Source organism: Fistularia commersonii, chromosome 35, assembly GCF_037954325.1.
Source record: "Fistularia commersonii isolate RoL2024-O1a breed Wild chromosome 35, RoL_Fcom_v1.0, whole genome shotgun sequence".
Lineage (NCBI taxonomy): Eukaryota > Metazoa > Chordata > Actinopteri > Syngnathiformes > Fistulariidae > Fistularia > Fistularia commersonii.
The window spans coordinates 730,475-842,541 of NC_141318.1; the positions used below are offsets into that span (position 1 = coordinate 730,475).

Genomic DNA, 112,067 nt, shown 5'->3' on the forward strand with positions numbered 1-112,067 from the left:
ACTTCCGGTGACCCGCGTACTTCCGGTGACCCGCCTGTAGGTGTTCAGTGTCTGGTCTGTGCTGTGACTTGATGTTACCCGGATGTCCCCTCGACGACAACCACAACAACCGTCAAGAAAGAAAAATAGAATTAATTATAAGAAATATAATTTGTTTTAAATGTTTTAAAAAAAAATTTATGGCGTTTTTTTTAAGTGTTTGTTTGTTTGTTATTCTAATTTCGCTCATGAGAAGCCGTGTTTGATTGGGGGTTTCGTTTGGACCCGGAAGTGACGCACAGGAAGTAACGCAAAAAACGACAACAAAAAATTTTTGGGCGACAATAAACAGATTTTATGATTATTTTCCAAACATTTCCACGCCGGTGACGACTGGACTCCTTGGCGTTATTAAAACATCCAAAAGACTTTTGTTTTGTTTTATTTTTTTGATTTCACAAACACAACTTAGACTTTTTTTTTTTTAAATTAATCTTTTTTTAAGATAATTAAAAATAACTTTTTTTCAACCTTAAATGGCCTTTAATTCCTAAAATTTTATAAAGAATAATGAAAAATAAGAGGAAAGTCATTAAAATCAAATCATTAGAAACCACTCGGTGTCAAGATGCAGTGAATTGACGTCACATCCGGATTTTGTTCAACTTTTTTTTAATATAAATTTCAGGATTTTGAATAAAGGAAGAAGTAAACGCCCCTGGAAAGAAAATGAGTAATAAAAAAAAGATAAATAAATAGATCAATAAATGAAAAAAGGAACGCAGCTGCACTTCCGGTCCCCCAACCTCCTCCCGTGTCTCCATCGTTTGATTGAATCTACCTCATTGCTGTCACGGTCCGTGCGTGAGGAGCCGCGCACAGCTTTCACATCCGTGTAAGATAATATTAATAAAATGATAATAGTAATAAAAGCATTATGACACATAGCGAACACACCGGAGAGCAGATCGATATATGTGATTATTGGTGTACCGGAAGCGGAAGTCACAGACGTGTGTCTCCGTGCCGGACGTGCGTGGAGATGCGGGTTAGATGTGAAGTTCTATATATTTAGTTCCGTAAATAAATTGATTATTTTAAGAGACCGGCGCCTCGAGCGTTTCTTTCTAATCTTATCGATTCCTACAAAATAAAAGCACGAGGGTGCCACAAAAGTATACATATAATTATGGGATGTCCGGCTTTTTCTGCTCATTGACATGGTTTTCCCATGGATCCACACACACACACACACACACACACACACACACATCTGCGTGATGTTATTATGGGATGTTCCCTTTCCTCCTCGTTTTGATCCAATAATCAAACCCCCTGATTCTTTGGCTCCTCCTCAAAGCTTGAGGGCAGTTCTTTGGCAGTAGCCGGAGTGTTTGATGGCAGCGGTTGTAGAAGGTTCGTTTTAAGAGTGTGTGTTTTACCAATTGAGATATTTAATGACTCCGACACGCACAGCTTCTACCTCGAAGAAGAGGTCCAGATGTCAGGTGTCCCACACATGTGGCCCGGCTTCGGCGGGCCTCTGCTGCCCCCCAGCGGCCAGGGAGGGAACCGCAGCCTCCTGGAAGGTTAGGATTCCACACACACACACACACTTAGATTTCAAAAGGTCTGGTTCTGAAATGATTCCTGATGGAGGTTCTCCACCCCCTCCCGCCCCCCAAAGAGCAGACAAGGGGGTTCATCCAGTACAAGACATTTATTATTATTACTGTTAGGAGCCAGAAGCAGCCATATTGAAACAGGTGTGGTCTAATACGGCGGCGGTGTTAATGTGGCCTCGCCTACGCGTTAATAATAAGGTTGGGATCTCTACACCGCGCTAAGGGAGCCTAACCAGCAGGAAGGTGGAGGAAAAACAAAAGAATGGTGTGGGTGATGGAGGGGGAACTTAAGAAGACTAATAACAAAAGAAATCCAGGTGGCGTTTCATCCGCCGTCGTAAATGCAATGGAAGATGAAGAGGTGATGGAGAGACTCCAGCATGAGGAGGAGGAGAAGGTTCGGCTCTGGGCTTCAGATGATCCCCTTCCTCCTTGGAAACGGGCTCGGGGAGCCGATCAATACGCCAATAGTGTCTCGCTGCCAATAATACAGGGTTCAACATCAGGAGCGTTCTGAGAAGTTCTGGAGGATCTGGAAAGGACGCAGCACCAAGTCAATCCACCGGTAGAGATTATCTTCTCCTGCCGTCCAGATCAATGGAAAACACCTGCTGTCCATCAAAGCGCCAGGGAGTCTCCACCAAAGTGTGTGTGTGTGTGTGTGTGTGTGTGTGTGTGTGTGTGTGTGTCCGGGTCCTGGTCTCGTCTGCAACGGGGGACCAACTGGAAGACTGAGAACCTGTTGCCGTGGCGACCATCCTGACCATGTAGAGGCGCAGCACCCCAGCTCAACCTCCTCCGCCACACACACACACACACACAGTAACTAAAGTGGAAAGGTGGATGAAGGTGGAGCTGCACGGAGGACAGGAGGCGGCTCGTGCACGGGTGTCACATGCACGCACACGGCTGACCTAGAAGACAGGAAGCTGCGCCCCCTGGTGGCAGAAGAGGGGAACTGCAGCCTGGAGGTGCACAGGAGGGGGGGTTTCTCCAAATAAATATGTTGACAGGAGGAGGGATCCTGTCTGCTTTGCTACCACGGCGTCCGTCTCCATGGTAACGTGACGGACAGGGTCGGGCTGGTGGTGAAACCGTTACTTGAGAGTGAAGTGAACCCCTCGTATCAAGGACTTTTTTTTTTTCTTCTCCCCCCTGACGGGCGCCAGGAGGGACAACAGAAAGCAAAAGGGGGTGGAAACGAAAAAAAAAACTTCCCAATAAAAGCGTCCGCGTCGAGCTGCAGCGTCACGGTGTGTTTTCTCCGGTGTGATCGTCCTGCCGCGCCTTCATTTAAAAAAAAAAATTAAAAAAAAGCGGCAAAAGCGGCAGCGTCCATCACCTCGTGACACCATCGACACCAGCGCACGTCTGCTTGGCACGAGGACGGGTGTGGGCGGGATGCAAAGAGAGTAAGGCAGCGTGTCGTACACGCAGGAGTCCGCCGGGTCGGGGGGAAGCTGTGGCGCTCCGGGCTGTTTTTACTCCCCCCTCCTCAGGACCGGCGTCAAAGGAAAACCCTCCCCGGGTTCAGAGTCCCGCCAGGGTTTGGAGGCGGGAGGAGACGCCGCTGTTGTCGTGGTTTCCAGCCGCCGAGGGTTCTGCTGTGACGCCCGTCCGCCGTCCGCCCGCCCGCCAGCTCCGGTTCAGTCCAGCGGTTTCCCGCCGTCACCTTTCTGGTCCAAGCGGCTCTTGCTGCTCTTCACCATGTAGATGAAGTAGGTGAGCGTCTCCTTCTCGTTGACCGGGATGTTCCTGAAGTGGCGGCTCACCGTCTGCAGGGGGGAAACAGACATAGCTTAGCATGACGGGCGAACACACTGGATCACTGGTGCGTCACAAAAAGGGGAAGCCCTGCCCACAACTGATCTCTCACACACACACACACACACACACACACACACACACACACACACACACACACACACACACACACACACACACACACACACACACACACACACACACACACACACACACACACACACAGGTTTAAAACCTGCTTGGGCTTCTAAGTCTGACTTTCCGGTGGGGTCGACAGGAGGAGGGGGGGGTTATTTATGAAGTGGGAGGCTCATTAGGAGAAAAAGAAGCCCCGAATCCCAGTGAAAGCCTGTGGAAACGTTCAACTTCCAGTCTTCTGTTCATTCATTCACCCCCCCGACAAACACACACACACAGACGGGGTTTGTCACACAGCAGCTGCAGCAGGTCCACCTGCTGATTTGGGGGAAAACGAGCCTAACAATCTGTCGGCGAGCAATTACTGCGGGCAGCGAGCGGCGGCACCACGTTCATCACGGCCGGGCTGCTGCTGCAGGCTGGAGGAGGAGGAGGGTCACCTAATGAGGGCAGCGCAGCAGCTTTAACCGCTGTTTATGGAGGACTGAGTGACCGGCGGCAGAGAATGGAAACAATCAGAGGTTTGATTCCCGTGTTTGCATGCAGTGGCGTACAAACAGGGCGCCGCCACCGCTCTCCTTAACGGTTTGCTTTCAGCATCACCAAGTCTGACTCAGGTGATCCATCTAACCGGATCGGCAGATCCTACAGGGAACTGTTCCCCCTGCCGCTCAGACAGGCGTGTCTCCTAGCAGAAGCATGTCCTCATGACGCTCCAGAACTACATAAACAATGACTTGGGGAGCGGTAAACAGTCCACGTGCACGGCGCGCCGTTACCTCTGCGAGCTGGGCCTTGTTGAGGCCCGGTCTGGTCTGCAGCTTGTAGTGTCTCTTGTAGCGCCTCAGCGTGTTGACCTGCAGCTGGAAGAGGTCGACCTGCGGACAGAGGACGCCGTCAGCCGCCGTTTGTTTTTTCAGACGCCTCGGGAGGAGAACCTCCTCCTCACCTCGGGCACCTCCACGTCGTGGTCGGGGGATTCTCCGCCATCGTCGCTGGTCTTCCTCTTCCTCTTGTTGCGGACGCTCTGGATGAAGTTCTTGTGGAAGTCGCAGATGTACAGGTGACGCACCTGGAGAGGCGACAGATGCCGTTAGAAAGCAAACGTGGGAACCGGCGGTTCGGACTTCTGTCCCAATGAGTCTCGGCTGCAAACGCTCAGCTCTGATTGGCCGGCGCTCCGACACACCTGTAGGAAGGGCGTGTTTTTCCCCCGCGGCTTTCTGCAGGATTGTTTTCTTAAAATATAAAACATGTTTTAATAGATACTGTCAGATACTGTTTGTTTTCCACGATGATGGCGACGTGTTCTGTGAAATCCTGATGCCCACCCGGGTCCTCTGCACGACATGTGTTGTCAGTTAAAGGTTCCCCTGCCGGGAAATAGTGTGCAATTCAGCCGCGCCGCGCTGTGAACACGTGATGAATCACATGAGCCAGCAGACCTGTTCCCACGTGCCGTCTTTACGGAGACGACAGACACGTGACCTTGGAGGCGGCGGTGACACACCCTGTGCACTCTCCCGGGGCCGCCGATGTAGAAAGGTGCAGCGGGGAAACTTTTCAAATTGATCGTTTGTGGTGCAGCTCCACCCTCAGCGCCAACCATTTATTTCAAACCCTCGAGTTGAATTGACTGGATTATTTCACATGTCAGTATAGTTTATAGCTATTTTTAAAAAGCAGACGTTTGGACGTCCTCTGGCTCCCATTTACACTGCTCTTACATCTTAAAAATCAGAACATGAATTTATTGCTAAAACTAATAGCTGAAGCTTTTTTGTCTTGTAAAAGACAGCAGGAGTTCATGTGCAAACAACATTCAGAAGGACCTTTTCAGACGCAACGTCAGTGAAGCTTCTCCCTTGTTTGAGAAAAAGTTAATGATTTAAAATTTGGAAAATGAAGGTGATTAAAATAAGCAAACAATCCAGGATCTCCCAAATGAAAATACATTTCGAATAATCAATGCTCAAGGAGTCGAGGTGTGTGACACCTTAAAGACGTAAAATAGTTTTGCAGAAATGGTTGTGCGACTACTTTCCATCCGGAACGCTGGATGACACAACAAGAACATGCAATCTCGGATTAGACCCTTTAAATCTCCGCGGGCAGGTCATGGAGGGAGGAAAATGTGACTTTTACTCCACCACACTGAGCAAACAAGGCCCGACAAAGTTGGGGGAGCGCCTGCCGCTCGGAGCCCTGGAGCCGCCGAGCACCGGGAGTCCGGACACCGGGCTCCGCGGCCTGCCGGTGGCCGGACGCTCGGCCATTTTCCGAGGGGAAAGAAACAGAAAAACGGGGGGGACTGCGTTACCGCACACGCAGCCATGCTAATGCTAACTCTCCCCCGGTGGGGAAGTGGGGAGAAAAAGTCAACGGACGCGGGGAGATAACCCCAAGGGGTTCGGGGGGTCCGGAGCGAACACCGAGGCGGCGCTTCCCCCCTCCGGTCCCGCCGCGGAGATAATCCAGTCCGAACCGGCGCTAACTAGCGGGCTAGCATTAGCTGTCAGCTGAGCAGCTAGCGCGGTGTTATGCTAACGGCTAACGGCCGGCGAGATCCAGCGCCAGCGCCGGCCCCGCTCCGCTACACTTACACTCTTATCGATGTCCAGCTTGAGCTTCTTCTGCGAGATGCTCTTCTGGATCCTCTTGCTGAAGGAGGCGTTTCCAGCCGAGCGGCCGCAGCGCTCACCGTCCTCGATCAGGCAGCAGCTCTGGCCGTAGAACGGCGGTGCGGGCGGTCCGTCGTGGCTGTCCTCCTCCGTGCTGAAACCGTTCATCCTGCGCGGGCGCAGCGGGTCCCCCGGGCCGGATGCGAGCGCTAGCTTGGAGCCGCTACTCGAGCGCCGTCCTCTTTTGTGAGGCGGTCCGGTTAGCCGGCTAGCCCCGGGTAAGTTTAAACGGCTACTTGGCGAGCTAACAGCCGAGCAGACGCTCTAAGCGAACCCCCGACGAGTGAGTCCGAACCGGGCAGGCCTCTCGGTGAAGACGTGGCGCCGAGTGCCGGATCCCTCCATCGGATCGACGAAGCGAAAACAACGGCCGGCGGTTGGCTAGCTCCGGTGCTAGCGGCGGAGCTAGGTGGCCGGGCTTGCGGCGATCGAGCGAATTCCTATGGTCGGGAGCAGTAACGATTCGCTGTGTTTACTCCGGGCTGACACGGGGCTACAGAGCCGGGAGGACGAGTAGCCGCAAGGCGGCGGTCGGAGAGAGAGACGCGGGGAATCAACTCCAGAAATCGGACATTAAGCAGTCAACGCCGCAACAATCGCGGTACTCTTTCGGAGCTACTGCCGCGTCGTCGCGGGACGAACGAACGCCTTCCGGTGAGCCGACTGAACTGAATCGATTCACCGAACGAACGATTCACTCTGCGGTTGAAATGAACGTCGCGACACCCGCCTGCGGATCGTTCGAACAAATCTTTCGAGCCTGGAGAACAAGTACACCAAAGTTAACGTCGTGTCGCGCCAGTGGACGCGGCGCCTCGTACAGCGGACATGCTCCGTCAGCTAAAGCGGAAGTTCCATGCACAGCCGCCGATTGGTCCGTTTGTATGAAGGCGGGGTTTAGCGTACGAATGGGGAGCGACCATTGGTCGAGACGAACGTCAATCTTTCGTGAGCCCTTCATTTGCTGTCTCTTGTTTGTGGCACGATTTAAAGACTAGGGATCGCCAGTTGGAGGGCGGATAACAACACGTCCCAGGATTGCGGAAGTACATTCACACCCCAATTAGAAAAACAACAATAAGCCGATTAGATGAACCGAGTGCATTGAAAATCCACACGCATTGTGTGAAAACGCACTTCCAGGTCGACCTGTCGTGCAAAGCGAGCGACGTAAACAAACAGACACACGCACCTCCCACTTAGGTTACATCTGACGATGGCGATTATTTGCAATTGCAGATTAATGTGTGGTTGGGTTTGACGTGGACGGACACGGCCCCGCACGGACAAGCGGTGCAGATCTGTTGACATCGACCGCGTTGCAATTCTCCAGTTTGATCGCACAGGGGCGACAGAGTCCCATTAATGGAGACGAGGCTGTGGATGAGGAACCCACGGTCCTCCACCTCCTCCACCCATCCCAGAGGCACACATTAGTTCCCTCCAAATGACTTTTTTTTTTTTTTCTACACACAAAAATCTATTTCACCGGTACATTTTGTCGAAACGGAAAATGATATGCTGGATTGTGGTGTCCCGGGGTGACCCCATCAGAATGGGGTCTTTGTCTCGTTTCCAATTGTTTTTCTGATTCCGATCCGTCTTGACGTTGACGGGTGGATGGATGAATTCTCTGAGTCCGATACACTGCCCTGTTTTTTCTTTCGGCGGGGGGTTAAATTATATATTGGCTATTAATCTGAATTAGTTCTCCATTTTAAAGTCACAGCCCAACTGGCGTACGGCCCCTTTGTTTGCGGGTCGTGAGATGAGGGGTCGGGGTGGAGGAGGGAGGGAGGAAAACGTTTTAAAAGACGGAGAAAGTATATCAGAGCGAGGAGAATTGGATAACCTTTTTTATTCCTCTGAAATGTTCCCCGAGCCGAGTAAAGACTCTGTAATGGATATCTGACACCACAACACGGGACGTAATGGCCCCCCGTCCGTCTTCACTCGCCCCCCCCCCCCCCCCCCCCCGCCCCCGCCCCCCCGGGCGCCGTAGAGGGGAATACTGATTGGTCGCTGACTGATTGACTCTAAAAGTTGCAGATAATGGAGCGGCCGGACATTAACGGGCTTTTCACTTTGCAGTTTAAGAGCTTAATATCATCCGGGGCGGGGCGGGCTGGGCTGGGCTGGGCTGGGGGTCTTGGAGAGGCAATAAAACAGAGGGTATTTGCTGTTTTCCTCTTTGCTGGCCCCCCCCCCAACCCGGAGGAGATGGACCTTTCCGGAGAGCAATCAAAGGGCTACAATGAATAAATCACACTGCTGGGATCTGAGCTTCCGCGCTGCCATACGAGATTAATCTGATGAGATTAGCATTTAGTACAATGTGTGTGCGCGCGTGCGATTTCCTCGCCATCAATCACGATGGTAATTATGGTTAATCACGTTGTAACGCCCACCGGGGGTCAGACGATACCTGTTTCATCCGGGGACGGTTGCCGCAGACCCGCGGGCAGCGCTCTCAGGACCCGGGCCAATGCAGCATCGGCTTTATGACCCTGCAACAGACCCAGTGAGGACGCTTGGTTAGATTTCCACAAACAAATAGAAGAACAGTTTTTACGATTTGGCCTCAAACATCTCAAACCGAAGCCATGTCTGAGTGCAAATTACGGCATTTCATTGAACAAAAGCCGGATCTTAAGACCGAGGGGCTCGGAGCTCAGCGGCAGCGGCTCCCGAGACACTTCTGCATTTGTTTGTTGGAAAATTCTAGTCGTATGCAGGCGACACAACCTGGATCATCTACTGACAAAGTAGGGTCGCAAACGTCATGTGACCGTGCATCTGTCGGGAGTGCGTGATGACCTTAAGGTGCATTTGTTGTGCTAAGCTAACTAGCAGAGGGAGGTATCTAGAGCGCACGTGTCAAACTCAAGGCCCGTGGGCCAAATGTGGCCCGCCACGTCATTCTATGTGAGACGTCTTAAAAGGTCTCGTCGTCTTCAAGACCAGAAACTACATTTCCCACAATTCATGCCGATCACATGACCCTCCATTAGATAGTAGTGGATCCACGTCAATGTGGAACTGACAAATACAGATGATCCTTACAGTTATTTAACATTAAGGACTAGTTACATTTATTTTACATTACATTTAGTTACATTTATACCGTTACACAAGGGCGACCATGATGCTGAAAATGAGTTTGTCACCCCCAGCCAAAGGTTTTGGGTTCCTTGCAGAACGGTTCCTCAGACGCCGCTGACGTGCACGGACGGCGTGAGCAGAGCGAATACAGGAGGAGTCATTTCAGGAAATAAGATAAAAAAAATTGAAATTACCTGGGAATGATTGGATTGTGGCGTGGAACCGCTCCGAGGTGTCTGGGCGGCGGGCGTGAGTTGTGGCGGCGGCGGGGCCTCATCGCTCAGACGGAAACGGCGGCGCCCATCGATCCCCTCACACACAAACAAATGATCTGCGTTTAAATGTCACGCCGGAGGGCACAACCAATCAGACTTGTGTGTGTGTGGGGGGGTGACAGCAACTCCTGCCGCAAGGACACAGGCCTCCGACCAGCAGGGGGCGCTCATGAGCAGACACACACACACACACACACACACACACACACACACACAGGTGTAGCGTTGTGACAGACTGGGTTCTCATCCTCGTCCAGAGTGAGACAAGGTGAGCACAAAAAGTTTTGGACAACAAAAACCTATCAGAGTTCCCTGAGATGCAACAGGAATGAATTGATGTTGGAAACTTTCTGAAACCAGAAAGACACACACACACACACACACACACCTGCTGCATCAGATGTGTGAGACAGGACTGGTGTGTGTGTGTGCAGGTTCATAAGAGTTCATCCTCTGTTCTGGGAAAAATCTCATTTTACCCGGCTGACATTTATGTGAAAAAAAGGAGGAGTAACGTCCCGGCGTCGGCGATTCCCCTGCCGGCGGATAAATATTTAGGGAGTTGCGGGGCCGGCCGCGCAGATGACTTATCGCTGTGACATTTCTGCCGGGTGATGAAGAGCCTCGGAGCGCCGGGGCCATCATGAATATCACGCTTTAATTTCCCGGCGTTGGGAGAAGCTTAAGGGCTGCAGGTGAAATATTGAAACTCCGGCATCCATTACTGTGTTGTGGAGCCGGCGAGCGCAGGTTCTCCTCCGAGCCCGGAAAGGTGGCCCGTCGGATTCCGACCCGGTTCTCGCCGCGTTCCCCCGCAGGGGTTCTCCGTCTCCCTCTGAAACCAAATAGTCCGAAAGTGTGAACAAGAGGGGGGGGAGCGGCATCTGGGTGTAACCTTGTGATTGACAGGTGACCCGTCCGGGTTAAGCCCCGCCTCTCGCCTCGGTGGCGACCTTGTGCACATAACGAACGGATGAATGTTTGAAATGTCACACACACACACACACACACACACAGATCAATACAAACCTTCTCAGATCCACTTCCTGTTCAGGTTTTCGAATGACAAGCCTGACCAGCGAGTGTGTGTGTGTGAATGTGTGTGTGTTTGCGGTCTTGGATGGAGGCCAGCTGGCGCCCAGCCTCCGTTTGCAAAATGCCCACTCGGTTCCGTCTCCTCGTCTTCCTTTTTAATCCCTCTTGACATTTTCACAAAGTCAAAGGGAATTAAAAAAATTAGAATTGAAAAAAAAAAAAAAGAAAAAAGAGCGAGTCCAGAGATGTTTCCTGAAGATGTGTGTTCTGCACACACACACACACACCTGTACTTGCTAATCCGCCAATCATCTACACAGCTGATAAGCTGTGGGCCACACAGCCAATCACAGAGGAGAGGGGCGGGGCCTGACAGGCAGCTGTCAATCATCTAGACAGCCAATCATTACTCTCTCACTGATGGACAGATCAGAACTTGTAAACTGTGGGAAGAAGACAGAGAACATGGAGAACCCAGGCAGGAGAACATGCAGAGATCTCAGATTGGAGAACATGCATGGAACCCAGGCAGGAGAACATGTAGAGAAGTCAGATAGAGGAACCCCTAAAGAACCTGGGCAGCTCATATTTGTGGTCCAGAAGGGAGTGCATGAGCAGAATAAACAGAGGAAGCGGAGGTGGAGGACGTTGTTCCATCTGAATAAAACAGTTGAGAACAAATAAAGGACAAGTAATGAAAGGGCAGGCGGGGAACCAAGAGAACCGTGTCCACGTTCCAGGGCAGATGGACAGGCCGGGTTCCACAGCGGGGCGTGGACGTGCCACGCATGAGTGATGGGGCAGAGGTCTGCCGAGCAGCTCGGAGACCAGCGCAGGTCAGAGGTGTGAAGATCGACGGGCGAGGAAGGTCCTCGGGATGGAAATGAGAGTGTGTGTGTGAGTGTGGATCCACCTGGGGACCTTCGGGCTGTGAGCAGGAAGCGCTAACCGCCGCGGCGCCATCCAAACAGCTGACACTTGAATTAGGACGCTCTAAATTAGCGGCCTGGTTGTTGCTAATCGACGCTAACGTGCTTTCGCTCCACCGGTGGGCGCTAAAAGCTGAGGAAATTCTGAGAAAATAGCATTTTTTAGCGTGAACGCTTGCGCGAGCTTCAAGACACAGGGAAAGTTCTGAATGAGACGCAGAAGTTGCAGGGAGATCCAATCGCCCCGTCCCTTAATCGAATCGCGGCGGCCTCTCGTTGGACCACATGGCCGAGTAATGCATTTAAGGCAAAGTTCCACGGAAAATACTGAACCCTGGAGGAGGAATATTCAGACTTAAGTGATGGGATTAAGTTAAGTGAAAAAAGACAGCACCAATTAAGGTATAAAAAAAGAAAAGGATTGTCTGGAATACTGCAGTATCATGGCAGGTCTGAGCCAGACCCCCTGGGCGACCGGCGTTATGTCTCCCCCTAGTGGCCAGACATGGAACTGCACGGCCTCGGGGCAACACCTGCCTACAACAACATCGGCATCTTCTTGCGATACCCAAGGAAATACTACGAAATACACCGCGGGGTACCGAGGAGGTACCTTTCTATCTCATGGGTCCGTGTTTGGTATTTAGAAAAGCTCCCTGGTGATCTTTTGTTTCCTTGTTTCAATGTGAGTACACGTCACATACTATATATTGTATTTTTCACTTAAGGCGCACATAAAATCCTCACATTTTGCCAAAGAACGTCTGTATGAGCTCTTACTGTGCTTACTGACCTCCCAACAGTTTTATGTGGCATGCTGAGCTCAAACTTCTGTCAAAATGTTTTAGTGCGTCTTTAGTAAGCGACCAAGCCGCTCCGCTTGAATGATCGTTGGAGTGTTCCCAGCTGATCTGAAGTCAGTCCTTGGTTGAATATGGGTTGCAACGTACGGTAACATTAGATAACTAATTATGTGGTGCTGGAATATAACGCTGTTCTAACCTCACGCTGACTTCAGGTGTCAGTTATCGCTGGCAACCATAAAAGAATCAGAGAACAGTAGTAGTACGCTTACCTTTGCCACTTTTTGAAATACTTCGTACTGTTCAACACAATATTTCCGAGGACCCCCAAAAAGGCACCTGTTAAGAGACGCGCTTACGAAGTGGAATTCAAAGTCAAGGCTATCAGTAACGCAGTAGATGATGGGAATAGAGCAGCCGAGAAAGAATTCAACATGAATGAATCAATGGGACAGAAGTGGAGGAAGCGAGCGGAAGAACCGCGCCGAGTAAAGAAGACCAGTTTCTCAGGGAACAAAGCGAGATGAATGAGACGAATAAAGTTTTGTTTTGCTTTACATACCGTATGTTTTGTCATGCACCTTGTAACGCGGTGCGCCTTAGGTATGAAAATAGGCCCGTTCATTCATATGCCGCCTTTGCGCAGCAAAATAGGTTCGATGTACGACATGTCATATACTGCTTTAGATATATTACATGTTATATGCCGCTAATAATGCATAGCGGGCCCGGAGCTTGTGTATTACCTGTTGCGATGAACCCATAACTTAGGTCGGAATCTTGATATTTTCCTTGTAAATGCAGCTTTGCTTTTGCCGCCGATGAGGTTCTTATGCTGTGAAGCCGGGAGGAGGAAGGAACCGGAGAACATCCTCATTCTGCCTCCTGAAGATGAGGGCAGCCCTGAACCGTTCATCTTCAGGAGTCATCCAGGAGCTGCGGAAACATCTAATCCATCAAACCGCCCTGGTAACTTTGTTAGTGTGTGTGTGTGTGTGTGTGTGTGCGCTTGACCTCACATCATCTCCGGCTGTAAATGAAACACATCCAGGGCTGCAGGTTCGTGGTTGGAGAATGTGTAGATCAGACATGGCAAGGTTGCGGATTTGAAGCACCGGTCTCGGAATAAAAGCGCCGATCCGATGACCTCAATTAAATTCAATGATCCTCCTGCTTATGACAGGAAACAGCAGGAGATACAAACTTTGAAGTGAACAAGCTGAGAAGGCGAGCTCTGCAAAGACTCTCCCGTTTGTTTTAAAATAACACTCAGAGAAAAATGCCAGACCAGATAACCTCCGCCCGGCGGTCCTCATTAGCGTCTCCGCCGAGCCGGTTTCTTCTCCTCGGGGGTCAGGAGACGGGGCCGCACAGAACCAGACTGGACCCCACAGAGCCGGAACAGGAAGTTCGCTCACAGCGAAGGGCGAAGCTGACGGCCGAACAGGAAGTCACACACGGAAGCGAGAACCATGACATCTACCCATCTCAAGAATTATTTCAATATTGCTTCAAAATTGAAGATAATATTTGTACATTTTGAAACCACAGATCATATATTTTTCTCATGCCAAAAAGTACAAGGCTTTGATTTCAAAGTCACCTATTTCTTTCTCAAGAGATGATTTCACATTTGTCTTATTTTTAAGCAATAAAAGAGATGAACTCCGTGTCAATATTATTTTAGGCTTGGCCAAGTCCTTTATACACAAAAACAGAATGCATAGATGTTCCCCCAATTTTACGTTCTTCATAAACAATTTTGAATTATGAAAAAAATTCTTAAAACTTATGGAAAACTCCAAAAACCAAAAAATATAGTTTTATGACTGATATTCCTTTAGAACCACAGAGTTAAATACATATTGTATTACCCCTGCCATTTATTTACTTATTTTAATTTATTTTCTTTGTTCTTCTAGAATTAAACATTTCCCACAAACTTTTAATCCTGTTGACTCTTCTAGATAATTGATTGCATACAAAACGAATGTCCTTATGTTTCCTCACGCCCATCTGTATCATTGTCATTCAATTCTATTTTACCATGTTTGTTTGTACATACATATTCAACAAAAAATTGTAGTAAAAAAAAAAAGAAGTAGTGAGAACCAGGAGCCATTACAGAAACAGGAAACTGACTATAACATATTGTAGCGGGTGATGCTTGTTGGGGTTTATGTTGGTGCTTGTTTCGATGTATTTAGGGGATTTTGTGGGTGTGGTTTGGGATGCGAGGAATTCTGGGGATTTAACCTGGTTTTGGCGGGAACGAGGTTACTGCTGGCTCGTGTGGCGCGGCTGAGGACGACGACGGCTACGGCTTGTTAAACGGACGTTTTACCGCCAACCAGGTGTCTTTCCTGATTAAAACGCTAGAATATAAAACAACGTGGCTCCGGCTCCTTCAGAAGCACCGCAACTCTCTTGAGCCCCACTTCCTGTCCAGAGATGGTCAGTCGCCATGGTGACAGGACTTGTGCGACAGAACGGCGTCTTTCATCGTCCCACAAACGGCACGGCAAAGAGCGTCTGTCAATATCTTCTTCTTTTCCCTTCAGGTGTCGCCACAGCGAGTCAACCTTCTCCATCTAACCCTATTCTCTGGATCCTCCTCTCTCACACCAACTACCTTCATATCTTCTCTCACGACGTCCATAAATCTCCTCTTTGGTCTTCCTCCAGACCTCCTGCCTGGCAGCTCCAATTCCAGCATCCGTCTACCAATATATTCTCTATCCCTCCTCTGTCCATGACCCAACCATCTCAGTCTGGCTTCTCTGACCTTCTCTCCAAAACATCTAACATGTGCTGTTCCTCTGATAGACTCATTCCTGATCCTCTCCATCCTGGTCACTCCCAAAGAGAACCTCAACATCTTCATCTCTGCAACCTCTCGTTCTGCCTGCTGTCTTTTGGTCATTGGAACAGTTTCTAGTCCAAACATCATCGCTGGTCTCACCACTGTCTTGTACGCCAGCGTCTGTCAATGTTAGCAGTTAAAAAACCTGAAATCAGACCCAGTGTGCTGGCAGCAGGTGAGAGGAAATGTCCTCCTCCCTGTTTGTGCGTCCCTCTAAGCCCCGCCTCCTTCCACCTGCGAGCAGAGCGACCCGGAGGACACGCCACCCTTTCAATAACGGCTAATGAAAGTGGCCCCGGCCGTCCTCCGGCTTCCTCTCTCCTCGCCGCCTTCATTTGGAATTCTTTCATCTGTTTCAGATCCGTCCTCCTCTCTTCTGCCCCCTCTGCCTCTCCGAGGAGCCCGACAGGATTTTGGGTAATTATCTCTCCCGGGCCAGGGGGGGTGGGGGGGGTGGCGGCGAAATGGATCGCTGCCACTGTGAGTGACGGCGGGCAACTCGTGGCGATCCGGCGGGGCCTGACGTGACACGGCTGCCGTGCACGCATCAGCCACCCGCCTGAGAGGTGTCGCCTCCACGGCGACCAACCTGTCACCGTCCTGACGGGTTTCATTTTTCTTTGCTGAAAGACGGCGGCGACGGCGGTTCGGGAAGATCTGCGGAGAATATATTATGAAGGTGGAGCTGCGGGCGATGAGGCCGACCTGCCGGTTAACACCCGCCGCTAATTATCTTCAGCTCCAACGAGTGACCCCGGAGGCGAAGGGGCTGGGCTTCACCTTCGAACGTCCCAAGTTCATGTCAAAATCTTCTTGTCGCAGCAAGTGGACTTGAAAATCTTCACTTGAAGACGTTTCACTCCTCATCCCAGAGGCGTCTTCAGTTCATGAAGAAATTCAAGTCCAGTTGCCACGACAAGAAGGATTCACCATGACCTGGATGACTGGAAACCTCCACAGACCAGCCCCGGGTTCATCATCGCAGCTAGCTAGCAAGTTTAAACTGTGCAGATATGAGTTTGAGCATCTGTTTGTGAGAAGCAGAAAAGGAGGTGGAGACCAAGATGTGGGTGTCCTCCTGAGAAGACTCAGGGTTTTAGGACATTTCCAAGACGTGCCATAGAAGAAGGCAGTTCAAGTGTGGTGTTCCATGACTTCCCGGCCCCTCCTCAGTGTGAGGTGAGTCCTGGCATAGCAACCATGGTTTCCCCCTCCTTGGTGGACCTTCTGCTCCATCTGTGGCTCCATGGAGCAGGAGAGGGGCCAGAGGAGGCTACATGCGAGCAGCCAATGTTAATATATATATATAGATATATATGTTTGTTTTTGTTTACAAAGGTCATGCTGACATTACCCGGCTCTGAGGGACACCCATGGAAGAACCCTGGATGTGTGGAGAAGCTGTGTGACCCATCGCCCATCTGACCTGGTCTTAAGCATCTCCATGGAGAACCTGGCTCAGATTTTGACCTGACCGGTGGCTGAACTCTCCCACCTTTGTCACCTGCTGTGGATTCAAAGAAGCTCTCACAACAGGAACCTTGAATGTTCTTTGATGGGTTCTCTCCAGGCTCTCCTTCCTCCTGCAGTCTCCAAGACGGTCAGTGGGTTCACTTAAGACTCCAAATTGTTTTCCTTATTTCGCCGTGATGGTGAACAACCCGCCAACGTTGCTGAGGGATCACACCTGTGGACCTGGCCTGACCTTCCACAGCAAACCTCTGGTAGGAGCTGCAGACCAGGCAGGGAGCGCGGTCGTCAAAGTGAGGATTTATTGAGAAGCCGTCCAGAAGAAAATCGACATATGGGGGAGTTTTGTGGATCAACCTGCAAGACAAACTGGAGGGCAAAGATCACCAGCAGCCTGTGTGTGTGTGTGTGTGTGTGTGTGTGTGTGTGACCTCCACTGTAGCGCTGCCGCGCAGGTCATCCAGACGTGTCCTCTGAGATCTCAGATCACTGCTGAGCTCCGATCCGGTTGCAGAGACTCCCAGCATGGAGGCGTTGGATGGCAGCGCTGGCAGAGGAGGGTCGACCTGCCGGCCTCCATGTCATGTAGAACGTAAGCCGACCGGGGTTTGACACGTCTGGCTTCAGCGTGAGCTCGCAGGAGGGGGTTGGTTAACAGGACCGCGCGAAAAACATTTTGTGAGCCTTCAGAAACAAATGGCCTGACAAGGATCTCGGCTTCACGCCGGCAGAATTGAATTTCTGTCCAGAACCTCTCGTTCCTCGGCTCCCTCTCTGGGTTTTTCATGTTTGCAGCTGGGAGCAAAGCCTCCTGACAGGAAGTGTGTGTGTGTGTGTGAGGCTTTCGACGGCAGCTGCGGGTGCGCGCACACACACACACACACACACACACACACACACACACACACACACACACACACACGACAAGTGTCTGTCTGGAGCATCAGGAGAACATTTGTTTTAAGTGAAAGTGTGTGTGAGCCTTGATGCTGGACTCACCCTGTGAGCGGCCGCCGCCGTTCACCTGATCATCCTCCAGCTTCACGCTACCGGAGGAGCCAATCGAAGCTGACTCTGGAGCGGGAGGTGAGGTTTACCAGATCCACGGAGAGCTCGCCCTCTCATCCACCTGTCATGGAGATATAGCATTGATCATTCATACAAAATCTGGACATGTGATTCACTCATTTAGAGAGCAAGCAGCCTCTCATGGATGAATCCAAACAGAATCAGCACAAAGCCTTCGGGTCGGCGTGAAAACGTAAACTCGGCAACGTGGAGGAGCTCTGAGGAGCAGAGGGAGAACCTCGCCGTCGCTCCGGCGGCGTCCCGTCATTTGTCGGCATGCAAGCGGCAGGATTTACGTTCCCTCCCGGAGTGAAATAGAGCGGCGGGCCGGGCTCGGCCTCATTTACAGCCCATAAATCGTCTGCGGGCCTCGCCATCCCTGCGGAACCGCCGCTCCATAAATCTGCTGCCGTCCGGAGGAGGAGGAGGAGGAGGAGGAAGGAAGCCGCCGCCGGCGAGGCGATCGCCGTCCCGCCGACACAGAACCGCCGGTAAGCCATTGATTATTACCAATAAAATGTATAAAATGTTTTTTAAAGATGAACGGCGCCGGTTGCCATGCCGACAGTAGGAGCCCCGTGGTCCCCGTGCATCTGCTGCAGAGGACGCTTCATCCTCCTGCCAGCAGGAAGGGGAACGGAGAGAGAACCACGGGAGAACCGGATTCGAACCGGCGGACGTCTGGTGACAAGGCAGGAGCGGTATCCATGGTAACCCCGGTACCCAGGCCTGCTGGCCCGTGAAGGCGTCAGCAGCGATGGGTGTGCTTGTTCTTCAGCTCCCAGCCCAGAAGCCCGTCCAGAACATGGAAAGGAGCTTCTTCTAAATGACCATAGCCGTTAAGGCGGATTCAGGTCTTCATGTCACATCTCACTACAGGTGGTCCACACAGGAGCTGCAGGTGGTCCACCAGCCTTCTGAGGTTTCTGGTTCGACTCCAGTGGGTGATGTTCTCTCCGCTGGTTCTCAAGATTCCTCCCGCAGTCCAACAGCAGTTGGACTTTGGGTTCGCTGAAGACATCGGTGATGGGGGTCGTTTGGTGCCGACCTTCTCCGTGTTCTCCTACTTCTTTCCAGGTTCTCAATGGTTGGAGGTCACTGTATGTGATTGACAGCTAACAGATACATGCTAAACCCCGCCCCTCGCTGTGATTGGCCCCGCCCCTCTCCTGTGTGAAGATGATAAATGGGCCTCCTCCAGGACGCATCTTCTCCCAGGGTTCTGGTCTGATGAAGGGAGTATCTGGGTAATCCTGCATGGAGTGTGCGAGTCGGGAAAGGAGGAGGGATGGATGTCCGTGCTTGTCTCGAAGGTTCTGAGGGTCCATCTTTGCGCTCTGAGGGGGATTTCAGACCGGTTCTCCATCTACTATTCATCCCGGTCAAGCGCCTCCGTTCTGTCGGAGACCAGAGCGACCTTGTGAGTCACGGCGATCCAACCAGGGAGCTTTTTTTTCCTTTCTCTTTCTCCCGAGCCGGTCCAAAGTAGCCGTCCTCGTGGAGAGGAGAGTCCGGCAGGGTCCCCCAGACCGGCGCCGGACGTACCGACCGCCCCAGAGAGCGGGGGTGGGGGGTTAACAACACCAACTCATGAATAACCAACGTCGGGCGGACGTTCCTGATTGGCTGCCGTCCCCTGGCGGTTTCAGCTCTGGAGCTGAGGGGAAGAGCTCGGCGCCGCAGCCGGGAAAAGGCAGAGAGAAACAAAAAAAGAAAGCAAAACCCAGAGGCTTGTAATCAGAACGCTGCCATCTGATTGGTCGGATGTTCAGCTTTAATCACACGGAAACGCTGGATTCATTATTTATAGGATTCACTTTTCCCTTTGTAGTGGCGGCCTCGGAAATATTGGACTTCTGGAGATGTGAAATTAACACACCGGGACCCACGGCGGCGAGTGTGAGGGGGGGAAAGATAAATGGGAGGGGGGCCGGCGTCAGATACTGATTGGCAGCAGAGAGTCAACAGAGGCAGGAGATCCTGATCCTGATCTGTCCTGGGAGTGGAGCTGGAGTCTGTGGTGCAGGTGTCAGAGAAGCTCCTCAGCATCATGGACAACGTCCATCACCTCCTGCACGGACACTGACGTCCTGTCAGAGCTCTTTCAGTCGTAGACTGATACCACCAAGGAGCTCCACTGAACGCCACAGGAGGTCTTTCCTACCTGAGGCTATCAGACTTTTTAATTCCTCTTCCTTCAGCCGAAGGGAATCTTCAAATCTTTGTACTTTTTAAGACCTTAAAACACTTGATAGCCTTAACTTTGACACCTTATATTTCATTGTATTTCTTATTCTCCCTCCTTCCTACTATTATCTATCATTGTTATGTTTTACTTGAAACTATGGCACAACAATTTCCTTCGGGATAAATAAAGTTGTTCTTATCTTATCTTAAATTACCAGTGCCCACGGTCCAAAAACTAGCCGCACCCACTGTCTCAAACTAGCCATACCCTCTGTCCCAAACTAACCAATCCCACTGTCTCAAACTAGCTACCACTGTACCCATTTTCCCCAACTAGCCACCACTACCTCACATCTACTGTTCCAAAACTAACCACACCCACATCCTCCAACCAGCTATACCCACTGTGTCCAACAAGCCACATGCATTGTTCCCTACTAGCCACCACTACCTCAAACTAAACAGGTCCCAAAACTAGCCACCCCCTCAGTCTCCAACTAGCAACCACTGCCTCAAACTAGCCACCAGTGCCTTCAACTAGCAATATGCTCTGTCTGAACCACCAGGGAAAACCTTCTTCTGTCTACCAGAGGGTCTAGTAAGTAAGAGCCCATCTGGAGAGGAAACAAAAACAATGTCTTGGAGCTTTCAAAGGATGGACTTACAGTGTTTCTGCAAAACAGGCATGAAAGAGGTGATAGTAAGAGAATGGGAAAGCGGCGGCAGCGGCTAAGCCCCGCCCCCCGCTGGCAGCAGAGAACGGGTGAACAGGGTAGGTCTTCAAAAGAGAGCTTTAAGAAGAGGTTCAACCTTTGGGGAGGAAGGAGAGCCCATGCTGACGGACTGCTGGTGCTCTGCAGAACCGCTGCTAAATCTTTCCACTTCCTGCCCGCTTCTCCTCCACGTCACGGGTATTTTTAACCCAGGTTTTTATCCCTGCCGCTTTTATTCTCTCGGCAGCGAATCTGAAAGTGCGGCGCAGAAATGAATCATCGTTCATTCACAGACAATCATGATACTTTCTATCATCCAGAATGAAGTTCGGATCCTTCTCCACCACTTATTTTGGAGCTCACCTGGCTCACACCTGGTGCTCCTCGGCAGTCATCTCTTTTGGTGCTTCACTTCCTGTTTCCATTTGAAAAGCTCATCTGATATTACTTCCTGTCGTTATTATGTTTTTCTTTTCTACGACCTCAGTCGTGAACACGGGGGTAAAAACAAACAGTCAAGTCTTGGCGTGACGTGACAGCGTCTTCACTGAATCACAAGTGGGTGAGTCAGTCATGTCCGGATGGGTCACCTGTCAATCACACGCTCAGCTGTCAGTCTAAACATTCACAACTACTGACTGACTTTGTACTGTGGGAAGAAGATGGTGGACACGGAGAACCCAGGCAGGAGAACATGGAGAACCCAGGCAGGAGAACACTGAGATCCCAGGTAGGAACACACGGAGGCTCCACATGACGAGGACCCAGACAACCATGGTAAGACTTCTTCTAAAAGTTCTTAAAGGTTCTGCAGGGACCCTCAGACCACGTTTGAGAACATCTGTGTCTCCATGCGTGTATGTGTGCACACGTATCCATTCATACACCTGCAATGCTACCATTGTTCTCCTGTTTATCCTCCTTTGTTCCAGAAGCCTCCTCTCGCAGACATGCTGTTGTTGTCTGAGCTCCAATGTTCTCCGCAGAGGAATCAGCTGTTCTGCTATTATTAGCTCCTCCTCTGTGTTGTAAATTCCATCGCATCGAAATCCAGCTTTTCCACCGTGACGTGGTGACTTAAAATGGGGCCATGAAGTAAACACACCTTACGAATCCATCCTGGTGAGTTTAACTGCCATCCAATATCACAAACATTATTTTCCGTTAGCGACATGCTAATTAGCTGCTGGACAAGAACCTGAGGCCTGTGACCTTGGGGGAGGGGGGTTGTAATGATGTCTGTGTGTTTCCAGCCAGCTGGGATTTTTAATATTCAGATATGTGTGTGTGAGTGTGTGTGTCTCTGTGCAACCTGCCCAGGTATTGTGCTGCAATAAAGCTCCAGCTGCCACGTCTGCCTCCGCCAAGAACAAGGCCATTCCTGGACGGGGAGATTAACTAGTGAATGAGTGACGACCTGTGTGTGTGTGTGTGTGTGTGTGTGTGTGTGTGTGTGTGTGTGTGTGTGACTGTAAAGGCACAGCCAAGGCCAGGAGGAGGGATGGGGGATATAAAGGGTCCTCGGCTGGAGGTCGTGTGACGCCACAGAAAACAAATGGGCCTTCACAGGAGGGCCTTCCTGAGCTTCTCCGCTGGTCCACGCCGTCCCAGGAGTAGAAGATCGGTGCCAATTTCCCTTTCCAAAAAATCCAAGGAGAAGATCCTCCCCGCTCCACACTGAAAGCCGGCTTCAGAAGCCCGTCCGTCTGCCAGCGCCTCCGCGGCTCGACTCCACCGGGTAACAAAAGGGCCGCAATCCAGAAATCCTCCTCCGGCGGCCATGTTTCCCTTTGTCGGACCGGCTGCACTAATCCCTCCTGTTGGAGAACGTCGGCGCCTTCACACCTGCTGGGTTTGGAGCGACTGAATGGAAATCTGCGTCCATCTGGAACCCCCCTCCCCCCACCGCCTCCCCCGGTGCTTTGTCAGCAAACCGGCATTCTAATTGCACGCAGCAGCGCAGCAACGCCAGGACAGGAAGTGACAGATAGTACGTGCTGCGCGTACATAAACATCCGGCCGTCGTACAAACACTGCAGTAAAACACCCGCAGATATCAGGGTGTACACTATATGGTCAAAAGTATTCACTCACCCATCCAAATAATAGGAATCAGGTGTTCCAGTCACTTCCGTAGCCACAGGTGTATAAAACCAAGCACCTCGTCATGCAGACTGTTTTTACAAATATTTGTGAAAGAATGGATCGCTCTCGAGGAGCTCAGTGAATTCCGGCATGGAGCCGTGATCGGATGCCACCAGTGCAACAAATCCAGTCCTAAATATCCAACAGTCGACTGTCAGCTGTGTTACAAGAACATGGAAGTGTTTGGGAACGACAACAACTCAACCAGGAAGTGTTAGAATATGTAAACTGACAGAGTGGGGTCAGTGGATGCTGAGGCGCATTGTGCCAAGAGGTGGCCAACTTTCTGCAGTCAGTCACTCCAGACCTCCAACTTCATGCGCCCTTCAGATGAGCTGAGGGACAGTGAGCTTCATAGAATGGCTTTCCATGGCCCAGCAGCTGCATCCAGGATGCAATGCAAAGCGTGGAATGCATTGGTGTAAAGCATGCAGACACTGGACTCTTAGAGCAGCGGAGACGCCTTCTCAGGAGTGACCAATCACGCTTCTCCATCTGGCAATCTGATGGACGAGTCTGGGTTTCGGCGGTCGCCAGGAGAACGCTACTTGTCTGACCGCATTGTGCCAAGAGTGAAGTTTGGCGGAGGGGTTGTATTTCAGGAGCCAGGCTTGGACCCTGAGTTCCAGTGAAAGGAACTCTGAAAGCTTCAGCATACTAAGACATTTTGGACAATTCCATGCTCCCAAATTTGTGGGACCAGTTTGGCGCCGGACCCTTCCTTTTTCAACAACTGTGCACCAGTGCACAAAGAAAGCTCCATAAAGACCTAGATGTCAGTCTGGTGTGGATGAACTTGACTGGCCTGCACAGAGCCCTGACCTCAACCCCATAGAACACCTTTAGAATGAATCAGAGCAGAGACTGAGAGTCCTGTCACATTCACTCATTCATCATCTACAACTCTTCGTCCTGGAACCAATCCCAGCTGGCACTGGGGAGAGGCGGGGTTTAACCGCGACCCGTCAGCTGTCAATCACAGACCATCTCGTTCACCTTCACACAAGTGAGGAGTGCCAAGAGAGAACCTGGAGAAATGTTGTGTTCTCTCCAGGTTCTCCTGGCTCCACCAGTGAGAGGTGAAGAAAATGAATGAATGGATGAGTAGCTATCAGGTTGTTATTGAGCCTTCGGTCCGGAAGCTACAGGTTCACGTTTCTGTCGGTTCTACCTTCAGCCTGTTGGCGCTCCTGGACTTCATGGACGGGGATGTTCTCCAACATGGCGTGCTCCCTTACCCGATCATGAGTGACTCCGCGCTCAAATTAATAATCGACCTCCGGTGGACCTCGAGCTGCATCACACCTGCAGGAACCGCCAAAGGAGGGAGAGTGTTTGCATCACACCTTTTGGACAAAACACATCAAAAACAGAGCTGAATGGTGGTGAACTTTGAAAGGAACATGCATGTTTGTGAAGTGTGTTGCCACCCTGAGGGGTGAGGAGCTGTCTGCCGCTCGCAGAGGAGGGACGTTTAACTTTTGAGCTGCGCCGCTTTTCAATGCTAAAGGAAGTTAAATGGGGAACAAATGTGAAGATGCCGGGGGTTTCTGGACCCGGGGTCGTTCCAGTGATCGCCGCAGTGTGCAGGTCTAAGAGCACCACACCTGACTTGATGGAGCTGGATCCTACCACTCTGAGAGGCTGATGATCACACATGGCAGCGGTGCTGAAGAGGTTACAGTTGTTTTGATTATCAAACCCCCTCCCTGCATCTTTGCCCTGATGAAATGGCACAATAATAGCTTGTGGGCAAAGTGCTTGCCGCTGCCGCCGCAACCTTTGTGGTATAAAAAAAAACAAAAAAACAAAACAAGACCCCTTCGTTTCCCCCTTTGGATATTTTCTGGCGAGCCGCTGTCCCCCCCCCACCAGGCCGGCCTTTTTCTGCGTCTCTGTGAGTAATGAGGCTGAAACGTGAGCCGTGAAAATCAATAAAGCTCCCCCCCCACACACACACACACAAACACACACTCTCGCTGCCGCCGCGGACGCTGACAAGTTGATTTTATATTTTTTTCCCATCTCTCTCTGTTTAATTTAGAGAAAAGTGTGGGCGCTTTGATCAGCACTTTCAGAGCTCAATTCGGGGAGGAAACAAAAACAAAACCATCTTGTTTGCCCGCCACCCTACTGGGCTCTGGTATATGGAAGGAAACCAGACGTCCACAAGCCTCGTACTGTGGACTTCCCGGCTGCACAACAACGCTAACCGCTGCTAACCTCTGCTAACTGTGTGTTGTCACAATTCCAGCAGTGAAATGTGTCAACAAATGAATATTGATAGAGGTGCTTTAACAGCCTCACAATGAGGATGAGATGATTAGCGTAGCGCGCTAATGCACATGTGATTACCTTCAACAGGGCATGTTTGTCGTTCCAGAAAAGGGCACTTGAGATGAAGCGCGGCACCTGGATTCTGTAGGTTCTCTGCCATCAGGTCTGGAAACTCGGCGCTCTCCATCCGTCTGAAAAACACCAAGTGTTTACTGTTCCGGCCGACGACTCTTCATCGCGTCCCCCGACGCAATTAACTGAGGCGGCGATACTTGAGCAAACCTCGAGTTTTTCTAAGAACAAACACATTTTCGAGGAGGTTCTCGGGACTCCTGCCGGTATTCTTGGAAATAAACGCCACGCTCTACGACGGCAAACAGCGATGATGGTGTTTCACCCGCTTGAGCTCAGGATTAACAAACGCAATCAGACAAATAGCCTTGATTTGAATGCATTCCATCGGGGACGGTTGGTGGTTTTAAACAGAGGAGCGGCGTTCACTCAATGAAGTTAAGCCACAACCTGTAGCAAAGTGTGCAAGCTACATTTAGCAACGCAGCAGTAATGTGTTCATGTGCACCCATCTCCTCTGCCATATTCATCTCATTTTTAAGGTAAATAAAACTAATTTAGTTCTTTACATTCTCTTCATCTTAAATGCTTTTTTTCAATTACTTCTTATTTATAAAAGTACTTCTTCATCTTCTTTTCCTTTCAGCCTGTCCCTTCAGGGGTCACCACAGCGAATCAACCTTCTCCATCTAAAGTATATTTTTCTTATTTTAAAACAGGGGGTCTGGAACGGATTAAGAGCGTTTCTACTCATTTTAAGGGGGAAATTAAATTTGATACACGACCAAATTGAGTTTCAGGCTTGATCACAGAACCGATTCCACTCCTACGTCGAGGTCCTGTACACTTGAAGCTTTTATCCTGCTCACAGTGTCCCGACCTTGGTGGAGCTCCATCCCAGCAGGCACTGGGCGAGAGGGTTACCTGGGGTTATCTACTGTATGGGAGAACATGGAGAGAATCCAGGCAGCAGAACATGTAGGTTCCACAGAGGAAGAGCCCATGCAGGAGAGCATGGAGAGAATCTGCGTCCGACTCAGGAAGACACCCCAAACCCTGGTGATGCACCTCAGCTTCACCCGGTGGCCTCAGGGGCGATGTGGTCGCCATGCTCTGGGTTGACCTCCAGCCAGATGGACCCTCCCCAAGAGGGCCTCCGGCAGGGGGGGTCCTCGCCAGAGCCCCAAGTCCTATCCACGCAAAACCAGTGATGAATCGGGATCTAGATTTCTCTCATTTCCAATAAACCAACTTCTAAGTAGCTTTTAATGGGCTTCCACTAAACGTACAAGACAAAGAAGTAACTTTGACCTCAAAACTTTGTGAGACGAAATATAATCTGGCGAAGTCCACGAGAGAAGACCGGCCACCGGGGCATAAATAATAAGGGCTGAGATAAAAATCACTGCGCTGTCACAGAGTTTATACGTAAACCATAAGACGTAACGATCTTGGGTACTTTACGCACTCCTTAGGATTTAATGCTTTTCTCCTGGGAAGGGGTGTTAAAAAAACAAGACACTATAAAGAACAAAGCTGCGTGTAAATTTAAGAAGGTCGTAATGTTACTTTTCTCAAGCCCAGACGGGCTGGACTCTTTCCTCGTCCAGGGGAGGAAATAATCTCCAGACCTCCTGCCTGGCAGCTCCAACCTCCGTATCCTTCTACCCAGATCTTCTAGCCTTGCCGTTCCACTTGGATACCTCCACATCCCTGGTCTTTCCAGAACATACCTCCACCCGCTCCCACTACAGACCACACTGTCATCACAGTCCATGCAGAGTCCTATCAACCCTCCTCTGTCCTTCGCCACTGCAAACAAGAAGGGGGTCAGAGAAGATCCCTGATGGAGTACCACCTCCACCTTGGCCTTCTCTGTTACCACTACAGCACACCGCACAACTGTCTCACAGCAAGCATACATGTCTTGCTCCAGTCTTACAGATCCCTGACGCACTCCCACTTCCACCTTGTTGTTAAAACCAACCAACGCTGCAAGGTTTTTGGATAGCGACCTGTTTGCTAACCCAACCGGGAAGTGGACATCCATCTGCAAAGACACAAGAAAACAAATAGCAACCGACGGGCTAGAAAAGATGTCCATCCTCTAATTAAGACGGGAGGACGCTGCTGATGTTCTGATAAATGACAAAACAGCATTTGTAAAAACTGCAACATCAGCTGAGTTTGGTTACCCGTCCATAGTGTCACTCAAGGGAATAATATAATTGTTGAAGAAATGTTTAAAACAGCTGAATAGAGCGGAATATTTGTAGTTTGAGGCAAAGAATTGCAAAGTAGCACATTACACTTCTAATATATGCATTGGGAACATTAAGTAATGAAGAAAATGTAGATAAGCACGACACTTAAACACCCTTCAAGTCTTGTTGACAAGCTAAAAATAAAGGAGTCAAAATATGTATACTTTCAAAAACATACACTAATAAAATAACAAAAAACACTAAATGATTTTATCAAAAAAATGACGGCGGGTTGATTTGCTGCGTCATCGCACAGCTTCCGCGCTAACGCTAGCGCTAGCGCTAAGTTAGCTAACATCAACACAAGCCCAGGGCTAGCCAACATGTAGCATCTCAGGCAGACTCCGACAGAGAGCTAAGGCGAAGCGATGCTAATGGAAATCACAATTGTCAGGTATATTTACACAACTGAAAGACCCGTAACTACCCGTAACTACGCCATTTACTTTTCAAACACATGAATAAAACAGCAAATAGTTCAAAGGTGATACATTAATTCCCATGAGCCTTTGCAGGGACGCTAGCAATTAGCGGCACCGCCGCTACAAATACAAAAGTTGGTGATATCAAAACTAATCCTGCATTTGAACTTAGATCAGTTCAACTCATCATTAAAAATGTACACAAACGCTCACCTTGCGCCTCTTCCCTATTGCTAATACAACAAATCAACAGTTTGGGTTTTGGATTTTTTATTCCCTTCCGTTTCGCCGCAATTATATACTTTTCCGTCAAGCTCTCTTTACTGCAGCCCCGCTCTACAGGAAGTGGCCACAGTTCGTTTTTCAAAATAAAAGCCTAAACGGAAGTACGTAATGGTGACTATTTAAACGGTGAAGTTAGCAGAGAAGTAGCATTTATTTAAACATCGGGTCCCTTTTTGAGGCAAAACAAGAATCTGTGTTGTTTATACATGCGTAGATATCACAAAAAAAGGTCAACTTTCATAAATATCAGCTTATCTTATTTGAAAAAGGGAGAAAATATCACCCACATTCATTTTGAAACACCAAGAAACAACAACAAAAAAAAAAAGTCACTCAAAATGAGGGAAAATCAAGGTCGTAACATCCAGTAACAAAAGACCAGTTCCATTTGAGAAATTCTTTTGAACAATCAACAACTTGGTGATCTGAATACCACTTTCCCTGCGAATAAACCTGCATCGAAAACCTTCTCCATCAGTGGCGATGAAGCAAAGCATGGAAGGTGTGTTCTCTCCATGTTCTCCTCCCTGGGTTCTCCAGGTTCTCCATCTTCCTCCTTCCTCTGCTGGTTACTTGCAGTGAGGTGTTGTTGTGAATGGGAGGGTGACTGTTTGGAAGCCTGTGATTGATGGACCTGCTGTCAATCACACCTCAAATCCCGCCTCCGGCCCGCCGTGATTGGCTCCGCCTCCTCCCAGCCTGCAGGACGAACATCACGGACGGGAAATGACGGCGCGCTCGTATCCGGGAACCTGACGACGCCTTTCTGCCACAAAATCCGGCAGAGAAGTTTCCAGCTCTCAAAAATCTTTTCCTGCAAATTGGATCCGTGGATCTGCACGCCTGCAGCCTCGGGAGACGCCGCCGCCGCCGCCACGCCGCTAATTAGGCCCCTCTTTCGCCGTCTTGTGTGGGACGATCAAGGTCTCCATTTGCGGCGCCGTGAGGGGTTGACAGGAGGTGAACGCGTGAAAAGGGCGGCGCCGCCGTCACCTCCGGGAGAAATGTCCTCAGAAGCTCCGAGCCACGAGTTTGAGAAACGGCCGAACCCGAAGTGCTCCGTGGAAACGTCTGCACAGCGGCGGATGGCGCCCGCCGACCCGGAATGATCCCTTTTAAATCCCCAACTGGGCGGAGGTGAACATCTCCACCTCCGGCCTTCACAACCACTGGCGAGGAAGCGTCTCTGCGGGACCGGGACTCGGACAAACACTCAATTTCCGCGGCGTTTAGAAGCGACGGCGCCGTGAAATAGCTGTTTCTCCTCGCCGTCTCCGGGGCGGCGGTGTCACCGGGAGGCCCGGCTGATGGCAGAGGTGGCGCTTGACGAGCGGTTCAAACCCTCCGGCTGGAAGCGTTCAGACGGAGCGCCGGCGACCAGAACTTTGTGTGCCGCGCTGTCGCCATGGCAACCCAGTCTCGCCTGCTTCCTGTCTCAAAATCCATCCGAAGCGTCGGCGTTCTCCCGTTTCCCGTTTGGCCGAAGCGGACCGCCATCCGAGCTTCTTCTGGTCGGGTGACGTCGTCAAGATGGCGGCATCGTCATGGAAACGCCATCAGGAGGCGGGGCTTAACCTTGAGCCGGCTGTCAATCACATGTTTGCATGGAGACGTCCAACCATTCGCCTGTTGACTGCAGAAACTCACTCTTGTTTTTCCCGTCACGGCTCTCGAGTTCCAAGATGGCGGCGGGTCCGGGAAAGAGGACGCCGCTTTGGAAACGAACAACTCTGAATCGCAGCCGCAGCTCCACGGCGGGTAAATTATCTAATAAAGTAAAAAGATCAATTACGGAGATGGTTTCTCACAAGACGCCCCCCCCCTCCAATCCCCGACTCCCCGCTCGCCGCCATTTTCCCGCCGCCGCTCTCACGGCTTCTGTTCCCACGCTGTCAGAGCTCAAAGACACCCCTTTCACAAATGTTTCAGATTACAGAAATGGGGTGTGTGCGTGTGTGTGTGTGTGGGGGGGGGGGGGGGGGGGGGTAAAGCTTTCAATTATGATGTCATCATTTGTTTCCTCTGTTCTGTCCGTTGCAAAGAAACTCCGGAAATCAGAGATTTAGTTGTTTTTTTTTTTTCCCAGAGATTTTGTCCCCTGCTGCGCCAGTGACGACACTTTGATCACAGAAGAGGCGTTTGCACGTGCACGCCCACGGACACACACACACACGCACGCACACACACACAAACTGCATGCGCAGACATGCCGCCACCGGGGACGACTAATGGTGGGACTTGATGCAAACCCTCTTGAGCTCACAGACATATTGAACACACACACACACACACACACACACGTGCACAGGCATGTACATGTGCATTCAGACACACACAGACACACACACACACACACACACACACACACACAGGGTTCCACTTAGGTTGTGAGTGCAGACAATAGGATTTGATGCTACACTTGTTTAGCTAGCTGACAGATTTACATCACACACACACACACACATGCACATGCGTGCATGCACGCACACATACCCTAACCCTAATGCACACACACACAAAAGCAGACACACACTTATCCAAATATACACACACAAGTCCACTTGTGCTGACAGCTGTTTAGGTCGATCTAAACAGCTGACAGATTGATCCTGCGCCCACACACACACACACACACACACACACACACACACACACACACACACACAGGCACACACAGAAACCCACCACACACATGCACACACCCTTTTTTTGTGTTTTGATTGTTTGGATTTTTCTTCAAGATAATTACACTCCGCTATGAAATTAAATGTATTTAATTAAATTGATTTAAATTTTAATTTTTTAAATTTTATCTCATCCTCCGCAGCTTCGTGCTCCGTCCTGCTCCGGACACGGGCCGACACAAAACCCGAGTACGTCGGTTGATTTAACGCCCGCGACCTGATGGAGCTGCAGCCCTGGGACGCCGGCGTGAGAGACGACCCGGCGAGCCACACCGGCCGTCATATCGCATGCTACATGCTATATGCTAACATGTTTGTCATTCAGAGGTAAGCAAACAGCTAGCATAGCAAACAGACTGCAGAAGCACATCAGCAGGTATCTTCTGCAGCTTAACCACGGCGAGGGCAGCTGGACACACACACACACACACACGTTTTCCACTCCCCACATTTTCCACTGACCTCCGTCGCTGCAGTACACAAGGCCGGCCAGCAGTTGGCGCTGTGGTTTTGCGACGGACTAGAACATGCGTAGAAACACTTCCTGTCTGGGCGCCGTCACTAAGGCGAGTGTAAACAACCACAATGGCGGACATTCAGGTGCTAGAGTGTTAGCATCAACACAAGATGAGGAGGAGTGTTTGGGAGGCGGGGGTGTAAGGTGTGTGTGTGTGTGTGTGTGTGTGTGTGTGTGTGTGTGTGTGTGACAACAACAAAAAACACACCCTGCACGCCTTGGATCCAATGTGCAGCTTAAAAGAAAATAAACAACTTAAGACGATTATAACAGATGTTTTTCACAATAAACCAACCACGTGTGTGTGTGTGTGTGTGTGTGTGTGTGTGTGTGTGTGTGTATCTGGGGAACTACACATCTTTAATGCTGGTGAGGAGATGAAGGACGAAGGTAGAAAATCAGTGATTTTGTGAAAAAGGCAGGATTTCATTCATTCATTCATTCATTCATTCATTGATGGTCTCCAACTGTCTCCTGCCCTCCAGGGATGCTGGAGCCAATCACAGCTGATGTTGGTGCAGGGGGCGGGGCTTAACCTGGAGATGTCAGCTGTCAATCACAGGGTCGACCATTCACGCCTGCTGTGTGAGGAGGATGGAGAACCCGGAGAACCCTGGAGGGAGAACATGGAGAACGGTGAGATGACAAGCGTGGGACCGGAACCTTCTGGACCACGTGGATCTTCAGTTCCAGGGTTCCACTCTCAACCATCGAGAACATCCGGAGAAGGTTCACGTCATTTTTTTCCAGGAAGATCTGGAGGTGAGGCTGGAGGCCAGGGTTCCTCTCCTCCGCCCGCGGAAGAACCCGGCGTCTCATCCTTCTCCAAACTCCAGCGCTCAGAAGAAAGGAGTCGGCCTCCTCCGCCGCTGAACCCCGCGAGGACTTCCAGATCTCCAACTGCAAACCCTGGAGGAGAGAAGATCTTCATCACCTCTGACAGGATTTGTTGGCGAGCAACAACATCCCATAATAGGCGTGGAGTGATGGGTCTCACAGCCAGAAGGTCCTGGCTCGCAGGGGGGCTTCCTGTGTGGAGCCTCCATGTTCTCCACGTGTCTCCGGGTTCCTCCCTCGACCCAGAAATGCCAACTTGGACGGGAACCTCCAGAGGATCGGAGGTCAACGGCGGTGAACTTCAGACCTTCAGGTTGGTCCATGACGCTGGTTCTTGGCTCCGCTGTCCGCCTGGACCTTCCACCGAAGCTCCTCCTGGAGCTCAGCAGATGTTCTCCACATGAGTCACTCTGGGCGGCCAGCAGGACATTAGAAGTTATTAACAGAGGGAAGGAGCTCCATCTGCACACCCGGCGCTGGATAAACACCTCCGACACACACACACACACACACACACACACACACACACACACACACACACACACACACACAGTTTGGTGATGAATGGTTGTGTGATTGAAATGAGAGTTTGTTGGAGACACCTGTTTTCCAGTCGCCGGTCAAACCCAGGACAACAAGAAGAGGAGAAGAAGGAGCATCCACGAATGCTAATGGAGTGTGTGTGTGTGTGTGTGTGTGTGTGTCTTGGCTCATTGAACGCGTCTCATTTACTGTCTGCAGCATGGAAAGCAGGTGGAGTAGCAGTTAGCTGAGGAGCCCGAGGCGGCGTTTCCAGGAACCTGCTCCCACGTGGAATGGAGTTCTATCAGTGAAAATACACTGAAGTTCTCTGTTCTCCAGGTTCTCCAGCCTGGGTTCTCCATGTTCTCCAGCCTGGGTTCTCCATGTTCTCCAGCCTGGGTTCTCCAGGTTCTCCAGCCTGGGTTCTCCTCCTGCTGGCAGGTTCACTGGAGACTCTCCATTGTCCACAGGTGTGACTGAGAGGGCGAATGATTGGCTGTGGATGTGTGATTGACAGCTGACTGGTCCAGGTTAAGCTCCGCCCCCTCACCTACTTGATTGACAGCTGTCAGTGGGTGGGGGGGCAGGTAAAGGTCGAGGGTCGCCTGACTCGACGGAAAACTCTCCGACCCACTTTTCTTCTTTCCGGCTTTGCGACAAAATTGTCTGTGGGATGAGGAGGTGTGTGTGTGTGTGTGTGTGTGTGTGTGTGTGTGTGTGTGTGTGTGTTGTTTTGCAGGGATCTGTTTACCTCAGGGCAGATGCTAAACTACAAAGGAGCAGCAGGTTGCATGAGGCGGGTAATAACTTGATCAGCCTGGAGCTTCTGAGCAGCTGCTCTACATGAAGACACCTCACCTCCTTCCATACTCCTCCATACTCCTTAATACTCCTCCATACTCCTTAATACTCCTCCATACTCCTTAATACTCCTTAATACTCCTCAATACTCCTTAATACTCCTTAATACTCCTTAATACTCCCGCCATACTCCTCCATACTCCTCCATACTCCTCCATACTCCCACAATACTCCTCCTATACTCCTCCATATCCCCCCTGTACTCCCCCAACACCCCCATACCCCTACCACAATCCCCCCATATTCCTCCCCATATGCCCCCGTTCCCCCCCTATACTCCCCGATACTCCCCCCCCCATACTCCATTCTCTCCCCTTCTGCCCCCTCAGCACTTAAGTAGTACTGTAGGAGTACTGTGGTAGTTCTGTAGTGGTACTGTAGAAGTGCTGTAGTAGTGCTGTGGTAGCATTGTAGTAGTACTGTAGGAGTACCGTGGTAGCATTGTAGTAGTACTATAGGAGTACTGTGGTAGCATTGTAGTAGTACTGTAGGAGCACTGTGGTAGTTCTGTATTGGTACTGTAGAAGTGCTGTAGTAGTGCTGTGGTAGCATTGTAGTAGTACTGTAGGAGTACCGTGGTAGCATTGTAGTAGTACTATAGGAGTACTGTGGTAGTGCTGTAGTAGTACTGTAGTAGCATTGTAGTAGTTCTGTAGGAGTACCTTGGTAGCATTGTAGTCGTACTATAGGAGTACTGTGGTAGTGCTGTAGTAGTACTGTAGTAGCATTGTAGTAGTACTATAGGAGTACTGTGGTAGTGCTGTAGTAGCACTGTAGTAGCATTGTAGTAGTACTGTAGGAGTACCTTGGTAGCATTGTAGTAGTACTATAGGAGTACTGTGGTACTGCTGTAGTAGGACTGTGGTAGCATTGTAGTAGTACTGTAGTAGCACTGTGGTAGCATTGTAGTAGTACTGTAGGAGTACCTTGGTAGCATTGTAGTAGTACTATAGGAGTACTGTGGTAGTGCTGTAGTAGTACTGTAGTAGCATTGTAATAGTACTTTAGTAGTACTGTGGTACGACATTTACCCTCTCATTCACATCTATGGCGTACAGAGTCAGAGTCTTCAATGAACCTGCTGACTGGTTTTGACTGTGAGGGGGAGGATGCAGAACCTGCAGAGAACCCAGGCAGGAGAACATGGACAGAACATGGAGACCCCTCCTGAGGAGAACCCTATGGTGTAGCAACATTACATTCCAGACCCTTCTGACAATTATGAGAAAGTACTAAGTACTCTCTTTTAGGGCCTGTGGGTGCAGGACAGCGAACAGTGACAGATCCCTTTCAGGAGAACATGGAGAACCGGGGGAACCCTCTGCTGCGAGTGCTGACCTCCAAGCAGCCATGTTGCTGCTTGATTTAGTCTTGTTACTTTTGCACTGTGACCAAATTTTGGCCTCTCTTAGATGTTTGGCACTGTTGGGAACAAGGAAAGAAAGTGTCATTTTAGCTCAGGAGGTGCTGGACTGAAGGCAGGAACCTTCTGGATCCTCCCTTCTGCAACATGGCTGAAACTACGTCCACCGGCGTCTGGAAGGTGTTTCTCCTCCAACTCACGTATCTCCATTGGATGGTGGAGCACTGGGAGAAAATCACTGGAGGTGGGTTTGGTGGTGGTGAGAAGAAGAAGAAGAAGAAGAAGAAGAAGAGACGAGTAACTCTTGAAAAGTATCCAGCGGTTCCCCTGTTGCAGAGACGATGTATCCAGAGTGAGTAGGGTGGTTGCTGGGTGTTCAATCAATAATCCAATTGGCAGCAGTCACGGCGCAAAAAGGTGTCCTCCAGCTGAGGTGATTGAATCTGACATGTTTTATTAGCGTTGCCCTTCGAGCTAGCTGACCTTTAACCCCCCTCATGTCTACCCGATTCCCTGTCCACTCCACACCCCTGGAGCTTACACCACCTGCACCTGCTGGTTTGACCAAATAACCGATCAGGATGATGTGAGAAGATCTGAAGGAGGATATGTGACCTTCACTCAGGCGTGATCACGCCGATGTGTGATCCAAACCCTCCATTTACCTTCTGATCAGAGGAGCAGCTTCTCCTGCTGGCAGGTCCATACCCGTCCAGATGCTACCGTGAATGCAATCGGGTCCTCTTTGTCCTCCTCCAGGTGGCCTGGTGGGCGGGGCTTGTGCAGCAGAGCAGAAGGACGCCGCCGCTCGTGCTAAACTTTGGGTCGTGAGGACTTGTAAACAAGTTTCCCCCAAAAGGGGGCGGGGCTTGGCCTTGTTATTTACTCGAGCCGGATCGCTAACGCTGGTCACGGGGCGTAGGGGGCGGAGCCAATCACAGCTTCCAGTGGGGCGAGGGGGCGGGGTTTAACCTGGAATGTTCAACTGCCAATCAAAGGGACCACATACGTAAGCATACAACTTCTGACCCTCTCATCCACATGTCATATGGAGACATACAACTTAGAACCTTCAATGATCCTGCTGACCAGAGAGCATCCACGGAGAACATGGTGAGAACCTACAGGTAGAACCAAGTCAACCTTATTGTACCTTGCATGTGAGGAGAGTGCAGTGGGCATCTCCTTCCATAACCTTGAGGAAAGTGGAGAACGTGGATGCTCCAGAGCAAGAACCCAGTCACGGTCAGTCGTCCACAGGGGGTTGAAGATAGAGGCATCTGTCGAGTGGCCTGTGAGGTGGATGGAGGTGAAGGTGAAGGTAGAGGTGGAGGGACATGAGGTGGAACCAGTAGTGACAGATCTGAGGAAGGAAGGATCCTAACAAAGGTCAACTGCAAGACCTCCTCCGCCTGGATGCCGTGGCTCCGCCCCCAGAGCCGACCTATCACCAGGCAGATTCTCAGCCGCCATCTGCGACCTCAACCCAAACATCTGCAAGATGGTTCCTGGAGGAGCAGCCCAGCAGCTTCTACTCCCTTCATTTGGCCTGTAGACCACAGGTTCTTCACAGATGGTTATTCACCGACGCCCCCAAACCGACAGAACGTTTACTCGAGCGCTCGCGATACTCGATTACTCCGGGCAGATGCTAATCAGTAAAGTTCCTGGTGGCGCTGCTTCTGCGTGGTTTCTCATCGTTGCAACGTTGACAACGTGGAGCCTCCAAGGCGGCGCTGTGGTTGGAGCTACCGCCACGTCGCAAGAAGCTCGGTCCAAAAGGGTGTCTCTGGTGGAGTCCCACCTCACAAGAAGGCCTCTCCATGTTCTCCTGCTCCATCTCCAGCCTGTCAATCAAAGAACTGTCCGAGTGATTGACAGCTGATGGGTTAAACCCCGCCTCTTGCCCAAAACCAGAGTGGGAAGTCCAACGAGTCAGCCAATCGGAGCGAAGGTAAGGGTACAACAGAGGACAGTGAACGCACCAGTGGACCCGGTGGACTGAATCCAAGGAGGGGGCGGGACTATACATCTACTGCGGAGGCGACTGGGCCAATCAGAGTCCTCCAAGAACCCGAACAGGAGACCCAAGAAGTACTTAAGGGCCTCCTGATCACCTGATCGTTAGCATCGACCGAGACCGGTAATTGGTAATTGGGCAGCAGCTGGCTCGGCGGCGGCGGCCCGCTGATTGGGTCGGCCCCTCCGGTTGTTTGCCAACGTCGCCAGATGGCCGTCCGGAGTCGAGGGCCCGGCTCCGGGTAAGAAGGGGAAGCTGGAGGAACATTACGGCGAGCGATGAAATCAATGGAGGACTCTGGGTCGGTACTGACCAGCTGGGCCCGGATCGCCGCCCACGCCCCCCCCCCGACATTTTCACCCGACGCCGGTTCTCAGAAATCAATCCCGGCCTCATTACCAAAGCCGCCAGACAGAAAATTGCCCCGATCCCTGCGAAGGCATCCGCGGTGAATGCAGCCATTGTGACCTGATCAGATCCTGAGATTCTCAGTCGGGATTACTTTGGCCTCGGCCGCCGGCTGCAGGGGGAGGCGGCGGGCTAACGTCACTTTAATGGATACTTTCAATTTCTACCTGAATCCATTTCTTCTCCGAGCCGAGGGCCTCGGCGGGGCTTTTCATGAGGACGAGCTAATTCAAAGTTTTTGGGGGTTGGACGGGAATAAAACTGTTAGGATTTAAATAACGTTGAATTATTCAAAATACACGGCGCCATGTGAACGGAGAATTGTTCTTCCTGGTTCTTCTCCCCCTTTGCTTCTTTTGCTGGTCGCACTCGAGCATACCGCGCAAACGCTAGCCTGGACGTCCGTGAGCTAATGGACAACGTGCCAGGCAAGAAGGGGGCAGGACTTGTAGCTCCGTAAACAAGGGTCTGGTTGGACACTTCCCTCGTATCCACGGAGATCTAAGCTCCCTTTCCTTGTTGACAAAATCCGGACAAATAAAAGCAACCGTGGAGGTTTTACTTCCCCTTCCTGCACCTCCAACGGCACCGAGATGCCTTCAACTGTCCGTCAAAGCGCGGGTCTTCCACTCCATTTCCTAGCGCGGATGTGGATAATTACCGCCATTATGCATTATTCACAGCCGCGGCTAATTACGCAGAAAAGGTACGGCCCTTAAATGTATTAATAGACCTGTGCTAATGTAAAAAAGTGTGTGTGTGTGTGTGTGTGTGTGTGTGTGTGTGTGTGTGTGATCACCAGATGAATCAGCACTATGGATTACGTCCACAAGACAAAATCCATAAACCATTAGCAGCTTCCTCCACGGAGCCCACCGTGTTCTTCCTGCCCAGAGTTCTTCACTGTTAGCATGATGCTAACTTAGCAGATCTGGTCCGGTGGCTTTGTGATGGAGGGGATCCTAAACCTTGAGATGAACTGGGGTCATCCAGATGGAGCTCAGAGAAGAGGAGCCAGATGAGGAGGCATCTGGTCAGGAAGGGGAGAAGGAAGCAGAAGAAGCTCAGGAAGAAGCTCCATGGTAACCACCACCTTCCACGTTCTCCTGCCTGCTCTTCGCTTTGCACCCGCCATTTCACAGCGGAGCTTCTGAACCAGGGGAACATCTCCTTCTCCAGCCGCCATCAAACCCCTCGAGCCGGAGCCGGCGGACCGAGAAGGTCTCCATCAGTCAGAAGACGGAGGAGTTCCATGAGGAAGCCGTCCATCGGAGCTTCTGAGAACCATGGCGGCGCTGGAGGTGAGGAGACAAAGACCTCGCAGAGCACGGCACTTTGATTGGAAGCTGTCAGATGCCCTGTTGTCCAGCTCACACACACACACACACACACACACACACACACACACATGTTGCTTCAGGCTAAGCTGAAAGTGTGTGTGTGTGTGTTGGAGGATCACAGTGCATTAGCTCATCATCCAGGCGATGGGAAAGGAGAAGTTCTGTCGACCACCTGGAGTGACCTTGGTTGTCCTTGGTTGTTCCTGCAGGTGGAGAAGATGGAGAACGTGAGGAGAACCTCCAGAACACACCTGTGAGGAGCGGACCGGTTCGACCAATCAGAGGAGGGCTTATTGCAATCCAGAACAGAGAAGAACCCAGCAAGTAACTCCTCTGACTAAACAACGAGACGAACCTGAAGCATACCTTGTCTAGAAGTTAATCATTGCGAGTAGAAGTTAATTTACTTTAGTTAACAGCTTGAAACTAGCTTGTTGCTGTTGTTGTTGTGGTTCTAGTCCTTGTTGTGATTGGTTTGGGTTCCTGATTGGCCATCAACTTGGACGATATCTAACCAAACCCACTGAGTCATGTTGCTCAGAGAAGAATCCAGGAGACCAGAAGTGACCAGTGGTGACTTCTGACTGCTGCTACTTTGGATCTTCGGTTATTGAATTGCAATTTTTGTAATGGCTTGTTGTCACCGAAGCGAGAAGTCCATCAGGGAGAAGCTCGATCCTTCATCTTCCTCCTCCTCCCTCGTTCCTCCAATCAGTGTTTGCCTCCGAACACCTTGAGAAGGTGTAGAAGGTGGAGGTGGTCTTCTCCATCTTCATGTATCTGCTCCACCTCTTCATATGCAAACAGCCTGGAACCACATCAATGTTTGATCCAGAGCGCATGAAAAATACATCACAGGGCCGTACTGTAAATTAATGAGCAGTGTGTGTGTGTGTGTGTGTGTGTGTGTGTGTGTGACCCTGTGATGAGGTCATCACCAGTGTGGTGGAACCCCAGAACCCTGTGGAGAACCCCCCGTTTTGTTCACCCTAAAGCAGATGTTTGTGCAGGACGGGTCCATCTAATACTTGGAGTCTGTTTGTTCCTCACACACACACACACACACACACACACACACACACACACACACACACACACACACACACAGGTCGATGAGGACACCATGGCTCGCCGGCGCCGGAGCTTGTTAGCTCGTTGTGGAGACACTTCCTGCAGGAGATCATCTCATCTCCTCCACGCTCAGAAGCAGGTGGAGATAAAGAGGATCAATGAGGAAGAGAAAGGAGGAGAAGAAGAAGAAGAACAGGAGGAGGTGGAGACATGATGGTCTGCAGGTCCTCTTAAGTGATCAGGTTTGGTTGCTACGGAAACCAACGGAACTCTCTGGTAACATTTGTCTGAAACCATCACATCTTCATCTGGAGCTCAGACACAAGATTTCATTCATTCAGACGTCACCTTCTCCTCCACCAACGGACAGCTTGGAGGATCCAGGCTGGAGAACATGGAGAACCCTTGGAGAACATGGAGAACCCTTGGAAAACATGGAGAACCCTAGTAGAACATGGAGAGAATCCTTGGAGAACATGGAGAACCCTTGGAAAACATGGAGAACCCTAGTGGAACATGGAGAGAACCAATGGAGAACATGGAGAACCCTAGTAGAACATGGAAAGAATCCTTGGGGTACATGGAGAACCCTAGTAGAACATGGGGCACCCTTGGAGAACATGGAGAACCTTTGAAGGACATGGTGAACCCTAGTAGAAAACGGAGAGAATCCGTGGAGAACATGGAGAACCCTAGTAGAACATAGAGAGAATCCTTTGGGGACATGGAGAACCCTTGGAGAACATGGAGAGAACCCTAGTAGAACATGGAGAACCCTTGGAGAACATGGAGAACCTTTGAAGGACATGGTGAACCCTAGTAGAAAACGAAGCGAATTCTTGGGGGACATGGAGAACCCTTGAAGAACAAGGAGAAAATCCTTGGAGGACATGGAGAACCCTAGTAGAACATGGAGAGAACCCTTGGAGAATATGGAGAACCCTTGGAGAACATGGAGAACCCTTGAAGAATGTGGAGAACCCTTGGACAATATGGTGAACCCTAGTAGAACATGGAGAAAATCCTTAAAGGACACGAAGAACCCTTGAAGAACATGGGGAACCCTTGAAGAACATGGAGTGAGTCCTTGTAGGACCTGGAGAACTCTTGGAGAACCCAGTGTTTTGATCATAATGGAGGACCTTCTTGTTTTGAAGCTCCTGAACCTCAAACAGAAACAAATCCTTTGATCCTCAGAAACAACAGGACCTCGGAACTTCAAAGTCTCCCTTGATTGGATGCCCGTTCGGCCAATCAGCTGTCCAGAACCTGGAGATCAAACGCTCTGACCCCGCCCCCTTCTCTGATTGGTTCCCACATCATCCGAGAAGAAGCCAGCCCTCTGACGGAGGTTCTTCGGCCCTTTGGTAAGAAGCTGAAACCGACCAATCAGAGGAGGCGGAAGACCCGCGATGACATTAGCATACCAACATGCTAACGTGAAAGCAGGACTGAACTATTCACATCTGAAGGTTCTAATCAAGAAGATCAATTGATCCGGATTACGGCTAGCTGGATTAGCCGCTAATCTGTCATCTCCCTCTTGACGGAGGGTTTCCGTGGCAACTGGCGCCAGTCAGGAAAACTGATTATTAATCCGTCACGAATGAATAGAAGTGAGCCGGACCGGCCCGGCAGAGGCTCCGCCCCCTCCTCCACCAGAGGCTCCGCCCCCTCCTCCGCCAGAGGCTCCGCCCCCTCCTCCGCCAGAGGCTCCGCCCCCTCCTCCGCCGGCGCCAAGGTCACCTGATAATCCGGAGAAGATGTTGGCGGCGGCGAGCGGCTTCGTCGCATGCAAATCGAAAGCGGCGCTCGACACCTGTCTCTGAAAGATGGCCGCTGACAGATAATTATCTCACCTGTCACACACACACACACACACACACACACACACACACACACACACACACACTCCCCCTCTGAGGCTCCTCAGCCAATCAGATTAGACTGTTTTGTCAATGATTATTGTTGCCATAGCGATGAATTCATCGCCGGTTAGTCAATCGTGTTTTTTGCTCAAACATAAACAAACATCTTGGAGGAAAAAGAAGGTCGATGAAGATGTTTGACCTTCTGAAGACCATGGTGCCGGTCCTCCTCACAGGTGGGGGAGGCGTCCAATCACAGGGGTTTCTGGGGCAGGAGGCGGGGCTTAAACTGGGTGAGCTGTCAATCATCCAACCGTTCTCAAGTTAGTCATCAATTATTGTTTTTGCATCGTGGAGATGAAGACGGAGAACCTGGAGACACCAGGTAGAAGAACATGGAAGACTCCAGAACATCATCATAACCAGAGACCTTCTGCTGTGAGGTGACCTTTGACCTGGGCTGCAGACCACACACAGACGGAGGACTCCGAGTCTTCTGGTCCAAATATAGAAACTTCTTTATTTTACAATTTCAGCAAAAATATCATACAATTCCAGTTTCAAGTGTTCAGTTTGTTAAATATCGAAATCCTCCTCCGTCGCCTCCCGTCAGTAGAAAAATACCCCACTCTTCCTCTGTTTGTTGCCGCGGGATACAAAAAAAAAAGAACCGTAAGCCCCGTCCCCTCCCTCCATCCAACCCGACGTAGACGCCGTTGCGCGACGAGGCCGGCGTCGTGGAAACACCCGGAGGAACCGCCTTTGACGAAGGGAACGGAGTACTTCTGTACACCTCCCACTGCGGTGCTTCTGGAGAGAACTTTCCGGAGAAGGAGGAGTGAAGAGGAGGAGGAGGAAGGGGGGAAGGTGGTCGCTAGAAAACACGGGATAAGGCAAATGTGACCCGGCGAGAAGGAAAAATAGAGTGGAAGAAGGTTTTATTGACAAGAGGAGCGCTTCCCTGCCCCGACACCTAGCCCGCCGGCGGGTACTCCAGCGTTTCCACGACGACATCCCCGTTCCCTTCTTGAAATAGTGCGGACTGCGACCTCCGTGAGCGGCGGAGACGGTGTAGCTCGGCGCAAGGGCACCGGAAGGTGGCGCAGTTGTTGTTTCAAGTAGGGCTACAAGTCAGCGCCATCCTTCTTTAGTCCCCTTGTGGTGACCGGCTGCGACACCTAGCCCGCCGGCGGGTACTCCAGCGTTTCCACGACGACGTCCCCGTTCCCTTCTTGAAATAGTACTGACTGCGACCTCCGTGAGCGGCGGAGACGGTGTAGCTCGGCGCAAGGGCACCGGAAGGTGGCGCAGTTGTTGTTTCAAGTAGGGCTACAAGTCGGCGCCATCCTTCTTTAGTTCCCTTGTGGTGACCGGCTGCGACCTCTGTGTTCTACAGTGTGGTGTTATCCTCGTCTCCATGGAGACAGTGGCATCTTTCCGCTCTGCGACCGTCGTTGCGTTTGGGTGCCGCTAATACGACAGGCTAACAAAACATTAGCGTGTAAACGGAGCCGGCGTTTTGTGTCCCTAACACATGTCGCTAGGGAAGTAAGGGAAGTCGAGTTCCACCAAGACAACAGTATCTGGGGGCAACGCCTCCTCTGCATATCATTTCCACACTCTAATAAAAGGCGTGACTTTGGTTTCCACTGGACAAACGTGAAAATGGCCGACGGCGGAAACGAGGACTAGAACCGGTGCTTCTGTTTCCCCCTACTGGTGGATTCTGGAGCCCACAAACTGAAGAACAAAACGAAATGCTGACACGTCGATCTAAAGAAGTTCACTTAAGATAACAAAAATCTTTCACGGAGAAGAAATATGATTTGCTGGAATGCAGGTTTGAAAAAAAAAAATTAATGCGGCGCTTTTCCACGACTCCACCGGACCGGGTTCTTCGCGGGGCGTCCAGCAGGGAACATACCCGGGTCTCGCTACTTTCCTGCTCCAAGGAGGCTCCGAGCGAGCCGAGCCGATGCTAAACATTTAAGAACCCGACCAATGCTATAGCGCTACATGTTAGCATGGCTGCTAGCATGTAGCCTTGTGCGACAAGAAGCCGCAGACGGAGCAGCAGGTCAACCTCTGCCTCCACCTCCTGTCGGTGAGCTTAGCATCACGGAGTGCTAAGATGGCCCCGCCCACTTAGAGGTGGCGCTAAAGGAACCAAACCCGGTCCAGCAGAGTTGGAAGTGTCGTGGAGAAGCGCCCAAAGACAACACGTTGGGTACAAGTAGCTTCTGGGACGAGAAGAGCTCAAAGATCGGGGTTCTGCGCTGTCCATCGGAAATGTCCGACATGTCGGACGACATCAGTTCGGACGAGTCCCCTTGCTGAAGCTACCAAAGAACTAACGGAGCTTTCTGGAACAGGAGTGGAACATCTTGACAAGGAACGCCGGGCGACACCATCAGAAAGGGAACCACAGAAGCAGAACCAATAGGAGAACGTCTAACTTGGAAGAAATCGTAAATAAAACGGAGCTTTGAGGAAATGAAACGGACCGGACGAGAAGCAAACCCTCGCTCTAAACAGGACGGGGGGGAAGAGGGGACTGAAATCACCATGACATCACTTCCTGTTTCAGACACAAACGCGGGTCTTCTTGAGTCCAGGAAGTAGTCGGGTCTCACTTGCTGAACCAATCGCCCAACTCCAACCCTGCCGCCCTCGCTACTCTGGAAACACACACACACACACACACACTCACACACACACACACACACACACACACACACACACTTCCAACAAGGCACTGAGATTTCATTCAAGTTTCTCATCACACAAGTGCTTAATGCTTTTAAAGTCCCCGCATTTGTCTGGCAGCTACCTTGACACCCGCCCCGCCTCTTCTCGCCTAAAGTGACGCGTCGGCTCGGCGGCCGGCCAATCGCGCGGCCCCTCACGTAGCGGGTCAAGCGGCGGCGGCGTTCGTAACGGAGAACGGCTTCAGCCGGCGTTCTTGGCCCGGGTGTCATGGCGACTTCGGCTTCTCCTTGGAGAAGGGGTTGCAGAGGGCGGGCGAAGGTGCAGTCATGCAGGCGTGGGAGAAGGGGTGAAGCTAGCGAGGGGGAATCAAGAGGAATGTTGTCAAAATATCGGGACACGAGACAGAAAACGCCTCCCTGTGGAATCACGCCTTCTACTTTCACCGACTCGACACCCCCAACGACCAGCAGTCCGTGTGTGTGTGTGTGTGTGTGTGTGTGTGTGTGTGTGTGTGTGTGTGTGTTGGGATGGCGGTCAGTTGCCCCCCTGGTTGAAGTGCTCCAGCACGGTGGCGTTGGTTCGCTCAAACAGCCACTGCTGGCTGGGGGAGGACGGGTCGCAGGTGTTCATGAAGAGGCGGCGCTCGGCGGCGCTGCCGTCCACGCAGCTGTTGCTGACGGGGTGGTAAAGACTCTTATCCTGCAAAAGACGAGGCTTTTTAGTCGTATGACGAAAAAAGACGCTCGCGTCAACTCGTATCCGCATCTGAAACAGCTGTTGGCTTCTTGTCGCGGCAACAGGACTTGAATTTCGAAGACGGCAGTGTCCAACAGAGAAGACGGACGGTTCCAGAGAGGAGTCGAGGAAGCCTCCGATAAGACCTTTCTCCAACATGGACCAGGACCTTCTGCGCCGTCCAAACAACCAGGAAAGATTCAACACCAGAACTTCCACCTGAGCCTCAGTCCATGTGGTACGACAGGTTTCACGAATTTAGCTTTACCTTTTTCCTGTTCCAAACTAGTCAATCCCCAAAAGTTGCTCTTTTGCCCCCAACGAACTGCACCTCCATTAGCATAAAAACCAGCCGCCTTGGAACCTACTTTCCGCCCATCAATTCATCCATTTCCATAACAAGCCACCATAACCTGAACCCTCCCACAACCCTGGCGGTTATATTTGGAAACTCCCCACAGATCATTAGAAGTGAAGAAGCCTCAGAAACATCTTCAAGTGAAGAAAGTCAAGTCCAGTTGCCATGACAAGAAGATTTGGACAAGAATTCACCACGACTTGTATGGCTGAGAACCTCCGCAGAAAGCGCTATTAGCTTGTACAGGCTGGTTGCTTCCCGAAAGAGGGGGCGGGGGGTTTGCCGACAGAGGAGGACAGCTCGTTGGACTAAAGCTAATCCCAAACAACAACTGTGCGGTAATACATTTTATGCTAAACACCCCCCCCTCCCACAGGCGGAGGCGGCGTGTTGTTCGACCATTAATCCGTCGCACGCCGTCTCCCCGGGTGTTCACTCCGTCACCTGCTTCCCGGAGAGCTCGTTACCGGGGCTCCCTGGGAGACAGCCTTCGGGGCAAACTGCGCCCGCAGCCCATTACGGCTGCTCCCGGGGGCTGATGGATGCTAACCGCTACAAAAAAACCTTGTTTTTTTCGGAGGGGGGAATTGTACTCAGCCCCCCTGCCCCCTCCCTCGGTGATATTAAGAACTGCCGCGGAGGCCGAGCGGAACGACAGAAGAACTGAATAAACAAGGTGGCTATAATTAGGAAGCTGGAGTTGGGATTGGAAGGAGTGTGAAGAGGAAGGGAGTGTTTATATGTGTGTGTGTGTGGAGGCTACCTTCCTGTAGCGCCACAGCTGGTTGCCCTTCATGCCGTGGCAGTCGTACAGGGTGACGGGGCTGTTGTGGGACACGGCGTCGAAGCAGACCTTCTTGGTGTGCATGGGGTCGCCCACACGGATGTCCTCCCGCCAGCCGAAGGTGAACACCTGGGGCGGGGGGGATAAAGGAGACGGTTCAAGAGGAGTGGCCTCCAATGAGGACGAGGGGCTTCAAGTAGCCTAATGTACTCTGCTTTGTGTTCCTGCTCCCTTCTGACTCCTGGGACGATGTTACTGATAAATGATGTGGGGGTGGTGGTGAGATGGTGGGAGTAGCAGATCAGACAAACAAGACCTTTGCTAGATAAAGAATCAGCCCCCTGCAGGAGAGCATACCGTAACATTGCTTGAAAGTGTTTGCGTTGCTTTTCAAAGGTACGACACCTTTTGGAGGGACACCAAGGATCCATCTAACCCTCTCCTCTAACTTCCTGTCCTTAACCTTAACCTCCTCTCTGGTCTTCCTCAAGACCTCCTCCAACCTCAGCATCCTTCTACCCATATCTCCACCATCCTTCCTCTGTCCATGTCCAAACTGTTTCTGTCTGACTTGATCTCCAGCACATCTACCACCTCTCCATCCTCCTCAGTCCCAAAGAGAACCTCCGCATCTTCATCTTCGCCTCCTGCCTTCTGCTCAGTGTTTCCAAACTAAACACCACGGGTGCTCTTCACCTCCATTCCAACCATGCCCTTGTTTGTCCACCTCCTCTCTGTTGCTCATGACTGTTGACCCCTGACACTCCAAATCCACCACCTTCTTCTCCACTTCCTGAAGCCTCACCCTTCCACTTGGGCTCCTCTCATTCACATACATGTATTCTGTCTTCATTCCTGTCCTATCCAGACCACACCTCAACCTCTCCAGAAGCTTCCTGCTCTTACTGTACATCACAACGTCATCTACAAACATCATATTCCACGGAGGTTCCTGTCCACGTGCAATCAAGAAGGGGCTTAGAGTTGATCCCTGATGCACTCCCACGTCCATGAACACTTGGATCACCTGTCCATGGCTCCAGGTGACCTCCCCGCGGCCCTTGGTGCAGGTCTCCAGGCGGATGGGGCTCCCGGACACAAAGTGCTTGCTCTCCATGCACATCCCGCTGCCGGCGTTCCGGATCTGCAAGGCGGAGAGACGAGAGGTCACGGGTGGGAGGACGGAGGTCGGGGTTCGACCTTCATCCGCTGGCTTTGTAACCACACTTGTATGCTCGACCAAAAAAGCCCAGAAGGAGAGGAAGGGTCAAGAGCTTCGGACAACGACAGGGATGGACGGTGGAAGCAGATGCCCTGAGAGGCCAGTGAGAGCATCACGGAAACCAGGTGGACCAGAACGCCACTTCCCGTATCTCCGAGATACAAACACCTGCTTGTCCAGGTTGTAGGAGAAAAAGAAATTGTGAATTAAAAAAAAAAAAAAAAAAAATTGAAATGTTAAAAAATTGGAAGAAATTATTTTTTTAAATGTATCAATAAATATAGAGATGATGATAAATTAATAAAGTGAATGAAAAAAATCAAGTCATGAATTAAAAAAAAAAAAAGAAATGTTAAAAAATTAGAAGAAATTATTTTTTATTTTTTTAAATGTATCAATAAAGAGATGATGATAAATTAAGAAAGTAAATGAAAAAAAAAATCAAGTCATGAATTAAAAAAAAAAAATGTTAAAAAAATTAGAAGAAATGATTTCTTATTTTTTTAAATACATCAATAAAGAGATGATGATAAATTAAGAAAGTAAATGAAAAAAAAAATCAAGTCATGAATTAAAAAAAAAATAGAAATGTTAAAAAAATTAGAAGAGAAGATAAGAAAGTAAATGAATACATGTATGCATGAAAAATATAATTACAGAAAAAAAAATCAAGAATATAGAAAATGTGTGAATTTAAAAGCTGAATGAAAATACTTCAAAACTAATAATATGAATAAAAAAACCAGGCCTATCCGTCGGTGCGAGGGCGTACCTCCCCCCAGGCGGCAGCAGGAGGCTCCACCGGCGGGTAGTGCTTGGGCAGATCCCAGGCCACCTCCGCCATGAACCACTTGAAGTTCTTGCAGTTGAGGCGGCTCCTCAGCTCCTTCTGCGCCGTCATGTCGCCCGCCGACAGGTGGCGGTACTCGGGCCGGCGCTGGTAGACGTACTCGGCGTACTCGTCCATCCACACCTCCGCCACGCGCTTCAGGTTCTGGAAACAAAGGTGGCGGAAATGCAACTTGTGTAATAACTATGTAATAACATGATAATAACATGTAATAATGGGAAAACAGGTAATAATGTAGTAACCGGTAACAATATTACAAGGTAATAACAGAACCTGAAATTATCAATATATAAGACTTGACAAAGCTACGAGATACACTTGTGTGTGTGTGTGTGTGTGTGTGTGTGTGTGTGTGTGTGTGAGATCCAAACACGCACTCGCCTTGGTGTTTGCAGGGTGTGTGTACCTGCTGCCTTATTTTATTTTATTTTTTATTGAAAAGTGATGTTTCTTTACAGTCGTCTCTCGGGCAAACACACACACACACACACACAAACACACACACAGGGTCCAGTTATGCTTTTGTTTGAACTGGGATTTGTTGAATGACTTGACTGGAGTGTGTACCTCTGCTCCATATTATTATTTATTTATCTATTACATATTTATTAATTACTTATTATTATTTATCATGTTATTTTCTTTTAATTCCTCTTCCTTCAGCCGCAGGGAATCTTAAAATCTTTGTACTTACGACCTTAAAACACTTTATAGCCTTGACTTTGACACTTTATAGTTTTATTTTATTCGTATTTCTTATTCTCCCCCTTTTTTTTAAATTTTTTTTTTTACTGTTTATACAATTTCCTACTATTATTTATTATTGTTATGTTTTACTTGAAACTCTGGCACAACAATTTCCTTCTGGATAAATAAAGTTGTTCTTATTCTTATTTTACATTTAATATATAATATACATATATATATATATATAAATATACCTAAAAAATCCAAAGGCACAAAACATCTTTTTTTTTTTTCTTGACCAATGGCTGAGTGATCCAGCACCTGATCCAGGTTCAGGGCTCCAAACCACCATCTTAGGAGAGCTAACTTGTGTATTATTACATTGCTATTACACTGTTATTACATTGCTATTACATTGCCATTACACTGTTATTACATTGCTATTACACTGTTATTACATTGCTAATTCACTTATTACACTGCTAATACACTATTAATTTGTGACACATATGAAAGGATGACGGTGAAAATGTTGTTTCTCTTCTACTGTGTCAAAATAAAGTAAACAAACATAAACAACCCCGCCGCGGTCGTGATCCCCCGCTATTTTCCGAGGTGATCAAACTTTCCCGATCCGTCTCCATTTAGACGAGAAGATCCCGGCCGTCCGCATCTTTGCTGATATTTGATTTTTAATGCTAACCCGACGTGGCGCCGTGGCCACGGGGCGCAAATCCAGCGTCACGGCGTCGGTGATGAAGGAGCTCCTTGTCGCCGTGGTGACGACAGGAACTAAATTAAACTTTCTCCGATTCGCTGCAAATCAAACGGACGTATTTCCAGTGGGAAGCATCCGCTTCCTCCTCCTCACCCGTCACTGTTTTTGCCTCGTCACTCTTAACATTATCCCACACACACACACACACACACACACACACACATCTGCAACCTTGAGGTGTCATCTGTATTCTCCAGCAGCAACCCTGCTGCCCACCGGTTATCAGTATTCACATTCACCACAGCCTCACCATGTGTGTGTGTGTGTGTGTGTGTGTGTGTGTGTGTGTGTGTGTGTGTGTGTGTGGATAATGTTAAGAGTGACGAGGCAAAAACAGTAGACGCCACGTGGCCTCCCGGCAACTTCCGAAACGAGAGATGTTCTCTGTTACGGGTGTGTGGAGGCTGGAGAACCCAGCGTGGAACCCTGAGGGACTAACTGAGCGTGCTCCGTGGGCTCATCAGCTTCAGCATGCAATAACAAACAATAACAAAAACAACTAGCAAGCTAAAGTTGCTAAATGTGCTAAAGATGTTGCGAATGCTACAGGTGGCTAAAGAGACAAAACGTGTTAGGGATGCTTAAGATGCGAAAGATGCTAAAGAAGGTAAACATGGTAGAAATACTGATAGTAAACATGTTAGAGATGGTAAATGTGCAAACATGCTAAAGATGCTAGAGATGCTATAGATGTTAAACTTGCTAGAGATACTGAAGGTAAACATGTTTGAGATGGACAACATGCTAGAGATGCTAAATATGCTAAAAATTCTAGAGATGGTAAAGATAGTAAACATGCTACAGAGGGTGAACATGCTAGAGATGCTAAAGATAGTAAAGATAGTAAACATGCTTGAGATGCTAAAGAGGCTAGAGATGCTAAACATGCTAGGGATGCTAAAGATGGCAAACATGCTAGAGATGCTAAAGATAGCAAACATGCTAGAGATGCTAAACATGCTAGAGATGCTAAAGATGGTAAACACGCTAGAGATACTGATAGTAAACATGTTAGAGATGGTAAACATGCTTGAAATGCTAAAGATAGTAAAGATAGTAAACATGCTTGAGATGCTAAACATGCTAGAGATGCTAAAGATGGTAAACATGCTAGAGATGCTAAACATGCTAGAGATACTAAAGATGGTAAACACGCTAGAGATACTGAAGGTAAACATGTTAGAGATGGTAAACATGCTTGAGATGCTAAAGATAGTAAAGATAGTAAACATGCTTGAGATGCTAAAGACGCTAGAGATGCTAAAGATGGTAAACACACTAGAGATACTGATAGTAAACATGTTAGAGACGCTAAACATGCTTGAGATGCTAGAGATGGCAAACATGCTAGCAATGCTAACCATGCTAAAGATGGTAAACATGCTAGAGATGCTAAACCTGCTAGCGATGCTAAAGAGCGCTCCCAGACTCACCCTGGCCAGGCTGACGCCCCCGGGCACCTTGTAGGGAACGTACTTCCTGTAGATGTGTCCCACCCTGGAGCAGGGGATGTCCTCCATCCGACCGCCGCACATCCACACCTGAGGAGACACACGGAGAAGCTCAGTGGCGCTGATGGCGGCGTGCGACACGGCGGGAAGGAAAGGTCAAAGTGTGTGTGTGTGTGTGTGTGTGTGTTGGGGGGGTGACACCTCGCCGGCGGCCATGTTTGTTGTTGTACTCGCAGCAGAAAAAAGCCACTTGCGGGTTTTCACGTCATGTAAAAATCTCACACCTCGTGGCGTGAAACCGCCGCTCGCCGTCCGACCGCCGCAGCCCCCCCTCACACACACACCCTCACACACACACCCTCACACACACACCCCCCGGAGAGAGGATCAGCTGGCTGCTGTTCCAATTCAATTACTCTTTGTGAAGTTTGCAGCACTGCTCTGTTCTGAACAAACAGGATCGGGAGGAAATAACAGCTTGCCCCCCCCACACACACACATATGTACGTGTGTGCGCACACACACACACACACACACACACACACACACACACACACACACACACACACACACACACACACACACACCCCAATCTTGCCACCGGGAGAGGAGAAGCCTGCTGAGCCACTGTCTACCGTCCTCTTCATTCTTACTCCCAAACACTTGAGCTTAATAACGTTGCGGCCGGATGTGTGTGTGTGTGTGTGTGTGTGTGTGTGTGTGTGTGTGTGTGTGTGTGTGTGTTGGGGGGGTGACGGGGTTGTGGGTGGTGGTGGTGGTGTGTCACTGCAGGAGGGATCAAGAGCTGGTGTTCAGCATCAGTCAGATTAAATCGAAAGTGCTATCACTCAACCACAACACACACACACACACACACACACACACACACACACACACACACACACACACACACACACACACACACACACACACACACACACAGTCTGTCTGTCTGTGACCCACCAGCCTGGAGCGGTAGCAGCTACACCTCATGCACACGAGTGGTGTACACACACACACACACACACACACACACACACACACACACACACATATATATTTATGAAACCAGATCTTGTTAACCATCATTTTGGAGTCTCTGTTCCGCAGGCTGTTTTGTGTGTGTGTGTGTGTGTGTGCATTCATGAGTGTGTGTGTGTGTGTGTGGCAGTGATGAGGAGTCATGTGGCAAAACATATAAATAGAAGGAAATAAATCATCATCATCAGAACCAACCTCATCATCACCACCTTCATCACCATCATCTCCATCACAAACATCTTCTCCATCACCATAATCATCTCCTCAATCATCTCCATCACCACCTCCATCTCCATCTCCTCAATCATCTCCACCATCTCCTCGTCCATGAAGGTGAAGGACGAACCAAATCCTGTTTCACTTGTTTAGCGTTCGCGGACTCACAGCGAAGGCGTCTCTGTCCAGGGCGAGTGTTTGATTCCCGCCATGTTGGGAGAAACCAGTGTGTGTGTGTGTGTGTGTGTGTGTGTGTGTGTGTGTGTGTGTGTGCAGTGACCGTCCAATCAGATGCGTGCGAGCGAACAGCAGCCCTTTGTGTTCCATTAACAGACGACAAGTCGCTCGGGGGCCGATTCAATTAGAGCTCCTTTGGCGCCCGAGGCTCGGCCCGGCGAGGGGGCGGAGCCAGCGGGCCGGCGGCGATGGCGGCGGCGGCGAGGATGTTAACATGCCGGCCAAGTTGCGAGCGCGTTACGGCGGGAATAATTCATGCCGAAACGGCAGACAAAAGCAAAATCTAATAAGGTATTCTGAGTGTGATTAATGTGAAGCGGCTCGGACGCAGCCTCGGCACGCCGGCCTGGAAACACTCGGGCGGCGGGAGGAGTTGCGTAACGGCGGCCGGCGAAAGGCGAGAGCTGATCGCTAAAACAACTTCCTGACGGGGGAAAGTGACGGATCACCGTCTGAAGCCGGGAATATGAAGCCAGTCACCGAGTTCCGTCATTTCCGCTGCTTTTGGTCGGCGGAAGAACCTATAGGGTTAAACGACGTCGCGGCTAACTCTTTTTAGCTTCTCGTCGCTAAAAACATTTAGCTCGGTCGCATCGGAACGATGATTCCAATAGCGGAGAAGACGACTTTGATGGTTTTCGCGCAGGAGAACGTCGAGATAGCTGTCGGCTGGAGGAGGACGAAGCCAGGATAGAAAACGGATGAATTGTCTTATTTATTATTCATCATTTTCATCAGCCGTGTTTCAGCCACTGTTTGGAAAAAGCATCTCCAGTACGTTTGTGTGGGTGTTACCGCTACGGATTTAGTTTTTAGTTGAAGGTTTAAATATCTCATGTTACAACGTGGACATCAGTGCCTTATAGACATGTGCGGTGCATATATATATATATACCTTTATTTATGTATTTATTTTTAGCCTCAGGTGTGCTCTTTTTGGGTTTTCCACAGCCAATCCACCCTCTCCATCTAACCCTGTTCTCTGGATCCCCCTCTCTCACAACAACTACCGTCTTACGTCCATAAATCTTCTCTTTGGTCCTCCTCTAGACCTCCTGCCTGGCAGCTCCATCTTCAGCAACCTTCTAGCCAGATCTTCTCCATGGTTTGGACATGAACAGAGGAGTGTTCGTGTCAAAACAGTCTCAATTATCACTGTCTCGGACATACATGTCCTGCACCCGTGAGACAAAGTCTTCTCTTCCTTTGGGCTTTTCCCTTCAGGGTCTCCAAATTCAACCTACCTTCTCCATCTCACCTTATTCTCTGGATCCTCCTCTCTCACACCAACTACCTTCATATCCTCTCTCACTACGTCCATAAATCTTCTCTTTGGTCCTCCTCTAGACCTCCTGCCTGGCAGCTCCATCTTCAGCAACCTTCCACCCAGATCTAGATCTAACTATAGTTTGGACAGGAGCAGAAGAGTGTTCCTGTCCAAACCATCTCAGTCATCACTTTGTCTCGGACATACATGTCCTGCACCCCTGTGACAATTTCTTCTTTTCCTTTGGTCTTTTCCCTTCAGGGGTCTTCACAGTGAATCCATCTTCTCCATCTCACCTTATTCTCTGGATCCTCCTCGCTCACACCAACTACCTTCATATCCTCTGTAGTAATAACTCGGTAATTACACAAATAAGGACGTTGTGTAATTACACGAGATATGAAAACGTGTCTTGTGTCTGATTGGGTCGATGAAAAAGATGATACGAACGGAACAATAACCATAATAACTAATTACATAGTAATCACATGATAAATCTTGTGTAATAACAACACATGACAGTGTTGACAAAAGTCCAATAAGGCGATGAAAACAATCACCACCGTGGCTTCTTACATGGCAATAACTAGGTAATTACACAAAATATGGTGTAATTACATCATTCGTGATGTGTCAAATTGGGGCGACGACAAAGATCAATGAACAGAATCAATAACCACTATGGTTATTACATAGTAATACTAGGTAATTATACAAATAAGGAAGTTGTGTAAATACATGATATATGAAAGTGTGACTTGTGTCTGATTGGGTCGATGAAAAAGATGACTGGAACAGGAACAACAACCATTACGACTAATTACATGGTAATAACTCGGTAATTCCACAAATAAATCTTGCGTAACAACAACATCATGAACAACATCAAATGTTGGAGAAAAACTTCCTGCGGCATCAAAATGAGAATATTCGCTAACCTACATTTAAAAAAAAAAAAAAAAAATTATCCATCCTGACGTGGCTAGGATGGATAATTCGAAATCATCCGAGGGTGGAAAGAGCGCGGGACGCCACGAGCTAATGGGATCGGGACTTGGCGATTTTTTTATTAGCTAACGTTAATTTCCTGGAAATAGATTCTTGTGAACTTCCGTCCGGACGTTCCAGCCCAACTCCAACATCTCAACGCTGCTCCTCCAGGAGGTGAGATCCCTCACGGAGTTGAAGAACATTCAATTCATTTTTTTTTTTTTTTGTTTGCATTTTCAGGAACGCGCCGCGGGTTTGGAACTTAGCCTCGAGCTATTGATCGGGAAACGGTTCCTTGGCTGCATCTTGTATATATTGAAAAAAAAAAAGTTAGTTTGCGTGAGCATTCGGCGCTTTTCGAGGGGATGGAGTGGCACCTCAGAAGACGGCCCTCGGACGTAGACCAGGGGTGTCAAACTCATTTTGGTCCAGGGGCCACATACAGACTAATTTGATGTCAAGGGGACGGGACCGGTAAAATCGTAGCATGGCTACCTAGAAGTTATACTACGCCCAAATTTTTCCTTTGTTGACAAACAACCCAAGATTCATGAAGAAAAGCAAGTGCTCTTTCAACAACACGATGCCTCAGTTGTGTCCTCGCAGCTCCTTGTGCAATTTGTTGTATTTTTTGCCACGGCGAGACTCATGGTGGCACCCAAACTTGCTGCATCCACACCAAGCATACAAGTTTGACCTGTATTAACCTCAACCAACAAATAAGACGTCAATTTCTCTTGGAAAACCCTTCACTCCATATCCACATTTCTCTTTTTTGACAACGAAAGGAAAAGAATTTGCCACAGGGGTGCAAGACTTGTATGACTGAGACACTCCTCTCTTCATATGCAAACCATGGTGAAGGTCTGGGTAGAAGGTTCCTGAAGGTGGAGCTGCCAGACAGGAGGTCTGGAGGAAGACCAAAGAGAAGATGGATGGACGTAGTGAAAGAGGATACAGAGAATAGAATGATGGAGAATGTTGATTGGCTGTGGACACCCCTGAAGGGAAAAGCCCTAAGGAGGAGAAGAAGTAGTTCCTGATTTGTTCATGTATCTTTTTTAAATTGTAAAATTATTCCACAGGCTGGACCAGGACCTGCGGTGGACCGGTACCGGGGCCCACGTTTGACACCCCTGATGTAGACCGTCAAGACCAGGAGGCCGTGATGCAAACGTATCCCTGAGTTAGCGTGCTGTTGCTAACGGGGGTGTCCGGTTTACCTTGAAGGAGATCTCGTACTGTTCTCCTCCCCAGATCTCCAGGCCGGTGTCGTAGCCTCCCAGCTCCCAGAACCACTTCCTGTCCACGGCGAAGAGGCCTCCCGCCATCACCGGCGACCTGAGAGAGAGAGAAGACACCCGGTCACGCCGTCATCGGAGAGCGCCGGCTGGGATTTGAGCCCTTTTAGGAAAGAACTTGGACGTTAGCGGTGCCGCTCAAGAACCCCGGAGTTCTGTGACAACGGCTGCGAGAGCAGCGTTCCCTCGGAGAAACCTTTGGTCCAGCAGGTTTCTAATCGCCCCCTCGCCTCCAGAACCCCCGAGGTGACACTCCTGTCAGAGCAGAACCAATTAACCCGTCTGAGAGCGACCGCTACGACAAGCTCGCCGCCGCCAAACAACATAATGGTCCCGGGCTGCGAGCGCGGAGGAGCGAGCGGCTCTTCATCAGGACGCCGGTGTCAACTGGCGGATGGCGAGGACGGCCGGGGCGGAGGAGCGAGCGGCGGCGGAAACCCTGGCGAAACCCTGGCGGCGCCGCCAGCCTCTGCCTCATTATCTGGAGTTCCCTCAAACTGCCGTCGGACCACATGGTTCAGACCATTATCGCAGCGGGTGGCGGCTCAGAGTGTGTGTGTGTGTGTGTGTGTGTGTGTGTGTGGAGAAGAGGTGAAAGTTAGAAGATTATTTTGTGGTGGGTCACATGGTCATGTGACAGAGCCTCATGGGTGCCTCTGGGTTCTGGTGTGGACCAATCAGGAGTGGCGAAGAACATGGCGCTGTTTCCTGTTTGTCATGTGCGCAAACACACACACTTATTAGCTTCCTGTTAGCTTGTTAGCTGTTGTTATGCAGTGTGTATGTGTGATATGGACACGCCCACTCCCCCTAAAGTGGGAGGAGCCAAACATCTCCGCCCAAACTGTCAGCTGTGATTGGCTCCTCCCCCTGCAGGATGATTTCTTCTTCTTCTTCTTGTTATCCTTCATTTCCTGGTGAGGTCACGCCCACTTCCTGCCCCATCTGGTGGAGGAATGGTGGCCTCTTCTTCTTCTTCCTCTTCTTCTTCTTCTTCCTCCATGTTTCCGTGTCCATCCAGTGTCTCCAAGAGCCGCCGTCTCCTTCTTCTGCTCGTCTTCCTCGGCGGCGGCAGGGAAGCCTTCGCCTTCGCCAACAGGCCGACCGGCAATTTGCATTTAATTGGAATCGGTCAAGTTGATATTCTCTATTTGAATCTATTGACCTTGTGTGTGTGTGTGTGTGTGTGTGTGTGTGTGTGTGTGTGTGGTCGGTTCACGCTAAATGAAACACAGAGCGAACAGGAGGGATGAGAGGATGGAGAGCGAGCAGGGGGATGTGACAGTATGAGTGTGTGTCGGGGTTATCCCATGCACACACACACACACACACACACACACACACACACACACACACACACGCGAGAGCGAGACGCGCTTCGCCTCATTCTCCGCCGCGTCAATGTCAATCAGAACGAAAATGAAAATCTCTGCGACTCAAATTGGATTTGCGGCAATGAAGGTCATTCTGCTGGGCGAGGGGAGCGGTCTAAATTCCCGGAATGAGGATTGATTCGGGGCGAAGGGATGGAGGGATGGAGGGATGGAGGGATGGAGGGATGGAGGGCGCGATCATTTTCTCTGCCGTCGGCCTTTTCGTCTCGCTGCCGCCGCCGCCGCCTGCGACGCTCGCCGTTGATTCCCGGCGGGGGGGAGGATGTTTTAGCCTCGTCCCACATTCAAGGTTTATATGTTTGGGCTCCGGCTATTATCTGGAGGACATTCCAACCATGGCTGACATCTCTATACATACACACACACACACACACACACACACACACACACACACACACACACACACACACACACACAGTGTCAATCAAAGGGTCAACTGTCAATCACAGGGTCAGCTGCCAATCAAAGGGTCAGCTGTCAATCATAGGGTCAGCTGTCAATCAAAGGGTCAGCTGTCAATCATAGGGTCAGCTGTCAATCAAAGGGTCATCTGTCAATCACAGGTCAGCTGTCAATCATAGGGTCAGCTGTCAATCAAAGGGTCATCTGTCAATCACAGGTCAGCTGTCAATCATTGGGTCAGCTGTCAATCAAAGGGTCAGCTGTCAATCAAAGGGTCAGCTGTCAATCATAGGGTCAGCTGTCAATCATAGGGTCAGCTGTCAATCAAAGGGTCAGCTGTCAATCATAGAGTCAGCTGTCAATCAAAGGGTCAGCTGTCAATCATAGGGTCAGCTGTCAATCAAAGGGTCAGCTGTCAATCAAAGGGTCAGCTGTCAATCATAGGGTCAGCTGTCAATCATCCAACCATTCACTCTATGATTTGACGTTTTCTGGGATCCTGCTGGACTGCTGGGGGAAGATGGAGAACCCTGCTGGAGAACACGGAGAACCCTGTTGGAGAACATGGAGAACCCTGCTGGAGAACATGGAGAACCCTGTTGGAGAACATGGGGAACCCTGTGATCTTCTGACCGCGGCGCTAACGTTCCTCTTAGAATAAAGGAAAGCACATGAAGCACCGCCTCCTTTTTCTTTGCACCGTCAATCAGAGCCTATCAACAAACATGTGTGTGTGTGTGTGTGTGTGTGTGACTCACTGGAAGGGTTCGCTGGGGTCTGGGTTCTGCATCTGAGGAGGGATGGGGATCCTCTTGTAGTACATCTCCCAGTCGAAGGCGCCGCGCATGGCGTCCCCCGCCTGGGTCTCGTAGCCGAAGTTGTCGTGGTCGATGACGTCGATCATCGGACACACGATGGTCCTCCTGTCCTGGGCGATCCGGTCTGAGGGACACGTACACGGGGTTCAGAAGATCGTACCGTTCCCTCTCCAGAAGCAAGAACATGACATGTGCTCTGCGTAGCGTGGACCGTACCATTCAATGCTCCGTACCGTTAGCTCCCCCCCCCGGTGTGGAACGCGTTCCCCGTTTCAGAACGTACCATTCACACCCACAAGGACATCCCATATACTCGATCCCTCCAAGCGTGGATCATACCATTCATTGCCCCCCGACTGCACCACTGGCTCTCCCAGCGTGGCCTGAAACATAAGCTTGCCCCTAAGCCGGCGGACCGTACCATTTTCTTCCCCAAACTGAACCATATTTATTTGCACTGACCATTAGCTCCTCCAGGCATGGACTATACCATTATCTCTCCCCAAGTAAGAACACAACATATTCTCTGTGTAGCGTGGACCATACCATGTGTTGCCCGGCAGCCCGGACCGTACCATTCCCTCTCCCGGGGCAAGGACTGTACCACATACTCCTCGCAGTACAGAGCATACAGTTCACTCCATCCCAGTGTGGACCGTACCATTTGCTGCCGTCAGTGCTGACTGAACCGTTGACTACACCCGCCGTGGACCGTACCAATCCACTCCCACCGGGGCATCCCAAGCATGGATCGTACTATTTGTTGCCCCCCGGACTGCGGCATTGCTTTTCCCCAGTATGGCCTGAAACATACACTTGCCCCAAAGCCCACGGACTGTACCATTTGCTTCCACAACCCAAGCCGTACCATCTGCTTTCTAAGCATGGACCGTACCATTCCCTCCCCCAGCCTGGACCGTACCATTCCCTCTCCTGGAGCAAAGACTGTCCCCGGTGCAGACCGTACCATTCCCTCCATTCCAGTGTGGACCATACCATTTGCTGTCCCCGGTGCAGACCGTACCATTCGCTCCCCACTTTAAAATTTACCCGTGAAATAACCAACCGGATAAAGTTCCGATAGAAGTTTCATTGACGTCCAATCTGATTGGTGTTTTCCCCTAGCGCCGCCCCGTGTGACCCGGTAACCATGGTAACCAGGGCGCGCACCCTCACCTGGAACCCTGAATGGTACGGCCCAATAATCGTCAGCAAAGCCAAAGGCCAACGATTGATCGGCGTTTACGAGGGATCAATCCCCCGATCTGCTTCCAGTGCACGTCATCTTGCATACGTGTGTGTGTGTGTGTGTGTGTGTGTGTGTGTGTGTGTGTGTGCGCACACAGAAGGATGTATAATGGGATTCTCTGAAAATTTACTCGGCTTTTCATCCATGAATCATGTTATTACCATGTTATTAACTCTTAATGGAGTAATTGTTTGTCGGACTCTGTGTGTGTGTGTGTGTGTGTGTGTGTGTGTGTGTGCGTGTGTGTGTTTGTTTGATCCAGAATGCATTATGAGGAATTACATAATGAGATTCTTTGAAGGAAAATCCTCACCTTCTCATCAAAGACTCACTTTTATACTTTGACATTTAATCTTGTGTGTGTGTGTGTGTGTGTGTGTGTGTGTGTGTGTGTGTGTGTGTGTGTGTATGTTCCCTCACACAGCAGTGTTTACTGTGTGCATGTCCTCACCAAGAAGTGTGTGTGTGTGTGTGTGTGTGTGTATGTGTATGTTATTATGTGTGTCCTCACCCAGCAGTGTGTGTGTGTGTGAGTGTGTGTGTCCTCACCCAGCAGTGTGTGTGTGTGTCCTCACCCAGCAGTATGTGTGTGTGTGAGTGTGTGTGTCTTCACCCAGCAGTATGTGTGTGTGTTCTCACCCAGCAGTGTGTGTGTGTGTATGTGTTAGTGTGTGTATGTGTGTGTGTGTGTGTGTCCTCCCCCAGCAGTATGTGTGTTTGTGTGTGTGTGTCCTCACCCAGCAATATATGTGTGTGTGTGAGTGTGTGTGTGTTTGCATGTCCTCAGCCAGCAGTGTTTAGTGTCTGTATGTCCTCACCCAACAGTATGTGTGTGTGTGTATGTGTGTGTGTGTGTGTGTGTCCTCACCCAGCAGTATATGTGTGTGTGTGTGTGTGTGTGTGTGTGTCCTCACCCAGCAGTACGTGTGTGTGTCCTCACCCAGCAGTATGTGTGTGTGTGTGTGTGTGTATGTGTGTGTATGTGCGTGTGTGTGTGTGTCCTCACCCAGCAGTATGTGTGTGTGTGTGTGTGTGTGTGTGTGTGTGTCCTCACCCAGCAGTATGTGTGTGTGTGTGTCCTCACCCAGCAGTATGTGTGTGTGTGTGTGTGTGTGTGTGTGTGTGTGTGTCCTCACCCAGCAGTATGTGTGTGTGTGTGCCTTTGTGTGTGTGTGTGTGTGTCCTCACCCAGCAGTGTGTGTGTGTGTGTGTGTGTGTGTGTGTGTGTGTGTGTGTGTCCTCACCCAGCAGTATGTGTGTGTGTGTGCCTTTGTGTGTGTGTGTGTGTCCTCACCCAGCAGTGTGTGTGTGTGTGTGTGTGTGTGTGTGTGTGTGTCCTCACCCAGCAGTGTGTGTGTGTGTGTGTGTGTGTGTGTGTCCTCACCCAGCAGTATGTGTGTGTGTGTGCCTTTGTGTGTGTGTGTGTGTCCTCACCCAGCAGTGTGTGTGTGTGTGTGTGTGTGTGTGTGTGTGTGTGTGTGTGTGTGTGTGTGTGTCCTCACCCAGCAGTGTGTGTGTGTGTGTGTCCTCACCCAGCAGTGGTGGCAGCCAGTTGACGTTGGCCTCACAGTGAGAGTCCAGGAAGGTGATCACCTGACCCTTGGCGGCGGCGGCTCCCAGCAGGCGCGTCCTGATCAGCCCCTCCCTCTTCTTGGTGCGCAGGATGCGAACCTTGGGCAGGCGCAGCATGTACTCCTCCAGAGCCCCCTTCAGGTGCTCTGAGGAGAGGAAGAAGATACCCGGGTCACCTGAAGCGGGAGAAGATGCCGCGCTAGCGGCTGTGCTAACATTTAGCGCTACCCTTAGTAGCTTTTGATTGGGCGGCCGATCACGTCTCCTCCTGGAATGGGCTCGGCTCGCTCAGAACCTCACCGGAGAAGGTCCCGTGAAATACGGGGTACCGGGTAGGATCTTTGAGGGACGCCTCAGAAGAACCCTGTCTAGGTGACATCCCACCCTCTGCAGGTTCTCCAGAAAACGTCATCTCAAAGTAGCCCTTCTGCTCGTCCGGTAGCATCGAGGGAGCAGTACTCTTTACTCTGTGAAGGGACGGAGGTCAGCTTCACGGCAAGAAGGTTCTATGTTCTACCACTGAGGTCCACTGGGTTCTCCTGCCTCGGTTCTCTATATTTTTCTGGGTTCTCCTGTTTCTGGCATCGGCTCTTTCCATGCTCTTCTGGTTCCTGCCTGTCCGGCCATGTTCTCCTGACTGCTTTCCTGGGTTCTCCATGTTCTCCTGGTTCCTCCCTAGGTTCTTTGCATGTTTTATTGCCTTGGTTCTCTTCATGTTCTCCAACTTTGGTTCTTCCTCTATGTTCTCTGCATGTTCTCCTGCTTGGGTTCCCTCTAAGTTCTCAGTCTACCTCCCACAGTCCAGAGACAGTTGCTAGGTTCTAAATTGTCCACAGAGGTGAATGATTGGTCGTCTCTGGATGATTGACAGCTGACCAGTCCAGGTTAAACCCCGCCCCCTGCATGGTCAGCTGTGATTGGCTCTGCCCCCTTCACTCCTCACTGCCAGCTGGTCAGCAGTGTGACTAATGGAGTTAGCCTGGTGGTCCTCGTCTTCCGCAATTAGTATCCAATTAACGGCTCCTTGACTGGAGGCGCCGCCGATGAAAGGCCAGATGGAGAACGCTAACGACGCCACGTTTGAGTGCTTGGAGGAAAAAGGGAGAACAGACTTTACCGTTCAGTCGTTCATCTGGGCGGTCAATCAGAAGACGCTTTCTGAGAACATCTGTGTGCTGAGAAGATGAGTCGCCACCAGAGTCCACTTACAGTGGGATCCCCTGGCAACCAGAGGGGAGGTGACAAGTAAGGTTGTGGTCAGATAGGAGGTGACTCGCAGGAAGGGGACCAGAAAGGGGTGACCACCAGGAAGTTGACTAGAAGGGAATTGACTACAAGGGAGGCGACCAGAAGATAGAGACCAGCAAGGTCGTGACCACCAGGAAGGTGACTAGAAGGGAATTGACTACAGGGAGTTGACCAGAAGATAGAGACCAGCAAGGTCATGAGCACTAGGAAGGTGACTAGAAGGGATTTGACCAGCAAGGTGGTGATCAGATGGAAGGTGACCAGCAAGGTGACCAATCCAGAGGTGACCAGCAATATGGTGACAAGAAGGGAGGTGACAGGCAGGAAGCTGTCCCAGGAGGGGTTGACTAGAAAGAAGGTGACTAGATGACCAGATGGGTGGCGATCAGCGAGGTGGTGACCACCAGCAAGATGGCCAGATGGGAGGTGACCAGCAGGAAGGCGGCCAGAAACAAGACGACTAGCAGCCTATCCCTCAATCGCCCCCTCCTCCATCTTCTCTTTCCTCCCAGGTCCCAGTTTGGGTGTTGACATCAATTCCTGGGATTCTACAAATGAACTACCGACGACACGACGGAGAGCCGCAATCCTCTGCAGAGCTTCTGATCCAGGAAGATCCCCATCTTGTCTTTGCAACCCCCACCCTCCACCTCCTTTGACTCCTTCCTCTCTAAACCGGAGACTGAAAGAACAGAAGTTTGCCTTGGAAGGCGGTGGTGGAGGTGGAGGGTTGGGGGTTCTCTGTTTGCAGAAGACAAAGAAAAAGGCCCCGCATTAATAAAATATTACCTCTGTCAGTGTTCTTCATTGATAGCGGTTCTAATAAATGGGCCACTGTCGCCTCGGAACCCCCGCCCTCCCCACCCTCCACCCGACACATCCGCTAATTGGATTGTGAATATCAGAGGAAAGGGTGGGGGCGCAGCAGCCTTTCAGGACCTTAACCCGATAAACTGCGTCTGGGAGAACGTCAGAAGACGTTTATCTCGGTTCCCCGCTCTTTGTCTTCCTCGCCTCCACCCGGCTGACACCGCCTGCCAGTGCCGCCGTCTCAGAAGCCCAAAGAACCCGGCTGATGGAGAGCGACGCAGGAAAAGCATACAAGTATCGCACCTGTTCTCAAATGAACCGGTGGAGACGGCGGTGGAACCCGGCTTACGTGGATCCGACCGAACGCCGTCAGAACCCGAGAGAACCGATCAGAGGCAGGGCAGTGGCGCCAAGCAGCTGCCTGGCGATCATAGCGCCCGCCAGCTCAAGTACTCATGGGACAAACGCTGGGTTGTCCATGTCCTCCTGCCTGGGTTCTCCCCTGGTTCTTCCATCTCCCACCCACAAGTGTGTGAGGAGCTCAAACCTAACAGTAAGAAGGTTCCAAGCCCCAATCCAGTGTTTTACTAGGTTCTCTCTGAGCAGGTTCTGCACGTTCTCCTGCCTGGACGGTGTGGATGAAGGTGGGTGTAGGTCAGAACGTGGAGGAGAAGGTGACAGAACGTTGCTCGGTTCCGTAGAGTCGGGACGTATTTTGGAGTCGGACTCACGTTAGAACCACTAAAGAACCACGGGGAAACTTTCTAGTCGCTGGTGTTCCATCTTGACCGGAACCCAGAAAGGGGGAGGAGTCAAGGCTGCGCTGCCAAAAAGGGGCGGAGCCAAGGGTCTCGCCCTCTCCTCTCATGTCTTGGAGTTCGAACCCTTTTTTCCCGAGTCGACTCGGAAACACAGTAGTTTCTTCCGCCCGCCCGCTCTGCCGTTGCCATGGCAACAGATGGCGCCCGAGTGGCTCGTCCTGAACCCGACTCCTCCGACCGCTCCTCCATGTCTTACTCTGAAAGTGGAGTCAAAGGAACCCTTCTTCTCCATCATCTTCTCCAGATATTTTCAACTGAAACGTGGTTGCAAGGCGGTGCAGCTGAACCACAGGACGGTTTCTGGTTCTTCCCAGGTTCTCCAGGAAGAACCCATCCAAGGATGCTACAGGGTCCATGCGTGGCCCTGGGTTGGCAGGCACTTAAGCCCCGCCTCTTGCTCCAAAGACAGCTGGGATAGGCTCCGCCCCCTCTGTGCAGAAGGTACCGTACGGTTGATGACGTTGACAAATCTGCACACACACAAACAAAACCATCACCGTTTCCAGGGAAACTATCCTCGACCTGCGCGCTATCGTGATGCTAAAGGAGAGCGACCTTGTGCCGAGGTCCTGACGGCGGGCGCCAAGATGGAGCCATAAACACCGTCGCCACGCTAACGGCTAATTTAACCGCCGCTACATCTCAGGGTCTAGCTCGGCGCCAAGGATCGCTCTTAGGAGCGCCACGTCTGCAAAAGGCGCCGTTGCGATTAGCATCCAGGGCGTGTCACGGGGTCACAGCGGCGCCACCGGCCACTAGCCCGGATGCATCGCTAGCGCCAGTTAGCTTCAGCCTGGTTCCCACTGCCGGTTTCTACCGGATCTCCCTCGGAGCTGCTTGTTAAAAGGCGGCGGCGGCGGCGGCGGCGGCGGCGGCGGCGGCGGCGGCTCAGCCCCCGCCATCTATTCCCGTCCCCCCTCGCGGACAGCCGGGACGCGCTCGGCCCCCTCGCGCTGTTCAATTCAATTAACCTCAAATTAAAGTGGATCCAATATGGCAGCCTCTCGCCGGCCGACTGGATCCCTTCCCAGACGTCCTGGCGCCGCACCAAAAGCGCCGGCCCGCTGATTTATTCCTCCGAAATATTAAATATTCGGCTGCTCATGTGAACCCGCCGCGCATCCCTTCGTTTTTCACTCCGACGAGCGCCAGGACGAGAACATCTGACGCGGCTTCTCTGCCTTCATTAAAAGTGTCTGAGGCCATCGGCCCATCTGTGTGTGACTTACACTGTAATAACACTATTACGGTGTAATTACACTGTAATAACACTATTACAGTGTAATTACACTGTAATAACACTATTACAGTGTAATTACACTGTAATAACACTACGACGCCGGTGTAATAACACCACAGAAGTAGTAAAGTGCTAAGAAACGGAGAGAACTTCATCCAGAGCAGTTCAAAGAGCGAGACGGGTTTCAAATCCACGGCTCAAATCTCGTCCCGAGGTCGTCCCAACCCTCCGAGGAGGCGCCTCTGTGGCGTGGGCTGATATCTGGACGGGTTCTCCAGGTCAAGGGGCGAGAAGAGGGCGCCTCCTCCACGCCGACTTCCAAGTTCTTCCAGTTCCTCTGATGACCTGCTGCTCAGATCCCACAGAAGAGCCAACCAGGAAATAGAAGATGAAGAACGCTTCCATGTGGAGCGTCCACAAGCGCTACCTCCGGCGTCCTCGCATGACCCGGTCGCCTCCTGCACCTCCTGCACCGTCACACCTGGACAGGACAGATGGCGAGCGGTGGAACCCGTGGAGAAAGTCGTCCATTAGCTGAGCTCACCTTGGAAGTGAGCGGGAGGTCGGGTGGAGGAGGAGGTGGAGGGTCGACCTTCTTCTCCACCATCTCCACCTCCTCTTCTGCCCCCGGCAGGAGCTTCCCTGCGTGGGCAGCGGAAATTCAATTACAGGCTAATGAAGAGTGAGCTGACCTTCTTCTCACACCATCACCTCCTCCTACACCTCTGTTACCTCCTCCAAAAACTCCTGTCGGATTCCGGCGGTGTCTCTCTGAGCTGCGCTAACATTTGGCTAATAGCAGCTAATGTTCCCACATACTGATAAGACTTTGTGTGTGTGTGTGTGTGTGTGTGTGTGTGTCTGTGTGTGTTCCATGGGTTCTTCAATCACCAAGTTCCCATCTGGAAACGGAGGCTAGCGTTAGCCAGAGGCTAACAGGCTAGTGCAATGGGCCAGCTTGCACTGGCTAAGACAGACAGACAGACGCACACACACACACACACACACACACACACACACACACACACACAATGGTTGGTTAGCATACAGTGACGGGCTGCTCCCGGTGACTCAGAACTCCTTTGGAGAACCTCAGCTGAGAACCTCAGGAACCTGATGGTTCCTTCCCTGGTGAAGGTGAGGAATTCTTCATCCAATCACAGCTGTCCCAGGGGCTAAGGGGCGGGGCTAAACCCAGCTGTCAATCACAGGTGTTCCAACCAATCACCCACTCACACCCACGGACACTTTAGAGACTTCAGTGGACCGGATTTTGGAGTGAAGGGAGAAGATGGAGAACATGGGGAGAACCCCCAGGACAACCATGAGGTTCTGTTAGAAGACCCGGACCTGGAGCGGAACCGGGTCCACATCTTCAGCCTCCACCCACATTCAGGAGCACCTGGGCTGGACCCACTGAAGGGTACGGCCACGGGCAACTCCCAGCTTCCCGAGCGCCCAACGTACCTTTGTCGCTGAAGTCGTCCACCAGGATGACCTCGGCGACCAGCTGCGGCGGCGAGCGGTTGAGGACGCTGTGGACGGTCCTCAGCAGCGAAGACCAGCCCTCGTTGTGGAACGGGATGATGACGCTGGTGTTGGGCAGCTTCTCGGCGTACAGCTTCTGCCTGCAGCTGCAAAGGGACAGGGAAGGGAAGCGTTAAAGGTAGAGTTGAGGTAAGGGAGGCTTTCCGGGCTCTGAGAGGAGTCCGATGGCCGCCGGTTCGACTTCCTGTAGCGAGTCAGGACTTCCTGTCTCGAGACAGGAACCCAAATCATCGCGGTTTTGGAGCAAAAGAAGATCTTTGGTTTCTGGAGCATACGTTCTCAATCCCACGGGAGTGGATTCATGGGTTTGCGGTGGTCCCTCCATGTTCATCCAAGGTCCAAAGCAGTGGTTAGAACTTCTGCTGAAGGTTCCAGGGTCTAGTCCGGTGGATTTCTGTCTATGAGGGGTCTCCAGGTTCTCCTCCCTGAGTTCTCCATCTTCCTCCACAGTCCAGAAGCAGCCAGCAGGTTCATAGAAGACGCTAAATTGTCCGTTGGCGATTGACCGACGTCCCTATCTGTGGACCCTTTGATCGACAGGTGACCATTCCGGGATAAACCCAGAGGCCGGCTCTGATTGGCTGCGGACCCGGCCGTTCTGTGGGCAGATAATTCAGCTCTCCAAACACCTGAGATCTTTCTCCTGGCAGGAACTACTTCACCCGCTACCGCCAGACTCCGTAGATGGGAAAAGGCAGTAAAAGTACTGCAGAGGCAGGAAGTACTGGACCAGGAGTCGGAGTACTGGACCATCACCAATGGTGGCATCGGAGTGAGGACAACAAGAAGGTCCTGACCTTCTGGAATTGGTGGTCACCATGGTAACAGGACCTTCCCCTTCACCGACAGATGTCAGGAAGCCCAAATAGTCCTTGAAATTTGGGGGCCTATGATTTTGCCCAGATTTTTGCTTGCAGGCTCCAGAAATGGCACACACACACACACACACACACACACACACACACACACACACACACACACACACACACACACACACACACACACACACCGCATCTGCTCATCAAGGACTCCCGGTGATGAAGGACAGCAGCAATATTTTGTTATTTTTATCTTCTAGTTGTCATTAAAATTCAAACTATTTTTCTGCTTCTTTTTTTCTTTTAATTAATGCTTTGTTTGCTTCGTCTTCGTGGAAAACACTTGATGCCGCAGAGAAACCAGCTTTGTCTTCAGGAGGGAACAGATGGATTCATCCATTCATGATCTCCAAGGAGAAGCAAACAAGCATTCATCCTCTGATTCAAAGAAATGTGAACATGCTCATGTCTGTATAATAAAATTCAATATATTATTATTTCTTTTAGAGGCAAACAACCATTTGCCCTCTCGTTCACATTTTTATTATTATTATTATTATTTTTTTAACCTTTTTTTTTCACTTTATTAATTTTATTCTTTTAAATCTCTACACATACATGTCTGTACGGTGTCCTTGAGTGTAAAGTAAAGTGCCTTAAATAAAATCTATTCTTATAATTTCTTTTAGAGGCAAACAAGCATTCGCTCTCTTTTTCACATTTATTTGAATTATTAGTTCTTTCTAGTTCTTTTACCTTTTCCCTCATGGTAACTTTTAAAACTTTTTAATCCTTTAAATCTCTACAAATATATATCTATACGGTGTCCTTGAGTGTCGAGTCTGACGCCTTGCATAAAATATATCCGTATTATAATTCACCCTCTCATTCACACCTCAAACGGGACACTTTGATTGACGGCTGACCCGTCCGGGTTAAGCCCCGCCTCCGGCCCCGAGGTCAGCTGTGATTGGCCGAGCAGAGCGGATCATGAAAGTCTCCTCTGATGATGTCGGCCATTGATAATTCCGGGAACGCCGTTTTGCTTTAGGCTGTTCTGGAATTATCTCTCACACACACACACACACACACACACACACACACACACACACACACACACACACACACACACACACACACACACACACACACACACACACACCTGCAAACTGCTGAGGGTCTGCAGATTTCATTCTCTCCCCTCCGATGGAGGGGAGGACCAGGTGATTCATTCTTCCTCTCCGGCTGAGAGGAAGCCAATCTGTGAAATAAACCCCTCACACACACACACACACACACACACACACACACACACACACACACACACACACACACACACTCACTTTGGGTGGCGGATGTCAGGGACAGAGCGGTTGAGGGAGATGCGGTCGCTGACGTAGATGTTGAAGCCGTTCTCCCTGTAGGCCTGGTCCACCCGGTCGCCGTCCGTCAGCGGGAAGGGCTTCCCCTGCTCGCCGTTACCTGCACACACACACACACACACACACACACACACACGGACGCAGACACACACACACAAAGGCGGGTTGAGAAGCAGTGATTACCAAACGTCTCTAGGAGGTGTTAGCATACTGCGTTGTGGAGGAGAGTGCGGCGTCTTGGCGAAGGAGGCGGAGCTTAAACGGATTAAGCCCCGCCTCCAACCGCAGAGCTCTGTCTGGATTGGCTCCAGGCCTCGGCGGGGAATAAACCACCGGAAGCGTCTGCTATGCTAGCTGACCAATCGATCAATCAAAGTATGATTATGTAACTCTAATAGGATGGGTTCTGTGTGTGTGTGTGTGTGTGTGTGTGTGTGTGGACGGGGCTCGAGTCTCTCCATCACCGCGACTTCCCGACATGTCGGGTGTAAATCACGGCGAGGAAACGCGGCGTGACGAGCCGCGGACAGGCTCGGACTCCAGAGGTTAGGCTCCGCCCCCTCCTTGGCGTCCAGGATTTATGGCGTGAGCGAGGAGCTTCCCACGCACAGCGGGGCTGACGCAGGAAATGAAAATCAAATGTGATTAATAGCTCAGCTGTTTCCACGGTCTGTGTGTGTGTGTGTGTGTGTGTGAGTGTGTGTTCAAAATCTATTCACCTATCCTCGACAGAAAAAGCCAATTAAAGCTGATATTATGCTAGAGGGCGGGGCTTAACTCAGACGGGTCATCTGTCAATCACAGCAACTGCCTGTCAATCACAGGGTTACCTGTCAATCACAGGGTCACCTGTCAATCACAGAGTCACCTGTCAATCATAGGGTCACTTGTCAATCACAGGGTCACCTGTCAATCAAAGGGTCACCTGTCAATCACAGGGTCACCTGTCAATCACAGACATCCAGCTGTTCACCTTCTCATTCAATGAACCTGCTGACCTATTTTGGATGGTGGGAGGAGGAAGGAGAACCTGGAGAGCATAGATAGGAAAGGTGTGTGTGTGTGTGTGTGTGTGTGTGTGTGTGTGTGTGTGTGTGTGCGCGCCCCCCAAGTGCTAGCTAGCCCCCCCGAAGTGACCGCATCCTTTTTCCAGGAATTAGAGCCGAACACGGCGTTCCCTTCTGTCACTCTGGCGTCCCGTCTCACCGGAGCGCGAGGCGTCCCTCCTGATGGCGTCGTAGTCGTGCCAGTCTCTCCGCCGAACGCCATCGCGGCGCGGCGAGCGTCCGTCCCTCGCCGGCCGGTCGGCCCCCTGTGGAGAAAGGGAGTCCCACGTTATCCACCCGACCTGCTGTCTTCAGGTAAAGAGGCCCTTCGTTCTCTTCTTCCCCTTAAAATCCCGCCATCGCTTTCCCTTCGAACCAACGTCCGCGCTCACTTGTCGCCGCTTGCGGAGGCCGGTCGCCATGACGACGGCCAATCGGGAAAAAGAAACAACCGGCTCCAACGGAAACCGATCGGATTTTCCGTCGATCGAAAACGAGCCGGAGCTCTCGGTGTGGATCCGCCCACCGGCGCCGTGACCGAGGATTCCCTGGCGTTCGCAACGCGTTTCGCCTCTCCTGAAAACGGCGCCCCGGAGACGGTTTTTTGGCGAGATCCGAAGAAATTAGCCCGGTTCACGTCTGCGCCCACCAGCTGCCGGAACGCAGACGGAAAGAAAAATGAAAACTTCCACCAGAGAAGTTCAAAAGTTCAACCTACTGGGAAAATAAGAGAAAAAAACAATCTATCTCTCGCTGGAACTTCTTTTTTGGCTTTTTTACTGTTCGCAGACGACGCTGCGACGTCGACTGGAGGAACATCTGGAGGACCTGGAGAGGAGAGGGATGAAGGTCCAGCGTGGATGAGAGGAACCCAGGAGGACATGAGGCTACGTGGGGCTGGAGATGGAGAAGCTGGAGGAGTTTAAGTACAGAGGGTCCAAAGTGGCTGAGAAGAAGCAGAGATGAAGGTTGAGGAGGTTGGAGTCCATCAGAGGACAACACACGGTAGATGTTCTGGACGCAACATGAGATGGTTTGGACACAGATGAAGGTTGAGGTTGGAGGAGGTCTAGAGGTGGACCAGAGAGGAGGTCCAGAAGAAGAGCATGTCTGATGATTGGTTGCGGTGACCCCAGAAGGGAGCAGAAAGGAGGACCTCCACGGCAAACAAGCCGTCGGAGGCCACGTTGCCTCCCAGCTCGGTGAGTCACCCTTCTCGTCGGGTGACTTCCGGCTGCTGAGCGGCGTGAATTAGGAGATCAAGGAACAATGGAGAAATAATTAGTTTGGTCGCAGGCGCCAATTTACCGAGCACTTCAGACGCAAAAGGCGGCGGCGCGAAACAACCGCCAATTAGAAATCAGGCTTGCGGATCAGGAGAAGGGACATGGAGACGGTAAATTAAGGTACATTGTATGTATCAGGAACAAAAAAAGAGGAAGCAATTTAGATCTCGCTCGCCGGAATCATCCAATCAGGTGCGATTCATGCCTCTTCGTCCCCGCCACACCGATGGGAACCTCCCACTTTGAGGCTCCACACCAGGGTTTCGGCGTCGGACGTTCACTTCGGGAGTCTCAGAGGCGTTTCAGAGTCCTGAATTCCCAGGGACATGTAAACGCAGCACGGGAACGCCGACATCCGCCTGAGCGCCGGGCCGAGGAGGCCGCATGCTGCTGCGCCGCTGTCAGCAGCTGAAACAAGGGGGATGATGAAGGATTATCTCACCTTATCTCATCTTAACTCCGCGGTGAAAGTATTTACTGCGATCCAAAGGTCACGTTAGCCCCCCCGCCCCCCGTCTCGGTGACACCCGCCTCCACATAATAGATTGCTTGTGATAAAACCGTTGGGGTAACGCGGGGAAACGGAAGGGTCGCGAGGCGAAACCGGTGGCGCGAGGACATCGCCCTTCTCGCCACGTCGCGCGCCGGTTTGCGCGATGAAGTCGTGCCCGAGTTGACATAAGATTGACAGGCGACGCGGCGCTCGCCCTGATCCGGCAAGGTTGTGTAATTCTTGCAGCATCCACATCCCGGAGGTGCGGTCAGGCGTTCAGAGGTTGCAGCTTCTTAACCCTTTCCCGGCTCTCGCTAAGCTAACCTCCCTTCTCGACGGGAAAGACTCCGGGTCCGCGATTGGGTGAAGGCGGCCTCGTACCCGACCCGGCTCCACCGCCCCGCCAGGGATCAGGACTTTCCCGAAGAGATACCGACCGTGTAATTGAATTAAATTAAAGGGATTAGCGAAGGGGTTAGCTCCACCTTTGGGCAAGAGGTTCTTAAGGAAGGTTGAACTTTCAAACGCAGCTTCTGCCGGGTCACATGGAGGAACCGTCGACACTTGCGGTTCCCCGCGGATCCGGCTCTTCGCATTTTGGATCCTGTATAAACACCCAGCTCTGGTTCCCGGCCAGACGTAGATCCAATATTTGTCAGACTCTCTTGAAGAAACAAGGCCTGCTCCACCTCGCCAGACGCCGTGGGAAGTAAACGGGCATGCAATTGGATGACGAGGAGAGTCTGATGCTAAGCTAGCATACAAACAATACAGAACGCTGATGTTCCAAGCCCCCGGACCACATCGAAAAAGCTCCAGAAGGGGCCGGACCGGTCGCCTGATCGGTACCAGAGGATCCAGATCACGCCGGGTGCTCTGCAAACCCCGCCCCCTTTTTGCGAACCTGTCATGGCGGCTCTCGGAATCGGGCCGCCGGCGGGGCTCGTCGAGTCGGAGCTGCTCTACTGACCTGGAAAGCAAACAAAAGCGAGAAAACTACACGGGAAAGAAAAGTAGCTCGCTCCAGTTTCTGCTCGACATCAGAGCTGGACGGAGCCAAACTCGGTTCAGCGGGTTGAAGATGCTCTTTGACGCACAGGTTTCAGAGTCGTCATGCCATTGTGCGAAGAACAATCAGGTATCGCGGCTTTTTCACCTTTTCCCCTCCTGCTTTTGGGGCAAGTTCATTGCCAACCATCTGATGTGGAACCACAAGTTCCCAAAGTACCTTGTAGAGACACTTGACAACTCTGAGAAGCGTCCAGCTAGGATTGGGTTCCAGGAAGTAGCCTCCTCCAGGGGAACCTTTTCTTTTTATTTTCCCACAGGTGGCGAGGAACCACAGAAGGTACCAGCGTAAGACGGACACCTTCGGCTTCAGCGCTACCACTGAAGAAGAAGAAGAAGAAGAAGAAGAAGAAGAAGAAGAAGAAGAAGAAGAAGAAGAAGAAGAAGAAGAAGAAGAAGAAGAAGAAGAAGAAGAAGAAGAAGAAGAAGAAGAAGAAGAAGAAGAAGAAGAAGAAGAAGAAGAAGAAGAAGAAGAAGAAGAAGAAGAAGAAGAAGAAGAAGAAGAAGAAGAAGAAGAAGAAGAAGAAGGGGGAAAGGACACGGACAACATGGTGCTGGAAGCTGCCGCAGAGTTGGACATCACGGTTTCACCATGTAAACAACACCGTTAGCCGTTAGCCAACGACGCACTTATGGGCCAAAATGTAGATGTTCCTGTGAGAGCCCTGAAAACCCCTCTGAGGTGTAGCAGGACAGAAAACATCTGACCACAGAAGCGTTTCAAACAGCTGGAAATGGGCGGGGCTTATGAGTTCCACCAATCAGCAAGCACCTATGAGTTCCTATGGAACTGTTAAAAGATTTCAGAGTCGGAGCTCCTATGGTTCTAGGAGATGAGGTCCAGTGTCCCTTGTTCCTCCGCTGTCCAGAAGCACCGGGATACGACCTTGTTCCGGAGGAGGTTCCGGGAACCTTCAGAAAGTTCCCACAGTTGTAAAGGGTACTGATGTCATCCAGCTGAAGCCTCTGAAGAAGTCGGAAGACTCCAGGAGCGACTGTGCATCGTGTATTTTCCCTCCCGGCATAAAAAGATTGAATCTACCGGACGAGATCGAATCGCGCCAACCTTCTCGGGCCTCCGGAAAACAACAGTCCGTCGGCGTCCCGGCTCACGCTCGGGAGCCGGTCCAAGTTTTTCGGTGGTTCATTCCATTCAGGCTTCTGTGTTTGCGTTCCCGTCCGTCCGGCGGGAGCTGGCTGCTCGCCGGGCGCCGCGGCGGGCCGAGTGCTTACATTCTAATCTACCCTCGCGAAATAATTCAAAAACAAATCGATCAGACGACCTTGTCTGGTCGCATTGATCGGCGCCCCCCCTCGCTCCCCTCCTGGTTCCGCGGTGGAACTTCGCTTCCCGACGAGGCGGCGAGGGGGTTCGAGCCCCGAAGGCGGCCCGGACGCCGCCGCCGCGCGAAGGAACCCCGACGTTATCGAACCTTCCCGTCGTGAAATGTTGCTTCTCCAAACCCCGCCCGCCCCCCGCCGCCGAACTGGGGCGAACCAGAGGCTGCTGAAATCACTCATCCGCTGGATCTTCTTTTTTCTCTCGGTGACCTCTACGGAGGGGATTTTCAGATTAGGACAAGCCTCTGTGAAGCGCCGGCTGCCGAGCCTCATTTCTATGCTGCAGTGGTGCAGCCGTTAATCTGCCCGACAGCAGATTATGTTTGCTATTCGGTCAGATCGGGCCGGATTGGTGCCGCCGCCGCCGGGGGGGGCGAGGGGTTCAGGCTCTCGGCAGATGTCGCAGGACATTACGCACTAATTCGGCACCATCCCGAGCACCAAAACACGAAATGTTTTCTTTCGGTTTAAGACCTCAGAGGTGCAGCGGATACAGAAGCAAACCCGCCACTTCCGACCGTCTTGGAATCGTTGGACTCCGAAGGACCGTGGATCCGCCGCCCCCAAAACCCGGAACGTTCCTTCTTTCCGATGTGAAAAGAGATGCGGCGGAGTCGCCCGCCCCTCGGTAGCGCCTCCGATTGATCGAAGCCTCGCCCTGGGCTCTGCCTCGCAGGTGCGAGTCTTTCAAATTTAAAAAGTACGACGACCTCGACCGGAGACCGATGACCTCACGGAGAAGGAAGTGAACTTTGGGCAAGGATGCCTTCTGGATCTTTATCAAAGTGCAAAGCTCATGGCCACCTTGTTGACTTCGGAGTGCACACGTTCCTCCGGGCCCAGAAGACAAAGGCCCCATGTGGCAGAAAAAGTGAAAAGCACTTAGATCGAGTGTGTTGGTCTAAATAAAAATGTGTCACCGTTAGTCCATAAGCCCAAGATTACGACTCACAGTCTTTGCGTCCAAGGGGATTCGCATCCGCGCCTTCAGAAAGTAACGCTCGGCCGCAGGGTCGAGGTAAAAATACGCCGGTGTGAAACCCAGCGGGGTGTGAGTAACGCAAAGGAACACCGGAGAATATCATTCGGCGCATGTCCGTGACTGGGACGCAAAACATGGCTGCCCAGAGGGCGAGGTGTCGCCCTTTAAAAGGCGTACAAGAGGTGTCGGACAGGAACCCGTCCCCTCGGGTCCGCCGGGCGGTAGCCTAACTCCGGCGGACGGCTGAGGCCGCGGCCGCGGGGATCGGCGGAGGCGATTTGAAACCACGGTATGTCCGGTCTGAACTCCAGGGTCAACGCTGCCCCTGTCTGACAGCCAGCTGCTCTTTCTCCTCTCCGCCCTCTCCAGGCTCCCACCTGTCCCGCTCCCCGTCCTCCACCTTCGGACCGCTCCGTTGCCAAGTCAATTTCCCCGGGTATGTCCCGGTCCGTGACACGGTAGCGACCGCCAGCTGGCGCTTTCTCTAAAAATAGTCGGCGGCGCCGGAGCAGCCGGCCTTCACCTGCGTCTCGGAGGAGAAGCGCAGGCGTAGCCTTCGGCTCAGACCGCCTCCACGGCAAAAAGGGGTAGAAAAAAACAAAAATTGTTTTTTTTTTTGGCTACATCAAACCGACGTGGCCCGGATCATAACGGATGCCTCTTTGGCTACCTTTCGCCAAATTTCGCCTTTGTAAAATCTACCAGGGAGGGTTCCTGATGTCGCAAACAATCCATGGATTGTTGACGGCAGATGTTTTGTGTAGAAGGTCGAGGTCCATCGCAGGGTCAGCTGTCACATGGAGGTCCATACATCTATATATATCTACGCCCACTTTGCTCTTCAGGGCTTTTTGGACAACGGGTGTAGGAGGACTCAGGGAGAACTCAGGCGGGGGCAAATCTCCAAGGCACTTCTCCGTGGGTCGACCGGCGGCATCAAACCGGGAACCTTCTGGATTGCGACGACAAAGCATACCCTTCTTGGAGTCGACATTCCCTGTAGATTTGAGAGAAAAACCCGTCGGGACTTGTTTCCCCGACCGTCCTCCACCCGCGCCGCCCCTGCCGCCGCCCACCCCCCCGACAAATGTTTGACTTTTTCTCTGATACTGCCCTGATCTTTCTGGCAAACAACTGTAGCCGAGAGCAAACGGAGGCGGGCGGAGGGAGGGAGGGGTTGATTCATTTGCTTTCAGATAAATATCTTCCCGGCGAAGCGGAGGGTGATGGAGGGGAAAGAAAAGCAGTGAAATCTCGGGTAAAGGACAAAGGAATCCGGAGGGAGCGAAGAAAGTTCTTGGGGGGGGAACAAACATTTCGGCGGCATTCGGAAGAAAAAAAATGAGAAATTTTCCGCTTCCCCGAACGAACTCCGCTTGTTTCCCGGCATCAAAAACAGAGCGTTAACCCGGGATGTGGATCCGTTTCGGATCTCAAACGACCCCCCGTCCGTTAGGAGACCGGTCTCCCGGCAGCGGTCATTATCCGCGGACGGCGAGGCGGCGCGCCGGACAAAGGCGGCGGCAGATGGCGGCTTCCTCCGCCTCCTGCGGGCGCCGAACTGTCCGGCGTTCTTGGACGCCTGACGCGCAAACAGAGGGAGAAGAGAGTTCCATGTGTCAGCCCCTCGTAGGAGGTGCGTTCTGCGGAGAAACAGTGAGTCAGTGTTTATCTTCGTCGCCTTCGGCGCCGACGGCTCGCCTCTCCGAAGCAAAACGCCACCGCCGCCGCGTTTAGGGCGCTAATTGATTCTTTCTTTCCTAGTCAAAGCCCTGTTCGGGCAAAGACGGGAAAACGGGTCGGAACCCGGGAACGTGACTAGAACATTTGGACGGCGGAGTCGGAGCGCGTGGAGTCGCCCGGGCGCGGCGCCACTTCAAGTCACAAATGAAGTTTTAACAGGAGACGCGGGGGTGATGGATGGTGACGGATGTGCGCGGCGGCTCGGGCGGTGATTTATAGCTGCGTTGGCACCGTGGCCTCCCCTGGCCGCCGTCCAGACACCACCCAGGGGGAATCGGGGGTAGGGGGTGGCTGCAACCAGCTGCTTGTCGTTAACATCGCGGTGACAGGAAGCAGAGTAAAGGGTATCGCCCGAGCCGGGAACCAGGAAGTCGTCGGAAGCGGCGCCGGACCTCGGAGCGGTCGTGGCACGGGACGGGTGACCGTCCTCGACAAGGGCCGTAGAATCAAGCGACGTCCCCGTACCTTCGGGAACAGACCCCAGAACAGCGTCACCACCTTAAACGACCAAAGGCGCGGGCCGGTGAAGTGTCCGATCCGATCGGCACTCGTCCCCGGTCTTGCCGCTGACTCCCCCTTCGCTCCCCCTTCCCCCTCGACCTTTCCCCCGGCTTCCCCCTCCGGGAGCAGATCTCTCAGTCTTATCTCTTCATGCTACTGACCCCGCTCTGGCCCCACTCAGCGTCGGTGGCCGGGCGCCACAGCGAGGAGGGGGGGGTTGCATAATGACAAGTGGATCTGTTATCTCTTCATCCCCCCCAACCCCCATACAGCCAGATGCAATGCAGCGCTGTGCCGAGCCCAGGGAGTCTATGGGCCGGGCGCTTCTTCCATATCGATGGACAGCCGGCGAGGGGCGGGGCTACAACTCCTCTGGAAGACACTTGTCAATGTTCGACGGCAACGACAGTGATCGGCCAATGGGGACGGTCGCTCCGCTCGCGGCAGATGGCTATCGATCACCGCCATAGGGGCCGTGTTGGGGTTTGGATCAGAGCAGATGACAATTAGATGAAAATGAGTTCCGGTCACCGGCGGACGGTCACGTGATGCTGTGGTTTCCGTGACAACGCCACCTTTCCACCTCGACTCTTAGATCTTTCTCCAGATCGTCCGTTCATTTTGCGCACCTTCTGCCCGGCACATGGGAACCCACTCCACAGAGAAGACCCTGGCGGAAAGGGACCGGCGGGGGTGTTGGCCGGCGCGCCGCCATGACACCCCAAAAGGAAGCCGAGGCCACGAGAAGCTATGTGTTCTTGTAGTTTTGAGAGGAAGATGGAAGGAGCCCGAGCAGGAGAACCCAGAACCACATGAACCATCCATCCATAGTGCTGACCGTAACAGGGATGCTGATTTTCACTGGATTGCAAGACTCAGGAACGGCGGGAGGGCGGTATGATTTCTGTCTAGAAGCCGCAGACCTTCACAAATGTACTATTGACGAAGATTTCCAACCCCGGACAAAAGGCAGCCGCCCGCCGTCGCCCCGCGCAGCACATCTCGTGCATCGATTGCGACGGTGAATAACCGGGCTGCCGGCGAGAGGCGGCGCAGGTTAGTCATGATACTCTATTCTGGACTGGTGGGGAGGGGAACGGGCGCAGCGAGCTGGACAGCAGGAAATAAAAGGATGCATGTGTGTGTGTGAGCGTGGATTGTAGAGAAGGACGAGTGCCATCAACGCCGTCGGAAAAATAACGGGCATACCGTCGGCGCAAACACGAGGTATGGCCGAGGTCCTAGAGGGCGGGCGAAGCGGAGTGACCCCGCTGGTACTTGGGAAATCAAAAGGGGATCGTTCTGGAAATCACTTCGCCCTTTGCCGATGATCCATCTGCCGCGAACGGCGTGGGGAAACGCAAAAATAGTTGAAGGTGGGGGAGGTTGTCCCCCCCCCCGATGAGCATCCAGGGTGGCTCGGGGGGCGCTGGAAGGCCTCTACGCTTGATCAAAGCCTGGTAAACACACAGATCACATCACCTGCTGCTTTCTGACAAGCGTCTCGGCGAGGAAGGCCGTGGTCTGACGGGGCGACTTCTGCCAGAGACGGCGCCTCAGCCTTCAAACGGCAGCTCAGAGGCGTCGGCGTGGCCGCGGCCCCGACCGCGGGGACTACAAAACGCCTGCCGCCGCTTCAAATCTGTCCTCTGAAGCTCTGTGAGCCGCAGGAAACATCTAGGATCCGGTGAAAACAGACGCAGCCGGTCGCACATGGAAGCGTGGGGGGGTCGGGTGGCGGCAGCGGCGGCCCGATGGCGAGAGACGAAAGGCTTTTATTCTGGCCTGGATCATTTTCCTGGGTGAGGAACACTGATCAAAACACCCAGGACAACGGTGGGAGTGATGGAACACACACACACACACACACACTGGTACTACCTTGTAGGTCTTCTTAACAGCCAGTTGTCTGAGGCATTAAACTGTCATGCATAGGGTTCATCAGTCAGGTACCCTTGGGGCATCCTTACAGAACTACCATAATATGGGGTATCAGAGAACCTCTGAGGACCGCGGGGGCAGTGCAGACCCAGCATGGGAATGGGAGGGTGGCGGACAACTAGTACAAAACCCGAGTTGATGGATGCCACCATAAACTGATCCTGAATCCAAGTAAGGGGCAGAGGGAACCTCAGATGGAAAATCAACCACAAGTCATCAATTCCAGGAGGAACTTGTACAGGAAGATACCGAGGGCCTTGTTGTTGCTGCTCGTCGGCAACACTCGCACAACCGTCAGCACCGTACTTGCAAATAAGGCAGACACTATCAGAGCACGCTCGGACCGATCCTGACGGACTGGGTTCAACCTCAACCGTCCGGTGCGCCTGTGCTCTCAAGGGGACCCCGGTTCAAGAATGCCATTCCGGGATTGGTCGGTCATACAAGGGAAAGTCTCTGGTTTGGAGTTGTCAACACGGACGAGCTTAACCTGGATACAAGAACCGCCGGTTCGTTACCGCGAGGGTGCCTCCTTAGATACGCCATCCCCGGGGTATTACCCCGTCTGGCTTTATGGGGCTCCTCTGCTGCCCGACTGCCTTAGCGACAGACGGCTAACACAATAACTTCCTTACGCAGCACCACCCTCGTCTCTCAGCGCTCGCCTGGCAGCAGAGCAGATTTGTTTTGGGGTTTTCTACTATCTGTTCTGTCCCGTATCCGCTTTCGCCGCCGTCTCCCGGCAACCCCCATCCCTCCCCCGCCCCCCTCCAGCGAGGCTTCAGGAGCAGAGTTACACCGCACCGCGCTTGTAAGGCTCCTTTTCCATCATGTTGTCAGACATTAATTACAACCTGAGCCAGTCGGTGACATAAAAACAAGCGGCGGGTGACTTTGAGCGAGGCGGCGGTGGCGGCGCCTCGTATCCAATCAATACTCCGATAGCCTTCCTCCCTGTTAATGCGGCCCCGAAGACTCCCTGAGAAAGGGGAGCTGGTTTATTAATATCGGAAATATCCCGTGAAATGTCACGGCGGCCCTTCAGTCCATTAACGCTTGTCCGGGCTCGCCGAGTTAAGTTGGCTACTCACTCATCAATTCCATCTCCGGCAATGATTAGCATCTGCGGGAGATTACAGTGTGCGGCTGTTTCGGCTCGATCAGCAAAATGTTCTTGCTAACGTTTCATCAACCACGGGCCCCTGGGTGGCGCCGCGGTGCAAAGATCAGCGCTGTACCAAAAAACGTCCAGGTAAAACATGATCGCACCGAACGGTACCAAAGTAGTTCTCGCTGATGTGGAACCCTCGCCGAGACTCTTGGAGTCTCCACATTCTCAGGTCTAGGGTTTGTCATCCGACAGACCGGCCAACCCGATACTCAGAGTACTTCTGGGTACAAGCACTGGGTCCGGATCGATCTCTGGCCCGGGGAGGCTAGCATCTCATAGTGCTAACTGGAAGTTAGCATACCAGAGCAGGAGGACAGAGGTAGCTGTCCAAATAGCACCTTGACATCACAAGGGAACATCATCTGTTCTCCTTAAGGAGGCGCCGTGCCCAATCTTCTGCTTCGGAAGGAACTCCGACCCGGTGCCCTCAAGGTTCTCACGGGTTCTCACGGTTAGCCGGTGAGAGATTGGGCGACCCCTTCGCTTCAAGGACGCCGAAGGCCTGGTGACTCCGCCGACGCAAACGCGGTGACAGCAGAGACGGCGAGTCAATCCTGGGTTACGTTCGATCGCGATGTTGTTCAGAGGGGAATAGAAAATCTCAGGACTACGCTCGCCTCATCGTCATGATCATAGAAATTTCTGGATTCCAACACAGGAACAAGGCGTGAAGGCACCGCAAACACCAGCGCCGACGGGGAAAGAGCGAGCAGCGGTTGGCACTCGCCTCCGGATCCGTCCTCCCTCACGCTCGGCTGATTAAACCATCGTGACGGCTGTTTGCCTCTTCACCTGTTTTCTTTTTTTTTTTCCTCCCCGCCGTTCAGCGGGCGGGCGGGTGGATGGCGAGGGGGCGGAGCCAGGCGGTGACGCGGAAAAGAATTCACTTTGTCCTCGGTGGAGATAAACGTTGAACTTTCATCTGACGCCCGCTAAACAAACAGGAACCCGTCTTAACTCACAAGCCTTGACAAATCACTTGGAGGAGAAGGTGAGCTAACAGAGGGATCCACTGGACGGCAGGCGGAAGGGAGGCGTGTTCTCCGAGGGGAAGGAGGCCAAAGGTACCTTGATGGAGGAGGACGAGTGCAGGGTCCGTTAGGGGCGGAGCCAACCGGGGACATCCTCCTCCTCGGCGCCGTTACCAGGAAGAAGCAGCCGAAGCCTCGGGGAAACCCGACAAGAGTTTGGACCCTGACGCGTTCCCGTGGGTTTATTGGTTTCGGTTTCCCCCCCGAACGCCGTTGTTGTCGGTTGTCCGACGGGACGGGAACCGAGGTAGAACTGACATGCCAAGAAGTGGAACCGCTCTAGTTGACGTGGTTCTGCTCCCGTGAATGGGAAGGTTCTCCTGACGGGAACACTTCAATCAACCTGCTTGTTTTTTGAAGATCAATGGGCCGAACTGGCGTCGGTGTCCTGATGGCAAGGGAACCTTTTATCCAGATTGGATGTTATCCATCAACCGCTGACTGGCCCGAAAAGCGAATCCGAAGGAGGATCCACCTGACGGGGGGTTCCGAGCCTCGGCTCTCCTCTCCCACGCCACCTAGAACCTCACCAGACCTTTGAGTCCTGCTCCTCTAGAAGAGTGTGACCGGAGGGCGAGTGATGAAGGTCAAAGGTGGAACGGGAAATGGGGTTCTGCGACATTGAACTGAACCGAGACCTCCTGCGGTTGCCGACCTTCTGGTCATCTCAGATAGTGAGACCCCCACCTTCATGACAACCATCCAACTCCTTCTTCTTCTTCGGGCTTTTCCCCTCAGGGGTCTCCACAGCCAACCCACCTCCTCCATCTAACCCTATTCTTGGATCCTCCTCTCTCACACCAACTACCTTCATATCCTCTCGCACAACATCCATCTATCTTCTCTTTGGTCTTCCTCTAGACCTCCTGCCTGGCAGCTCCACCTTCAGCAACCTTCTACCCAGTTCTTCTCCACCGTTTGGACATGAACAGAGGAGTATTCATGTCCAAACCATCTCAGTCATCACTTTGTCTCGGTCATACATGTCCTGCACCCCTGTGACAAAGTCTTCTTCTCCTTTGGGCTTTTCCTTACAGGGGTCTCCACAGCCAATCAACCTCCTCCATCTAATCCCATTCTCTGGATCCTCCTCTCTCACACCAACTACCTTCATATCTTCTCTCACAACATGCATAGATCTTCTCTTTGGTCTTCCTCTAGACCTCCAATTCAAGCATCCGTCTAGCAATATATTCACTCTCCCTCCTCTGTCCATGACCCAACCATCTCTGACCTTCTCTCCAAAACATCTAACATGTGCCGTCCCTCTGATGGACTCATTCCTGATCTTCTCCATCCTGGTCACTCAGAACCTCAATATCTTCATCTCTGCCTCTGGTCTTTTGGTCCTTGTCCCTGAAACGACCATACAACTCCAGTACCGCTAGATGTTACCTAGCCACTTGAGTCACGACTGCTGCTATTGGTGGACAGAAAGGAGGCTGTCGATCCCCCCCTTCCGGAGCTATCGCTACGTTAGCTAACCAACATACGACGTCATGCTAGCCGTTGAGTGCGATGCGCTTCCTGTCGGATCAAACCCGGCGGGGAACGGGAACGCTCGGTCCGTCTCGCCGGTACACAAAGCACAGAGCGCCGTGCACGTGCACATGCATGTGCGCGCCCCTCAAAGCCTCCATTCACAGGCCGTTTGGCTGCGACTGAACCGGAGGAGCCGCCGCCGCCGCCGCCGCGTCAAGACAAAATACAAGATGTATTTAAATTGATTGGATCAAACTAAATAAAATGCTGAATGTTATATCTCTTTGAAAAATATCAATAAATAAATGCAATACCGCCAAACATCCAATAGCCTGCTTTTTACATTTAATGTTTTAAAGTCCAGCGGGTGAAAAATATAAAAATAGAGGTTTAACCTCGCCTTCGTTTGCTCTCTTTGTTTTTTAAGTTTACTTTGTTACCGGCTGGTGACCGTAACAAACATGTGGATGTTAAAGGTGAAATAAAAAGGTTGTAAATCACCTGCATATAGGATTTTATCTTTTAATGTTTTTATTACTGCTGTTATGCTTGGATTGAGTTAAACCGGCGGTAAATGTACCGGGTCCCTGTTAATTATGAATGAAGGGCCTTTATTTTCTAATATTACTCCATTCATTCTGCTTGAAAGAAATTATTGGATTTTTTTTTTTTTTTTTTTTTTTTTAAGATTCTGAGATAATTTTCTCATTAATTCGGAGATAAAAGACATTTGAAAATTTTTAATTTTTAATTTTTGTTCCCCCCGGTGAAACTTTTCTCACCGCTGTTTATCAACTCTTTAATTCATTAAAAAAAAAAAAAAGAAGCGATGAAGCTGATTAGTCGGCGGTCGACGATTCTTGTCATCACTCGCTTGTTCGCCAGCTTAAATTAATTGATCAAAATAAACGGATAAATGAAATAATAATTTAACAGGGACCCTCAGGGTTCTACAGCAGGACCTGGACCTGCAGGAACGTCCCACACGTCCAGGGTTCTGCTGAACCTCCAGGAACCCAAACACTGACATGTTCTAAGTTCTGCTGACAGGAAACATGGCCGCCTCAGACTTTTAAAAAAACTACAACTCTGCCGGGGAACTACTCACTTCCGGTGGACGGACTTCCGGTCGCACGTCACGCTATTCCAGTAGAAGAAACTGAAGAAGAGGAGAAGTGGTCCTTCTTCTTCTAGAGGGGGGGGGCGCTGATACCCGGATGATGACCCCCCTTTAAAAAAATTAAATTAAATTAAATTAAATTAAAACTTTTAAAGAATATGAACCAATCAGCTGGAAGGAGATGGTCTCCATGGCAGGCGCGGGGGAGGGGGGTACTTCCGGCCACAACCTGTTGTGCGTGCGCGATGTTGCGGGACGTGGGTCGGACCTTGAACGCACCGCCACGGGCACGCGGACGTGCACCCCCAAACACACCCACCCACCCACCCACACATACATACAAACAGAAAAACAACTTCCCCGTGCATGCACGAGCACGCAGGCGAAACAGATACACGCAACGAGCAAGCGCGCGTCCGTACGTGCACGGGTCCGTGAACGCAACTTCCCGAAGTCGGCGGTCCGGCCGTAACTTCGCCGCGGCTACGTGGCCCCGCCGCGGCCGGGGGGCCTGCGGGGGGGAGAACCGCAAACACGCACACGCGCATGCACGCACACACACACACACGCTCAGCATGGGAATGCGATAGTCTTTCCGCGCGGGCGGATGCGGAGGAACCGGAACGCCGTGATCCCCCTCACCGCCACCGGCTTACCTGCATCGGGGCGCCGCCGGGGACCGGACCGCCCGCCGCCGCCGCCGCCGCCGCCGCCGCCGCCGCCTTCCCGTCCGGCGGGCTGTCGACCCCCCGGTCCTTGTAGAGCGACCACAACCCGACGTTCGGGAGGAAAAGCAGCGCGGCGACGAGCAGCCCGGCGACCTGAAGCAGCCTCTTCTCCTTCCGCCTCATGGCTCCGGGGCTCCGCGGCTCCTCCGGGGCTCCGCCGGGGCTCCTCCTCCGCTCCTCCGCGCCGCGGTAACTTTCAGTCCGGCTGGGAGGCTGGACGAGCCGGCGCACTGGCTGCCAACCCTCCGCCGGCACCGGCCGCCGCCGCTCGGGGGCGCTCCGGCCGCCCGGCCGGCGAGGAACACAACAACAAGAAGAAGAATAAGAAATTAAAAAAAAAAAAGGAGTAAACTTCTCTTCGAAATCCTCGCGGTTGAATTAATTCCCAAATTTATCGTGTGAGAGGAAAAATAAAAAATGATGGCAAAAGTATTTCGTGTCACTTCCGGGTTCTTCGTGCCGGCGTGCGCGCGCGGGGAGAGAAGCGGAAGTATAAGGCCCCCGCGTTGCGTTCAAGTGCGACTCGGAAATTAGAGCTTCGACCAAAAATCGCCGGGAAAATAAGTCCGGTTATTTTTCCCCCGAGTCTGTTTATATCCAGAACTAATTAGCAGGGTTTCTTCACTGGGTTTGGAATATATTTAATTCTTCTTCTCTTTTGACAAAGTAATCGAAGCGGCCGCTGTGTTTGACAAAAATAAACCGTACTCATCATAGAAATCAATGAACGAAAGGAGTCCGTTTCAAGTGCTGCTAAAGTAATACAAATGATAACAATAATAATAATAAAATAAGGAAACGGATACGTGACACACACACACACACACACACATGAGCAGATAAACAGTATCTGCAGATCGATGGGTTTAGGAGATGGAGGTGATGATGTCACACGGCGGCGTGTCAGTGATGGGGATATTTTTCCGTCGGTGTCACGATGACCTTTGACCCCGAGCTCCCGTGCAGGTCTGGACGGTGTGGATGATCAGGTGGAGGCCGGATGGAGGCGGGGTGGAAGTGGGGTGGAGGTCAGGTGGAGATCAAGTGGAGGTTGAGTGGTTTAGAGGTTGGATGCAGGTCAGGTAGTGGTCAGTTGGAGATGGAGTGGAGGTCCACTAGAGGCGGATGGAGACAGGGTGGAGGCACTTTGGAGTTAGTTGGAGATCTGACAGTGTCTGGATGGAGGTGGGGTGGAGGTTGAGTGGAGATCAGGTGGAGGTTCAGTGGAGGCAGTTTAAAGGTCAGATGCATGTCAGGTAGTGGACGGTTGGAGGTTGGGTGGAGGTCCACTAGAGGTGGGCGGAGACAGGGTGGAGGCACTTTGGAGGTTGGCTGGAGATCAGATAGTGTCTGGATGGAGATCAGGTAGAGGTTGAGTGGAGGTGGTTTAGAGGTTGGATGGAGGTCAGGTAGTGGTCAGTTGGAGCTGGAGTGGAGGTCCACTAGAGGCGGATGGAGACAGGGTGGAGGCACTTCGAAGGTTAGTTGGAGATCTGATAGTGTCTGGATGGAGGTGGGGTGGAAGTTGAGTGGAGGTCAGGTGGAGATCAGGTAGAAGAAGAGTGAAGGCCAGGTAGAGCTCAGGTGGAGATCAAGCACAGGTTGAGTGGAGGTGGTTTAGAGGTCAGATGCAGGTCAGGTAGTCGCCGTTTTGAGGTTGGGTGGAGGTCCACTAAAGGTGGGCGGAGAGAGGGTGGAGGCACTTTGGAGGTTGGTTGGAGATCAGATAGTGTCTGGATGGAGTCGGGGTGGAGGTTGAGTGGAGGTTGGGGAAGGACAAGGTGTTGAGGCAGGGTGGTGGTTATTGGAGGTCAGGTGGAGATCAAGTAGAAGAAGAATGAAGGCTGGGTGGAGCTCAGGTGGAGATCAGGTGGAGGTTGAGTGGAGGCAGTTTAGAGGTCAGATGCAGGTCAGGTAGTGGCCGGTTGGAGGTTGGGTGGAGGTCCACTAGAGGTGGGCGGAGACAGGGTGGAGGCACTTTGGAGGTTGGCTGGAGATCAGATAGTGTCTGGATGGAGGTCAGTTGGTGGTTGGTTGGGGCTCAGGTGGAGATCAGGTAGAAGAAGAGTGAAGGCTGGGTGGAGGCAGTTTGGAGGTGCGGTGGAGGTCGGGTGATGTTGGACACATGAGTTGACACTTGCCATCCAGGATTCAGGATGTTTGTTTGCGCGGTCGCCAACCTGCTGTTGGCAGGCGTTGGTGGAGTTGGGCTGAAGGTCTGGAGGTCTGGTGGTCTGGAGGTCCGGAGGTCTTGGGGGGGGATTAGAGGGCGGCCTAATCCTCGCCGTAATTGCATTATCTCATGTTTCATAGCAGCTGGGAGAAGCAGATTAGTGATGCAGCGAGGGTGGAGCTCAGCGGGGCGCCGCTAAGGATTAATGGCTGCTCTGTGGAGGGGGGGGGGAATTTAGGAGGGGATGTTCATGGATGGAGATGGAGATACAGCAGGTTGGAGGTCATGGAGGTCCAAGAAGGTGGAGCCAAACCAGGCCGTCACAGCGGGAGAGGCGGGGCTTAACAATCCAGACACCTGTCAATCAGAGTCACCTGTCCATCATGGAGTCACCTGTCAATCACAGGCTCACCTGTCAATCACAGGCTCACCTGTCAATCACAGAGTCACCTGTCAATCACAGAGTCACCTGTCAATCACAGAGTCACCTGTCAATCACAGAGTCACCTTTCATGAACTGGTGACTGTTGAAGGAAGATGGAGAACCTGGAGAACCCAGGTAGGAGAACATGGAGACCCTCCACAGTTGCCCAGGTAATGCCCCCCCCCCCCCCCGCCATGAATAATGGAATAATCCATCCCCCCCCAAAGCCCCTCCCTGTTGCCCGCGGTAACCAACGTCCCGCCGCCGCCTCCCCTTCGATAAACAATTAGCGACCGCGGCGCCCGGGTCAGGAGAACACAGGCCATCGATTGGTGGGGAGACACGTGTGTGTGTGTGTGTGTGTGTGTGTGTGTGTGTGTGTGTGTGTGTGTGTGTGTGTGTGTGTGTGTGTGTGATAACCCCTCCCAAGCGCTGAGTCGTGGTTGTTTCCCAACAGGAGGGAAAAAGGAAATGAGCAATTATCCCTTCTTTTTTCATTCCCCTCTTTTTTCTTGTGTGTGTGTGTGTGTGTGTGTGTGTGTGTGTGTGTGTGTGTGTGTGTGTGTGTGCTCATTTCATTGATTTCTGATGAGCATCTTTCCTTTCCTTTGTTCCACTAGATGTTTCCGGATTCTGATCCAGCGTCCAACTGGGTTCTCTGTTTGTGTTCTCCATGTTCTCCATGTTCTCCATGTTCTCCATGTTCTCCATCCTCTCCATCCTCTCCATCCTCTCCATCCTCTCCATCCTCTCCATCCTCTCCATGTTCTCCATGTTCTCCATGTTCTCCAACTGCACGACCAGGATGTAAGTCTTAAGAACATTTGCTTTGTGTTTGATCAGGCAGCCGAGACAAACCTGAGGGGAGGAGAAGGTCCAGGAGAAGGTCCAGGTATCCGTCAGGCAGCAGAACATGTCTGAAGCACTCTAGTTCTACCTGGTGGAGCAGGAGAACATGGAGGGAACCCGGGGAAGAACAGAGGTGGAGGAGGAGGTGATGGAGGAGGTGGAGGAGAGCTGCAGTCGTCGTGGAGATGGCTATGTTTCCGCCAAGGTCGTTGAGTGTGGAGAGTCCATGAAGTTCCCTGTCTCTCCAACTACTGAAGGCCTGGTTTCTCCTCCCACGTTCTCGGCTCCTTATCTCCTGCAGAGTGAACGGCGTGCGTCGGCAGAGGTCTAATCTGATTGGACGTCGTGTTAACGGCGATACCGAACGGGGGAGGAAAAAAAACCCGAACGGATCTCATTGGTTTTCTCAGAAATTACATTTGGGACGAGCTGAGCATGAAGATGTAAACAAATCATCTCCTTACATTGCAAAGGAAGTCCATAAACAAAGATCAATCCTAAGATCTCTGGCTTTACAAAATACTTTAGAAGTATTGTGTGACTACCTGCCCACTTGACTACCAGACCACCTGACCACCTGACTATCTAACCATCTGATTACTTGACGACCCAACTATCCCCGTGTGACTACCTAACCACCATACCGCCTGACGACCTGACCTACTGACTCTGACCACCTGACTCAGATGACGGGACCAATTGATTATCTGGCCACCTGACTACCTCACTACCTGACCACTTGACTATCTATCCACCTTGACAACTCAACTATCCAAATATAACTACCTGACCACCTGACCTACTGACTCTGACCAACTGACCACTTGACTACGTGGCCACCTGACTACTTGACTACCCAACTATCTAAATATGAATACCTAAGCACCAGACCACCAGACTACCTGACACCTGCAAACCTGACTACCCAACCACCTGACTTAGACTACCTGACCACTTGACCATCTATCCACCTGATTACTTGACTACGCAACTATCCAAGCATGACTACCTAACCAGCAGGGCACCTGACTACCTGACCACCTAACTTTGATTACCTGACCACTTGACTATCTAGCCACCTGACTACTTGACTATCGAACTATCCAAATATAACTACCCGACCAGCTGAAAACCTGACCATCTGCAAACGTGACTGACCGATCCCCTGACTTTGAGTACCTGATCACCTGACCACTTGACTACGTGGCCACCTGTCTACTTGACTACCCAACTATCCAAGTATGACAACCGAAACCACCAGACCGCCAGACTACCTGATCACCTAACTTTGACTACCTGACCACTTGACCATCTAACTATCTGACTACTTGACTACCCAACTACCCATGTATGACTGCCTAACCACCAGGCCACCTGACTACCCGATCACCTAACTTTGATTACCTGACCAATTGATTGTCTGGCCACCTGACTACTTGGCTACCTGACCACTTGACTATCTAGCTCCCTGAGTACTTGACTATCTAACTATCCAAATATAACTAGCTGACCAACTGAATACCTGACCATTTGCAAACCTGACTACCTGATCACCTGTCTTTGAGTACCAGACCACCTGACCACTTGACTATGTGGCCACCTGACTACTTGACTACCCAACTATCCAAGTATTACTACCTAACCACCAGGCCACCTGATTTTGACTACCTGACCAATTGACTGTCTGGCCACCTGACTACTTGGCTACACAACTACCCAAGTATGAGTGCCTTACCACCAGACCACCAGACTACCTGCCCACCTGCAAACCAGACTACCACATCACCTAACTTTGAGTACCTGACCACCTGACCACTTGTCTATGAGGCCAGCTGACTACTTGACTACCCAATTATCCAAGTATGACAACCGAACCACCAGACTACCTGATCACCTGACTTTGACTACCTAACCTTTTGACTATCTAACCATCTGGCTTCTTGACTACCCAACTACCCAAGTGTGAGTACCTAACCACCAGGCTACCTGATCACCTGACTTTGAGTACCTGACCATCTGACTACTTGACTACTTAACCACCTGACTACTTGACTACCCAACTACCCAAGAATGAGTGCCTAACCACCAGACCGCCAGGCTACCTGATCCCCTGACTTTGAGTACCTGACCACCTGACCACCTGACCACTTGACTACTTGACCACCTGACTACTTGACTACCCGACTACCCAAGTATGAGTACCTAACCACCAGACACCAGACTACCTGATCACCTGCAAACCAGACTACTTGATCACCTGACTTTGAGTACCTGACCACCTGACCACCTGACCACCTGACCACCTGACTACTTGACTACTTGACTACTTGACTACTTGACTACCCAACTACCAAAGTATGAGTACCTAACCACCAGACTACCTGATCACCTGACTTCGACCACCTGACCACTTGACTATGTGGCCACCTGACTACTTGACTGCCCGACTACCAAAGTATGAGTACCTAACCACCAGGCTACCTGATCACCTGACTTTGAGTACCTGACCATCTGACTACTTGACTACTTGACCACCTGACTACTTGACTACCCAACTACCCAACTACCCAAGTATGAGTACCTATCCACCAGACCACCAGGCTACCTGATCACCTGACTTGGAGTACCTGACTACCTGACCACTTGACTATCTAACCATCTGACTACTTGACTACCCGACTACCCAAGTATGAGTACCTAACCACCAGGCTACCTGATCACCTGACCTTGACCACCTGACCACTTGTCTATGTGGCCACCGGACTACTTGACTACCCGACTATCCAAGTATGAGTACCTAACCACCAGGCTACCTGATCACCTGACTTTGAGTACCTGACCACCTGACCACTTAACTATGTGGCCACCTGACTACTTGACTACCCAGCTATCCAAGTATGACAACTGAACTACCAGATCACCAGACTACCTGATCACCTGACTTTGACCACTTGAACACTTGACTATGTGGCCACCGGACTACTTGACTACCCGACTGCCCAAGTATGAGTTCCTAACCACCAGACCGCCAGGCTACCTGATCACCTGACTTTGAGTACCTGACCACCTGACCACTTGTCTATGTGGCCACCTGACTACTTGACTACCCGACTATCCAAGTATGAGTACCGAACCACCAGGCTACCTGATCACCTGACTTGGAGTACCTGACCACCTGACCACTTGGCTATGTGGCCACCGGACTACTTGACTACCCGACTACCCAAGTATGACTACCTGCCCACCAGACTTTGCCCCCCTGACACACCGTTAGTCCGGGTCAGAGACGGTGCTGAGAAAGGCTCCGTCTTCGGGTCCATTTTGCCGGTCGGTGTTTCCGCTGTCAAACCCAACCCCGATGCGATGCGAGCGCGGAGGAGTCCCCGCACCTCCGCCGTGCACGGCGCCCCTATTAGTTAACAACGTGCTTGATTCAATGAGGTGCTTTTAGCTGAGGGGAAACATTTTAATGAAAACGTGTCCGTGCCGTGTTTCCACAACACTTCTGTTGTTCCCTTCTAATCACCGGCAATTATTTTTCCCCTTCTGACGGCTCCCCGCGGTACATCCCGTCCCCGGTTTGATTGCCGTCTTCTAATGGCTTCTCTGGGAGCGTCTGCCGCCCACCGCTTTCTAATTTCCTCCCCTCGCCGCTCCTCGTCGCAGGTTTTCCTTTTTTTTCCTTCTTTCTTTTTCATATTGGTTTAATCGTTTCCCTTGCTGATGTTGCTAAAACACACTTTCTCTAAATATTAATCCCATCATCGTTTCCCCTCAGCGTCCCGCCGGCTCTGATAGGCCGCCGCCGCCGCTCATAGCTGGAGTGATATTGCTTTGCGGCGTGGCCCATTTCCCGGCGTCTCATGGGATGTCATATAATGCTCAACTTGTCACACCAGCTCTGCGCGGCGGAGGAGGACGGGGCCGGGGATATATTAAGGAACTGCATTACATGCAAGATTATTTCGGAGCCCGGACGTGTGTCCTTGAGGATGAAGTGAAATAAAATCAAATAAATAAATAAAGGGGAGTAAACCCCCCCCGGAGGAGCGGCGGGGATTTGGCCTTTCCCTTCCCTTTCAGGCTGGGATCTGTGACGGGACCAAATATTCATGTAAAGTTTCCGGGCTCCGAAAGAAATGGAGGAGATAAAAAAAAAAAAAAAAAAAAAAGGGGAAATTTGCAAGTGTAATGCGGCGCTCACGGGCAGGATGTGTCTGGGATCTAAAAATGCTCGTCCTCGCCGGGTCTTCGGTGGGGAAGGGGACCTCCTCGCTCCTCCGGTCCTTCACGGGTCCGCCCGATGATCCTTCTTCTGGATCGGGAACGACCCCGGAAGTCCTTCGGCCGAGGACAGTACCGTGTTGCCGTGGTAACTGATGGTGATAAGGCTCCAGAGAAAGAGCTACAGTTTAGAAGGTAAACAAACATGGCGGACAAACGCGACCATCCGCTCTTTCCTTCACGACTAGTCCAGTTTGGCCACCGTTGTTCCGACGCGTCAGCTAATTCCCGCCATCGTCTTCTGTCGCCACTTCCTGTGTCCCTCGCCGGCGTCTCAGGTGTTAGCATCACCCGCTACTAGCTTTCACTTCCCAGGACCGGAAAGGAAGAAGGGAAAATTAGGTATGAAAACATGCTAGCATCAGATGACTTGACTAGCCAACTACCCAAATGTGACTACTTGACCAACTCACAACCAGACATACTGACCACCTGATTATGACGACCTAACCACCAGTCTAACTGACGAGCTGATCACCTGACTTTGATTACCTGACCACTTGACTAACTGGCCACCTGACTATGACTACCTAAAAACCAGACTCTCTGACCACCAGTCTAATTGACCATGTGTCAAACTGACAATCTAACCATCTGTCAACCTGACTACCTGACCGCTTGACTATCTGGCCAACTGAGTACCTAGCCACCTGGCTACTTGACTACTTGACTATCTAGCCACCTGACATCAGCTAGCATCCTAAACCGCCGATTGAAGGCGCCAGGTGGGAACGGATAGAAGAAGCCACCCTTGATCATCTTCTCAAGAGCTTGTTGGCGCCTGGAGAGGCAACCAAAGTTGCGCTAATGCAGCTAACGAACCCCGGACGGCTAACGGCTAATTCCTTTCAAAACAACGAATCCTTCGGTTCGGTCTCGACACGGGAACGCGCGCCAGAACCGGCGCCGCAGCTCGTCACCGGCTAATCTCCGGCCGCGCAGTTATCGGGGACCAGGGTACCGCGGTACGGCGATGCTACGCCGGGGTTAGCGCGCTCGCGCGCACACACACACACACACGAGGCGTTTACTGAATGGACGGCGTGGGATTCCTCAGCTTCCCGTGTGTGTGTTTTGTAATGCTCTTGTTTTATTGTCAGTATCCGCCCACCGGGGCCTCGCTAGCTAGCTCGTCCGACTAGCGATGTTTGTCGGGGGAATGCTGATACGAGCTCTGCCAGACACGGAGGCGGGGTGGAGGTGGGCGTGCGGGGAGGGACGGGGGGGGCCGCATGCTAACTAGCCGTCGCCGGGAAGCCGAGGCGTATCAATCAATTCCAGACGGCACCGCCGCTGCTCCCGCTGCCGCCGGTGTGAGATTTTAGAGAAAACAAAACGCCGGCGCCACAGGGGAACGGCAGGAGCCACCCGCAGGGTCACGCTAGCTGCTGCTCACGACGCTAGCCTGCTAATGGATGTCCTCCGACGTTGGCGAGGCCCGGCTTGATTGACATCTCAAGGAGAACGTGGATTTAAGGGACGGAGAACCTGGAGACGCCTCTCAGATGGAACCCAGTCGGACACCAGAGTGGACCGTGAAAGAAGCTGGAGAGAACCCGGGTAGGATCTGAACTTGGACCTCCAGATGTTTAAGGGTCAGAACATCTGGGCTTGAATTCCCGCCAGGTTCTAACCGTGATTTTGGCCCCGCCTCCTCGGAAACCATCAGGACGGAGTATGGATGGATAAAGAGGGTTCGTCAGCGTCTCTCAAAAGTCCACCCAGAAGACACGCTGATGGACGAGGTGTCATCGCGCACGCCAGAAGATTGGATTCTGGCCGAGCCGCATTGATCCAGGCTCCGCCTCCTCGCCGCCGCCCCTGACCCCGCTCAAAACTGAAGCTCTGCGGAAACACAACATCATTAATCATCTTGTCGGACATTTGCACAGACAAGAGTCTGGGCTGTGTGTGTGTGTGTGTGTGTGTGTGTGTGTGTTAGATGGAGTTAGATGGAAGAAGATGATTGGCTGTGGTGACCCCAAAGGAGAAGAAGAAGAAGAAGGAGAAGAAGAAGGTCCTCCTAGTTCCCTCTGTCCAGCTGGGCGTTCGTTCAGAATGAGGACGTTCATTAGCGGCTATTAGCTCCATCGTTGGCTTTTGCTCTCCTGCCCCGCTAAGCCCCCCCCCCACCCCCGCCCAGCTGTGGATTTGGTTCGGTCCAAACCCCCACGGGCGCGGATGAGCCGGTCCATCCATTATCCCAGTTATTATCCAGCCCCCGCCGGGCGCCATTGTTAGCCACGTCCGCGCCGCTAGCCGTTGTAATGCTGCTTTAATCGCCCATTGACGAGGACAATGGCGGAGGGGGGGGGGGGGGGCAGCCTAGTGTGTGTGTGTGTGTGTGTGTGAATGTGAGTGTGTGCCTGCGTGAGAGAGATACATTACAAAATAGATGGTGGCGAAAACTCTTAATTTGCTTTTGAAATTAGGCCATGAACTGGTGACACACACACACACACACACACACACACACACACACACACACACACACACACTTATTGTGATCCTTCATTCATTAATTTGTCATCTTTAGCCTCAGAGGTCAGCGGGTTCAGGGGACTTCAGCCAATCACAGCTGTCGTTCGGGCAGGGGGCGGGGTTTCATGTGGACGGGTCAGCTGTCAATCAAAAACACTAGTCATTCTCCGATGAAGCTGCTGAATGTCTGAGAACATGGAGAGAGCATGGAGAGGAAACAGGTAGAACATGGAGAAGAACCAGGTAGAACATGGAGAGAACATGGAGAGAACCCACAGACAGAACCCAGTCGGACATCTTCTCAGAACCCGGAACCTTCTCGCCGTTTGGTGACCCTAGTTGTTCTGTGGTAGGAAGCTGGAGAACCTGCAGAGAACCCCCTAAATGATGTATCTCCATGTAATCCAGCGGATCCAGCAGAAGCTAATCCATTGCAAATGTGGATTCTCCCGGGCGTCGGCGCTGAAGACCCTGCAGCCGGAGGTGGAGAAGCGAAAGAAGAAGCGCAGGGAAGATAAACACTCGTCTGAGGAGAAACGCCCGGCGGAACAAAGAGCGGCGAACCCATTGGCTGCGAGGCGTTAGCAGCTACATGCTGCCGCGCCGGCGGGGAAAATAACTAATGTGGCTGCAATGCAAGAATAGGGTTATTGGTTCCTGATCAAGGAGGGGTGACCTTTGACCTTTGACCCATTTAACTTCCTTCCTTCCTCATCAGGTCACCTGTCAATCACACGGTCACCTGTCAATCACAGGGTCATCTGTCAATAAAAGGTTTCAGCTGTCAATCACAGGCTCACCTGTCAATCACAGGGTCATCTGTCAATGAAAGGTTTCAACTGTCAATCACTAGGTCACCTGTCAATCACTGGGTTACCTGTCAATCACTGGGTTACCTGTCAATCACTAGGTCACCTGTCAATCACGGGCTCACCTGTCAATCACTAGGTCACCTGTCAATCACAGGCTCACCTGTCAATCACAGGGTCATCTGTCAATCAAAGGTTTCACCTGTCAATCACAGGGTCACCTGTCAATCAAAGGTCTCAGCTGTCAATCACCATCTCTATTGGGTTAGCACCCAAATGCTAACGAATGGAGCTAGCTTGTCGGGACTCTACAGCTAACGATGCAAAGCATCAAGGTTCCTCCGGGGGGCGCCGGTGAGCGACCCGAATCCTGAGTGGGTAAAAATACCTCAGAGTTCACCTGAAGAAGAAAGATGGGGGAACGCCTCTGCATTTCCACACGGAGGGAACCCTGAAGATGCGATGAAGCCCCGAAGAAGATGGAGGTGTCGGTGCAGATCCCCGTCAAGCGCTCGTCTCCGAAGACGTACCTGTCAGAGCGGCGGCCGTCGGCGCAGTAAAAGGAAAATAAAAACAGCAGAAGTTACTTCTGCGTCCCCGGAGAGGCCCTCGGCGGAGGCCGCGTGGGCGGCGGCCGAATAAATAAATAAAACGCCGTTGACTCAGCGCCCGCTTCTCGCCGCCCACGTCGGCTCCGCCCACTCCTCGCCGTGACTGACGCCGTGCCAGGTTTTCCCACGAACCTCCAGCGGAAATCCATCTACGGGCCCGAGCGCCGCCGCCGGTCATTCGGTTTGCGGACGACACCCCGCCGTTCCTACATGACGGTCGCGTGATCACCAGCGTCGCCACCTCGTGGACTGAATCTTGGGGGGGTCTGGGGGCGGGGCTAACGGATTTGGACGCGCGGTAGCCGATTGTTAGCTTGTGTTTGAAGCCGTGAGCGCGTCGAACGGGTTGAGAACAGCGAGCTAGCGTAGCATTTCCATCCTCAGTGATTGAGATGGAATCGCCAGGATCTCGGACCAGGACCTCCGGTTCTTGTTGCTCCTCCAGCAGGGTTTGGAGGGACGGCAGAACCTTCCGGAAGCCCTGGAGAAGCTACATGTCATGCATTTATTTATGCTAATAAAAAAGATGCGTTCAAACGCGAGCGCTACGATGGGAACCTTTGCTCCTCATCTTGTAAAACACCTTGCTGCACGACATAAAGCTGCTGACCCATCACACAAGCACCTCATCCCACATCCCATAATGCAAAGCGTCGTTTATGGTCTCGGCCTTCCGTCGCCATAGTGACGGCTGCACTTTGCACACTAATCCGGAGTCATAAAAGTGTAATAACCTTGTTTTTTTTTTTTAAATGTACATGTGGGGGCGTGTGTTTTGATTGGCTAATATTTCCTCACAGAAAATGACACGCGTGCACGTGCGCTCGCACACACACGCACACACACACACACACATGCACAAACTTACCATATACATAGAGTTAAATACACACTTGCATGCATATCTAGAAACCTGTTTTAAGTGTGAGGCTGCAGAATCTCTACGAGTATACGTGTACGCACATGCACACGCACACACACACACACACACACACACACATACTCATGCACATACACACACATCTACAATTTACATAGAATAGAATATTATAGGTATATATATAGTTTTCAATAAGTTTGGATTGTATGTATGAGATGGAAACATGTACATGTACAGGCATGCGCGCACACACACACACACACACACACACACACACACATACACACACACATACTCTCACACGCAAAAACTTACTACATACATAGAATTAAATACACACTTGCATGCATGCTATTCTATAAAATTAATCTATTAACCATAATCTATTTTATGTGTGAGGCTGCAGGATTGCTATTAGTGTGCACCCACACACACACACACACACACACACACACACACACGCACACACACACACACACACACACACACGTACATAAAAGAATATAGGTAAAAATATTAGTATGTCTACGTCCGGCTTGTGTGTGTGTGAGATTGTAACTGTACATATACAGGCGTGTGCATGCAGACACACACACACACACACACACTGGAGCTGAATATCCCCTCCTTTTTGTTCTTCACCTCAATCGCTCCTCCGCCAAACTTTGCCAGATCCCGCCGGGGATTCACCGGCGTTTCTAGAGGAAATAAAAAAAAAAACAAAACAAAACAAAAGAACCACAGGCGGCGTCGATTCACTGTTGCTAGGCAACCGATTCGGCGGCATCAGCTGCCATTTATCAGGAGAAGCTCGGCGTCGAGAACTCGATGGGATGAGAGGACGTGGATGTTGAGAAGGTTGGTGGTGGTGGAGGGTTTCGGATGAAGGATCCAGATCTTCTGCTTTCTCCTGCATTATTTCATTTCTGTGTCAAACGAAACGTTTTTCTGTCTTTACATGACAGGAAGTGAGTGACCCTTCCTTTTTCTTTCTTTTCTTTTTCTTTGTTGTTCTATCCTTCACCCCCCCGCCGAGCAGAGATGGTACGTTCCACTCGCGGCTCCACAAGCTGGGACTCCCTGGTCCACCTGCTCAGTGGGACCTTCCAGCCTCCACATCTGGATGAGTTTGAGGAGGACGAGAAGGAAGGGGTGGAGGGGGGGGGGGGTCATTCATTCATTCATTCATTCATTCATTCATTCATTCATCAATCAAGTAATTCCTCCATTCATTTGTTAATTTCATTCATGCATAAGCCATTGATTGATTGATTGATTGATTCATTCATTCATTCATGCATTGTTTCATCCATTCATCCATTCATTCATCAATCAAGTCATTCCTCCATTCATTTGTTAATTTATCCATCCATTCATGCATAAGCCATTGATTGATTGATTGATTGATTCATTCATTCATTCATTAATTCATTCATTCACTTCTCAATTCAGCAATCCAATCATTCTTCCAACCATCATCCATCCATAATCATTCATTCATTCATTCATTCATTCATCAATCAAGTAATTCCTCCATTCATTAATTAATTCATCCATCCATCCATTCATGCATAAGCCATTAATTGATTGATTAATTGATTGATTGAGTGATTCATTCATTCATTCATTCATTCTTTCATTCATTAACTTATCAATTAAACAATCCATTCATTCATCCATTCAGGCATTCATTCATTCATTCTTTCATCAATCCAGTCATTCCTCTATTCAATCATCGATCTATTCATGCAGGTGTTATGGAGAGCCAATCCCAGCTGATACAACAGCAAGAGGCGGAGCTTCACCTGACAGCTGTCAATCACAGGGTCAGCTGACACTCAAAGAGTCCAGCAGAGGCTTGGAGAAGGTCAACCATCCACCTTCTCATCCAGAGTGTGGAAGGTCAGCCTGCAGGAGGACAGCGGAGAACCTGGAGAAGAAACCCAGGCTGGAGACCCCGTCAAGCTTGGCGACCTGCAAGGAAACATCTCCACGAGGCTTTAGCAGGATCAGGCGTGTTTGGGTCGACCTTCTGAGAAGCTCTTCCTCCTTCTCACCATGGAGGAGGTGGAGGAAGGTGGAGTTGCTGTGTCGAAGCTGGTGGGGGCGAGAGAAGAGGAGGAACGAGGGGGAGGAGGAAGAAGAACGGCGGCGTTATCAGCCAAAACACACAAAGACCGAAGGGGGGCGACGTGAGGAGGAGGAGGAGGAACTTCTCTTTTCGGCTCCGCTGGAGATAAAAGATCCAATTACTGATAAACAAGAAGAAGAGGAGGAGGAAGAAGGAGGAGAAGAAGAAGAAGAAGAAGGGACAATAAAGGGGCCGGGTTGGTCGCCTCTGGAGGGGAGGAGGTTCTCCTTACGAGACGCCTCCACAGAAAGGGTATGCGCCCTGCGAGGGGTTCCAGAAGAGGTCCCACCGGCAGGAGAAGACCCAGGAGAGGCCGGAGAGGCTACGACTCTGGGCTGGAAACCTTCTCCCAGAAGATCTGGACCAAGAGGACGGAGAGCGGGGTGAAGAAAGTGCCGTTACTGCGACACAGAAGTCGAAGATACTTGCAGAAGGAGTGGCAAGTATCACCATCTCCAGAACTTCCTGCCCCTCCGGCTCCAGGAGGGGGTTGGTGGAGATCTGCGTTCTTCCGCCTCGTATCCGAGGAACGTGAACGTTTGACCTTCCTCGTTATCACTTCTGCATCGCAGGCGCTGCTGCGCTAATCACCTTATCCGGGTCTGAGCAGCATGAAAAACGGTATGCTCGAAACAAGGGCGGCTAAAAACATGGTGCTAACAGTTACGCTAGGGGCGCACGGGGGGGGGTATTGTCAGGAGTGTGTGTGTGTGTGTGTGGAGGCAGTGGGGGGGTGGTGTGTGTGTGTGTGTGGGGGGGTGGATCCTTTAAACACACTCTTTAATCAGAAGATCAAGGGGACATGATGCAGACAAAGCCTTAGCGCTCCAGCTAACCGCCGGCGTTTAACTGGCGCACTGTCCCCGGGATCCAGCCGGCTCAAGGGCATTTCTTCTTCTCCTTCTTCTCCTTGAAGAAGAAGGATTCTTCTTCTGTGAGTTCCCTCCAGGTTCTCCTGCCAGGGTTCTCTCCAGGTTCTCTCTGCTCCTCCCATTGTCCAAAAACACAAGTTAGAACTTGTACCAGATGGTAAGCTGCTTCCAGGGGCTCATATGTGGGGTCAACTTGGTGCTCGATTTGTTCCCTTCAGGTTCTCCTTCCAAGGTTCTCCAGCGATACAATAAATACAACACTCAGCCATCAAGGTCAGCTGTCAATCAAAAGGCCAGCTGTCAATCACAAGATCAGCTGTCAATCAAAAGGTCAGCTGTCAATCAAAGGGTCAGCCATCAATCAAAAGGTCAGCTGTCAATCAATAAGCCCAGCTGTCAATCAAAAGCCCAGCTGTCAATCAAAAGGTCAGCTGTCAATCACAAGATCAGCTGTCAATCAAAAGGTCAGCTGTCAATCAAAAGGTCAGCTGTCAATCACAAGATCAGCTGTCAATCAAAAGGTCAGCTGTCAATCACAGGGTCCACAGGAGACTTCTGACTGGTCACCTTCTCATCCACACATGGAGGATTTGATGAACCTGCTGTTTTTGAACCTTGGAGAGAAGATGGAGGACCTGGAGATCCCAGGCAGGAGAACTTGGAGAACCCACTTTCTCCAGGTTCCCTGGAGGTCCCTGAAGTTCTCCTCAGCTCACTAGAAAGCTTTTGCTGGTCTCCAACACTTGTGGCCGTCCACTACACACACACACACACACACACACACACACACACACACACACACACACACACACACACACACACACACACACACACTGAAAAGGTCACTTCTGTTATAAGTTTCCCGCCCCTCATCGGGTCCAGTTTAGCAGATCAGGAGAGGACAGCAAGACCTCGGACCTCCTGCTGGAGGTTCTTGGTGGGAGAACCTCCACCACCAGCTGACATCTCCATCATAGATGTCCTCTAAATGGCAACAGGAAGCCGACCTTTACCTCACCTCGGGTGGGAGAGGAGGAGGAGGAGGAGGAGGAGGAGGGGATGGGCTGAGAAGAAGGTGGAAGTGGAGGTGGAGGGTTGAGAAGAAATCTTAAGGTGGAGGAGGAGACGGAATGTCGAGAAGAAGGTGGAGGAGGAGATGGGTTGTGTGATTAGTGAGACAGAGGGTTCTAGATCTCTGTTCGGAGCAGAGTGATCCTGATGGATATCACTGGAGATAAGTTGGACCTTCTAGGACCTTCTAGGACCTTCTAGGACCGTTCCTTTTCTTCTTGGCATGAAGGAGGTCTTCATAGCATGGAAGCAGTGCAGGCTGGAGAACGTTAAGACTCCACATGGAGAACCCAGATAGGAGGACATGAAGAGAACCGTGGCAGAAGACCATGAAGGATCCACATGGAGAACCAGCAGGTTGTCTCCTGATGGACCAGGTGTTCCATGGAGGCCCCTGGAGGTCCTCCGAACGTTAGCATCCCGCGGCAAATCCTCCTGCTCCACGCATCTGTGTGGAAGTATGTTCACAGGCTATGCTGTTAGCATAGCATATTATTGGCATAGCATGTCGTTAGCTTAGCATCTCGTTTTGAAGTCTAATAATTAATAGGGGCTGCACACGGGGGCGTGGTGAGGTGGAGCCAATCAGAGCGCTCAAAAGGCGGGGTCTGTGAGACCCTCTACACAGAGAACCCAGGCTGGAGAACATGGAGAACATGGAGAACATGGAGAACCCAGGCTGGAGAACATGGAGAACATGGAGAACATGGAGAACATGGAGAACCCAGGCTGGAGAACATGGAGAACATGGAGAACCCAGGCTGGAGAACATGGAGAACATGGAGAACATGGAGAACCTGCGTTCAATAATTATTCAAGAGATGAATCAATGAATAAATATTGATCAGTAAATGAATAAATAGATAAAATAAATAGATAGAAGATAATTAAAAACATCTATGAATACATAAAAGTAGAAAATGATAAATATAAATCAATGAATTTATAGGTAAATATATAGATAAATGAAATGAATGTATAATGTATGTATGAAAATAGATATAAATCAATAAATATAAGGGCTGAGCGCTGGAGATGTTCCTCCTCGGGGCGGCAGAGATACGAATCAGCATCTCGGCGGATTTAGAGGAAATATTCAAATGAAGATGTGGAGCTGGAGGAGGATCAGGTGAGCCTGGCGACGGGACGATAAGGAGGAGATGTTTATCACGGCGAGGTGGGGAGAAGATCCACCCAGACCTGGAGCTCCCGCGGCCTCGGATGGTTCTTCAGGAAGGGCGACGTCGCCACCGGGGTCTCGATGTTCTCCGGCCCGGGTTCCCTCAAGGTTCCCAAGGTTCCTACATCAGAGGGTTCATGGAAGATTGTCCACTGATGTAGATTGAGAGGGTGAATGCTTGAGGGTCTCTACAGAAGAGACCCTTTGATTGACAGGTGACCTAGTGATTGACAGGTACTCCTGTGATTGACAGGTGACCCTGTGATTGACAGGTGACCCTATGATTGACAGGAGACCCCTTGATTGACAGGTGACCCTATGATTGACAGGAGACCCTATGATTGACAGGTGACCCTATGATTGACAGGTGACCCTGTGATTGACAGGTGACCTAGTTATTGACAGGCACTCCTGTGATTGACAGGTGACCCTATGATTGACAGGTGACCCTGTGATTGACAGGAGACCCTATGATTGACAGGTGACCCTGTGATTGACAGGTGACCTAGTTATTGACAGGCACTCCTGTGATTGACAGGTGACCCTTTGATTGACAGGTGACCCTATGATTGACAGGTGACCCTGTGATTGACAGGAGACCCTATGATTGACAGGTGACCCTGTGATTGACAGGAGACCCTATGATTGACAGGTGACCCTGTGATTGACAGGTGACCTAGTTATTGACAGGCACTCCTGTGATTGACAGGTGACCCTTTGATTGACAGGTGACCCTATGATTGACAGGTGACCCTGTGATTGACAGGAGACCCTATGATTGACAGGTGACCCTGTGATTGACAGGTGACCTAGTTATTGACAGGCACTCCTGTGATTGACAGGTGACCCTCTGATTGACAGGTGACCCTGTTTTTGACAGCTGACCCTTTGATTGACGACCTACCAAATGATTGACAGGTTACCCAGTGATTGACAGGAGACCCTGTGATCGTCAGATGATCCTGTGATTGACAACCATCCCTGTGATTGGCAGCTGACCATTCCAGGTCAAACCTCCCTGATACTGAGCTGTGATTGGCTCCCACAGGACACATGGACTTATATGACATTCACCAAACTCCCAGCTGAAGACCGAAAGCTCAAAAAAACAGAGGGCACAGAAACGCAGCGCTATTACTTCCCTTTTCTAGAGGAACTCTTTTCTAACCCCTCCTCTGCCCCCCCGACACCCAGTTCACTCATTCATAAATCATCTGATAAAGGCCTCGATCCGAATCATTTGTTTTTCAAAAGAATTGAATTAGAAAGGAGAAGAAAAAAAAAGAAAAATGAACCAAGGTTAATATTTTAAGTGTGTGTGTGTGTGTGTGTGTTAAATAATGCACAACCTCTGAAAACACTTGCTGCCGCAAACCCAGGACCTCATTAAGCGACTCGTGGACGAGTGTATCCCTCATATTCCAAGTGAGCAAGGGGAGGTGTGTGTGTGTGTGTGTGTGTGTGTGTGTGGGGAATGTATGCAGGGTGTGCAAACGCGATCCCCCCACATCAAAACACACAGGTGTGTCACTTTAACCACTCGAATTAGCAAAACAGCGTCATTATCCCGGCAGGGACAGCGAACGCACCGCCAAACGTTAGCGTAGCGTTAGGTGCTTCAGATAACCTGTTCATTATTTATTCATGGAGATGACTCTGTGTGTGTGTGTGTGTGTGTGTGTGTGTGTGTGTGTGTGTGTGTGCATGCACTACAAGTCGCACATGTTTTGCAGGCGAGGAGAGAAACGGGCTAATGGGATTAGCCCGCTATCAGGTTAGCGACAACAACACCTAGAGTGGCAGCGGGATTAGCAGAAATAATAATAAAATAAAAATAATGATAATTTTTACAAATATCTATTTTTAACTCCGGGAGAGAAAGCGAGAGCAGAGGCGTCGCCTTTCCGACGTGCTGTCAATCAAAAACTTGACGCCGGTGAATAATAGCGGTGTAATAATCCGGTAATAACATTTCACGACGTGTCAATGCGACGAGTGATGGATGAATAGCTTTGGAAAAAAAAGAAAGGATAGAAAGAAAGAAAAAAAGAAAGAAAGGAGGAGCTGGTCTCCTGCCAAACAGCCCTAAATGTAATCCAGAGGCTGTTAATCCCGGGTGATGAGCTAATTTGTCGGAGTCCCGCCCCCTCCCATCCCCGCGCCTCAGATTATACACAAACTTGTTTTTTTACTTTTTAAGGATTCTAATTTCCTGTCACGCCACGACCTCTTTGGAACCTCCTAAATGTCAAGTGGATGGAACGTGATCCGTGGCGGCGCTCGGGTTCCTCGCCGACGGTGAGGAGATTAAGACGGATTCCTCATGTCGGAGCGGAACAAGCACGATTAGCGCGACAAATGACTTCGGCGAAGCGCCATTCGGCTAACCTGGATGCTAACCTGGATGCTAACCCCGATGCTCTGTTTACCGTTGCTGATAGAAATTAGCCTACGGGCTTCTGTCAGACATCAGTGCTTCCAAGAGGTGTCTATTCATTGACAATGACTCCATACCAAGAAAGATGCTAATTAAATTAGCATGACAGGAGGGAGGGCTCTGGATCCACGATCAGGCGCAGAGTCCACTGAAGCTAACCTTCATTTGCTAACAGCAGTAGCTGCTTCTGGTGCCAAGAGAGGCTCATGTGGCAGCTTCACCTCCATCTTTGTGCTGTTATCAGGCAAAAGGCAGGCTTTACCCTGGATCTATTACAGGGCCACGTATTGAGACGTTCCGCCATTCACCCTCTCATTCACATCATAGAGACGCATGTAGCCATTCACGTCATATAGAAGCATACAAGTATTGACCCTTTCATTCAGAGGTCAGAACCATTCACTGTCTTATCATGGTGATTCAGTCTCTCATTCACACATCATATGGAGACGTACAACCGTTCGCTCACTCATTCACACGTCATCCAGAAATATGCAACTGTTCACCCTCCTACATGCCATATAGAGACATACAACCATTCACCCTTTCATTCACATCATATAGACACATAAAACCATTCAGTCCTTCATTCAGAGGTGATGTAGAGACATACAAGCATTCATCCTCTCATTCACATGGAATATAGAAGCCTACAACTATTCGCCCTCTCATTCACACATCATATGAGACATACAACTGTTCACTCACTCATTCACATGTCATATAGAAATATGCAACCGTTCACTCTCTCAAATGCCATGTAGAGACACACAACCATTCACCCTTTCACTCACGTTGTAGAGACGCATACAAGTATTGACCCTGTCATTCAGAGATCATGTTGAGACATACAAGCATTCATCCTCTCATTCACATCATATGGAAGCATATTGACACTCACATTCAGAGGTCATATAGAGACATACAACCATTTACCCCTTCATTTGTGTTGTATAGAAGCATACAAGTATTGACCCTCTCATTCAGAGGTCATATAGAGACATACAACCATTCAGCCTTTCATTCACATCATATAGAAGCATACAAGTATTGACCCTCAGAGTTCATGTAGAGACATACTACTGTTGACTCACTCATTCACACGCCATATACAAATATGCAACCTTTCACCCTCTCACATGCCATGAGACATACAAGTATTGACCCTCTCATTCACATCATATCGAAGCATACAAGTATTGACCCTCACACTCAGAGGTCATGTAGAGACATACTACTGTTGACTCACTCATTCACAAGTCATATACAAATATGCAACCATTTACCCTCTCACATGCCATGAGACATACAAGTATTGACCCTCTCATTCACATCATATAGAACAGGCCTGGCCAACCTGTGGTTCCTGAGCCGCATGGGGCTCTTACGTTCATGTCGACTTTTGTGTTTGTGTGTTTTTTACTTGTGCAATCATGTGCCGCTCCAGTGTTCTCCACGCACAGCAAAAAAAAAAAAACACACAAATACAAGAATTGACATGAACGCAAGAGCCGCATGTGGCTTGGGAGCCACAGGTTGGCCAGGCCTGATTTAGAAGCATACAAGTATTGACCCTCTCATTCACATCATATAGAAGCATACAAGTATTGACCCTCTCATTCACATCATATAGGAGCATACAAGTATTGACTCTCTTATTCACATCATATAGAAGCATACAAGTATTGACCCTCTCATTCATATCATATAGGAGCATACAAGTATTGAGCCTCTCATTCACATCATATAGAAGCATACAAGTATTGACCCTCTCATTCACATCATATAGGAGCATACAAGTATTGACTCTCTCATTCACATCATATAGAAGCATACAAGTATTGACCCTCTCATTCACATCATATAGGAGCATACAAGTATTTACTCTCTCATTCACATCATATAGAAGCATACAAGTACTGACCCTCTCATTCACATCATATAGAAGCATACAAGTATTGACCCTCTCATTCATATCATATAGGAGCATACAAGTATTGACCCTCTCATTCACATCATATAGAAGCATACAAGTATTGACCCTCTCATTCACATCATATAGGAGCATACAAGTATTGACCCTCTCATTCACATCATATAGAAGCATACAAGTATTGACCCTCTCATCCAGAGGTCATGTCGAGACATATAACCGTTCATTGTCTCCACATCGGTGTCGAGCCAAAGGTGAAGCCGCAGAGTCCGACTCAAACCCAGAGGAGTTAGCATCATTAGCCGCCATCGCAGGAAGTCACCACCTCAGGCTGCGGCACGAACAAAAAAATAATAATCAAAAAAAAAAAAAATTAAAAAACAACGAACGGGCGACCTCCGACCTGCGGCGCCTCCATCAGCAGTGACATTTGAAGGCGCTGCGAACAACAACCCTGGAACGCTTCGGGTGGCGCAGCCTCCGGGCTCAAGAAGTAATTACACTACTGTACTGTGTTTCAACAGTTTGACCCAACACACACACACACACACACACACACACACACACACGGCTTAATCACAGGCATTTTAAAGTACATGAATTGGGCCAATACCACCGAGTTTAATTGAAAAATAATGAACGCCTCACCTTGGCCGGGAGCCAGCTGCCTCGCCGTGATAGCGGCGGCGGCGGCGGCGGCGGCGGCGCTCGCCAGATACACATCAAAATTAATTTAGCCGGAGAGAAACGCTTATCATTTCAATTACGCCGCCTGTCAAAGAAGCAATTTGTCACATCAAAAAAAAAAAAAAAAAAAAGGGGAGGAAGAAGAAGAAGAAGAAGAAGAAGAAGAAGCGGCGCAAAGACGTAAATGTTTGTTCCGGGGACGTCTGGCGAGGAGCGTCCGGCCGCCGAGACGCCGCCATTCACTGAGATTAATGAAACACGAAGAACGCTTCCTGTCGTCAGCCTGAACACAACCTCTTAGATCCACCTCGCTTTTGGAGGCACTTCCTAGAAGAACCTCCTCCACCTCTGGTTGGTCCACGGCGGCAGGAAGTCCAGATCCTCGTCCAGATCCTCGTCCTCTTCTGGTGACCGACTGGATCTCCAACGCCGGGGCGTCTGAGGAGAGACCAGGGTAGCCGTTAGGCTGGTTTCCATTCCAGATCACTGGTTTCATAGGGTTCTCCATGTTCTCCTGCCTGGGTTCTTCATGTTCTCCTTCTCCATGTTCTCCTGCCTGGGTTCTTCATGTTCTCCTGCCTGGGTTCTTCATGTTCTCCTGCCTGGGTTCTCCATGTTCTCCTGCCTGGGTTCTCCATGTTCTCCTGCCTGGGTTCTCCATGTTATCCTGCCCAGGTTCTCCATGTTCTCCTGCTTGGGTTCTCCATGTTCTCCTGCTTGGGTTCTCGATGTTCTCCTGCCTGGGTTCTCCAGAGAGCCGTCAGCAGGTTCACTGAAGACTCTGTAGTCCATCTGATGTGACTGAGATGGGTGAAGGTATCTGGACGTGGACCTTGTGATTGACAGGTAACCCATCAAGGTTAAACCCCGCCTCCAACCCCAGCGACCCCTGTGATTGGCTCCGCCGCGACATAACTTCAGAACAGGTTCAGCTAGCGGACGTTAGCTTGAGTTAGAGCTAGCATACTAGCAAAGATACCCCCGATGACGGCTCGGATTGGCCCCGCCCCCTCGCAACGCTACATACAAGCAGGCTAGCGGCACGAGCGCTAACTTTAGCTTCATCTAGCCCATCCAATGAGCGGAGCTTTCACGCTAACAGGTGTTCCGTGCAGTGACTGGCAGGTGGCGCGACGCTAGGCGAGCTAATGTCACGCGCGAGCGGGCGGCGTCCGCCGGGGGAAATCGCCGGGCGAAATAGTCAATCTTTCAGCGATAAATAAGTGACAAAACGTAGCGTTCAAATATTTAGCCCCCTCATTACGGCGCAGGCTGGAGGGGGAAGCGGGCGCCGCCGTCAAATGTCAATACGCCCCCCTCGCCGTTCACCCTCGGGCTGAATAAATTGCTCGGCGGTACGATATTTGTTTCCCACCCCCGGCCCCGCCTCCTCCGAGCGACAATCTATTGGATACATTCCAATACAAGTGATTTTCACAATATGCCCTCGGCCCTCGGGGGAAATTTCACTTTCAGCACCCACCAATTCCCCCGCGCTCGCCGCGCGAAATGGGTTTCCGGCGATTGCCGGGCGTGGAAGGGGAGGGTTGGCCGTTCGGCGCCGCGGCCCCCCCGCCGCCGCTCCCCTTCCCGTAAATGCAGTTATCGACTTGATAGGACCCCTGTGATTATTGTGAAGTGGAATTTCCCCATCTTTTTCCACAGAATGTACCTTCCACCGTTCGCCCCTGACGACACCTTCTATTAGCTTTAGCGCTCCGGCGGCGCGGTGATTACAGACATACGGGCTTACGTTTTTTTTTTTTTTCCCGAATCTGTGAGATGGCGCGCACATGCTAATATGAAATTAGGGGCTAATTCCCGTTGCGGTAGCGCTGAGTACATTTGTATTCATCTGATCCGGATCTCTTATCCCCTCCTCGGGCACAAATGGGAGTTCGGAAGGTCAAATGAAACTTAATTTGCTTAGAAGCGGCGGACTTGACTCAAAGGGTCGATCCTTACATGGGGACCGCGCAACGACTCAAGATCGGCCGGTTTGGACAAACGAGCTGTTCGTGATTGACGCTCCCGATCGGAAGGGATGCTAATGCGTCCCACTCCATACCAAGAAAGACGCTAATTTGATTAGCATGACAGGAGGGAGGGTTCTGGATTCACGATCCGGCGTAGAGTCCACTGACGCTAACCTTCATTAGCTAACAGCAGAAGCTGCTTCTGGTGCCAAGAGAGGCTCATGTGGCAACTTCAACTCCACCTTTGGGCTTCTGCGAGAAGCTATCAGTGAAGCTACTCGGGGGCCGTGCAATGACTCAAGATGGGCGGGTTTGGACAAACGAAGCTGAAGCTCCAGATCACAAGGGATGCTAACACTCCATTCCAAGAAAGAGGCTAACTGTCATTCGCTAATAGCAGGAGATGCTTCTGGTGCCCAGTGAAGCTCATGAGGCTGCTTCACCTCCACCTTTCAGCTTCTGCGAGAAGCTACTGGTTAAGCTTCCAGAGTGGCAGAATTGACTCAAAGAAAGACGCTAATTTAATTAGCATGAGAAGAGGAAGGGTTCTGGATTCACGATCCGGCGCAGAGTCCACTGAAGCTAACTGTCATTTGCTAACAGCAGGAGCTGCTTCTGGTGCCTGGTGAAGCTCATGAGGCTGCTTCACCTCCACAAGCAACCAGTCAAGCTTCCAGAGTGGCAGAATTGACTCAAATTTATTGACTCTTAATTGGGGGCCACGCAGTGACTCAAGATGGGCCGGTTTGGAAAAACAAGCTGTTTATGGCTGAAGCTCCAGATCGGAAGGGATGCTAACACGTCCCACTCCAAACCAAGAAAGAGGCTAATTTGACTAGCATGAGAGGAGTGAGGGTTCTGGATTTATTATCTGGTGCAGAGTCCACTGAAGCTAACCTTCATTAGCTAACAGCAGGAGCTGCTTCTGGTGCCAAGAGAGGCTCATGTGGCAACTTCAACTCCGCCTTTGGGCTTCTGCGAGAAGCTATCGGTGAAGCTACTAGGGGACCACGCAGTGACTCAAGATGGGCGGGCTTGGACAAACCAACTGTTCATGGCTGAAGCCCCAGATCAGAAGGGATGCTAACACTCCAAACCAAGAAAGAGGCTAATTTAATTAGCATGAGAGGAGGAAGGAGGGTTCTAAATTTTGGATCCGGCGCAGAGTCTACCGAAGCTAACTGTCATTCGCTAATAGCAGGAGCTGCTTCTGGTGCCCAGTGAAGCTCATGAGGCTGCTTCACCTCCACCTTTGAGCTTCTGCGAGAAGCCATCGGTGAAGCTACAAGGAAACCACGCAATGACTCAAGATGGCTGGGTTTGGACAAACAAGCTGCTTGTAGCTGAAGCTCCAGATCAGAAGGGATGCTAACACTCCGTACCAAGAAAGACGCTAGTTTGATTAGCATGAGAGGAGTGAGGGTTCTGGATTCACGATCCGGCGCAGAGTCCACCGAAGCTAACTGTCATTAGCTAACAGCAGGAGCTGCTTCTGCTGCCAAGAGAGGCTCATGTGGCAACTTCACCTCCACCTTTGAGCCTCCGCGAGAAGCTATCGGCGAAGCTACTCGGGGGCCGTGCAACGACTGGAGATGGGCGGGTTTGGACAAACGAAGTTGAAGCTCCAGATCACAAGGGATGCTAACACTCCATACCAAGAAAGACGCTAATTTGATTAGCATGAGAGGAGGGAGGGTTCTGGATTCACGATCCGGCGCAGAGTCCACTGACGCTAACCTTCATTTGCTAACAGCAGAAGCTGCTTCTGGTTCCAAGAGAGGCTCATGTGGCAACTTCAACTCCACCTTTGGGCTTCTGCG

General features: G+C 51.1%; 3 protein-coding genes and 1 long non-coding RNA gene across 4 annotated transcripts in view; 1 reads left to right on the forward strand and 3 right to left on the reverse strand.

The window, feature by feature from the left end:
* Window positions 1-1,084, forward strand: part of LOC147213669 (heart- and neural crest derivatives-expressed protein 1-like) — a 5,041-nt gene extending 3,957 nt beyond the window's left edge. The window contains exon 2 of the mRNA XM_086142723.1: window positions 1-1,084. This exon is cut by the window's left edge and continues 247 nt beyond it. The gene's annotated coding sequence lies outside the window, so the exon portion shown is untranslated.
* Window positions 1,085-1,684: 600 nt separating this feature from the next.
* sap30l (sap30-like) lies at window positions 1,685-6,818 on the reverse strand. Its single transcript, XM_086142802.1, has 4 exons — window positions 6,110-6,818; window positions 4,456-4,578; window positions 4,286-4,384; window positions 1,685-3,379 (listed from the first exon to the last, which is right to left on the reverse strand). Exons 1-4 carry the CDS (start codon window positions 6,293-6,295, stop codon window positions 3,251-3,253), a joined length of 537 nt encoding a protein of 178 aa, XP_085998928.1. The 5' UTR covers window positions 6,296-6,818; the 3' UTR covers window positions 1,685-3,250.
* Window positions 6,819-42,085: 35,267 nt separating this feature from the next.
* On the reverse strand, window positions 42,086-85,689 carry LOC147213671 (polypeptide N-acetylgalactosaminyltransferase 10-like). The gene is made up of 12 exons (XM_086142263.1): window positions 85,378-85,689; window positions 70,723-70,828; window positions 69,478-69,616; window positions 67,236-67,402; window positions 61,610-61,795; window positions 58,769-58,952; window positions 56,137-56,254; window positions 51,145-51,252; window positions 48,169-48,390; window positions 47,202-47,318; window positions 46,154-46,303; window positions 42,086-44,996 (listed from the first exon to the last, which is right to left on the reverse strand). Exons 1-12 carry the CDS (start codon window positions 85,570-85,572, stop codon window positions 44,832-44,834), a joined length of 1,857 nt encoding a protein of 618 aa, XP_085998389.1. The 5' UTR covers window positions 85,573-85,689; the 3' UTR covers window positions 42,086-44,831.
* A 1,786-nt stretch (window positions 85,690-87,475) lies between these two features.
* LOC147213672 (uncharacterized) lies at window positions 87,476-95,323 on the reverse strand. Its single transcript, XR_015104416.1, has 3 exons — window positions 93,100-95,323; window positions 88,905-89,190; window positions 87,476-88,034 (listed from the first exon to the last, which is right to left on the reverse strand). It is a non-coding gene; the product is annotated as an uncharacterized LOC147213672 (long non-coding RNA).
* Between the last annotated feature and the right edge of the window lie 16,744 nt (window positions 95,324-112,067).

Bases quoted from the DNA above. Each gene is read 5' to 3' on its own strand.
- sap30l (XM_086142802.1), bottom strand. From the start codon at position 6,295: ATGAACGGTTTCAGCACGGAGGAGGACAGCCACGACGGACCGCCCGCA. The intron at 4,579-6,109 runs GTAAGTGTAGCG...TCGCCTCTCCAG, and splicing joins AGCTGGACATCGATAAGAGT to GTGCGTCACCTGTACATCTG. The intron at 3,380-4,285 runs GTAACGGCGCGC...TCCCCCCTGCAG, and splicing joins ACAAGGCCCAGCTCGCAGAG to ACGGTGAGCCGCCACTTCAG.
- LOC147213671 (XM_086142263.1), bottom strand. From the start codon at position 85,572: ATGAGGCGGAAGGAGAAGAGGCTGCTTCAGGTCGCCGGGCTGCTCGTC. The intron at 56,255-58,768 runs GTGAGTCACACA...TCTCTCTCTCAG, and splicing joins GACCCCAGCGAACCCTTCCA to GTCGCCGGTGATGGCGGGAG. The intron at 48,391-51,144 runs GTGAGTCTGGGA...CTTTGTTTCCAG, and splicing joins GGGGCGTCAGCCTGGCCAGG to AACCTGAAGCGCGTGGCGGA.